The sequence below is a fragment of the Mirounga angustirostris genome, unplaced genomic scaffold, assembly GCF_029215605.1.
Source record: "Mirounga angustirostris isolate CCGP_5_RB_7025 unplaced genomic scaffold, mMirAng1.0.hap1 SCAF_2, whole genome shotgun sequence".
Taxonomy (NCBI): Eukaryota; Metazoa; Chordata; class Mammalia; order Carnivora; family Phocidae; genus Mirounga; species Mirounga angustirostris.
Window position 1 is genome coordinate 189,444,293 of NW_026991710.1, and position 144,179 is coordinate 189,588,471.

The following is a 144,179-nucleotide window of genomic DNA, read 5'->3' on the forward strand; positions in this document are numbered from 1 at the left end:
CCATGGCTTATGCTTTCCAGTTTAAGTAGCTGACACTCTATTTCTTCCATTCCTGGTTATCAGACGTCCCATTGAGATCCTGGGATGGTAGGGTAGGTGGTACATAGCGCCATGGCAGAGGGTGGAGTGGGGACAAGCCAATTCCCCAATTAGGTTTACGGAGTCATGGTCACTTGTGACCCCAAAGACTGCAGTTATAGGAGAATGGTGCTATTCTTCTTTCTGGAGTCAGGCCCTTGGGTTTGTTTTTTTTTTAATTTTTTTAAAGATTTTATTTATTTATTTATTTGAGAGAGAGAGCGAGAAACAGCATGAGAGGGGATAGGATCAGAGGGAGAAGCAGGCTCCCCGCTGAGCCGGGAGCCTGACGTGGGACTCGATCCCAGGACTCCGGGATCATGACCTGAGCCGAAGGCAGTCGCTTAACCAACTGAGCCACCCAGGTGCCCAGGCCCTTGGATTTTACAAATTGGCACAGATGGCTTGGCACTGGAGGATCTCTGCTTCTCACGTGACTACTGGAAATGGCTGGGAGGGGAAGCCGTTGGTTCCACTGCATTTGGGAGAAGCTATGGACTCCTCTGTTTGGATTTCCAATGGAAGAAACTTAAATGTGTTTCCACATAAAAATGTGTGGGCCTCATTCTATAGCTGTGCTGATTAAATACTCTTTCCTAGTTATCTTATTGGCTCTGTACATTTTATCATCTGGCACAAGAATCCAGTCATATCATCTAAGATTATTTCTATGAGAAAATTCCACGGTTCCCATTTATTTGTTCATCGAGCAAATATTTATTGCACATCAGTTATGTCCCTGGCACTGTATTAGACAGATACTGTTTATCCGGTGCTCAGCAAAAACAAGTATGGTGACTGGCCTAAGTAAACTTCTAAAGGCACCAGTTGCAAAGACACTTTAAAATGCCATTAGCATTCTAGAGGACCACTTACTATTTTTCTCTAAGCCTGAGCTTTTGTTACTCAAGAACAATCATACAGAGAGCAATGGGTAGCAAAGAAAGAAATGAACTCATGAGAACATGGAGAACATGGCACATGTGTTGTGTCAGGCATTGGTAGATGTTGGGCACATGCAATGTACTTGGTCCCCACAACAATTCTGTGAAGTCGCTGATGCTTTCCCTGTTTTGAAGCTTAACTTGGTTGAGTCTGAGGAACATGCTTTCTCCACTAAGACCATGATGCCTCTTGTTTGCAGCTCTGTACCTATCTTGCTGTGTCCCTGAGTAGCACTGTGGGTAACCTCTGTCAGTTTCCTTTTTCATAGAGATTCCTTTATTATGCCCAAAGGGTATCACTGGCTCTTTACAATTAATGGCCAGCATAGACAGACAGTCAGAGATATTGACCAACTATGTTTGAAGGAGATTTTACTGTTTGTGGTTGCTATGACTTCTGAAAAATACAAATACATATTTTTAAATACTGATAATGATTACCACTGACTTTTTCAACATGTTATTTTTATTTACTCAAACATCATATTAAAGCATTCTCCATTAAGAGTCCTGTCAATATCAAGGTAAACACGGGGCGCCTGGGTGGTTCAGATGGTTAAGCGTCTGCCTTCGGCTCAGGTCATGATCCTGGGGTCCTGGGATCGAGCTCCACATCGGGCTCCTGGCTCAGCGGGGAGCCTGCTTCCTTCTCTCTCTCTCCCTCTCCCCAGCTCATGTTCTCTCTCTCTTTTATCTCGGTCAAATGAATAAATTAAAAAAAAAATAAAAAAAAAATCAAGGTAAACACAATAGCTTTTGGTTGTAATTATTTAACCTTGATATACTGATAATATCAATCTTTCATTGCTTATAATTATATAATTTTAGAGAATATATTAATTATTTTCTTATACGGTCCTAGCACTTAATATCACTGCTGAACCATAGCTCTCTTTCCCGGAAAGCAGCCCTCCATCAGACTGATCTTGAACATTACACAGTGATTCAGGACTTAACCTTCCTGGGGTTCACAGGTCAGCGTAATTAATTTAAAATATAATCATTCCTAAAGTTATCAATTGTAAATATGTAGTTTCAGTGAGTTCTTACTGTCTTAAAATTAGAGGATTTTTGTTAAGTGTAATTATATGCCAAAAGATAACCCAAGTCAGCATCTATAAAATAAATAACTCAATAGTGGAATAGTTGGTGGGATTGTTCCATCCATACAAATCATGAATTAGACTGACATACACCTGATCACCATAGAGTTAATCATGAGGGTGTTAGAAACTTCCAGATTGACTGTAACTTAGGTGACTTACCTAGAGTTTATAGTTAACAGCCTTGATTTCTTGAAAATTACAGAAGATAGAAATAGCATGTTAATTTGTCGGGAGTAATTACTAAAGGGTGCTACTGAGGTTAGCCATGTAATCAAGATTATAGTTTCCAAATATCAAGTGAATTAAAATAATCATTTACTATTAACTTTACCCTTGCAAAAACTATTTTCGGCTTTCAGTAATTTTATTTTATTTTATTTTATTTTTTATTTTTTTTTTTTAAAGATTTTATTTATTTATTTGAGAGAGAGAGAGAATGAGAGACAGAGAGCATGAGAGGGAGGAGGGTCAGAGGGAGAAGCAGACCCCCTGCCGAGCAGGGAGCCCGATGCGGGACTTGATCCCGGGACTCCAGGATCATGACCTGAGCCGAAGGCAGTTGCTTAACCAACTGAGCCACCCAGGCGCCCCTCGGCTTTCAGTAATTTTAAATGCCTCACAAATATTTAGAAGATAACCAAGATCTAGGGATTTAAAAAAGTGCATATAGCATATATAACTTCGAGCAATACATATTCTGTGCAGGTTTATAAACAGTGGTAACCAAACTGATTATTTTAAATGGCCTTAAACTTATGAATTTCTATGTTTACTGACATAATTTTTCTACATTCTCAGTTTTTTTTTTTTTTTTCCCAGTTAAGTCTCCTTAACCTTATATGTGGGAAGACTCTGGTAAGAATCAGAATACAAACAGAAGAAGAGTGAAGCAACCAGATTTCTAAAGCTCTACAAACCTAGGGACATGTATCATATCTGAAGATCACAGGGAAAAAAGTGTCTATGATGAAAATAGACGGAGTGGAAAGAAATGGTTATTTCTGTCAGTGCTAAAAAGCTTAGAGAGTCACTGATTAAGGTCACTGCCAATTTTATCAATGAGGAAAGTGCTTTAGCAAGGCTTCAACCCCTTATTTTTACCATCTTCTGTGTAAGTATATGGATGACGTTACTGTCAGGGTGTCCAAGATCAAACACAAAGAGCATTCAGGGTCAACTAAACTAGAATTTTTATCAGAACATCTAGACTTCTAAAACCTACTCCAAATAATGCATTTTATGTCTTCCTGACCCCTTGTCTCCTTCAAAGCCATCATCATCAAGAACAACAAAAAAAAGGGAAGAAGAAGGGAGGAAGGAGAAAAGAACCAATAACCATATTAACATTTGTCCTTGGCTTCCTTGGAAATAAAATCTATAATGCTCAAGACAAATCTTTCCTTTAAACATTTATCGGTAGAATAACAACAACTACTGACAACAGTAAGTAAGATCTAAATCCCAAGCTCCAAGCTGATATCCAAACAACACATTGCTAATCAATGGCCAACACAGCTTACTTTATAGCTCAGGTGAAATCTATTAAGTCATGTTCTCATTTGTAAGTCCGCATATGGATGAAAGATGTGTGTATATGGATGCTGGTAATACTTGAATAACATTAGAAATTATAACAGGACAAAAAAATAGTAATCTCACATTAGAACACACTTTAAATCACTTTGTACAGATGGTTTGACATGTTCAGACAAGTAGATGTCAATCAGATCCCTAACTGAGTCACAGGATCAACTCACCATAGAGCAAGTGAAGAAAAATAAATGGAAGAAGAAGCCCAATAATTTGGCATTGATAATTCAAAGTCTTGGGAAAAGGATGATGCCTTTTGAAAAACACTGACTTAAACGAGTAAGAGCAACTTGCTGCATTTAAGGAATCTCTGCATATTGAGATTCCCCGTCTGGAAATTAGGGCTCTAGGATCTCAGACTTCAAACCTGTAAAGGTGGTTTACCCACCATCTTGAATCATTCCTGATACATCTTCTTCCTATCAGACCTCCCTCAATTTTATTTGATCCTGATCAATATCTTGGCTGATTTGACCAGTGACTATATTGCTGTAAACTTTAATCGTTCCCTGCACTGGTTCCCCACTTTGTGGCCTAATAAGGGCCTAATTATAAGATGTTTTTTCAAGGTCAGACATATCTCTGTGGCTTACTAAGATACAACTTTCTCTCCTTCTTTCTTTTCTCTTTTTCTTTTCTGTCTTTCTCACTCCCCCCCACCATTTTTTTCTTTTTGGTAGCCTGGGGCTTTCAACTTTATAGTCATTAGCACCCTAGAGAACAAGGGTGAAAATGTAATCTCTATCTGGGAAAGCCTCAAACTCTATCAGCTCATTATCAGTGAGCTGATGTTGGGGCCCTAAAGCTCAAAGCATGCCCTATGGACTTCTGTGGAACTTCAAAGTCCAGCCTGATGGATAGAAAACTCATCTTTGACTCCTAGATTTGAATAATATGCAATTTCATAGAGATTAACGGATACTCACTAGTATTTGCTGAGTTGCTAGAAGGTACTACTCATAAACTAATATTAGCATGTCACCAGAATTAACTGAGAACTCTAAATTAGTATTCCATAAAACCATTTGACTGCAACTCAATGCCTTGCAATGCTCCTGCTATTCATGTTCATGTGAAATTGTTAGAATTCCCGAAATCTGGGAAGGGATATGTGGTTAATACTATTCTTAATAATACTGTTAATACTACTGTTTTGAATTGGTCTTGATATGAGTTAATGTATTTGTAACATTACTATCTGACTTGATATTTGTTCATCATTTGTTTGTTGTATAATTGCTAGGTTGGTAATATGTTAACTGTTATTTTGTCCCTCTCCACTATGTATTATTATTATTATTATTATTATTATTATTATTATTATTATTGTCTTTTTCTTCTGAAGAGTAGAAATAGACTAGGATATAGAAATCCGCAAGTGGACCACGGTCAAAAGGTTTGAGCATGACTGCCATAAAAGGATGGAAATGAGGGCAGAAAAAGTTTCGTTGAGCAGGGACCTAAAATAACAGTTCTTGTTTGTGACCAAGTACTTGTAGATGCCTGGATCCAGGAGAGAAGCTCAGGGGGCTAGGTACCCGAGGAACGATGTCAAGGGCAGGCGATCACTTGAAGTCTTGCCCAGGGTCAGCCTTGTTTGTACATCACAGAGAACCAAAATTTGTTTCAATTTTGCCTTCTTATCTAGGTATCATGACGACCATTAGCATTTTGCCCATAATTTGTTTCTGCCTAATGTACTAGAAATCCATTTTCTACTTAGAATGTAAATTATGTTTCCTATTTGTCCTCAAACCAATGTAGCATTTCTTTATGCTTTTTATGCATGATATTTACTGTGTCTTTGACATTTTTATTTTGTAGTTAGTATTAATAAATCTTCATGAAAGTAACAGAGTCATTGTGATTGTGTTAAAAATGCATTGCTTACAGTTCTTTGAAGAAGTATGAATGTTCAGCTAAAAAGACAAACAATCAAACAAAAGAACAAATACCATCACAGAAGGAATTTAATTCATCTTTGCATTGGTGAAATTAATATTTTTAGCTGAATGGTTAATTTTTTTCTGACCTCCAATTCTTTTCAGCTTCTAAAAGTGTGAAACCAGGGTTAAAGTAGTATCTAAAAAAAGTCATCTAGGCAACAGTGTATCTAAATCAGCCCATAAATACAGTTGTATAGTTTTCCATAAAAATATCAAAAACTTACCAACATTTTTCATGACATATTTCTGAGCTACATTATTCACATGAACATTCTTGTGGTGTCTGAGCTATATTTCTTTTGTTTGTACCTGTACTTATCCCTACAATAACTTGATTGGGAACTGAGATATTCTTATTAAACATACTGCTTGCTCTACAAACAAATTAAATTCATTTGGTTCCATGTCATGTTTCTTACGTTTTATTCTTCTGGAAACAGAGGTCTGTTGCTCCAAACTGGAAACAGTAATTCAGTAATCAAAATAATCAGGTAACAATAAAAGAAACATAATGCAGTTGTATATAGAATATAATGAAGCAACGATTTAAAAAAAATCTATTTTATTCCATTTTTTGAGAAAACATGTAAAAAGTTATTTACTATAGTGCCTAGGATATCATAAGGCTCCCCCAAGTGTTTCATTTTTCACCCTTTGTGACTTGCTTCTCACAGCAGTTTGGTCTATGACAAAGCTTTGCATATACATACATATGTATACATATATGTTTTCTGTAAGAAGGCATTTCTGTTTATGAAGTTTGAAAGAAGTTCAGATTGAGGTGACCAAAAGAAAGCATTGGTATTGGAAAAAAAAAGATGGAAAAGGGAAATTGAAAATATTTTTTTTAGTGCCTCATCAGAAAAAAATGAAATGATTCACTGGAAATATAAATGTTGTGCTGCACTTCACAAGAAATATAGTAGTATATGGCAAACTAACATTAGCTTGTGGTCTTCTATGATCCTAAGCTCTTTTACATGCAGTTCTTCCCAGTCTAGTATTTATAGAGGAGTGTGTGTGTGTGTGTATGTGTCTGTGTGTAAGGGAATTTGTGTAATTAAAGGACATTGCCCTGATCCTTTTAATGCTGAATTACATATCTACTTTTTCTCTAAGGAATCCTTTTAAGGGACTTTGCTTTTAAACGCCTTATCAAATAACATCACTTTCTATGAAAAAGTCTTAAACATTAACATAAAATGTAATAGTTTTCATCCAAACCAAAGATAAATCAATACTGGAGAGATGAGCATGGATCAGAAGACTGGGTCATGGATTCAATTTCTGGGCACGTTTTTCAAGAGGCTCAAAGCAAAGTATAACTATCACACTGGCAAACTGTGCAAATTAATCTTCTTACTGTCCATGTTAACAGAGAACCTCATAGAAGGGATAATTTCATTGCTTTCTTTAACTGATAGGGACAGGTAAGTTAAAAGAAAAAGAAGAGAAACAGAAGCAAAAGAAACAGAAATGATTCATGGTACAAAAAGTATTCTTCCATTAAACAAACCATCGTTAAGCTAACCAAATAAAACTGTGATGATGAGTACTGTCAATAAATTTAGTTATGTAGCTAAATTATAAAGACTTTTTGACAATTCATAAATTAAGGAATTATTAGGAGATGGAAGAAAGGAAAAGGAAAGAAAAATCTGAATAAATAAGCAGCGACTGAAACACTCAGCAAGTTCCAGCTCTGCTAGGAATAGTGTCCACATAATGAATATTTCAGGTGCATCTTGAGATCCTTATATTTTTCAAAGACAAGTAGACAGGATGCATTTTACATCTGTTAAAGACTTCTGATTGGCATATATGTTGAAAGTCTGCCTCAGGATTGAAAGGCAGAATGGTCCTCAAAAGCTATAGCTATGAAATATTTATTCCTCCTTCTTTCTTAGAAAAGAATGAGTTGACACTGTGACATAAATCTCTACTAATACCAACAAAATTACACATCTTCTGTTAAATGATTATTCTTAGAAGGTGAACCAGGTCCTGTTTGTTGGAGATGATCATAGTAGAATAATGTAAATATTGTTTACAGTGTTCTTGTGAAAGAACAGAAAGAATGCTTGTATTTTCAAGCATTATAGTAAGATCTCAGGACGTAAGGTCTGCCAAAGATTGCTTAAGAAAGACAATGCTGGACAAATTTTTTTTCTGGAGTGTTTAGTTGTCTTTTTGATTTTAAAATTACATTTTTGTCAATATCAACCTCTGCTTGGGAGAACCTTTTGTATATAAAAATTCTGTAGCTATACCTTTGAGCATACTTTTTATTAGGCAAGGCAAAGACTCCTGTGTCTCCAAATATTCCTCAAATCTCCAAAGCCAGCTGAATAAATAAACATTATGTGATCTGTAGCCCAAAAGTCTGCAAATGACTCTGTATGATGTTAAAAAAAAACAAAAAACAACAAAAAAAAACTATGATTCCTCCTAAGTATTTCTTGGAGCCAATGATCAGCAGTTTTGTTTAAGTTCTGGGACCCCTGAGCCTCCATAAAAATAACTTTGAAATATTATATTATGTGTGAAAATTTTACACACATGCACATATATAATCAGCAGGCAGGCCCTCTGCCCTTCTTCAACCTGATAATCAACCATAGTGCCTACTCAAACATGGAAAAAATGAAAGATTCAGAACTCTAAAGCACATAATCTTAGTGCCATTTAGAACCATGTGTATTTCTGAAATCCTCTATTACTGCAAATCTCTTGGTTGTATTTTCTATGGAATTGTCTGTTTCTCATTATCAAAGTCTAAGGAAATTTGATACAGTTATGTAACACTTGGCGTTGGAGTGTTAGAAAAATGCATTCCAAAGTGTTCAGCTTATCTTTTCTTTCCAATGCAGTAACTACTGTCTGACTTTCCTCCCCTGGAGAAGCCAACTGGGAGGGTGAAGAAAAAAAACCAAACCAAAGTAAATTAGGCAATGGCCCCATGCCTAAATCAATCACAGACGTCAGCTCTTAAACAATGAATTGTAGTTAACAGGAGTGAGCACAACATTCACATGGAGAATTCTTGCTCTGTAAAGTCACCTTTTGCTTGTAGAATGGGTGCCATGCTATTCTTCGAACCAGGTTTGCCAGAATAAGTTGATATGGGCAAAGTCTAAGGTTTGGAATGCTTGTAACTCTACGAGACAGAAGGCTACTGGCCTCAGTAAATCAGATTATGAACTCCCAGAGATGGTCTATGGTTCATTATATTCTTCAGTATGGCCAGAACTCAAGGACGATGTGTCATCTTTCCCCAAGAGTCAAGACACTGGAAAAGAGAAAGTCTGGGGGGAAATATGTAAATATAAGCCTCAAAGAAAGTATGTCTTATTCTAACAGGTGTTCTTTTTTTGCTTGTTTGTTTGTTTCTGCTCCTGTAAGCCGGTTAATTTATTCAGATATTACACAAATAGTGTTCAGGCAACTCTAGTTGCACATCTGATCAATTAAGATAGAATTCTGTTTTTGCAATTTAAGAATTTAAAAAAGCATTGTAGTTAAGATACACGGCAAAGACATGCTGGGATAATTGGTTGTCAAAGTATATTGGTACCACTGAGTAGTCTTAAAATAGCAGGAAACACAACTGAATACTGGAAAGGAAATCGCTATTTCACTTTTTCAAATAAAACATATTGCACCTCTGAGTTCACAATGGGATATTTGTTGAGAGCCTGTAATTAACACATACTGATGAGAACCACAGTAATAAACATTTCCTTAGCAAAACATTCACTTGTTTTCATAATTTCCTACTCTTTTACTATTTCCTTGTCAGTTCTTAGTTAGCTTGTCACTATTAATCAAGAAAAGAATGGAGAAAAGGGTAATTTTTCTAGAAGGGGAATATTCATTTTAATTATATAGAAAGAACACTTCTTGATAAAAACCTGGCACATCATCAGAGAATTCACAGTCTAAGCACAAATGAGGAGGATTTTTGACACACTCATAAAATTAGTCTACTCTGAAAACCTAGAACCAACACAATCAAAACACAGCTCACCGCCAGATCACCTACAGCAACTGCCTCCAGATTGGCTCCCCTCCTGTCTTCCTGCAGATGCAGATGGCTGTTGGACTAATCTTCCCAAATACCTTTTCGGCATGTCACTCCTTTGCTCAAAATCCTTCAATAGCTGTTCAATACCAACAGTACAAAGTCCACATTCCTTGGCCAGGCATTAAGCCCCCTTTACAATCTGGTTCCAATTTTCTTTTCTGCCCTCATTTCCCACTCTTCCCTTATAATGCAGTGGGCCCTGTGAATTCTCTGCTCCAGACGACTCAATTGCCTTTGAAAAGACTCTACGCCTCCTTCTTTTCCTGTAATTTCCTCAAGCTGTTCACTGCCTAAAGTGTTCCCCTCGTCCATTTCTCAGCTTTACTCAGTTGCGTCCTCTAGCACTGCTTTGGGTCACAGCATGCAGGTTACCGGGTCAACTAATGCAGACAGGTTGTGTGTGAGACTGCAGGCTTCCTGTGAGAGGGATTTTGTACTTCTTTGTACTTCTTCGTAGAGCCTGTGTGTCTCCCACGTTCTCAGCACAGTATCGCGCATGTTATGGGGGCGCGCGATGAGTAGTTACTGATTGACACTGATGAGGGACAGAAGGCTGGCTGAAGACCAAGCATACGCTGACACCCTGCAACTTCCCCCACCCCCACTCCTGGGTGGGACATGTGTGACATTCTTCCAGGAATCTCCCAACTATCTTAATGTTAACGCCTTGCTAGAGGGGGGAGAAACAGCCTTAACTTGACAATGGTACGGCCTCGATACCTTGTAGGTATCTTGTAGGTCCTCCTTAGCCTATGAAAGTTCTCTTGAAACCTCCCTTCTCCTTAACTCCCCCAACTGCATAGTATATGATCAGCCACCCCTCACAACCCTGGGGCAGCCGCTCTTTCTGCCCCTGAGTCCTGCCCCCCTGCTTTAAGAATAAACCACCTATTTGCACCAAAGATGTCTCAAGAATTCTTTTTTGGTTGTCGGCTGGACTCCACCACACTGAACCTCACCTATATTCCAAAACCCTGTCAATACAAGTGTTTCACAACATCTGATCTTTCTCACCAGTGTCGTTTGGAAGTAGCCAGTTTTAGGACCAAAATATAGGATCCCCACCCTCTCAAATTCTTCTACAACCTCTCCGAAGTAAGAGTAAGGCAGAGAATAAAGCACATAAATCTCCCCAAGTATTTGGGCTGACTTTGTGAGAAATCTAAATCGAAATTATTGCACTTGAAAATATATGCCCTGATTAAATACTTCTAATGAATTATGTTATAAATAGTAATAAACAATACTTCAGATATTCCAAAGTAGTTGAGTACACCGTACAATCAGAATTACTGGTTTCTGTTTCAGCTCTTGGTAAGACCTGGCTTGAGGAGACAACTCTTTGTTACAACTGCCTAATTGGGCCCATTGTTTCCATCCATCCTTCTTACAGCACACACAGGCATATTTCTCTAATAAAATCACATCACGTCATGCCTCTCCTTCAACCTTGCCAATGGCTTCCCCAACATGCCTTAGTACAAATCCAGTCCCTTTCCATGACTTACAAGGCCTGCTGATGAGATCTCACCCTCCACTATCCCTCCCCTCATCAGCCACCCTCCAGCCACGCTGGCCTTCTTTCTGCTCCTTGGTCTTTGCATTTACAGCTCCTCTGACCTATACACTGTGCTCCTTAATCTTTTCCTGGCAGATCCCTGGGGCCATGCTCAAACATTTCACCTCTATAGGGTCTTTCTTAACCACCAAATCTAAATTCAGTGTTTCCCGTTTCCTCACCACATTCTCTTTCTCATCACTCAATTTTTTTAATAGCCCCTACTAGTATCTGAAATAATCTTATTTTGTTGTTTACTTGCCTGTATCTATTGCCTTCCACTCGAAGTAAATACCACTGAGTCGGGGGCCATGTCTGTTTGATCACCACTGAACCCCCCAGAAAATGACTTGGTACAGAGTGTGTGGTCAATTATTATTTGTCAAGGGAGTAAACTTAAAAGTTACACAGCTAGTAAGTGATGGAACTAGCTGAGACCCAAGTCTGTCTATCTCTCTGACCAATATGGCACTCCCCACACTCTGTCCAGGGCTGACTCCGCCACAAATATCTGCTTCACCGTCCTTGTTGCTGAGAGCTAACTTGCCCTGGCATATACAGAACAGAGGCCTTAGACTTAAGATAAAGACACCAGAGAAAGTCAGTATGCCTGTCTGTCCAGGAAGATCACCCTGGCCCAGACATTCTATTTTTTTTTTAAAGATTTTATTTATTTATATGAGAGAGAGAATGAGAGAGAGCACATGAGAGGGGGGAGGGTCAGAGGGAGAGGCAGACTCCCCGCCGCGCAGGGAGCCTGATGTGGGACTCGATCCCGGGACTCCAGGATCACGACCTGAGCCGAAGGCAGTCACTTAACCAACTGAGCCACCCAGGCGCCCTGGCCCAGACATTCTGACAAAACTGCGACCCAGACCTTATCACACACTAGGAAGTCATCAGTGTCAGCTGGAGGGGCTATCATATGCTATTAATGGGGACACTAACAAATAGTGTTAGAAAAAAGTGTTTATCCCCAGTGTGTAAGGCATGGAGAATGGATAGAATGGGTAAAAGGCAAAACATCTATGTGAAGTACACAAAAGAAGTTAAGTCAACGACACGCATTCATTCATTAGATATTGGACAGACTAGTCAAAGACAACAATAAAGTCACAAAACCGGCTGACTAAGAAGATGATGGTGTCATTGACAGAGCTAGGACACTTAGAAAGGAGAGGAGGTTTAGGTGATGAAGCCAGGGAATATCCTCAGCCTTGATTTAGATGTACAGGTTTTGGCATGTTGTTAGTGCTCATAAAAGATTTTTCCAATGTCCTCATTTCCCCTTGGGAAATGCATGTTCTTTAGGAGGAAGGAGAAAACTGAGGTAGGGGAACTGTAAATTCCTTAAGGTCTGAGATCATGTCTGTCTGCTCCTTCCATTTGTTCTTTCTTTGTTTCTTTGTTTCTTTCTTTGCTTCCTTCCTTCCTCCTTCCTTCCTCCCTCCCTTCCTTCCTTCCTTCCATCTTCCTGCCTTTTTCTTTCTTTCTCCATAGCAATTCATATGCAACTATTTATATGAGAAACCATTCATAAATGTCAGACCCATAAAGATTCCAAAAGCAAAATTTAACTAGACTCTGTATCTTCACTACTACCCATATTCAAAGGAGATTTGAAAAGCTGAAGAACGATGACCTTAGAGGCAAACCATCCTGCCTCCTACACTTCTGGTAACCTCAGGCATTTGTGATTCACTTTCCTCATTTGAAAATGAGGCTAAACCAACTCTGCAGAGTTCTTGTGAGAGTTACAGAAAAATAATATACTTGGGACATTTAGCAGGATGCTTGAATCATAACTGATGCTTAATAAGTGATAAGTCTTTAATAGTTTTCATTTTCAATTCTACCTGTTTTAGCTTTTTGACAGTTGCTATACACGTTTAGAGAAGTATGCATCACTCTTGAACTAGTAATCTTATCTTTATGGGAAAGCATCTCTTACGTGTCTAATTGTGTGTCATGGTTTGAAAGTAAAACTATAAAGTTAAGGAGTAATATTACTACCATGAAACATTTTCTAAAGCACAAAGAAAACATGCAGTGTTTAGTAACATGACAATTTAAACACTACATTTTACCTCAACCTTACTTGCATTGGCCAATTTATACAGATATTCCTATTTTTTTCTCTCCAAGAAACACTGTCATCAGTTTTACCTCACAAAGCACATCTGAACTCAGTGCTTCTGTGTTTATTTTCTGTTGTATTTCTCCACGTCAGCCTGTCTATCCAAACCAAAGTGGATACTCAGTAAATTATTTCATTTGTCTGGTAAAGATGCAAAAGTAGAAAAGGCAGCTCTTCAAAACAAAACAAAACAAAACAAACAAAACAAAAATGGTCTTGCTTATATTCAGACTAAATCTCCATCCTAACTAAAGTATAATCCACCATCTATAATGTTATTCTGAGAAGGCGACCTTCTGGGGACAAAGTTTCCTTCTATCAGTTCATCATTAGCTAGCATTAACAATGATGATTTTGTGATACTTAATAAATGATGACTAACTCAAAAATTAGATAAATATTATAGAAAAGTACCACAGGGATTGAGTCATTGGGCCCTTCTGGCCTAAAATTCCTTGAGGTGTTAAGTGTGTTAGAAAAAGAGTAATGAGATACTACTTCTCAGACAAACACATGCAAATTATGCTTCCTGTTACAGAGATTGTTTTAAAGATGTAAATGCCTATTATGTCATGATTCTGCAACAATTTATTTGCAATTTAACAGCAGAGTAAAGTCAAACATTACCATTTATTGCCAGTTGGAAAGGGGAAAAAAATGGGAAACTCTGTGTCTAGGGAGGGATTCTATAGTTTGGCACATTTGCTGGTTCTTAAATTAAACTGCTTTTCTGAACGAGTTTGTCTATGAGTGTGTGGTAGCCCAATGTTCTCCTGACTAATTTGGATTGCTGGAGGCCATGGAATCATTGAGTGGTTCCATTCATGAACAGCAGATGATGCATGACAAAGCTGTAATGCTCTTAGGAGGAAGTTAGCTAGGAAGAGCCTTCTATACCAGAGGGGGTTTTGATAAAACTTCCATCCAGGCTACAAATTGTAGACATTGATTTGAAATAAATTGTGACTGATGATCAGTCGATGACGATTTCCATAATCATTATGCTGTCAGTAATTTATCAAGGTAATGATATTTGTGTCCCTGATGCCACATTCATCCTGTACTGAGGGACTGAAGAACACGCTGTGATTTTTAAAAGCCCTTATTAAGAACCGACTGGATGTGTTATACTTCCAACTGTAAATTAATCAGTGGGATGGCTAAAAGTGAATAAAACATTTAAAAAATCCTGCTAGGTTTGTAATAAAATTCTTTTGACGAAACCTTCTATAGTAAGGAGACAGAGATCTTATGCTTAGAGCATTTTAATTAAATCTCCTTTATCAAGATTGTTCAGTGTTGTTTGCCAATATGCTTTGGAAAGAGATATTACAGCATGCTGGGCAAAGCAATCTGCCAGAGAACCTCCTCTTAACCCTCCTGGACCATTTTCCCCCAGTATACTTCCGTTCCTTTCAGACTGCAGTTAAGTCTTCCCAAGCATGATTTTTAGCATGTACACAGTCAACATGTATGTTCATATCCTGCATTTACTCCGCGAGACACAAAATTAATGAACAATATTCCCATCCTCAGTCAGAAAAAAAAAAAAAAACAAAACCCAACATAACAACTAATGACATTAAACACTAAATGTCATCAGTATCTCTTCACCAAAAGTGAAACTGAGCTGAGAAAGTCAACGACAGTGATATAATTAGCAAAATTAACAAACGTGTTTTGAGATTGCCATTATGAAATGAATTACGCTTAGATTGCAAATGTTATGGGATCATTTATTTATTTATTTATTTTGAATAGACCCTGGTTTAAATACACATAACCCAACATAGCCTCAAGGATTTTATGAATAGTTCTCATTTGGCCTCTTAAAAGTGTAAGTTAGTATAAAACAGAGTACTTTGGTGGGAATCAGAAAATAGAGTATTTTAGATATTTGTTTGAAAAACTCTACTCAGTTCATGGAGATATGTTTCTGTTTCTCAGAGATCGGGCATATAACACATGTGCAGGAGGTCTGTATTTCACGATCAGATAAACAATAAAGTTACTTGAAGTCGAATATATAAACTTCAAGTTTTTCTAAAAGCTAAAAAGTATGTAGACACGACAACAGTGGCTATCTATGAACTTCCATTCGTTTTTGAAGTATTCTATCTTCACTAGTCTAAAATAATTACTCTGCCTCCATGATCTCAACTCTTCATGCATCTGTGTACTTCCTGGCTTGGCTTCCTGGCTTCACATGTTCTTCTAACAGCTAACCAGGCCATATGAGATGAAACTGCTTCCCTTCCAGTGGCAACAGAATTTGGAACCTAAATAATTTTGGATGTGCGGAATGGAATGAAGGAGGAAACTGAAAATAAGGCAGTATACTTAAGGGCTATTTCCAAAGAAAGGTAATTTGAGCTGTGTCTTAAAAAACCTTAAAATAAATCAAGGATGCTCTATTAGGGTAACAGGGAAATGTTAAGAAAAATATGTTGCCAATGATATTTTGAATATTTTGACATTAAAACTTAAGACTTGGAACATATAGAACATATCCCCAAAGCAGTAACTCACCTATTTAAAAAAACACTTAAGGAGAATAACTGTATTCATGCAAATCAGGGTTTTTATTATAGGAACATGGTTTGCAGATTTGTAAGCATAATAACTGAAAATGTTAAAACTCTCAATATAACAAGTATTACTACACTGTAGAAATACAGATTTTTGTTAAACTTTGAAAACAAGTTTTGAGAAATAAAGCTTCCTGTGTAGCTTTTTCAAACAAATGCCATTTAAAAATACTTTAAATGTCATCTGAAAAAAGTAAATACCAAAATTTATTTCTAGACACTCTTGATACAAAAATGTATCAAGTTTCTATTAAGAGCATATAAGATGATTTATTCTGTGCTATTAAAACTTTATCTTGTTCATCAAGCCATATTGACTAACAAAGCACAGTTACAGCTGTTAGAAATATATTTGTAATCCTTACTTAAACAAGGAAGGGGTTATACTGAGAAGCAAGAACAAATGAGAATTAGGGCTAAGAGGTAAGTGGAAAGAAATAAAAAGAAAAATTAAAAAAAAAAAAGAAATCTTGCCATTTCTAATACCACGGATGGACCTGGAAGGTATTATGCTATGTGACATAAATCAGAGAAAGACAAACGCCATATGATTTCACTTACATGTGGAATCTAAAACACACAAAAAGAAACAAACACAACAGAAACTGATTAGTACACACGGAGAACACACTGGTGGTTGCCTGAGGGGAGGTGTGCAGGGAGACAGGCAACAGGTGAAGGGAAGAAATAGGCACAAACCTCCCGTTATAAAATAAATAAGTCAAATGGGGATGAAATGCACAGCACAGGGAAAATAGTCAGCGATACTGTAATAACTTTATATGGTCACAGATGGGAACGACACTTATGTGGCAGTCCTTTGGTACTGAATAGAAATATCGAATAACTAGGATACATACCTAAAACTAATGGGATAGTGTATGTCAATTATACTTCAGTCAAAAATTAAAAATAAATAAAAATAAAGATGAAAAGAGACAATGAAGGGGAAAAGAAACTGACCAACTGGGGAAGTAAGAGAAGGAGAAGGAGGAGGAAGAGGGAGAAAGAAGTAGGAGAGAAGAAAAATGCAAGAAAGGAGAAAGGGAAATGAAATTTGAGAGGACACACTTCATTAATGAAATGATAAGAGAGGTGGGGGGAAGTACTTTTAATCCCAGTATGCAGACATGCCCCAAATAGCAGCTTTGCCTTGCCAAACCCCCCACCCCCCGCTTCCTCTGAAGAAGGAGCAGCATTTATTTCAGTGTTTCCTGCAAGTCATGGCAAAACTACAGAGATTACCTTTGTGTCTATCAACAGATCATAATGGGTATTTCAGAATGTTCAAAGAAAATTCAGAAGAATTCCAACAATGTCTGTGTAATGTCATACAAAAGGACCTGGGAAAACTCAACATACATCAACTTGAAGGATGACACCATATTCCATTAGCTTGCTTTTGCTTTGACTTTTTAAGTGGCTTTTAAAAACATTTTTGAATTTTTAAACACATTAAAGAAACACTATAATGCTTTTTAGTGTGTGAGTATGTAAAGTACATCTTTTTTTCCCCTGCAGCATAATTGAAATCTAATTAATCATTTTCTCTGGAGATTTTTTTAAAAAGACAACTATTGTGACAACAATAGAAAAATGATTTTGCTCATCACCACTGAAAATGTTTCAGTTGGGGCGACAATATAATTTTGTGAAAGCTTGTACACATTTTTATTAGTTATGTTCACACAATTTACATAAGAAAGTAACCATCCAACTGAGATGCCTGGGACTCTTACATCTTTCTCAGGACAGGCATTATTTCTTTATCTTTTAAAACAAGAATCTGGTTTACTGGCTATTTCAACTATATTGATTTCCTCCCCATTTGTGAATTAGGGGAATGATGTTCCCCCATTATAGACTCAAATATTAAGCATTTTTCTCACGACAGTTTCAGTGCTGATTTAATTATCTGGAAGACCCCCTTACTGTAGCTGAAATGTGAATGTTTGTTCATACTGTTTATGAGCGAACTGTAAATTTTAGTACCACATGGTTATTTTCTGCGTATCCATCTGGAGCTCACAAAACAAATGGATGTGTGGGTTGTTCTAAATGGGTAAGCCAGTTGACTCATAAAGGAATCTGTGATCTTCCTCTTGAATTGTGTCATCAGCTCATTCAGCCCCTAACAGCAGCCTGTACCCTCCACCAACATTCCTTGATACATTTGTATCAAGGAGGTTCAGGGCTCCCTTGTTATTCTAGGTTCCTGAAACTATGTTTTGCACTTGAAAATTAACCTTGGAGATTCAGGGCTGATGCTAATTCATCAGGTTTCCATCGCAAATCTATTCCTAAGCCCCTCAATTTATTTTCCTCCTTAAACAGATATATTCTTTTGGCCTTGGGTATTTCCAATATTTATTATATTATTATTCTTATTATCACCAAGAATCCTGGTAATAAATACCCTGGTATTCAGTTTGCGAGGAATGTTGGGATTGATTTGATGATTGGCATATGTCATGGTAGAGCACTCAGCTTTCCATTTATGTCCAGTGTTAGTGCAGGTTAGTGCAGGTAGAACACTGTTTTTGGATTAATAATAATTGAGTTATAAATTGAGTAGCTACTTCGCTCCATATCATACTGCAATGAGGTTATTCATAAACATATTAGCATATAAACTTTTCTATCAAATCACATTTATGCTGTGTCTCATTGGTAGGATCTAAAAACTGATTCTACTTCTGGCTTCATTACAAACAACCTTAGAGCAAGCTTCTCTGTGTCCACGTTTCTTCATTTGTGAAGTAAGAGTCACTAGATGACCTATGAATCTTCCAGCTGGAACGTTCAGCCCATATGGGCCCTGTATGCTGGAGTGTAGGTTTACGGCTTCATAGGAGGACACTATAGACATCGGCAGATTGTATTCTTTCTTAATTCACTTCAATTTTAAGATAAGATTCTAAATCACATAATTTCTAAAAATAGGAATGCATCGATCTGTCTATTGGCAATAGAAGGAATACACTGCACAATTTTTAAAGTGCTCATATATTCCATGTGCATCCAGTTAACAACAATGCCTGGAAAAAACTAAAACAACTAAGTCTAGGTTCAAATAATATTCACTTTTTAAGTAAGGACTGAAACTGTGAAATTTTTTTTTTAGTCTTGAAAAGAAAAGTTCTCTAATTACACATACACTGGAATAGAATTTTCTGGCTTAACAATTATAGTCTAATATAGGATTTTTTTCAAGTTTATTTATAATTTTTGAAGGAAGCAATTATAATAATTTTTGAAGGAAATCTTATTTTGGACTCTCATTTTTTTATTCTTCCCTTATAATTTTATTTTTAAATTTTACTTTATTATGGTAAGAACACATAACAGAAGATCTACTCCTTGACAAAATTTTAAGTATTTGATACGGTAGTATAAATTATAGGCGCAATGCTGTACGGCAGATATTCAGGATGTATTCATCTTGCCTAACTGAAATTATGCCCTTTGATTGGAAAGCTCTCCATTCTAATCAAATCTCCTCGGCGTCCCACTCTTGGTTTTGGCTCCAGTCGTGATCTCAGGGTTGTGAGATCAAGCCCCTACTTGGGCTCTGTGCTGGACGCAGAGTCTGCTTGAGATTCTTTCCCTCTCCCTCTGACTCTCCTGCTTGGGCTCTCTCTCTCTCTCTCAAATAAATGAATCTTAAAAAAAAAAAAGAAAGAAAGAAAGAGAAAGAAAGTTCTCCTTTCTCCCCTCCCCCTGCCCCAGACATTCCACTCTTTGAGTCTATCATTTTGACTGTGTGAAATGCCCGGTTTAGGTAGAAGCATGTAGTATTTGCCTTTCCATGACTGGCTGAACTAGCATTACTTTACATAATTCCTCAAGGTTCGTCCATGTTGTCACACAGTGTAGAATTTCTGGGTTTTAATTTTTAAACTCAGAAAGTCCTTGTTAATATTATATATGTGTGTGTATACATGCACATGCACACATACATATATTAGTATATCTACCAAAAATGCCTCTCTTGTTAATATATTGTATATTCAGTATATCTGTAAATATACATACATCCAATTTATATACACATTTTCTATCTAATATACAGTGTATTAACATATGTGTCATAAGCAAGACAATTAATTCACCCAATACAGTGGGGGAAAGAGAAAAAGTAAATGCAAGATTTTGGTTACTAAGTGGATTTAGCTTTTTCTGGAAAAAATATGGGTCATATAAAGCCCATGCGCGGGGTAGTTTTGGAAACAGTGAAGAGAGATCAGTACAAACGATACCTAGTCAAATTAAGAGTTTTCCCTTAAGCTTTCATATGATTATGGCACAATAGCTATTTTTGCTTAAGAGATATTGTACCTCAATAGCAAGACAGGTTTCCTTTTTTAAAATTCTTTATTATTTATTTATTTTTTATTTTTAATTAATTAACTTATTTTTTATTTAACCAGGTAAAATTACCTCGATGCTAAAGGTTTAGGTATGTAAAAGTGTGAAATTACTAATTCGCTGTATTCCCTGGTATAATGCCTTCCATATGGGTAGGATTTTCATATTTAAAATATATCCATATGGAAATTCTGGAGCCATGAACTTCCTCCTGATGTAGCAGCTAAGCTCCCAACTGCAGGTGTTCTGCAAGCAGCAATGTCTCACTACAGGAGATCAAGGACACTGCAAAGCCCACTGTTGCTGTACCTTGGGGGGTAGGACCTCGCAAGGGGAGGGCAGTTCCTAGTTTTGCTGCTGTGAACAAAACTTATTTTTTGGTTTCAGCTGTCATTTTGGTTGAAATAGTGTGACTGTTCTTTAAAAAAATAACAATAATTACATAGCCTGCAATTTACCAGTTCTATATTTCAATGCATTTGTCACTAGAATATTGTTTGTTAAAGAGTGGTCCACGTTCCATAAGCATCAGAATCACCGTGGTGGTGGTTGTAATACAGATTCCTGGGCTTGGAGCCCAGGATCACAGCAGAGATTATGTGTGGAGTTTCTTTTCATAGGTCCCCAGCATCCAGGCCTGAGCCTAACAAATGGGCTCATATAAATATGTATTCAAAGAATGAACAGTAAAGAAGAAGAACCATTACTCTATAGTAAAGAGAAAAACCCAAGTGAGCAAATGCAAACCCAAGCAAAATTGTCATCTTACCATTAATAATCTTTAAAAATTGAAACCAAAATAATTCAAAGGAAATTCCTACTAAATCTTTAAGTTAAGTCAATGGGAAAATTAGGCTTATTTTATAATAATCCACCCTGGAGACAATCTTACAAAGACATAAAGTATTCTTTTAAACAATCTAATTCTTTATAGAAGCTCTCTCAGTAGCATTCCTGCAGAGAAGTTCAAATCTTTAGCAATATTCTGTACTTTTCCAAAGCTAGAGTTTAAAAATGTAACATAGCATTTAAAAATTTTGTAATATTTGTATACATGTGTTCAAAAATTACGTATAGACAGGCTTCAAGTGATTCAGGAGTTTTGGACAATGAACTGTTCTAACATTTTAAAATTACTCATAGAAAGTCATACAGTCCAGGAAAGCAGTAAGAATAGCAGGAGAAAGAGATTGAAATATAGTAAAATAAATAAATAAATAAAAGTAGGAAAATGACTTCAAATGCAAAAACTGAACTATACAGTGGAGAAAGAGAGGATGCATGTGAGAAAGAGAGCTTGTATTTTTCAGAAATGATGAAAAACCTTGGTATAAAGAGGAATGACGAGACTCGGAAAGCTGGGAAGCTGGGAAGTGAAGGAAGGTGCAATATGCCAACAGGACAGATTTAAGCCACTGAATTATCCTCCCTGAGTGAAGCACACGTGCCCTCTTCCTGCTTGACTAGGGATCAGGAACTCAGGATGGAACGAGCAATGCTTTGCAGTAGACTCGGAATGGTTTATCTTCATGGTGGGACTAACTAAATTTCTTGTTGTCACAAGTCCTGACTAGAGCATTAATAAACACATGAACCCAGGCAGATCTTACCAATCACTAGGTCCTAAGATCAAACCAGGTGTAAATTCTGTACCTGGACCTATGTACCCACCCATGCACTTAATAGAGAAAAATGGCAAGGTAAGTGTGCTAGATAGGGGGGTTTCTCAAACACTTATTTTACAACATTATATGTATTTTTATATATATATATGTGTGTATATGTATATATAACATATGAAATATATTTCCTTCCCCATCCACTAACATTTAGTCTAAAAAATACATTCTACATTCCAACATTTAAAACAAGCACTATAATGGTGGTTAAAGGTAAAAAAGAAAGTGTAAGTATTCTATGGATTTACTGGCTAATAGCAAAATTAGACCAAAGTATCTCACTCATCACTAGCATCTCATAATTCAAATGTAAACTATAACCATATAGCTTCAATACAGCCACTCAAGTACTCATGTTAAAATATTTAAAAATGCTGTTTACTAAAAAATAGTCCCAAGTTTTGAAAAGAAAAGGACAGCATATATGTCTAGAAAACAACACCCCAAACAAATTCAATGCAGTAGTATATTTAATTGATTTACTTTTTAAGTGTACAAATTTATAAACAATGCAGAAGACCTATTGATCCCCAATACTTAAATATCACATTGCATGAATAACAAATGATATAAAATATGCAAAATAATAGTACATCAGCCTAAATAACACTAATAAATTGCAAAGCTTAGCATGAAATTGAAAATCACTAATGGAACATTGTGCAGTTTGTTCATGCAACAAGCAAAGATTCATACATAATGTAAGAACACAAATGTTAGCAGCAGGCTCAGGGAGGGCAATTTAAACGTGTTTTTATGGATAGGCTAGACTGATCTGGGAAGTGGTTCCCAAAGAGATCCCACTTACCCCGAAGAGCATCTTGGGAGATTGTCATGATTTTCCATCTGTATCTGAAACTCACATTGGTTAGATAACTTGTACTCTTTACATAACAAGTTTTATGAGTTGAAAAAGTAGAACTAATTTGAAGCAGTTATATACAATCACTGGTAATAATGGTCTTTTGATCTGGGGTTTTCCTCCATAGCACACTTCTTTTTGGTATTCAAGTTTTATGCACTTTAATTAAAAAAAAATCTTCATTCTGCAGATAGCACCTATTGTGATGAAAGCTAAAAACATGCCTAAAAGATAAGACTCGACTTTCTTAGTATACTGGATCCTCATCCTGACAAAAGTCAATATTATACGGAAGTTAGTATATGACAGGGGCTACCTTGGACCCCATCCAAGGGAAGTGAGTTGTTGAACAAATCAGAAGGAACTTGTTAGGACTATGTTTTAACCATAAGTTGGTCCCTAGGCATGGAGATTGATGATAACATCATTAAGTAAAGCTCTAGTGTTTTCTACTTTCATTTTTTACCTTAGTATCACCTCTAAATTTAATTGGTATTTCAAAAGAGACTATAGTTTGAATTTGAACATTTTGTATCTAAAGGTGAGTGTAAGGATGAGAGTTTGAAGGTGATATGAAGTTGTCAAAAGTCATAAAGCTGCTACTAATTTCAAGATAAAAATAAATTGCGTTACTGAAGGAAAAGCTTAGCTAATACAACAGGGAATATAATAACGAGTTCACCTAATATAGTCCCTGAAAGTGAAGAGAAGATTTTAGTCAAAGGAACTTAGAGAAGATGGAATTTGTTTGTAACAGAACACTCGGGGGATGTAGAGTAAGTAAAAATAGAGTTTTGTCCTTCACTCCGTTCTATCCTCAATGGTTCATTTACGAGCTTCCTTCTGAATTATGATCCTGTGGGCTCATTTAAGAATTAGGAAAGATGTAAGTGGTATTCCTTGTCCAGCTGTCACACTGTCTATGATACATTAGTGATCAATAACATCAACATATACAATTTCGATGTTAACATTTCCTTGAAAAAGAGGATTTGAACCATACTTCATACTATGCTATGCAACTCACCTTAGAGATATCTGGATTTGGTCTATCATAAAACAATTGTGATTATGCTCTGGTGACCTCTTAACATCTTAAGCTCATTGACCCAGCTATGGAATGCTCAATCAGAGAACACCTGCTTCATGCATGATTTGCTACTCCTGAGCATTAAATAGTAAATGGATTAGCCAAAAGGGAGTTGCAGAGAAATATTTATTATGGGGTGCCAATATTAAGTTTTAAAAGATTTTTATAAAACTCATATATGGGGAATTGGTTAGTTATGCACTTAAATCATGCTAATTAAATAGCCTGTTATAAGAATAAAACAAGAAAATAAATTAAGCAGCCTGATTTAGAATTAGATGCTTAAGATGGAATAGAGGCTTAGAGTAAAATAATTATTAATCAAGTGAAACTATAATATTGTAAAGGGTAAAAGTACCTTCTTCCCCCCTTGATTTTCATGGATAATAAAAAGAAAAATATTTCAAATTTCCAGTCTTTCCATTCTAGAAAATCACAGATGATCTTACAAAGCTTCTTAGTTATTATTTGATTAATTTTGTAATTTAAAAATAATTACATTTAACTAAACTTTTTATTTAGTAATAAATTAAAAAATATTATCAGCAAAAGATATTCTTATAATGTTACATGTAATCAACAGTCTCCAAAAAAAAACCCTTCATAAATAGAAATTAGTAAACATATGTATAGATATGAAAGATGAAGAAAAAAATCACATGTATCACTAAATATGTACTTAATACATTGAAACTGAAGGTTACTTTATCTATAACAATGCTCTTTGAGTTGATTTGGATCCTTAGGTTTCAACAGTTAAACTCAGTCTGATACTAACATTCAAGGGGCCTTATTTTTATAGATGTCAATTTTTGGTTTCTTTCCATGTTGAGTAGCACATAAACTAACTGATACACTGACAGAATTTTTTTGACTTTCTCAAGAAGTCCACAAATCTATGAAGCTCTCTGCTTCATTTTTCTGTATATTCAAAATAAATGGACAAAGAAAATATCTGGAGTATATTACTACAGCTTTAAATGGCATTTAAACACTCTATTTCAAATGAAGTAGTATTAAAGGATATTAAAAAATACCAAAAATATAAAAGAACTGAAACACTAAAAAAAACTGTAAGGAATGGAAAGCATGTATGTATGTTCTAGAAAAATACGTTTATAAAACCAAATCTGTATTCCTAAAACAAATGCTGGCGTGTGATTCTCAAACTTTATGATATATGGAAACAAAGTACACTATTATTTTAAAAATAGAGATTATAGGGGCACCTGGGTAGCTCAGTTGGTTAAGTGGCCGACTCTTCATTTCGGCTCAGGTCGTGATCCCAGTGTCCTGGGATCCAGCTGCATCAGGCTCCATGCTCAGCAGGGAGTCTGCTTCAGGATACCTTTCTCTCCTTCTGCCCTTCCCCTTACTCACTCTCTCTCTCTCTCTCTCAAAATAAATAAATAAATATTTAAAAGAAATGGAGATTAAATGCATCATTAAGGGGATTCTGATTCAGCAAATTTGAGGAGGGACCTAGAAATGTTCATTTTTAAATTACCTTTTCAGGATTCTCAGATGCAGCTGATACACTTTGAGAAATGCAATTTTAAAATGTGAATATTTATACAGTCAAAGAAGAGGTATTACAAATTGCTGTCCCCTGAATTTTAACTTGTTTTTAAGGTATACAATGTTTTTGATCATTAGTAGGAAAAAGAAAAGTCTATTCATTTTAAGACCTGCAGTTTCAAATAGTAGAAGGTAATTATAAAGACAAAGATTCTCAAATGAAAATACATAGACTTTAGCCCTTAGATAAGTATATCTACACACCATAAGAAGAATCTGTTCTAATTCTAGTCTTGTTTAGAACCTTTCTAAATTTACAATAGAAACTGATTGAACTAAAGTGCCCGTTAAACATGGCATTATCTAAGACAACATGGATTCTCAGAAAAGAAAATTAAAATAACAATAATAGCAAACAAGGAAATAAATCTTTTTCTCAATTATAGTCATTCCAGAAAATATTCAAGCTAGGGATTGAGTGAAGGTGAAAATCAGAAAAGTAAGCAAGGCATTAGAGCATGCTTTTGCCTGAGGGAACGTATGTCAAATTGTGACCTTGAGATTTGTAATCTAATTTCTAGAAGCAGAGGAGTTCTTTTTTTTTTTTTCTTTTTTTTTGTTAAAGATTTTATTTATTTATTTGAGACAGAGAATGAGAGGGAGGAGGGTCAGAGGGAGAAGCAGACTCCCTGCCGAGCAAGGAGCCGGATGCGGGACTCGATCCCGGGACTCCAGGATCATGACCTGAGCCGAAGGCAGTCGCTTAACCAACTGAGCCACCCAGGCGCCCCAAGAAGCAGAGGAGTTCTAAAGCTAAGGCTCACCTACAATGTAAATTCTAATAGGAAATCTTCCTCTATCCATTAACCTGGACATCTTCAGCTGAACGGGAAATAAAAAAATAAATAAATAACCCCCAGCCCTTGAGACTGCAAGCAAAATTGTGTATATCATAACTAGGAATTAAGCAGGCGTAGGGTGGGAAACCTACCCCTGCAGTTCATAATCAGAAGACAGACCTCACCAATGTTTGTGGCCTGAATATCCATAATTCACAATTTTGAGGCTTACTCAAAAACTTTAAAATGAGAATTCAGTTTAGAATAGACCCAGACTTGTAGTGTTCCAATAGCAATTACAATCATTTTGGAGAAATCTAGCGCTTTGCATTTTTTTTTAAGAAATCTATTTTAATGTTCAAAAAATAACTATAAATTTAAAAAAAAATAGTTCACAATCCAAAAAGTAAAAACAACAAACAGATAAAACATGAAACACATAAGAAAAATAAGACATCATAATCAAGAGCCAGCAGAAGTAACAACAAATTCAGACTATAAAATGTTCAGGTATCAGAATTATCAGCCTCAGAATACCAAATACCTATGTTTAAAATGTCTCAAGAAATCAAAAAGAAAACTATGAAGAAAAGAATTCTTAACACTGAGAGCAATAACTAAAAAAAAAAAAAAAAAAATCAGTTTATTAACAATAGTTTAGATACAGCCAAAGAGAGAACAGGTGACTTGGAAATAGAACTGAAGAATATATATATATATATGTATAATATATATATATATATATGTATACACACACACACAAATTTATATTTTATATACATTTTATATATATTTATATTTTAGGAATCCTCCTTGAGACACAAGACAGTGAAAATATGAAAGAGAGTTTTAGTGATATAGAGAATAGGGTTAGAAGGTCTAACATACTTCCTGATGTTTCAGAAGAGGAAGAAAAAGAAGGTGGCAGACACAGGATCTGAAGAAATCATGGCTGAGAATTTTTCAAACCTATTGGAAAGCTATCAATCCGTTGATTCCAGAATTCCAGTGAATAACCAGTAGTGTTAATAAGAAGAAATCTGTATCTAGACATGCCATTGTGAAATTACAAGATACCAAAGACAAAAAGAAGATCTTAAATGTAGCCAGAGAGAAAAGACAAACTCCTTGGAAGCAAGAGTTAGAATAACCTGTGAATTTTCATCAGAAACAATACACTAAAGAAGACAGTGATATAATATTTTTACTGTGCACAGAGGAAAATAAAACAAAAGCTTCTCAATCTAAAATTCTAGATTTTTAGGGGTTCCTTGGTAGCTCAGTCGGTTAAGTGTCAAACTCTTGATTTCTGCTCAGGTAATGATCTCAGGGTTGTCAGACTGAGCTCCGCATTGGGCTCTGAGCTCAGTGGAGAGTCTACCTGAGATTTTCTCTCTCCCTCTCCCTCTGCCCCTCTTCTCTCTCTCTCAAAAATAAAAAATAAAATAAAATTCTAGTTCTTAAAAAAACTGAGGTGAAATAAAGATTTCCAAACAAAAACTGAGTTTACTATCTGCATACCCACAACAAAAGTAATTCTACAAGTGTGTGCAATTATTTTTATAATATATATAATTATATATGTCTGTATGTATATGCTTGTGTATGTACGCCTATATGTATGTATATGCACAGGTATATATACATATATATCTGCAAACACATATACATACACACACACGAAGAGAAAGAGAAAAGCTAACAACGAATAAATCTGGGAAAGATGCATGAGAGATCTTTGTAGTCTTCAATGTTTATATTAGAAAAGAAGAAAGACTAAGAACTAATGGATCAAACATGCATTTTTAAGAAGCTGTAAAAAGAACAACAAAATAAGAAAAACATAAAGAACTCAATAAAGATAGGGGAAATAATGAAATCAAGAAAAATCAAAAGAGAGGAACCCCATTTTTTTTCTTTAAAAAACTAATAAAATTGCCAAACTTCAGGGGACCTTTTCAGCATGAAAAATGAAAAAGAAAATAAATAACAATAAAATAAAAAAATAAGAATGATACAAATATTCAATACACATGAAGAAATTGTGCCAATGAATGTGACAATTCATAAAATGAAAAAATTCCTAAAATATAACTTATCATACTAACCTGAGAAAGAATAGGAAATCTTGTAACATTGTCTTGTAAGAAATGTAATCTGCACTTAAAAATCTTCTCACTAATAAAAGTGATAGGTCTAGGCCTAGTCTTTTATACCTATTTGTTCTACCACACATTCAAATAACAGATAGCACCTATCCTATACAATTTACTCCAGAATGTAGAGAGGGAAAACTCTGAAACCCATTTTATGAAGCTCACACATCATTGATTCCAAAACCTACCTCCAAAAGTATAATATCAGATCAGTTTCACTCACTAATATAGATGCAAAAGGCATCCAGTAATGTAGAGAAATGTACCTCTTACGACAAAGTGGAGTTGTTTTTAGAAATGCAAATGTAGCAGAGGCTTCTAGTGTTCACTCATACCAGGTTCCCCACTTCTTTTTAGGCACACAGCAGAATTTCATTTCCCACACTCACACAAGTAGTTTAGGCAAAGGGCTGTGGGAAGAAGCGACATGAACTGCTCCTGCCCTAGAGCACGGAATTGCCAAAGAAAGATCTTTTGATGCTCTGTTCCTGTTCGATGATGATAATGGAAGCATGCGTCAAGATGGTTCGTCCACCAGCTCAGGTCTTAGAATAAGACTGAAATAAACATAGGTCCCTTGTTAAAACCTGTTGGACATGTAGCAGTCATTGTTTTAATTGAGATTTTAGAGACGCTTATTAGTGCAGCACAGCCTAATTTGTAATGACCGATGCAATATGGATGATTTAACATAGATGGAATTCATCACATTCCCAGATTAAGGGGAAAAATAATAAACTTAAGACATGTAAAAAAAAAAAAAAAGCTTGTGATAAAACTGAATGTCCATTCATGATAAAACAAACAAAACAAACAAACAAAAAAAAACAACTCTTAAAAACTTGGAGAAGTACCTTAAAAAAAACAGTATCATACAAAATACTGAAGCATTGAAAATATTCTTTTTAAGCCCACTCTTTAAGAGTCGCTACCAAAACCACATTCATTCAACATTATATTGGAAGCTGTAGATGTTCCAGTAAGACAAGAAAGAAAAACTAGTTTAAAAGTTGTAAAAACAATGTGCCATGGCACATTGGTTCCCCTGTTACTGCGTTCCATGATGAAAACAGAAAATAAACAAATAAATGTAATCAAGATCACAGAAAAAAAAAGTTGTAAAAACAAACAAACAAAAATGTTCCTATTAACAAATGATACGCCTGCCTGTATTTCTTCAAATGTCAACTATCAGAATAAACAGGAGGTTTTAGTCAGGTCACCAGAAAGTGAGTTATTATATAGGATTATGTGCATTTTTATATTACAGCAAATAGAACCTAAATTTAAAATATGCCATTCACAGCATCAAAAACTTAAAATTCTTAAGAAAAATATATAATAAAATACATACAAAACTTACAGAAAAAATATAAAATATTATTGAAATTTATGAAAATGTCCTAAATGAATGTAGAATTAGACTACACTTATAGATGGTAAAATCAGTGTCTTAAAGATGTCAATTTTCCTTCAAATTAAACTACAGATTTAGTTTAAATTCCCCTCTCCCAAAGAACATTTTTTATTCTATAACTTGACAAACCGCTTCTAAAACGTATATGGAAGTGAGAAGTTCCAACAATAGCTAAAACAAACAAACAAACAAACAAACAAACAAAAAACTTGCAAGAGAATAGGGTTGGGGCAGATCATGAAGCTAGAATATTAAGATATTTTAATATTGGCACTGGCTGACCAGTGAAATACAGTAATATCCAAGAAATAGAGCCATATAGAGGTGAACAACTGACAAATGACAAGGTGGTATTGGAAATCAATGAGGAAAGGATGGACTTTCAATACATGGTATTATGATAAGTTATTCACATGAAAAAGAAATTGGACCCATCCCTCATGTACAGCACACATAATCCAATTCCAGATTGATGAGAGATCTAAATGTATGCATAAATGCCATATATTATTATAAAAATTTTAAGTGGCAGTGGTGCATTATACTTGGCCTTGACGTGAAGCTAGGAGTCAGGAGTGGTATATACGTGTGAAATTGTAAATGGCTATTATTTCATCTTAAATACAGACAAATATGTCAACTCATCCACTAAGAATATGAGTATTGTGACTAGAATTAGTATTACTTAGGGCATTTTTAAAGGGAAGGTGGGGTATGTGTGTATGTAAGCAGAGTGTAACAAACATGATTATGATGGTTGAAGAAGATGCATGAGAATCAGTTTGTCCTCAAGTCGTTCACAGTCCCTCAGATACTACCCATAAAACTTCATTGGCTATTTTGATCACCACCGTCATCCTCCATCCTCCATATCATCAAAGGCTATATAGAAAGGGGAGAGAGTCAAATGTAGTTACAAAAGTCAAAAAGTCCAAGGTTTTGGAATCACCTAGAATAGATCCCTGAAAATATGACCTCACACAGAACCTTTCTGAAGGAAAAAAAAATGAATCCATTGTTTTGAATTCTTAATCAGACAATTAACTGAGTATAATTACTGGCTACTGAATAAGATAACTTGTAGTATTTATATCAATTACACGCACATCCTTTTAATTCTTTTAATTATGTACCTTAATGGTCTTAGTACTGATAACTAGAAAACAACAAGGTTTAGTAAACATGCAGGTCTCATCATGCTCTTCATTAAATCAGTATAGTATTAAATCATCAGATCCATCAAATTTTAGCTGAATATACAGTATACTTTCCTGGATCACAGAAAAACATCTTTAAATGCATACTAAGCAAACTGAAACTCATTACACTGGTCACCAACAGTGGCTGATTTTGCTCATCACCTACAGGAAGTCATCTTTCTTTGATCACTTGGGCCTCATTATTCATATAATTACTGTAATCATTATGACACTAATGACTGTTGAAGTCTAAATGTGTGAAATTAATTCACTAACAAGTGTAAATATGTTTCCATGAAAGGACAGTATACAAAATGGGAAATTAAACTTTGGTATTCTGTTAAAAATGAGAAATTAGGACCAAGATGAAAATATCAGTAGGGTATGTGCATGATCAGTGAGTATAACCAGAGAGTGACCCTCGTTAAATTTAGTTATACAATTAATCCATATGGCAGTGAATACTCCCAGTACATATAACTCTTCTCTAACAGACTAAATTGGAAAATCTAGCTCAGTTTCTTGAATCTAAAATAAATTAATTCACAAAGGTGACCTAATATGCTGACACATTTTAAAATTTGAGGGTGACCTGGCTATGACAGGCCACCCCACTGATCACCAGTGTTTTTTCAACTGATCTTACTGGCTTGCTGGGTGTCCACTTTCTCCCCCACAGTTTAATGTCTGTCCTTCCTGAAACAAAATGCTTGGTCAAAAAGATACTTTTAAGAAAATATATTATATAACTTTCTGTGTTGATTTCTATGTTGATTTCCGTTTAGGTAGACATCAAAATTCTGGTTTATCTGAATTGAAAAACGGCACTTGGAAATTAATAATAGGAACAAGAGGGGGTGCCTGGGTGGCTCAGTTGGTTGAGCGACTGCCTTCGGCTCAGGTCATGATCCTGGAGTCCCAGGATCGGGTCCCGCATCGGGCTCCCTGCTCGGCAGGGAGTCTGCTTCTCCCTCTGACCCTCCTCCCTCTCATGCTCTCTCTATCTCATTCTCTCTCTCGCAAATAAATAAAATCTTAAAAAAAAAATAGGAACAAGAAATCATTTTCTTTAGAGTTCTTCTTAAAAAAAATCTGTTTCTGGGCCAACCCCCCAAATCTGTCCCCATCAGGTTAGCTGAGAGATGGTACACAGCCCTCGTTCTCTGATAAAAGGATAACCACCTGCCTGACTTTTAAATCCACCTCATAAAAAGCAGCCTGTGCATGACTACCTGACAGGATCACTTACAGGTTGGCTTAGAGGCCAACTCTTCCCTCCACCCCATGCCAAGGCTGAACTTGAATCTGTCCTGGGGAGGTGGGATCCCAGGTGCAGGTGCACGCCAGCTGGACGCTGCTCACATGCCAGTTGGCGCCTAGGAGTCCAGATACACACTTGCTGTGATTCTGAGCCTTCCTACCTCCCAGCTCCCTTCCGTGGCGAGCCCCCTGGAATACTGGTGATTAGGCCCATATTTAAAATGGTTTGTGACTGACAGGACAGGAAAACAATGCATTTAAAATAACAGCACAACTCTTCTTTACAGATTTAGTCGAATAAGTTGGGCATCTCTCTTTAGTCTAAAACAAACAAACATGACATGGGAATATGGTATTGAAAGTGCCATATGTCTGAGATGGAGAATAAAAAGTTTGATTCAATAAGAAGTTGTAGAGCAACCACCATGAGTGAGGCGGGAGGGGTGAGCAATGGGCGAATACAAATTCCTTTCCATCCTCCCCTCATTCGTTTTGGCATATTTATTTTTTCTTGTAAGTTTAGTCTTCCTCCTGCCGCATGTGTGAATCTAAAATGCATGTCAGTTGGTCTTTTACTTAAAACATCTAAAGCGGACTTAAAAAAAAAAAAAATCCCGTATTTTAACATTCTCCAAATTGGAGTTGCCTTAGTGAATTAGATAGATTTTTAAACCAAGGTTTATTAAGTTCTCCACCAGGTACCTGGTGCTATGTTAGGAGTCAGGGAGATAAAGAGAGGAGGACACCCCTTGCCCTTGAGAAGCAAAGCGCCTACGGAGGAAAGAGACAGATAACCAAGTAATTCTGATCTAATTAAATACACGGGTTAGTGCAAGTTGTTAAGAACATCACTAATTGTGTCAGAGAGAGCAAGAAAAAGTTGCAAAAGGAGTAGATACCCATAGAAGATCAGCGGGGAGAGTGAAATGAAAGGTGTAAAAACAGAGATTTTCCCTCTTGTTAGGAGTGTGAATGTGTCATGCTTGAATGTAAAAAGAAAGGAGAGTTAGGAGACCTGGTGCCATGCAGGGAGGGCCTGGCAAACTTGTAAATGAGTCTATTTTTATCTTAAATCTAGTCAGGAACTGTTCAGAGGTTTGAAGCCTAGTAGTGACATGGTCAGATTTTTTTTTTCTCTTCTAGTGAGCTAACTCCACATTTTTTCTGGCTAATGTAAACAGAATAGAGGAAGAGTCCAGTCAGGAAGTCACTACAGTAGCCCAGGTGAAAAATAATAAGTAGAAGTTTGAGTTAAACCAGTGAGCTTCAGGATGAAGAGAACAAGGGGAGGAAGAGGAAAGGGATTTATTAGCTAGAACAGACAGATCTGGTGATCACTGGTTTGAGGCCTGAGAGGCGAGGGAGGGCAAGGCCAGCTTTAAGAATCTCTGATAGACTCTCCTGGAGTTGTCACCTCTATGGTTGGGAAGTTTATTCCTATACCAAACTGCACCCGCTTCTGATCTCGTATAAGACTTTGTTGAGTTCCCTGGAGAAACAGAAAACAGATACTCAGCATGCTCATCAAGACCGGTTGAATAATCAAAGACATTTATTGCAACTGTTTTGGACCTTCCCTTGTCTAGATTATGCAGGCTCAATTCTTCCGAAGCTAGGGCAGTGTACTGAATTTGTTTTGTTCTTTGTCTCAATGTTGGTTGCATATTCACATCAGTTTTTCAAATGTCCAGGTCAAATCTGGAATGATTGTCTCTCACGCTAACTTGAGGACGTTCTTCATTTTTTTGCATCACCATGCCTTGGAAAAATCTGATGTTAGAGTGAAGAATATTCATTGCCCACTGGGTATCTCTGCCTCTCTTCAGGCACTGATCCACCCTCATTGCAACCCATGTGCCTCATGTGATGTCACCTGTTCCCCCACCCCTCAGCCTGTCCCAGGAGGGGCTGTCCCATTAATCTAAGAGTAATCCCATCCCAATGGGCAGTGGTTGGTCAGGGTCTGAGAGCGTGAGATGAGGTTTTCTAGAGGCAGCTGGGAAAGTTCTTCTTGGCTCCTCTGAGAGAAATAGCAAGTCTCTTAGTGTTCTTAAGGATGATACTTCATAGTCATGGAGGTAGGTATGTCATAGATGTGAAGCCTAGAAATAGCCAGCTCGCTGTTGTCCTGAGGCAGAAGCTGGTTTATGGAGGCAGGGAGAGCCAAGAGAATTGCAGAAAGATGCATCCAAGAGCTATAAGGCTAATGGAACACTGAAACTCCACCCTTACTTCTGTGCTGCTATTTGGTGAACCAATCGGCTTTCTTGGGCTTTAAGCTAGTTAGAATTAGGTTCACTAGTAGGCATCTAAAAGAAACCGAACTTTTTTTTTTTAAAGATTTTATTTATTTATTTGAGAGAGAGAATGAGATAGAGAGAGCATGAGAGGGGGGAGGGTCAGAGGGAGAAGCAGACTCCCCGCTGAGCAGGGAGCCCGATGTGGGACTCGATCCCGGGACTCCAGGATCATGACCTGAGCCGAAGGCAGTCGCTTAACCAACTGAGTAACCCAGGCGCCCCAAGAAACCGAACTTTTATGTATTATATTCTCACGGACACATGATGATGTCATATTTCCTTTTTTCTTTTCTTAACGAAGACCCCATTATAAGCCTCCTATTTCATTGCTTTGGCATGTTTACAGCCATATTTTAATCCACCATGTGCTCAGCACTCTGGAACCCACTGTGGAGAACACAAATAAAGGTGAAAAACCATGATCTCTACTCTGAGTTCATAATGTCGTTTGGAAGACAAGAGACACACCTATTGTACACCATCCACTTTGCAAACAGCATAGGTCAGGTCATGGCTGCTCAGAGATGAAAGGGATTGGTGTGGAAGGACTGGCCCTGGGATGCTGGGTAGATTTTGGTCAGGTAGGATCCTGGATGGTATTTCAGTGAAGGGAGAAAGAGAAACAAAAGCGTGTTATGTTTTTGACGCAGCTAGGAAGTGGACTTGTCTGGAGCAGCATCTACCCCCTGGGGGGCCAAGAGAAACAAGGTTGAATTAAGGTCTTGAAAACTAGGCAGGGAAGTTAAGGCATCATGTAATCAGGGAGTATAAAGAAGTACACCAAGTCTCCCGCCCATATAATTGCCAATTGTCTCCTATTGTTTCTTCAAATTCCTCTATACCATGAGTGGCCTGAGAGCAGGAGCCATGTTTGATCATCTCTGTGTATATGTATACATTTGTATACATCACCCATGCTCCATGCAGGGCCAGCCCAGAGTATGCTGGGTTAACTCTGGGATCCTTTTAGACTCTTGGTTTATCACTACTGGTAAATAACTTGTCTCTCTCTGTAATATCATCTTGGTAGTCCTTATTTTATCCTTTGTGTAACTGATTAAATATTGGCTGGTTTCCAGACCAGCAATACCACTTGATGATAAGTTCAACCAGCCCAGCTGAATCTGTTCTCTACAAAGCTTTGTTCTTCCTTACCCAATGCCCTGTGATTGATGTGTTTGAAAGCAGATTTCTATGACATTTTCCCATATTTTTCAAAATATGGAAATTAAGACTAGTGATCTTTGAAGAAGACTGGGATATCTTATTTTAATTTTTTGACAGTAGAGATAATATTTCTTTCTGTCTAGCCTTTTATAACTCTCAAAAATCAGTTTTACTGGCACATTAGGCACATGTTAATTAAAATGTGGGTTAATGCTTTAAGGGTCGAAGAACTGATGGCAACTATATTAAATGATAAACCATTTGGATTTTCTAACTTCTATAGCAGAAAACCAAACTGGAGAAATAAAAATTCTGTGACTATCAAGGATGGACCCATTAGAATTAACACCTGTACATGATAAAAATCACCTTGTAAATTTGTAGTCTTTAAACTTAAGTTAGGAAAAAGTAGAGAATCTAATCATAGATTCTTAAAATACATGGTGGGCAAGGGATAAGAATGAGAGAAATATCTCTAAGTCACAATAAATCTATTTTTAAATAATTTGCAAGAGTAAAAAAAAAAAGGTTATTTCCTGCTTAACTTACATCATTTATATTGAATCAGAAAAACATTTTTATAGATTGTGAAAAAGTACTTTTGGGTGGGGGAGAGGGGAAAGATTTTTAAGAATAATTTTTATTCCCATTAGGCTAATGTCTAATTGAGATTGCATATGAATGAGAATTTATAGGGGAAAAATCCCCCCAGAATTTAGGCACAAAGTTAGGGAAATACCCTGAAACTGAAAATATTAAAAAAAAAACAAAGAAAGAAAATCTAATCAGTGTGGATAAGCTTAACATCTGCAGGAATGGCCTTCCCTGGGAAAACCTGGATGATGAGATCACCCAAGGAGTCTTTCCAGGACTATCAAGACTTTAAGTATTTCAGTCCATTTGGGAAAGGCAAAATTATTAAACATTTGTCCCATGCTTCCTATGTTGCAGGCACCATGCAAGGCAATTTATATAATAACATGACCTCATTCCATCCTTATCTTTTTACTCTGAGGCAATATTATTTTTCCTAATTTATAGATGGGAAAACTGAGATTAGAGAGGGTGAAAGAACAAGATGTACGCTAGATGCCATGGTTCTCGTAGAAAAAACCTACCACTCCACAGACAGCTTTCTTTGAAGATCAAGATGCTCATCAACATTTTCCCATGGCATGCTCTGCTCACACTTGAGAATGTGTGAGAATGTGTCCGCAGGGTCTGACTTACCAGCATAATATATTCTCTCTTCCACTAGGACATGGAAGGAAAGGGCTGAGTCTTGGTCCCCATGGGCCCTAGAAGCACACTTCAAGACAATGACTCCCTATAAATCCTTTACTTGGAAGGTGAATAAGTCACTGGAAAGTAAGGAAGGGAATGTAACCAGTAACAGGTGCATTATCTAACTAGCCATCACTGGGGGTGACTGGAGCTTACTCATGCTAGGGAACCTCTGGGAGCCAAGTCCAACACACAAGTCCATTACCCACCCCATCACGCCCTAACCCCCACTTTCCACTGGGAATTGATGGAGGGTTGCTCTTGTGTGGCAACGAATACAGCTGCCGGCATTTGGAAGTGGGAGGATAGTAAGACCAGTGTCTGAAGTGGTAAGGGTGAGGGGATAGGGTGTGCCCAGCAGCATCTGCTTACAGAATCCTCCAATGGCATGATAGATATGCAATGAACATCTGTTGAGTGAGACTATCATTCTGATTTATCAGTCACTATTTTGTGCATGTGGCTAGAGTTTTGTCGGTTATTAAGTGTATAAACCTGGACAAGACACATGGACTCTTGGAGCCTTAATTTCTGCATCGATCAAATAGGCCACTTCATTGGGATATGTCAAGGACTGGTGCAAATTATGGGCTTTGTAAACTCTAAAGCACAATACAACTATTGTTAGCATGAGAAGAAATGAGAAGAAATGCCATTCAGCAACTTCCAAATACCAAAGAAAACCAAAAGAGCTTTCCTGGTATAGGAGCCTTCGGCTTGGACCATGCGGAGTGTCCATTCATCAGGAAGAGTGGACAGGACTGCATCCTTGGCAGTTACGGAAGCTCATCAATGGCCATATCATGGCAGGAGCGGCTTTACTCTAGCGTGTTCTCTTGAAACCAGACCATTAACGAGGAGACTGCAAATAAGTTTGGTTTAGTCAGAGAAAATGGCTCTGCCCATTTTCCTCCAAAAAAAGGTTCAAGGCCCAGATCTAAGCTCCCAGAAAACCAGTTTCCAAGCAAGCAGCATTCTCTTTCCTTCTGGAAGCCTGAGTTGGGGTATCAATACCAAAGTTGATATTCCTTACAGAAAAGTAAAAGGAAGGGCCTTCTTTGTTCTTTTAATTAATTGCTTATTATTACTGTTCCAAAAGTGAACACTCCCTTCTTCCTGTCTTGTTTTCATGCATGAGAACAGTCAACGTGCAAAGAGCTGGTCTGCTTTGCAATAGCTCTCACACTTGCTCTCTCTACAAAAGACTTCATAGCCTGGTTAGGCCTCGTCCCGTTCTCTAGTTATTTCATTTGGGTTATTTCGTGGCCTGGTTAAGATCTTCTTGTCCCTGGTGCGAGGCACTCTGCCACGGGGCTTTCCTCCATCGGCCGCAAAGCCTGGTAACGCATGGGTCCCTCGGCCGGTCCTCACTGAAGAGCAGACGTTGTTTGCAGATAGTCACTGTTGGAGACACAACAGCTGCAGAGAGCATTGCTCCCACTGGATGAGGCTTCATAGAGCTCCCTTGAGACCCCTCTGGTGGCCCAGGGAGCAGTGCTTGCTTCGGGCTCTGCAGCATGCTCCCAGCTGCTTACAAGAGGAATGCAGCCAAACTTGAACCCTATGCGGTGTATTTCTCCTTTGCAAATATGTGTGCCCTGAATTAATAGGGAGGGGGCAAAAAAGATCTGACAAAATACTCTATTTGAAGACTCACCAGTCCTGATTTTTAAGTTATCCTGGTCTCACGGGGTCCTATTACACCTGTCAATTAGTGCTGGGGATGATTGAGGTGATATTCTGTTTGCAGATAGGGACTAGCTAGTGACTGATTAGGCAGTCAGCCTGGAAGACCAATCACGGCTTTGCCATTTCCACAGGGCCTTCCTATCTATAACCTTGTCTGTCTTCATTCTACTCCAAATCTTGGAAAGTAAGGGAGAGAAGCATTCCTGTGATTCCTGTTTTATAAGACCCGCTTGTCCAGTGTTACCCAGCTGGGAAATGACAGGAATGGGATCAGAGCCAGGCCTCCAGATTCCAAATTCTATCCCATTTCTACAACATCATGCCATCCTGGGGAAGAGAGGAGGGTCTAAGTGAGGCTCAAATTTTCCATTTTCAGTGAAAATGAGCAATGGAATCAGTTAACGTTATCTTCCTGTAGAGCAGTTGTTCACAACCTTGCTCGCACATAAAATCATCTGGGAGCTTTTAAACAATACCTTTGCTGGGACTCCACCCCAAGCCAATTAAGTCCAAATCTCTCGGGGCGGGCCTAGGCATCTGTATTTTTCAAAAGCTCCCGAGGTGCCTCTCATGTGTAGCTGGGGCTGAGATTCACTGCTTTGGAGTCAATAATCAACAAAACACTGATTGCATTTTTCCAATTTCAAACCACTCTGGGAGTATAGTAATGAGAAATCCTAATAGCAACTTTACTAGCAGCCTCAGAAGATAGGCCCTGACCTTGGTTCTTAGTAGGGATTCAAATTTATCCAGAGATTGACTGACAGATGAGATGGTAAGGAAATACTTTTATAGCCTGGATCTGCAACAGCAGAGCTGTCAACCCAGAAACTTTGTGGGCTAAATAAATTACATTCTGATTCCTTCATACCTTTTAATTACGCTACCTTAACAGTTTTACTACTGATGACCAGAAAATTAACATGTATCATTGATAATGCTATCAACATGTAACCATTGTTTCTCATTATTAAATAACTAGTGGTTGATTTTCCCCTGCTTATTTTTTTTTCAAATAATAATAGCTACCTTTATTCATTTCAAGGTTAACTTAGTAATTAGCTTTTGCTCACATCCCGTTCTTTAAGAGTTAAAGCTTCATAAGAATATGTATATATAACTGGAATGCTTTTATATATATTTTTTACAATTAATCTATTACCACCAAATTTGTGTTGGGTATTTACATGAAAAATTCCCTTTCTGTTACTTTAATTGTGTTTCTTGTTATGGAATTCTTTAAAATATTCATTAATTGGCGAGCTTACCTCTGTGTCAATCCCTGTCCTAGGTTCTGGGACCACACATAGGCATACCCTATGGATGTCTCCTTATGAGAGGGAAATGCTATTATGCAGATATCAGAAAGGAGGCATGAAGAAGGGGCCCCTGGGTGGCTCAGTTGGTTAAGCCTCTGCCTCTTGATTTCGGTTCAGCTCATGATCTTAGGGTCCTGAGACTGAGCCCCGAAAGGAGCCTCAAGCTCAGCGTGGAGTCTGCTTGAGATTCTCTCTCTCCCTCACTCAAATAAATAAATAGGAGTGAAGAAGACAACGACATCAAGGAGGACTTGATTTCTCATTGAGTCGTGCAAGCCATTTCTTAATTACAAAGATACTTTTGGTCTTGAATCTCCAAATCAAGACATTCTTTGAGTTGTAAGGCATATGTTTTCCATACTTTTTGCTAAAAAAGGAAGTTTATTAATCCTTTTTTTTTCTTTTTGAAAACACTATGTTAACTGTGTGTTTTATAATTGAGGGTGTTACCGTCAATAAAATACGATATTACATTTGCTGAATTAGATTTCCTTTCGGAAGTTTACCATATATCTAAACACCAAGTTAATAAAACCTTTCCCAATCTGCTTCAACTGATACTACAACCTGGAACGCCTTTCCAAAGAAATATTTTCTTTGTATGTTAATTTATCTACCAATATAATGGTGGATAAATACCTGATTTCATTTACTCATATTTTTGGAGAAAATGATATTAATATCAACTAATCTGAATTTTTTATTTTATTTAATGTTTTAAATTAAAAAAAGTTAATAACATCTACACCCAAAGCAGAGCTCGAATTCACAACCCCGAGATTAAGAGTTGCATGCTCTACCGACTGAGCCAGCGGGTACCCCTGAATTTTTTTAAAATAATAGTTTCATAGTGCTAGTCAGATACTACAGATTCGTAGGTTAATTATACATAGGAAAACATATTATTAAGGCCACTGAAGTCATTTCTGAGAATTAAATTAAAGATGTGACAGGCAGCCCATAACTTTACATAACTGTCAATTAAATGGACTCTATATGCCCAGTGACTAAGGCTGTTCTCAGATGTCAGTGAGTGCCCAGTGGTCTTAATGCACTGTAACCTACTGGCCTGAAATAATTAATGTCCATCCCTAAGCAATCTATTTCCTGTCACAGCATGGCGAGGGCACTAACAATAGAGTCCAGTGAGGTAGAGGATTGTTCTTCATTAATTTTGATTTTTCCCCCATTGTTACAGGTGCTTTGAATATTAAGTCTTGGCCTGATCAGCAGCTCATGCTGTTACAATTTAGCCATTTTTCACTTTTCCCCCTCCTGACATATAAAAATGGAAAGAAATGGCACTTGAGTGAGTATACTTTTCTGGTTGTAGAATCAAGACAGTTGGGGTTATTGTTTCACCTCGTGCTATATCATATTCAAAAAAATGTTTGCTGAGGGACTGCTCTTAGCAATGTGTATATTGGGCTAATATACTCGTAGCACTTTTAATGGATTATGTGAAAAAGCCACAGACCGAAGCCCTTTGTAAAGCTAAGCAGGAAGCTCAGCAGAAACTCTGTCTTTAAGTGTCTTCATATATCTGTATCTTTTCAAAATGCAACAATCTTTAAAATGATGTTGTTTCACCTTGTACACAAAAGCCATTGCTTCAAAAGCCTTTGATTAATTTGAGCACAATCAAGGGCATACGAGATAGCTGCCATTTGGTGAGCCAAAGCAATCCAATGCCAACTGCAATAAACCCATCAAGCTGTCATCAAGTCAAGCTGTGAGAAAGAGGACGATTACAAGCAATAGTTTCCTTCAGTGGTTTCATAATTTCAATTTTTTTGTTACATTTCCAGATTTCCAATAGTTTTAGTAAGAATGCTTTAGTAGAGAAATATTTTCCCCAGGAGTTACTACCAACAATTTAGTATAGTGTATTGGTTTTTTTCCCCATCACTGATTCAAGTATAGAAGCTCATCAGGGAAGAAATATTGTGATTACAAGTCGTATATAAATTATTTAAAGGGGTCCAGCCAATCAAAACAGAGATCTAAGTGACTATTTTCCTCTTGATGCCTTTGTGACTCCTACTCAAAAAGCAAATTTCTGATTGATAGAATAGTTTTGAAGTTACTTCAAAAAGGCCATTCTTTTGGATGGGAGGAGGGTCTCGATATGAATGGTTCACATCCTTCAACAATAACTCTTTCATGACAACTTTACAGAGGAGAGAGAGAAAAAGACACCAAAATAACACCAAGCAGGGTAGTAGAGGGTGTGGGGGTGTGTGGGTGGGGCGACAAGGATGGAAGGGAAGGCGGTAACTAAGGTCCATCCCTGAAAAAAGAAGACTCAAGCATTTGGTGCTTCTTCACTCATTCCAGCTCTGGCTAAAGAAAGTAATCACTGTTGACTAACCGGTTACCCAAATACTCTCATTCCACAGACATGCTTTGCTCATGCCTTCCAAATATTTAGCAAAAATCCACCATCTTGCTTGACTTCATCCTTTGAATATCACCTGTAAGAGGCAAAATGCTCATTGCTTGCTTCTCACCTACCTCAGTTCAATCCCTCTACTGTCTCTTGAGATTTTTCTTTTTCTTTTTCACCTTTTCTTAAACAGTATATTTTTGCTTCAATTTTACATACACTTATATGTCAATGCTCTAACTAAAGTGAATTATAGAATAATTCATTTTATATAGAATTTGGGGAAATATATTTTCTTGAATCATGTAGGAGAGCTAGCACTCCCTCTTTTAGTTCCCAAATTTAAGCACAGAAAACCTGGAAATTCCCAAGAGCTCAAGTTGTCTTCCAAAATTGCCACAGCAGTAGATGTCTTCTGTGTAAAAGTGCATTAAAGAAAATCATTACCTTCTCCTCAAAGACATCCTGCAAGTGTCATACTTAGTTCTCATACATTAGGCAGTATAATCGGGATAGGAAGCTGCGTCGCCTCACTCACGTGCATCGGGGAAAAGTGAAAAACTATGTTAAACCATCATTCTGAACAATATGGAGAATGAATAGATAAAGTTTGATAAAGCCTTTATTTACACCTTAGTTTTTGTAAGGGCTCAATTCAACAAATGCATTGGGTTTTAAAATTACAAAAATGTACGGATTACAAATATTAATGACACGCAGTGTCTTCCTTTAAATAAATCCCTTCCTTTCGAAGCTTGTAACAGAGTGTAAAATCCCCTGGTTTTGTGACTCTAACCTCAAATACTTCACCAAAAACACCCCAATCAATTATGCTGTCTCAGTTGCAAAATTTGAGGATTTTAAAGTATCAAAAAGAAACAAGAGGTAATAAACTCACTATTAAGGCATTTAGCTTGGCAAGTGATTTATCTCTTTTCCTTTATCTGCTTAGGGCTTTTATTTCACTGTGTGAGCAAATTTCCATTGACAAGTAATTTTTGGTGAGCAGCCGGAAGTGGGGGGTGGGAGAAGGGCGAAAGATTTCCTAAGATATCAAAAACCTGAAGGAAACACACACACACACACACACACACAAACCTGATAGAGTAACGTTTATGGTTTCAAAATAATACACCTTCTCTAGTTTCCTATTCATTTACCAAAGAAAAGCTCTCTTGGTGGTTTTCAGCTCTCATTATATAATGGGATATGTAGAATAATTCTGACCAAAATCATTTTTTGTATGAGATGGATAAAAATAATTCTGAGCGAAAAAATTCATGGAAATAGTAGGAACATTATCTGTTCTTGCCCTGTGCTTTCAAACATTCTCCTGATGATACTACCATGTAACAGCATGAATTCAACCAGCAAAGGCTCGTACGTCATAGGCGCTCATGTGGAAACTCTGTGGCTCCGTACACGTGTGAGATACTATCATTACCCATTGGTGTTTGGCCAAATCTTCTGAGTAATTTAGACATAGTAGGCCTTCAAGAGATGAATTTCATTAAAGTGGTTTATCACTGCAGTCTCTGTAAGTTATTTTTGTTTCAACATTCACATATGCTACTCCATTTAACCTCTTTGTAAAACAGCTGTCTAAATATCTCACATGGAAACCACTTCTTGGCAAATAGAACGAGGCTGCTACAAACAGGTAAATTGTGCCTCAAATTCATTTATTCATTCAATTTATAAATATTTACTCAGTGTTCAGTAGTACGAAGCACTCTGCTAGGTGCTGTGGCATTTTAAAGAATAATTAAGACAGAGTTGTGTCTTCAAGGAAATCTAATTATAGACCAATGATTATAATGTGGGATATAAGATGAAAACAGTGACAAGATGCCAAAGGGAATTCAAGGGAGAAGAGATGATTTCCTCCTAGCAGATTCTTGGAGGGCTCTAAGCAACCGGTGGCATTTCAGCCAGGCCTGGAGGGATGGGAAGGGAAAGGGAATTCCTGGATACTACCTGGTTCAGATATAAAGCCACTGAAGGAAGGAAGCACAGAATTTGTTCGAAGAATGAAAGGGTGTCCAGTTTGGCAAGCGTGGGGGAGAGAGGAGGGACGTTGTGGGAGGCAAGGCCAGAACAAGCACCCTAAATATTGCCATCTAGCTGTGGCCGGAGTGGACCAATGCGAATTTCCTCAGGGAACATTCTATACAACTAGTAGGACTGCCCAACCTGGAAACTTAAAACAAAGGTGACAGTTCTATGGCTATTTATATTGCATTTTTTTCTTTTAACGTTTTAAAATATGCACTTACATCTGACTATTTTTGGAATTTGGGTTGTGTTGAATAGGGTATAAAATCCTACAGGAGGGAAGAATCAGAAAAAAGGCAGTGATATGAAATATGGAAGGAAAAACATGATCCACTTAATTGCATGTGCTGACACTGGCATTCAAGAAAACACTAAACCAGTAATAACAAAAAAAGACCCAAACACCCTGTTCTCCAGCTCTGGTACATAAGGAAGGGATACCGTTTCAGAGAACAACACCCCAAAGTTCCCATTAGAACATGAAAATATTTACAGCAGCGGTGTTTTCGCCATGGGGTTGCAAGTTTTCCTTGCAAATATTTAAGTTATTATGCTTGGTGAGCAATGGCTCAGGGTGCAAAGGAAATGGTATAATCAAAGCTGATGTTGAGGAGTAAATGTATTTTGTCCCAAACGACTGTTTTTAGAACACTTGTTGTTAATTGTGCTGATTACTGCTGATCATGGCAACCAAGGAAATATGAAATGTTTTTATACTTAATCTATTGTGAAAGTGCTGAAATAAAAATAGTCCAAATTAATGGTGTTTTTTTACTTCTTAATTTAATAAGATTAACACTTGCTTACCCCATTAGCCAAAAACTAAATCAAATTGTTCTGGGAAATAAATCACTTGACCAGTGGTGGATACTCTTCCTTACCCATTCTATACTGAAAGCACAGCCAAGGTAGTGATCTCAGAGTTATGAGTTATAAGCTGCTCCAGCCTTCTTATCTAGATGCCCCCACACTCTTGCTGGACAACGTGCAAGCTCCACAAACCTGGGTAGCCACACATCTACTGGGCACAAGCCTAGGTAAAACTCATTTTAATAAATATGCTTTATAAAAAAATTAACTTGCTCAAGAATTGCATTCATCAATGGATATTCTTCAGTGTTGCCGTAGAGGCTGGGGAATTTTTTTTTGAAACATATAATATTACTCCAAATTCTGTTTTGTTGATACAAATTCCAGGAACCATAGTTATTTCTGGATGGCGTAAGTGATTCTCCAGGGAAAATTACAAATGATCTCAATGGAGTGTCAATGAAATTATAGCAACCTTTCTCAGTGGCTAGAGAAGTGCACTGGCAAAAAACTGCCTCCTCTTTGCCCATGTTCTTTCTCCTTTTTGAGGGCTAAAATATATTGCATAAGAAATGGGGCTTTCATTTTTCTATGAACTTCTAATCAGCTTGTTTAATTTACATATGTGAAGTTAGTAGTTGAATGTCATTTTGGATGGGAAGAGACGGATTTGGAATGGAAATAACTTGAGAATGGACAGACCCACCACTTAGAGGAGGTGGTTTGGATAGCTCTGGAAGGTAGTTCCAGAAGGCAATACCACTGGTTGTGCAACTGACATCAGAAGGAATCTCATGGAAGGTGACAACAGATACAGCCAGGTAGGCAGGTGAGTCCTTCAATGGCTACTGCCAAGGGCAAGTGGAACTCCAGAGCCAGATGATTGGCAGTAAGGTAAATTCTAGTAACAGGTAGGGAAGACCTAACCATGGACATGGAAGTCTAAGGAGAAGACTCACCTATCAGTGAGGGTTCAACCAGAGAAACAGAACCAGCAGCAGATGTAAAATAAGAGATTTATCACCAGGAACTGTCTTACATGATTGTGGGGATTGACTAAGCGAGTCCAAATTCTGTAGTCCTATCACAGCAAGGGAACAACCAGGCACAAACTGATACTGTAGTCCACCAGCAAAACTTCTGGGGAGCCACAATTCTATTTTTAAGTCTTTCACCTGATCAAATAAGGACCACTCAGACTATCTTGAATAATCTCCCACACTTTTAAAACTAGATGATTATAGACTTTAATCACATCTGCAAAATACCCTCACAGTGATGCCTAGGTTAGTGTATGAATGAATAATTGGGGAGTATAATCCAGCCAAAACTGATAGTCACAATTCATGTCTGCAGAACTGAGAAAGGCAAGGTAGGATATCCCAGGCCTGGAGAAATAGCACGACTAAGCTAAAACAATGTACAACTTTTACTAAGTCTGTTGAGTTAAGGACAAAGTTACTGGAGCTAGTAAATGAGAACAGATGGTCAAAACCCCGATATCAAGACTAAAGAGACCAGCAACAAACCACTACAAAATTGTGAAACCTCATAAAACCCCAGCCTATGGGAATGTTTGGTCCCTGAGTCTTCATCTGGAGGTGTGGCTTAAAAAGTACAATCTACAGTACAAGGAGATCTTTAGGAGTGGGGCAGCAGATCTGGACGAGGGGTGATTTTGTGTCACCCCCCCTCCCCACAGGGGACATTTGGCAATGTCTGGAGACGTTTTTGGTTTGACAAATTGAGGAAGCTGTGTGCTACTGACATTAAGTAATTAGAGACCAGGGATGCAGATGAAAATTCCTACAATGCATGGTATTAGCCCCCACAATAAAGAATCATTCAGCCTCAATAGGCCAAGGTTGCAAACCCTAGAATACAATGAATATAGGTAGAACGTACCTGATATTCAGTCTAAACGAATTCCTAACTTTTATATGACTATTGACTATCTACAGAGCTATGCAGAAGAAAAGAAGATGAGGAGGAAAGAAGCAGCATCAGCCCTCTGATTTCTCTGGAGGCACTCTGGAAGAGTGTGGAAGAAGCATGAATTCAGAGTGAAAGTGTCTTAAATTCAAAGCCAACTCTGACATCTACCTCCCCTGTGAACCTCAGGCAGGATGCTTAACCTTTTGGAACCTCAATAAACTTACCTGTACAATGAGGAAAAGACCATTCTCAGCCTGTTATTCAAAGAATTCAATAACATTACCAGATAAATATTACCAGATAAATACTACTCTTACCCCAAGAAAACATTTGGGCAGCTCTGGCAATAACACAGCCAAGAGAGGATAAGACCATAAATTAAGTAATGATACTACTACTGTGCAGAAGGGATTTGACTTTAGAAATATCTCTTAGAATCTATAAGACTTGTTGAATGGAGAGGTAGATGAGAAGAGAGGAGAAGAGGAGCCAAGGATGATTATGGGGGATGGTGGATGGATGCTATTACCATGAACTGAGATACGAAATCCACCAAGAGGACCCAGTTTGTTGGGGGGAAAGATGATGAAATCAGTTTCAGACACATAATGTCTTGGGTGCCATAATGTCAGGACAGCTGGATGGAGACATGGTGGGATACTGATGTTGCACATGTATTGTTCCACTGAAACTTTGATTTTCACCACAATCTGATGAAACAAACTGGCTTTATTACCTATATTCCTTCGATGACAACGTTGGGGCTCAGAGAGGCCAAGTGAATTATTCAAGACCATGAAGACCATAGAGGGTAGCCATTCTTCTTGATTCCAACTCTCAATAATAGATTTTAGAAAGGAAAATGCCGGCTGTGAGATTGGCAAACAAGTAGGGACACATGCTTATTTTAGTGGGTTTTGTCTGTGAGGGGTTGCACCTTCTCCTCAAAGGTTGTGGAGGTTTAGGAAGACTGGAACATTCAGGAAGGCTCTGGAGATGAGTCTAGACAAGATACGTGGAGAGGTCAGTATGGATTGGTGAGGACACTCTAAGTGGAAATGCTTTACAGATCGTTAACTACATGAACAAAGGGGATGAGAGAAACTTGAATCAAAAATATTAGCACAGATTGCCAATTCAAAAAAAAATTGCAATGAAGATAAGTCATCTGTGAAATGATAATGCAAATCAATGGAAAGATATGAATGAACAAATTTTGATTTACCCATAACTTTTTAGGAACGCATTTACTGAGACACATTTAAATCTCGGAACATTGATGTTATTTCATTCCAATAGCGATGTAAAGCATGCTGTTCTGAGGAAGAGCTCTGAAAAGGCTGGGTGTTCACAGGTTTGTTTTTCACAGTTGAAATGTTTCTGAAGACTTATTTTTGGACGTGAGACACATATTCAAAAGTGCACTAAAGAGACAAGTTTCATTTTTAATTTAGATTTTCTGGATCTGAATTTCTGAAATTTTCATTTGAGCACCCCCCTCCGCACCCTCTGTCTAGTTCCTGGGAGGACGACAAACTTGGGTCACCCAGGTGGGGGTGTGGTCTGAGGACCCCTTACTCCTGGAGAGCACAACACCTTCAAGACTCCAAGACCCAATTCAAAGAAGAGGTGGACTATGTTTCTAATAATTTTCCATATTCTTCTAATATCTCCACTGTTCAAGTTCACTGCATTTGGGGACTAAAGTAGGTAATTTTTATTTTGTTGATACATCATGCATGTCTGCTCTGCTTTCGTGTTCCTGCCAGAGTTGAATGTCGTATTCCGTTACCATTTTACTCCATCCCTTCTGCATCTCTGGTTATGCCTCTTTAATTCCTAACCATCATTAGACATGTTTTCTTCTTTCTCTTTTCGTAAGTTCCCTAATCAGGTGTCTCTCATCTTGTGTAGGTCTTTTCAAGATTTAATTATGCTTTCTACTCTTCTGGTAAATTTCACTAGCACCAGTTTTTAATCATCATCACATTTCTCTCTGGTTCTTTTTCTTTGTACTTTTGTCCTTCCTAAACTTTTGCACTTTGCCTGTTTTTAAAATTCCCCCTCCCTCCCATCTTCCCTTTCTTCTTTCCCTCCTTCCTCTTTTTCTTTTTTTTCTTTTCTTTTCTCTTATGCTTGTCCTCTGATTACAAATGTTGCTAAGTCCCAAATGTTTTATATGACAATAAGGCCAAGATATTTTTTGGGGGGAAGATATTTTGGGGGAGGTCATCTTTTTGTAAATCGTTTTATAATTTTATCTGATTATGACCAGAGAAAGTTGCCCATATAAAATCTCTACTTTAAAAAATGTGTTAAGGCTTCTTTTTTTTGGCCAAATAATGGATTTTTGTAATTGTTTCATATAAATATATACACACATATATTTAAAAACATATATATTTAAAAATCTACCTTTTTATTTGAGGAGTTCTGCAGATAACTATTAAATAAAGCTTATTGGCAGTATTGCTCAACTCTCGTGTCTTTGCTTAGTTTTTGTTTACTTGATCTTTCAGTACAGGAAGATGTATATTTAAAAATGTTCACAGGGGCACCTGGGTGGCTCAGTCGGTTAAGTGTCTGCCTTTGGCTCAGGTCATGATCCCAGGGTCCTGAGATCGAGCCCCGCATCGGGCTCCCTGCTCAGTAGGGAAGCCTGCTTCTCCTTCTCCTCCCCGCTGTGCTCTCTCCATCTCTGTCACTATCTGTCTCTCTCTCTCAAATAAATAAGTAAATTTAAAAAAAAAAAAAAAGACTTAATTCATTTAAAAAAAATGTTCACAAAGTGTATGTTTTTATCAAGTTATCCTTGCATTTCTAATGTTTTTCTCTGTCTGCTTAAGGATTTTGGTCCATACTGGTTTATGGCCAGTATTTAAGTTTTGTCTTTATAAATTACATATTATGTTGTATCTTTTCATGACGCCTTCTGTCTTGAAGTCACCTGTTCCCCATGTATCATTAGTACTTCTACTCTTGCCTTTTTTTTATGTCCAATGTGCATTGCCTTTTCTTTAATTCCAGATTCTTTTATCACTGTTTTAAATGTTTCCTTTTTTTTAGGGAGGTGGGGCAAAGGGAGAGGGAAAGAGAGAATCTTAAGCGGCCTCCATGCCCAGCGTGGAGCCAGATGCGGGGCTCGATCTCACGACCCTGAGATCATGACCTGAGCTGAAAACCAAGAATCAGACGCTTAACCGAATGAGCCACCCAGGGGCCCCTAAATGTGTTTCCTACAAGCAGCATAAAGCTGAATTGTCTTTCTTAACCTTCTCTAAAGCCTCTGCCTTTTAATGGGAGGTGTTCCTTTATGCGCACCTAGTGTAGTAATTGAGATACTTGATTGCGTTCTTTCCATTTCTCTCTATGCTATTATATATTTTACTTTGTATTTCTTCTTTTTTATTTTTTTAAAGATTTTATTTATTTATTCATAAGAGACAGAGAGAGAGAGAGAGGCAGAAGGAGAAGCAGGCTCCCTGCCAAGCAGGTAGCCCGATGCGGGATTCGATCCCAGGACCCTGAGATCATGACCTGAGCCGAAGGCAGACGCTTAACCATCTGAGCCACCCAGGCACCCACTTTGTATTTCTTCTTTCTCAGTTTTTATTCTTTCATCAAGTTACTATTTTTTTTCCTCCAGTTTTTCCCTTATTAACTGGAAGTTCTCATTTTCTGTTCCCTTAAAGGTTGCTTTCCCTTCCCCAACACTTATGCAGACCCATATTTAACTACTATTCTTTGAAAACAAGATACTAACTACTCCCCTCACCTTCCATCACCTCTGTGAGATGAAGCCTGTAGAATCCTCTCTCTCTTTTTCTCATCTTTACAGTCCTCCCTCCCCAGTAGAGACACCCCCAAATTGTAGGTTTTGTTGGAATTTGTTTTTCATATTTCTTACATTGATTCCCTTTTCCTTTTCTGGAATACCACTTGTGGACATTTTGATCTTCCTGGATCTCACTTCCTGTTCTCTTATCTTTTCCTTCATATTTTCATTTGTGTACATTGGCTCTGGGTTTAAGATTAAAAAAAAAAAAAACCTTTCTTTAAGTGCACCACTTTGGATGTCAATGGTATCTTTCTCTTCTTCAAAGACTTATTTATGTATTTTAGAGAGAGAGAGAGCATGCAAGACAGGGGAAGGGGCAGAGGGAGAGAGAAAGAGGGAGAGAAGTAGATTCCTCACTGACCTAGGGGCTCGAAGAGGGGCACAGACTGGAGGCTGATCTCACGACCCTGAGATCACGGCCCTAAGAACATGACCTGAGCTGAAACAAAGAATCAGACGCTTAACCAACTGAGCCACTGGGCGCCCCTATGTTTCTCTTCTTTAAACAACCTATTGGATTTTTAAGTCATAACCTTCATATATGTTTTAACGTTCTGTTTTGCTGTCAGTTTGTTTTGTTGTGTTTGTTACTGTGCTTGGTTCTTAATTGCTAATATTATGATACCCATATGTCCACAAGCCCAGCATCTGAATGCCAGAGAAACTGGCATTCAGAGTAAAGAGAGAGTGGCCTGTTAAAGCCCGGACACTGTCTCTCAAAATCTTCTCCACGTGATGCTTTTGAAAACATATACAAAAGTGGTCTTTCAAAAAGACTTTTTGTTTTTTTGACTTGACTCTCTGCAAGTATAAATTACCAGCAGAACTAATTTTGACCATGTAAGCTCTGGAGCAGCATCAGGTAGATACAAATAATGAGTTAAAGTTTTCCTAGAGTTAAAAGCAGTATGGGAAAAATGAATAAAATGACATTTTATTCATGTTAGTTTTTGCATCCTTAGAACAGTAACTGGAAATTCCCTATTTATTCTCTAAGATATTGAAAGAAGAAGTTAGTGTTTCTATAGTTTTCATCATATCTCAAAGCTTAATAAACGCCACCAGCTCTATGGAGAAATTTTCAGGACACTTTAATTTAACCAAACTGGTTGGTCTGATTTATGTCATTTTGACCCAGACCTCTTAGTTCCTATTGGCTAGAATTAACAGAAAGAAAGAAACAAAAATGGGGTTCACCCCAATGAGACACATTATTTTTAAGGGAAGAGAAATCAACCATCATCAACAAACAATATTTGTTCTGAGCATTAAACATTCATGCTTAACCACCCTCTATCTATCTAGATAGAAAACTATCTAGTTTTCTACAAGTAATTCGCAGTCCACATATTTAAGACAATGAAATCCACAGTATTCTGTAGGCCAACTTAACTCATAACTCATTTTCTTGACTTTGAAAGTACTTTCAGAACTTTTGCATAAATTTATTCCCAAAGAACTTTTTGGCCAAAATGTTGGAACTAGTGTATCTAGAAAGATATAGCCTTAATTATCACTTCCGTGGGGCATAATTGAGAAGAACTATATAATGCATTTTTTCCCATGTTATCTGAAACAGGTATATAAAACAAATATAACAGTGAATGTATGTGAAATAGTCACAAGATACATAAATAAGAACAATTAGACACAAAGGTATTCAACTCTTGGGGTAGAAAAATAGCCTGTCAAGTGATTCTTTCAATTTTGAAGGCTGTTATCTCTAAAATATTCTGTGGTGCATATTCATATAGTTATAGGAAGGACATTTGGTTTGGCAGACAAATTACTTGAGTCAAAATAATCCAACCTACTCCAAATTCCTAACTGCTTGCTGCATATCACCATATGGTGCTTCTGCCAGTCTTCCAAAATCAAGTCATCCAAATTTGGATACATTTTCTTCCTCTCTTTCCTCATAACTCATCCTTCCTCTCCCAGTCTCTCTATGTATTGATAATTCCATCTAGTCACCCACACCGGAAAAGTGGGAAGCCTACCTCATCTTCCTGCCTTCTGTAATTCCAACCCCACGGGACCACTTGCCTGCCCCTGAACATCCTACGTTCCTGGCTTTGTGTATGCAGTTCTTTAACCCGAGAATTTTCCAGAAACATTTTACTAGAAGAAAGGCTGCTCGTCCTTCAAATCTTACTTCCAGAGCCACTGACCCTGCATTGGTATCTTTGAGTTTCCTAATCTAAATTCCACAATTCTGTCCCCATACTTTCATGGGCCCTTGTGAATGTATTATAACTCTTTTTGTCTACATCTTGTTCATTTTACATGCACACATCTCTCTCTTATGGGATCGTAAGTTGCAGTGTCTAGGGGTTGGGTCTCAATGAGCTTTTGATTCCCAAAGTCTAAGTACAGGGCCTTTATAAGTAACATAACAATCAACAGAAGATGTGCTGATTCTAAACCTATTATAGAGCAAACATACACTTTTTGGCCCCCTGAAATCCAGAACCTGTGAGACGTCTAATAATTTTGGATTTTTAAGACAGAGGGAGAAGGAGACTTAGATTTGTTCATTATTCACTATGTGCCTGTCCCCTGATTTGGTGTTTCTTTTGCCACAATCTTGCATAGCTGTCCTTGCTCGTCCCACCTCGTCTTGCAGATAGTGAGGATCACAGCTCAAGTCACTTGCCAAAGGGCAAGGTACCAGTAAATAAACCAAGAGATTTTGAGCTTGCTTCTGTTTGACTTTATTTTTTTTAATTTATTAAAAAAAATTTTTTTTTTGGGGGGGGGCGCCTGGGTGGCTCAGTTGGTTAAGCGACTGCCTTCGGCTCAGGTCATGATTCCAGGGTCCTGGGATCGAGTCCCACATCGGGCTCCCTGCTCAGCAGGGAGTCTGCTTCTCCCTCTGACCCTCCCCCCTCTCATGCTCTCTCTATCTCATTCTCTCTCTCAAATAAATAAATAAAATCTTTAAAAAAAATTTTTTTTTTAAATTTATGTGAGAGAGAGAGGAGAGCGAGAGAGAGAACACAAGCAGGGGGATCAGCAGGCAGAGGGAGAAGCAGGCTTCCCCCCTGAGCAGGGAGGAATCCCAGGACCCCGAGATCATGACTTGAGCCAAAGGCAGACACCTAACCGACTGAGCCACCCAGGCGCCCCGCTTCTGTTTGACTTTAAAGGGCACTGCTTTTCTACCACACTCCGCAACCGTGGATCCTGGGCTTGTTTCCTTTTATGTGAATTACCCTGTCCACAACCCCCTTCTTCCACTGAGCATGGTAATGGGTAATGCAGTCCCTGTAATCTACTTATTTCTTCTTCATCCTTCTTTGTGTCAGTTTCCTATTGTTGCTGTAACAAATTACTACCAATTTAATAGCTTAAACAACACAAATGTATTATCTTATAGTTCTGGAGGTTCAAAATCCACAATGGATTTTAAGGAGCTAAAATCAAGGTGTCAGCAAGGCTGATTCCTTCTGGAAGCTCCGGGGGACATTCTGGGTTCTACAGGATAATGGCCATATCATTCTAGTCACTGCTTTGCCAACCCAGGGCCTTCTGCTGCCTTTGACCTTCCTGCCTCCCTCTTAATAAGAACCCTTCTGATTACATTGGGACCACCTGCATAATCTGGGATAATCTCCCCATTTTAAGATTCTTTTTTTTTAATAAGATTTTATTTATTTATTTGAGAGAGAGAATGAGAGAGAGAGAGCACATGAGGAGGGGAGGGTCAGAGGGAGAAGCAGACTCCCCACTGAGCAGGGAGCGGATGCTGGACTTGATCCAGGGACTCCAGGATCATGACCTGAGCCGAAGGCAGTCGCTTAACCAACTGAGCCACCCAGGCGCCCTCCCCATTTTAAGATTCTTAATTTAATCACAGCTGCAAAGTCCCTTACCATATAAGGTAGTGTTTGCAAATTCCTGGGATTAGCATATGGGCAACATTGGGGGTTATTCAACCTATCACACCTTTATTATTGAAATGTGTATTAGTAAAATAAGATCTTTCTTCAGTGTAGTAGTGCAGGAAGCTAACTGGTCAACAATGGGGTTGAACCAGGAATTTCCAGCTCTGTAAGTAGCATGGTATAACTAACACACAGTAAAGCAAGTGGCCACAAACGGAGACACTTGTTTAAACAGACACCTAAACTCTGGATAACTGTGAAATATATACCTAAGGACTACTGACTCCATATAATTCAAAATCAATTTGATATTGGGCGCCTGGGTGGCTCAGCTGGTTAAGTGACTGCCTTCGGCTCAGGTCATGATCCTGGAGTCCCGGGATCGAGTCCCGCATCGGGCTCCCTGCTCAGCAGGGAGTCTGCTTCTCCCTCTGACCCTCCTCCCTCTCATGCTCTCTGTCTCTCATTCTCTGTCTCTCAAATAAATAAATAAAATCTTTAAAAAAAAAAATCAATTTGATGTTACTTGTGTAGTGGCATATAAGTGGTCAAAAACCTCCATAGCCATTATGCTTTAGAAAATAAATTTATGTTGGGGCGCCTGGGTGGCTCAGTCATTAAGCGTCTGCCTTCGGCTCAGGTCATGATCTCAGGGTCCTGGGATCGAGTCCCGCATCGGGCTCCCTGTTCCTCGAGAAGCCTGCTTCTCCCTCTCCCACTCCCCCTGCTTGTGTTCCCTCTCTCGCTGTGTTTCTGTCAAATAAATAAATAAAATCTTTAAAAAAAAAGAAAAGAAATTTATGTTATTTAATCCATTCTGCTATGTAGTGGTGTTTTTTGAATTTAAATAAATGCCCTATGGTCAAAATCCCCCACCTAAATGCTCGCTTTTTCTCTAAGTACATGTATTGTGTTTCTAACATTGTCTCCTACTCATCTGAATGGTAAAATGGCTCTCTTTAAGTCTTCTTTGTTAGCTTCTTCAAGTGAACTAATCATTGGAACCACTCGTGTGATAGACCAGCAGTTAAAAGACTCAAATGTCAAGATGTTTTTATCAGTCACATCAACAGTAACTTTCAGATTGAATAGTTCTCTGGTTTACGACAAATCTTCGGTGTGGATTTTTTTTTTTTCCTTCCTAAAATAGAAATTGCTTAGATGCTAATATAAACTACCTTGTCCAATTCTTCACCCATCTCATCTAGAATACCTTTCCCCTGTTAGTGGAAAAGGATGATGGGACATATTATCCTGTTGCTGATGAACGCCCATTAGCCTTGAGAAGCAAATATACCCCCTTGTGCGCATCCACTATGTGATTGTAATAGAATTCCATTCCGTGGCTTGTGGAGAAGAAGTGTTTTAGAACCAATCTACGTGTGTTTTCAAATTTCATACCAATATACATTCAGCTTCTGAGCTGTTCACTTGCCTGTTGGCATGTAACCCATTTTCACATGCAATTTCTTTATGAATTGAAGAGAATATGTGGGCAGACATCTAGCTGTTTAGGAAAATAAATTTATATATTTTGAGCATGTGCTTTGTAGTGGATGCAGGACAAAATATATAGCTAGACATCTCAGACCACCAGTGAGGCTTTATTTTTAAAGGTTGATTATAGAAAGTAATATTCTTCTCCATGCCTTCCAACCTAAATGCTTCTATCAGTTTTTTTCTTTACTATTTAAATATTGCTCTGCTCCATAATCAGGAATATAATGACCTATCTAAAATGCCATATGTCATCAAACTATTTGGCAGCGCAAACCTATTTGAGGCCCATTATTTAGGGACAGCAGTGCATACTTGAATAAATAAACTTCATTATCTATATGCTCAAATCCATGAACAACTGTGAATGAAGAGATATAGCATATTGATTTTGCTATGGTCCTTCATTGCAATGTAGGGGGCATTACATCAGCTTACAAGTTCAATGGTCTGCTGCAGTTTAGAAATAAAAAATCATTACCTGGAAACCTCTCAAATCTACAGAAATGTAATCAATTTTTTATCTGTGGTTAGGCAGTGGAAGTCAGTGGTGGATTTTCTGTCCTCAATGCTCTCGTCCTCTTGTTAAAATATTTAGGGAGCCCCCATGGGAAATACTATACCTAGATTGAGCCTGTTTACATTAGGAAGTGAAAAATCTGCTCTTTGTATCCTGTTCACCACAAACACATTCTTGTCTCATAGAGTCACTTTCCTGGGGGATTCTGGGGTATAGCTCTCCTCTGGTTACTGAACACCCATCTACTGCATGACTGAAGCCAGAGGGACTTACTGCTTCACCCTTGATTATTATTTTAATTCAGCGTACAATTTTACATCATGTAACCTTACCTGCCATTCCAGTGGGGACATACTACTTTGACATCAAGCAATATTCTCAATAATGCTATTTTGATGATTACGAAAGGAAAACAATACTATGCTGAAAATTATCATAAAAGTGTTCCCAGGATTGGCAACGTGTCTTAGGTAAGTAACTGTCACCTTTAAGAATTTATTTGTTTTTAATTTTTGTTTGCTCATTTATCCACACTTACTATTAAGGATATGCTAATGTTGAAACATAGTCACAGTGATGGGAGGGTGATGGATTTACATCCTCTCTTATCCAGGAGTTTACAATTTATCTAGTAAGAGGAAAGAGACATGCTTACAAATAACTGTATTGCAGGGCAGAAAATAGCAAATGGCTTAACAGAGTTGTAAATGAAGAACCATCAGTTTTCTGGGATGGGGTATCTTCAGAAAAAGAATGGGAATCAGAGAAGGCTTCATAAAGGAGGGGCATTTGTGATGACATGACTGAGTACTGAACAGTCACTGATGAGTACCTACACTGTGTCTGGCAGGGCTGGACAAGAGGGAGTCAAGCAGGGGAGAAAGACCTTAGATAAAACTTGGCACAAAAATTAATGAATAAGTCTATGAGGAATCACAGGGTTTGATGAGCACATAGAACCAGAGGCCCTAATTTAAGGATTCTCTGATTATGTGGTGGTGAAGTTGGATGTGGGGATAGCCAGAAGTAGAAGAGATTGATAGCAAAGTGGAACGAAAGATGGGTAGAATTAAGATCCACTTTGTCCCAAAACACGTACAAAATGGCTGCCATGATCACTGTAAACACAACTCTCCGGAGCTTTGGTGAATCATGCAATTCATGACTCGGCATAAGAATTTATGGTTCTGGAAAGCAGGACTGAAAAGGGGGAAAGTGAACTCTTCCTTATTGGTCCCCAACAATAGGTCCAGCATTATATCAGGTTTTGAACATGCATTACCTCATTTAACCTGCAACGTTCTTATTTTACAGATTGAGAAGTAAGATTTTAAAAGTTGAATGAGTTCCCTAAAATAATACTGCAGGTATGTAACGGTTACATTGGGAAAATGAGAGGGTATCTGATATTTAGGCTGGGTTATAATCTAGGGGAATCACTGTTACTGAAAAAGAGATGTAAAGAGATTAGATTATACTTCCAAAGATGAAGAACTGGATAAGCACAGGGCCAGGGCTGGCTAGACACTAAGTGGATAATTTTACATCAATGTAAACATATCAATGAAATTTGGAGAAAGGAAACGAGATGTGAGATGGTACAAAATGCAAAATTTGCAAAAATGCAAACTTCTGACTCCATATTGCTTCAGAATGCAGCCCCAACTCCACCACACTCCATAGCAGAACTCCTCCAAGCGTCTACTTCCAATGGATTATAAACGCCCAATGAGGTATTTATGGTCTCAGCTCTCAGAGTGGAGAGTGCTTGGTGGATAAAGTGTTTGTCTGTAAGGAACAATGGAACATTGAGAACACAAAACCTCTGAATAGAACCTCAGAACTCAAGCTGCTCTGGGAATCAGGACTCTTCCCTGAAGAGATGACCTTTCAGTTGGCATTTAGATGAAGGCAGAGGAGGCAAGGTGATGGGGAGGAGGGCAATGGTATGGGGGAGGGCTACAGAGGAGCCTTCCAGGCTAGGGGACTAAAAGTAGAGTAAAAATCTGTGGCAAGAGGCTTCCATGGCAGGGAGGGAAAGATGGCCAGTGTGGTCTGTACTGTACTCTTGAAAGAAGAGTACAAGGGGTTGGGTGGTGAGCAGGGGCTTTTGTGAAGGATGAAAGGATTTGGGTCTTCACCTTAATAGCCATGGAAAGCCACTGAGTCAATGAAGGTTTTAATGGAGGGTGGGGTTGATATGATCAGATTTTTATTTACAGATAACTCTGTGGAGAAAGTAAATATAGGGGGAGTCTTTCTGAGGGCCACTCTAGGTCCAGATTTAGGCTACACGATGGCAGCATAATTAGACAGAAACATGTATTTTTGAGGATGCATAGGAGGCTGGATGGTGGTATATGGGACCATAAGGGAGGAACACAAATCCTTCTCTTACCCCAAAGTGCAGTTCAAATCGTCTTAAGCTGTTGAACACTCTCCATGGATCTGCCTTTCCTCTATTTGTTTCAACCTCCCTGGAACTGCTTTTCTCGGTATTTGCATCTCAAAATGGTGTCCATTCACTAAGTTCCAGATCCACTGTCACTTCCTCCATGAAATCTTTTTTTTTTTTTTGGTGAGTTAAGCGATAGAAATTTATTAAGTGAAAATATAGAAAAAGCTCTCAAGAGTGAGAGGGGTCCCAACAGGATTGCCACTGAAGGCCTTTAGGGTTTGTCTTTTTTTTTTAATGTTTTATTTATTTATTTATTTTTATTCTTATGTTAATCCCCATACATTACATCATTAGTTTTAGATGAAGTGTTCCATGATTCATTGTTTGTGCATAACACCCAGTGCTCCATGCAGAATGTGCCCTCCTCAATACCCACCACCAGGCTAACCCATCCTCCCACCCCCCTCCCCTCCAGAACCCTGTTTGTTTTTCAGAGTCCATCGTCTCTCATGGTTCGTCTACCCCTCCGATTTCCCCCGCTTCATTCTTCCCCTCCCGCTACCTTCTTCTTCTTCTTTTTTTCTTAACATATATTGCATTATTTGTTTCAGAGGTACAGATCTGAGATTCAACAGTCTTGCACAATTCACAGCGCTTACCAGAGCACATACCCTCCCCAGTGTCTATCACCCAGTCACCCCATCCCTCCCACCCCACCCCCCACTCCAGCAACCCTCAGTTTGTTTCCTACAATTAAGAATTCCTCATATCAGTGAGATCATATGATACATATCTTTCTCTGTTTGACTTATTTCACTCAACATAATACCCTCCAGTTCCATCCACGTCGTTGCAAATGGCAAGATCTCATTCCTTTTGATGGCTGCATAATATTCCATTGTATATATATACCACATCTTCTTTATCCAGTCATCTGTCGATGGACATCTTGGCTCTTTCCACAGTTTCGCTATTGTGGACATTGCTGCTATAAACATCGGGGTGCACGTACCCCTTCGGATCCCTACTTTTGTCTCTTTGGGGTAAATACCCAGTAGTGCAATTGCTGGATCATATGGTAGCTCTATTTTCAACTTTTTGAGGAACCTCCATACATTTTTCCAGAGTGGCTGCACCAGCTTGCATTCCCACCAACAGTGTAGGAGGGTTCCCCTTTCTCCGCCTCCCCGCCAACATCTGTCGTTTCCTGACTTGTTAATTTTAGCCATTCTGACTGGTGTGAGGTGGTATCTCATTGAGGTTTTGATTTGGATTTCCCTGATGCCGAGCGATATTGAGCACTTTTTCATGTGTCTGTTGGCCATTTGGATGTCTTCTTTGGAAAAATGTCTGTTCATGTCTTCTGCCCATTTCTTGATTGGATTCTTTGTTCTTTGGGTGTTGAGTTTGATCAGTTCTTTATAGATTTTGGATACTAGCCCTTTATCTGATATGTCATTTGCAAGTATCTTCTCCCATTCTGTCGGTTGTCTTTTGGTTTTGTTAACTGTTTCCTTTGCTTTGCAAAAGCTTTTTATCTTGATGAAGTCCCAATAGTTCATTTTTGCCCTTGCTTCCCTTGCCTTTGGCGATGTTTCTAGGAAGAAGTTGCTTCGGCTGAGGTCAAAGAGGTTGCTGCCTGTGTTCTCCTTTAGGATTTTGATGGACTCCTGTCTCACATTTAGGTCTTTCAACCATTTGGAGTCTATTTTTGTGTGTGGTGTAAGGAAATGGTCCAGTTTCATTCTTCTGCATGTGGCTATCCCATTTTCCCAACACCATTTGTTAAAGAGACTGTCTTTGTTCCATTGGACATTCTTTCCTGCTTTGTCAAAGATGAGTTGACCATAGAGTTGAGGGTCCATTTCTGAGCTCTCTATTCTGTTCCATTGATCGATGTGTCTGTTTTTGTGCCAGTACCATGCTGTCTTGATGATGACAGCTTTGTAATAGAGCTGGAAGTCCGGAATTGTGATGCTGCCAGCTTTGCTTTTCTTTTTCAACATTCCTCTGGCTATGCGGGGTCTTTTCTGGTTCCATACAAATTTTAGGATTATTTGTTCCATTTCTTTGAAAAAAGTGGATGGTATTTTGATGGGGATTGCATTGAATGTGTAGATTGCTCTAGGTAGCATGGACATCTTCACAATATTTGTTCTTCCAATCCATGAGCATGGAACGTTTTTCCATTTCTTTGTGTCTTCCTCAATTTCTTTATTGTGTATTTTATAGTTTTCTGAGTACAGATCCTTTGTCTCTTTGGTTAGATTTATGCCTAGGTATCTTATGGTTTTGGGTGCAATTGTAAATGGAATCAACTCCTTAATTTCTCTTTCTTCTGTCTTGTTGTTGGTGTATAGGAATGCCACTGACTTCTGTGCATTGATTTTATATCCTGCCACTTACTGAATTCCTGTATGAGTTCTAGCAGTTTTGGGGTGGAGTCTTTTGGGTTTTCCACATAAAGTATCATATCATCTGCAAAGAGTGAGAGTTTGACTTCTTCTTTGCCAATTTGGATGCCTTTGATTTCTTTTTGTTGTCTGATTGCTGTGGCTAGGACTTCCAATACTGTGTTGAATAGCAGTGGTGAGAGTGGACATCCCTGCTGCATTCCTGACCTTAGGGGAAAAGCTCTCAGTTTTTCCCCATTGAGAATGATATTCGCTGTAGGTTTTTCATAGATGGCTTTTATGATATTGAGGTATGTACCCTCGATCCCTATACTCTGAAGAGTTTTGATCAAGAAAGGATGCTGTACTTTGTCAAAAGCTTTTTCTGCATCTATTGAGAGGATCATATATTTCTTGTTCTTTCTTTTGTTAATGTATTGTATCACATTGATTGATTTGCGGATGTTGAACCAACCTTGCAGCCCAGGGATAAATCCCACTTGGTCGTGGTGAATAATCCTTTTAATGTACTGTTGGATCCTATTGGCTAGTATTTTGGTGAGCATTTTTGCATCCATGTTCATCAGGGATATTGGTCTGTAATTCTCCTTTTTGATGGGGTCTTTGTCTGGTTTTGGGATCAAGGTAATGCTGGCCTCATAAAATGAGTTTGGAAGTTTTCCTTCCATTTCTATTTTTTGGAACAGTTTCAGAAGAATAGGTATTAATTCTTCTTGAAATGTTTGGTAGAATTCCCCTGGGAAGCCATCTGGCCCTGGGCTTTTGTTTTTTGGGAGATTTTTGATGACTGCTTCAATTTCCTTAGTGGTTATAGGTCTGTTCAGGTTTTCTATTTCTTCCTGGTTCAGTTTTGGTAGTTGATACATCTCTAGGAATGCATCCATTTCTTCCAGGTTATCTAATTTGCTGGCATAGAGTTGCTCATAATATGTTCTTATAATTGTTTGTATTTCTTTGGTGTTGGTTGTGATCTCTCCTCTTTCATTCATGATTTTGTTGATTTGGGTCATTTCTCTTCTCTTTTTGATAAGTCTGGCCAGGGGTTTATCAATCTTGTTAATTCTTTCAAAGAACCAGCTCCTAGTTTCGTTGATCTGTTCTACTGTTCTTTTAGTTTCTATTTCATTGATTTCTGCTCTGATCTTTATGATTTCTCTTCTCCTGCTGGGTTTAGGCTTTATTTGCTGTTCTTTCTCCAGCTCCTTTAGGTGTAGGGTTAGGTTGTGTACTTGAGACCTTTCTTGTTTCTTGAGGAAGGCTTGTATTGCTATATACTTTCCTCTTAGGACTGTCTTTGCTGCATCCCAAAGATTTTGAATAGTTGTGTTTTCATTTCCATTGGTTTCCATGAATTTTTTTAATTCTTCTTTAATTTCCTGGTTGACCCATTCATTCTTCAGTAGGATGCTCTTTAGCCTCCATGTATTTGAGTTCTTTCCGACTTTCCTCTTGTGATTGAGTTCTAGTTTCAAAGCATTGTGGTCTGAAAATAGGCAGGGAATGATCCCAATCTTTTGGTACCGGTTGAGACCTGATTTATGACCTAGAATGTGATCTATTCTGGAGAATGTTCCATGGGCACTAGAGAAGAATGTGTATTTCGTTGCTTTGGGGTGGAATGTTCTGAATATATCTGTGAAGTCCATTTGGTCCAGTGTGTCATTTAAAGTCTTTATTTCCTTGTTGATCTTTTGCTTAGATGATCTATCCATTTCAGTGAGGGGGGTGCTAAAGTCCCCCACTATTACTGTATTGTTGTTGATGTGTTTCTTTGCTTTTGTTATTAATTGCCTTATATAATTGGCTGCTCCCATGTTAGGGGCATAGATATTTACAATTGTTAGATCTTCTTGTTGGATAGATCCTTTAAGTAGGATATAATGTCCTTCCTCATCTCTTATTACAGTCTTTGGTTTAAAATCTAATTTGTCTGATATAAGGATTGCCACCCCAGCTTTCTTTTGGTGTCTGTTAGCATGGTAAATGGTTTTCCATCCCCTCACTTTAAATCTGGGGCTGTCTTTGGGTCTAAAATGAGTCTCTTGCAGACAGCATATCGATGGGTCTTGTTTTTTAATCCAGTCTGATAGCCTATGTCTTTTGATTGGGGCATTTAGCCCATTTACATTCAGGGTAACTATTGAAAGATAGGAATTTAGTGCCATTGTACTGCCTGTAAGGTGACTGTTACCGTATATTGTCTGTGTTCCTTTCTGGTCTATGCTGCTTTTAGGCTCTCTCTTTGTTTAGAGGACCCCTTTCAAGATTTCCTGTAGGGCTGGTTTCGTGTTTGCAAATTCGTTTAGTTTTTGTTTGTCCTGGAAGCTTTTGATCTCTCCTTCAATTTTCAATGACAGCCTAGCTGGATAGAGTATTCTTAGCTGCATATTTTTCTCATTTAGTGCTCTGAATATATCCTGCCAGTCCTTTCTGGCCTGCCAGGTCTCTGTGGATAGGTCTGTTGCCAATCTAATGTTTCTACCCTTGTAGGTTACATATCTCTTTTCCCGAGCTGCTTTCAGCATTTTCTCTTTGTCTCTGAGACTCGTAAGTTTTACTATTAGATGTCGGGGTGTTGACCTATTTTTATTGATTTTGAGAGGGGTTCTCTATGCTTCCTGGATTTTCATGCCTGTTTTCTTCCCCAAATTAGGGAAGTTCTCCGCTATAATTTGCTCCATTATACCTTCCGCCCCTCTCTCTCTTTCTTCTTCTTCTGGGATCCCAATTATTCTAATGTTGTTTCGTCTTATGGTATCGCTTATCTCTCGAATTCTGCCCTCGTGATCCAGTAGTTGTTTATCTCTCTTTTTCTCAGCTTCTTTATTTTCCATCATTTCATCTTCTATTACTGATTCTCTCTTCTGCCTCATTTATCCTAGCATTTAGCGCCCCCATTTTTGATTGCACCTCATTAATAGCCTTTTTGATTTCTACTTGGTTGGATTTTAGTTCTTTTACTTCTCCAGAAAGGGTTTCTCTAATAACTTCCATGCTTTTTTCAAGCCCAGCTAGTATCTTTAAAGTAATGATTCTGAACTCTAGATCTGACATCGTACTAATGTCCGTATTGAGTAGGTCCTTGGCAGTCGGTACTACCTCTTGTTCTTTTTGTTGAGGTGATTTTTTCCGTCTTGTCATTTTGTGCAGAGGAGGATAGATTAATGAGAGAACAAAATGCTAGCAGAGTAACAACGTCCCCAGCAAATATACTCTAAACAAATCAGAAAAGACCTGAAGCAGTGGGAAAAGAAAGGGAAAGAGAGAAAAAAGAAAAAGAAAAAAAAAAAGAAGAAGATAAAGATAAAGATAAAAACAAAAACAAACAAAACAAAACAACAAGAACAACAACAACAAAAAAAACAGAATGTGATCATATATGATCAGGCTGGTATATAGATCAGTGCCACACACTAGATTTGGGGTGTATTTTGGTCTTTTAGGAGAAAGTGCCTCCCAAAATTCTAAAGAAAGAAAAACTTATATATGTACAAAAATAAGGGTTGATATGATGAAGGGATGGAATATGACTGTAAAGATGGAAATTATAAAAAATTTTATAAAAGGAATTGATAAGAAGTTGTTTGAAAAAAGAAAGAAGAGGATTTATAAAAAGAAAAAAAGAAGAAAAAAAAAGGGAGAGGATGTGATCAGGCAGGGGAATAGAAAACACCATATACTAGAGATTTAGGGTATATTTTAATCTGTTAGAAGAAACTATCTCAAAATTTTAAAGAGAGAACAATTTATATATATAAGCCAAAAATATGGGTAACTACTATGAAGGGATAGAATATGACTCTAAAAATGAAAAATAAAAATTTTTTTTTTTAAAAAATGGATTGATAAGATGTTGGTTGAAAAAGGGAAAAAAAATTCAAAAAAAAAAAAAGAAAAAAAGACAGTTAAAAAAAATTAACTTTAAGAGACTAAAGAATCATGGTAAAAAAGCCGTGAATTCTATGTGCTGTGTTCCCCTAGCGCTGGAGTTCTGTCGTTCTCATTGATCGGTAAACTTGGTCTTGGCTGGCTGGTCTCGCTGATCTTCTGGGGAGGGGCCTGTTGCCGTGGTTTCCAATGTCTCTGCCGGAGGCGGAAGTGCCCCGCCCTCGCCCCCTCCCGGCTAAGTCATCTGCTCGCGTTTGCTCTCCGGGGCTTTTGTTCCCTGCGAGCTTTCCGTACAGCTTTGGAGGCGGAGAGTGAAAATGGCGGCCTCCCAATCTCCGCCCCGGAGGAGCCGAGAACTCGGGGCCCCGCTCCTCAGTGAGCCCCCAGAGAAAAGCCGCCAGTCACTCCCGTCTCCCCGGTCTCCGGCCGCACTCCGTGCTCACCCGGCCTGCGACCGCGCGCCTCTATCTCCGGCACCGACCCCGGGTGGAGTCTCCAAACCCAGCAGATCCCTGCGGTGCCCTCCCGCGCGGCTCCTCCCGGGGAAGGAAGGTGAGTCTCCCCGGATCTGCCGCTTGTTGGGTCCCTTCCAGAAAGTGGTCGCTTTTCTGTTCAGAGAGTTGTTGCTATTCCTTTCTTTGATCTCCTATTGGGTTTGTAGGTGTTCAGAATGGTTTGATCCCCATCCAGCTGAATTCCTGAGAGGAGACGAAATCCAGGTCTCCTACTCCTCTGCCATCTTGCTCCACCCTCCTCCATGAAATCTTACTGAATTTGAAATAATTCCTCCCTTCCTCTGCTCATCATGTCTATGTCAGCTTTAATGATCCACATACCTCTATTTGTATATTCTTCACATTTTCCCCTTGTATTATCATTTGTGTCTGTCTCCCTCCTCTGTAGTGGCAGCTAGAGTAGATCTTGTATTTTAGCTATCGATGCCAAAGCCTGCAACCAGTTGCAGATGGACTGCAGGAGTATTTGATTTTTTAAAAATTTTATTTATTTATTTGAAAGAGAGAGGGGGGAGAGAGAGCACAAGCAGGGGGAGATGCAGAGGGAGAGAAAAGCAGACTCCCCACTGAGCAGGGAGCCTGATGTGGGGCTCGATCCCAGGACCCTAGGATCATGATCCTAGCCAAAGGCAGACGCTTAACCGACTTAGCCACCCAGGTGCCCTGCAGTATTTGATTTTGACGCTGCTGAAATTTTTGTATTGTTTCCTAATTAATTTCAAATAAAAACTCGGATTTTCATCTTCTCTTGAGAAGAAAAGCCATCAGCTGGAGTAGCCATCTGCCCTGTGATCGCCCACCTCACTATACCTTATTGTCTATTAACTTACATTACTAGCCTGGGCTGCAGGTGTTTGAATTTGGGATCCTGGCTATTAAATCCCTACTGGATTTAACCAACAATTGAACGTTGAGTTACTTAATCCAGGGCTGACTATTTAGGTCATCTGAGGGAAAATTTGTCAAATATCACTTTAGGGTTATTATCTTCTTTTAATGGTGGTGCCTTTAACTAGAGAGAGGGAGGGAGGCATGTAGGCAAAATCTGATAGGACCTCTTTGTCCTTAGTCTAAACCTCAGTTTCCAGTGTAAAGAAATATAAATGTGAGGAAGGAACAGAAGGCTGGATAAACTCTTGATTGAATTAGCATAGTGCTTGCTTGCTTTATAACTTTTTGGATGTATGTGGTAAACATGAGGTAGGAGGCTGGATTCTACCTGATGGAGACTGTGTTGTAGAAAATTTGCTACAGTAGAGTTAGCATGGCTTCCATACCTGGTAATTGTTTGAGAGTTGGAATATCTTACAAGTACATATAATAACTGGTTTTAGTGATGGAAACTTGACAGTTTGGAATTCTTCCTAACACATATCTGTAACGATGAAATAAGGATATATCGTTCTTAATTCCTTGTGCTCCAATGTTATAAAAAGAACCTCTCTTCTAATGATATGCTCATCCAAATGATTCAGATTTAACACCATCCATTGGTGGATGAGGAAAGTAAAAAGAAAACCATCTAAAATGGAGTAATTACAGAAGGAATTAAAAATTCGTTGACATTCCTGTGTATTAAGCATCCTTTCCTGTTAAAAGATAAACTGAGGCATATTAAACTTCTAAGCTTTTAAGAATTTGAGCAAAAATTGACTTGAATAGGGCACTGCCAAACCATAAGTGGTTAGTGCTCCACAGACAGGACCCAGGGGAAAGACTTTCATCACAGGGAAGATACAGAAGGAAAGCAAGGAAATTATTTGATTGGCTGTAGCTTAAGTGTTTGCCTTATTTGGAAAAGCCTAGTTGGCTGCTTGTGATTGATTGTCTTTACGTTTTTATTTCTTAATCTTGAAGCATTGCAGGCTTAAGTTTTGGTTTACCTGCTTGGGTGGTGGAGGTATTAGAATCACCTCAGTCTAATGGCCTCCTTATTTAATTAGTTTAACACCTTCATGCATAAAATGGAATTTAAAGCTTATAAATCATGTTTTTGAATCTTTGGGAATCTTGGTATTTTCTAAAAATAGAACTATTAAGAGTTCAAATGATAAAAATAGGTAGCTAGAGCATCTGATGGCTCACAAAGGTATAAACAGATAATTAAACGTGTAAGATTAAAAAAAAAAAAATCAACTAAGTTTGAGTACCTCACTGACAATGTGGAGACCAGGGGAAAAATGCATCAAGACAGAGACTCAAGAAAAATATCAAAAGGTAAAACATTTTTGAGTTTTTGACCTTGGGAAATTTGAAGTTTACTTTCAAACTCAAACCTAGTTATTCAAAATAAACCTTTCCAACTTCTGATCCAAAAGGAGATTTTTTTTTCTCCTCTCAGACTATTTCTTGGCTCCGAAAACTGTGATCATGATAAGAAGTATTGTGTTACAAAGAGTCTTCTGTGGACACAACAGATTTTATGGGCTAGAGGAGATTCCAGGGAGTGCAAAGTTATGGCAATATCTTTATATCCTGTGAGGTTACATAATTCTTTCTGTAACGTCCTGGCTGCAGACATTTATATAACTTGTCCAGCTTCAGCACTGTCTCAGAGTTCATCTGGAAGGAACCCAGTGGCCATAATAATACCCATTATAGCCGCTATTCTTCTCAATTGTAAGGGCACAGTGAAATCGTAAGGATGAAGCTATGCCTTGATTGGCTGTTAAATCACGATCAATGAAAAGTATTTGTGCCATAATTTTGCAACCACGAAGAACAGGCCATCCTGGTGGTAAGTCAGCATGTACATACTATCAAAACTAAAGTCACTTGGCTAACGAAACTAAATTTTCTTTAAGACAACAAGGTACGATAGACATTATATTAAAAAAAAAAAATCTGGGCATTTTTCTGCCTCTTGGTTAAAAAGAAATAATGGATGAACAAGGACAAAGTCCAAATATGAATGGTGACTAGTCTCTATTGTATCATGTTATAGAGAAAACCGATGCTACCCTTCCTTTGTAATAGTAAATGAAAATGACAAAGGGACATATAGTAAATATTTTAGGCTTTCTGGGTCATAGATGGTCACTGCTGTATATTCTTTTTCTCCCCCCCCTTTAAAAAATGTAAAACCAGGCATTCAAAAACAGACCATGGGCCAGACACTTGGCCGTGTGCCGTCTGCAGACCCCTGATTTATATGAATGCTTACAAGTTGTGAATTTTAATGAAAGTCTCTTTTGATCTCCTATACACCACCCGTCCCCATCCACCTGGAACAATGATCTGGAGGGTATCTCTAGTTTTTAGACCAATGCCTGAGAACAGTATCCAAGGCTAATTCCATGAAGCAAGGCTGGAAAATAAATGCAGGCAGTAGTACTTTTCTTCTTGCGCATGTCTGCAGACTTCCTTGGCTTTGCAAAACCTGTTGCTGTTTATCTCTCTCAGTCTTGTAAAGGGTCTTAGAGAAAACAAAGCAAACAAACAAAAATCGTAAAAAAAGATTTTTTCACAAAAGCCCACCAAAAAGTTGAGAACACTCCCTCCCAGATATACACATACATATTACTTAATGACTGCTAATGATGGCATGCCCAGCCACCCCGTCTACTATAATTACCTCATTGTCCAAAAGAGCACTATTGGAAACCGTGCTTCATCGTAACCTTGAACTATTTCTTCTCCCCTCTCAGCTGCTTCCCAACTCACCATAACACAATTCCTAGATATCTTGCTGTTATTTTCTTTTTGGCAGAGGTTATATTTAAGAGGGTTTTGTTTTTTTTTTAAGTATTGAGACATTGAGTTGCCACATTCTGGATATGGCATCTTGCCGTTAACATTCAAGGGGCATGCTCACATTTTATTCATAATGATAAAAGCAACAAAAGGTAACACTTATTGAGAACCTACTATATGCTAGGTAGTGTTCTAAGTGCTTTGTATAAATAACTCATACAGTCTTCACAACAATCTGACGAGGTAGATATTGCTATTATTTCCATTTTGCAGAAAAGGAAGTGAGGGGCAAGGATCAACGACGGTCACTTGAATTTCTCCTTCTACACCATACTATAGCTAAGTTATTCTCGTTCACAGGAATTTCTTATTTCCTCAAAGCCCAACCCATACTCTGGTTGGGCTGGTGTTGTTAGTATGATTGTTTCCAAAGTGGTTTTGGCCATAAGTTGTTCAACTAATGATCATGGTACCGTCTACGTAGAATATAAAGATATCCTGGTTATATCGTTATAGGACCCTGAGTTGCCAAACAGGTGGCTCCCATCTGAATCTAGTCCATACTGCTATTTTTGTTGCTGTTTTTAATAACTACGTACACTTTCACAGGAAAAATCTTAATTTTTAGCTCTTATTGAAGTATCAGACGATCTTGCAATCCGGGCTTACATTCTAGCAGAACGATAACTGGCTCCATCAGCGGCCTCTATGCTGGGCAAGTGCTTTCCAGTTTGCCTGTCTCCACAGACCACACTACTCCTTGGCATTATCTGCCTCGCTCTGAGGCTTTTGAATTTGCAACTCCTAACAGACATACTGCTGCTGACTTGTTCACCCAAATAAAGCACATTGTGCTGTGATTCTTCTGGAAAATCTATAGACACAGTCAAAGCATGCCATGTTAGAGACTTACATCCTAGTAGTATAATTTAATAACCTCCCCATGCTTTCCTTTGTACTCATCTATTATTATCCCAGGCATTTACCAGCTAAGGAAGCATTTGGCAGGGTCTTAATGTGCTAGACTCTTCCCATTCCTTTGCTGTTTTGAATAGCTGTGTCAGCTTTCTTATTGCTTACATGACTTAGGTAATACACGTCTGTGGATATTTTCTGGTATATTTTACGAAAGTTTATAAAAGTAATTGTCAGAAATGATCATGCTTTGATTAAATAAATATGCTATTGAGGAGTTAGGTACACAATTTAAATATGGCATGAATAATTTGTTAGCATAACTGTCCACCTCTTTCAATAGCTTTAAATTGTAGATACATTTGCGGAAGCAACATCCTATTTTGTAAATTTGACAGCAATAGCTGTTTCCTGAATGTATTTGGCATTATTTTCTACATTGTTTTATGCCAATCACATTTACTGCAAACTGCTTATTACTTTATTGCTGAAAACGGCAACATGTATTTATTTAGCTTTTTATTTTAGAATCAGCAGGCTATCACTCGCTTGATTAATCAGATCCAACCTTGAGGATTATAGCCACTGGTTTCAAGATTATCTAATTGCTGCTGCCCAAAAGCTGAGAAACCAGGAATGCACTTACACTATCTCTCTTGAGGAATCATTGCTCCTGAGCATGGTGGATTTGCTATTGGGAAGAGAGAGGCTTCCAATTTTTATATATATTCTATTCTACTCTACTCCATATAACTTACATATATTCTATGGCAAATAGTGCATAAGTGGCTTTCTAAATTTTGTTTTAGCGGGTTACTCCCATGAAAAGACTCAGGCTGACCTTTCTTTATGCATCATAGCTTCTTCCTCCGGTTCTTCCTATTTAGAAAGGTTTTCTTCTCTTGTATTTGCAGGGATCTCCTTGGCAGGCACTATTACATTTCTCATAAAATTAAAACTACATTTGTTAACTCACACACCATTGTTTTTATTAGCCCAGCAGAAAAGTCAATATTTCTAATTTGTTGCCTCTGGATTCATGCCAGTCTTGATGTATAATGACAGCCCAACAAGGCAACGTAATATACACTAACCCAAATCTATAAAGAAGGGAAATGAAAGTCCACATAATAATAATAAAAACAATTACTTGGGAACCAGAATGTGAAACAACAGAATTACATCAGCCTGAATGGATTTCTACTTGTGAAAAGGAATGTACCTTAAAACATTCAGAATTCAGAAGAGAAGGTAAATGTTTATGTAGGGTTTTTTTTTTTCCTGCAAGCCCAGAAGAGTCTTTTCCCAATCACTGTGTGACCCTACCCCAGCTGTGCTGGGAGAAGTCAATATGAAGTCAGGAGAGTTGGATTCCAACTCAGCCTCAGCTGTGGTATGACTCAAGCTGGCTCGCTTGGCTGGGCCTCAGTCTCCTCATTGATGTAATGAAGGATTGGTTAAAGAATTAGCTCTTGTACTATCAGCTCCTAAATTCTATAATTCTGATACCTAAGAGTCAAAATAAACGAAAAAAAAAAACTGTATACACACTCCTATTTTAATATATGCATTAACATATTCCTTTCAAAAGAGGAAAGAAACTGGGAAAGAAAGAATAAATCGTGGTCAAGGATGGAACAGTGAGAATTGCCAAAAAATGTAGATCCTATCATCTACTTCTCCTATTTCCTAGGTGAACCATAAAAGTCTCCCAGAGAACATACATAGAGACAGCTGGTTCCCAATTTACCCTCATAGTCACAGAACATAGGTAGGGCTAATGCCTCGTAGTTCTGCCTGTTACCAAAATAGCATCAAGGCGACCCTATGATTGTGCCAGAGAGAAGCCCCCACATCACAATATGATGTATGGCAATAACAGAATACTCACTGGCATCCCAGCTCTTCCTAGTGCTACTTCATTAAAAATAAATGATCACTGCATAAGCCTATGGCGATGAGTTGAAAACACATATTCAGACACTTCAGATATAGTGTGTCTTTTTTCTTGTTCCCAGTTACCTCTGCAAATTTTACTTGTGCATGCCCATGAACTAAATACAAGGTTACAATTTGTTGGATATACTGTGATGGGAGGAACACAGGCAGAGAGCATCAGAGATAAATACATCCGTTTATATACACATACACACATATATACACATACGTATATGTTTTACTGAAGGACTGAATTAGCCGGGCCCAGGAGTCTATCATACTAAATCAGAAATCAAAAGCAACCAGAGGGAAAAGGAGAGGAAGTAGAAGGTGGGTCAGCTTGGATCAAAGGGCAAGGAGTCCAAGACCCCTTCTCTGTTCTCCTGGGGTGCCCCTTTTGCCATTATGCAGCTGGGTACTCTTTTCCTTCCCGCAGTTCAACACTTTGAAAGGGATGTTGACCATGGTGAGGAATGGGGTCACATCATCAGTAGCAAGGTAAGCTTCATAGAATTCTTTTAGGATTGGGAGGAAGGGAGCAGGAAAAAAAGAGGGAAAAAAGATAAAAACAGACTTACAAAGAAAAGGGGCGGGAACATATTTGGAGACAGTAAAAGCCTGCGGGACCGGGCACTATGGGGCCTGGAAGGGGAGGGCCCACACTCTGGCTCACACAGCAAGACAGCTGCAGGCGGGGCAGTGCATCCAACTCTGCTCAGGATGGAGAACTGGGCTGTGGAACGCCCCCCCCGTCCACCATCATCTCAAATACATGAAACCCCCAAACGAAAGCAGCGTAACTTCTGAAAATCATTTAACAGAAATACGAAAGGCAGTGTCCAGACTTGCCCTTACAGGATGGCAAAGTTCCTTAAGAGTGGGGAGAGGGATAGGCAAACTGGGTGAAGGGGAGGGGGAGATACAGGCTTCCAGTTACGGAATGAGTAAGTCCCAGAATAGAAGGCACAGCAGAGGGAATATAGTCAATGGGATTGTAATAGTGTTGCATGGTGACATATTAGCTACACTTGCAGTGAGTGCAGCGTCATGTATAAACTTCTCGAGTCATTATGCAGCACATCTGAAGCTAATGTAACACTGGGCGTCGGCGACACTCAAAAGAAAAGATTGAAGAGTGGATTAATATCTTTGAGTAAGACCAGCTGGAGTGGTTCCGGAATAGTGGCCTTTTAGAATGAAGGATAAATATCACAGTTGTGGTTGTCGGTTTACACCCAGTGTCACTGGTCTAGGTGGCTTCCAAACTGGTCGTGTCCGTGACTTACGGACTCGCTCCTATCGTGTGTCCACGTTGCATTGTATCTGACCCTCTCCCTTGCCCCTCATGCTCAAGTAATTAGTAATCCTGTTGATTTACTCATGTCATCCCACTTTTCTAGTGCAGGGGTTCATTTCCTTTGTTCTAACCTGTTACAACACCCATCAGTGTGGTTCCCGCTACCCAGAAGCTCTTCAGGCCAATCTCCACATACCTAAGTCCCATATAAGCTTCAAGGGTCTCCTTAATACTATCTCCTCCATTATTCCAGCTGAACCCCCGGCTGAAAGTAACCATTCTTCCACTGAACACCACTAATTTTCCTCTGTGCCTTTCTTGAGGTATTTATCCCTTTTTTTTTTTTTTTTTAAGATTTTATTTATTTACTTGAGAGCAAAAGAAATCACAGAGGCAGAGGGAGAAGCAGACTCCCCGCTGAGCAGGGAGCCTGACGCGGGGCTTGATCCTGGGACCCTGGGATCACAACCTGAGCTGAAGGCAGACGCTTAACCGACTGAGCTACCCAGGTGCCCCGTGCCATGCTGTTCATTACCTTGACAGTCTTCTCACATTTTCCTCTGTTCTGAGTGCCTGACAACAAATGGTCACTATCTGGCTAACTTCTATTCATTGAGAATCTTAGCTTTTACAAAGTTATTCCCACATACCTTCTCTCCTCCATTCTTCAAGACTTCAGACTCCCATGAGGTCCTCTCTTAACGACTTCCCTGTACACATACCCATCACTGCATATATCCCATCTGTTATAATTACCTGCCTAGAAATCTGTCACTGGGCTCTTTGATGATATGCTTCTGTCTTTGAATACCTAAGGCTCAGTGCAGTGCCTGTACATAATACCTTACTTAGTAGGTGCTCAGTGATGTTTTGGTGAATGAACGAATGTTAATACAATATTGTATGAATACAAGCTATCTAAACAGTGACAATCAAACATGACTTTTATTACTGGGAACAAGCGAACACTGATAAAACTAATCTAAAATAACCAGAAAGCAGAGAAAATTAACATGCCTCAAACCAGCTTCACTGGGGTTACAGGAGTGTAAGGTATGTGTGGTGTGGCAGGTGGACAGGGAGAGCTGAGACTGGAAAGGTAGACAGGGGCCAGGTAGTGGTCACCAAAGGATCCAAACAGGAAGGAACATGGTAGGTTTGCATTTTATTCCCTTTGATCTGGTATCTGTTTGGAAGGTGAGTCTAAAGGGGAAAACTAAGAGCAGACAGATCCATTGGGTGATGCTACCAGCATTAGGGCCAGAAATGAGGAATACCCGAAATACAGTAGTGATGGTGGAGAAGAGAAAGGAAGTGGTTTTGAGAAATATTTAGGGGTGACATTGATGAGAATTTTTCAATTTGGAAGTGAAGTGTGTGTGTACGCATGTATTTATGTATTATTTTTCTTTTGAGTTATCTATTGGTTGAGGAAACATCTGCTTTTACCATTGATATGACCCTGTTGCATCAAGCACTTGGTAATGGCTCAGTAGCTCAGCAAATGGCATCAGTCATCCTGGAAGAGAGATGGTTGGATGCAACACATCACACAACTGTTCATTTAGGCCAGAGTGAGCATTCAAAGACAAAGAAATAGGGGCACCGGGGAGGCTCAGTTGGTTAAGCGTCCAACTAGCTCAGGTCATGATCTCAAGGGTTGTGGGATGGAGCCCTGTGTAGGCTCCATGCCCAGCGGGGAGTCTGCTTGGGATTCTCTCCCTCTGCCCCTCCCCCCACTCACGCAGACACGTGCACATGTTCTCTCTCTCTCAAATAAATAAAGCTTAAAAAAAAAGAAAGAAAAAAAGCAGAGACAAAGAACCAATAGCAAGCATGCAAGGGTAGTAATGACTCTTACCCAAAATGAACTACCAGAATAACCAATAATGTAAGGAATTACAAGTCATTGTCGCTATTGTTAATTTAGATGTTAACTATATAGGATGGGTTGCCAACCCAAATTACCTTGCAAGCTGGTGAGTTTCTTCTTTGAATCCTTGGACTAATGAAGTCAGGAGTTGGAGTGGGGATAAGAATGACAGCCAATGAGAAGTCCTGAAGTACCTTGAACCACCACTTAACAAATCACTGGGGATGATTTTAGGTTTCATTTCCTCAATGTGATTTTCTAATATGAACTAAATTTCCTTTATCCAACCTGACCTAAACAGAACTAGAACATTCTTCAAAGTACCACATACATAAAGAAGCTCTCATTTTGGCATTTATTTTGAGAGTAACTAAAAGTATTGACTCAAGACATGTAATATATGTGGACAAGGGGTTTGTGGGGTGCTGAGCATGTTGCTAAGTTTATATTCTGATGCTGCTTTTGTACTTATATTGAAATAAATCAAAATGTTTTTGGATGTGGCCAGGTATTATTAGTGTGGAAATACTAAAACAATAGGAGGTATATAAAGCAATAAAAAAGGACTATGGGACCAGCCCTAATCATAATCTAAATAATGGGAAATACAATAAAACAAATGAACTGAAAACACTGAAAATACTCAACAGCATTTCAATTGAAAGAGGCAAGTATTACATTTTCTAAAATGATGTGAGCTTTTTCCTGATTCAGATACTAATGCAAGCACAGCATTTTCTTCTTTGTATGTATGGGAAAGCCAGCCCTTTCGAGAGTTAGAATAGCTTTCAAGACTCCTGATTTAAATTTCAAACTCTTGATCATAGCTGGGGAGCAAAGGTTTTTATCTTGGAATTGGAAATTGAGTTCTTTAGCTCTATACCAAGTGATAATATTAAGCATTTTGTTGTATCCACCATGCAAGCCAAGTTCCCCACTATGCCTTCAAAGCCACAGTGAATGAACCATATTTGGATTTGCTTATCAGGAAGAGACATTTAGAAAGACAATGCACTTGTCCTGCAAGACTGAGACTCCTGATGCTTTTAGATAGGCCTGTGGAGAGCTGCAAAATGGGCCCTAAAATCAGGCTGACATGGTCTCTTAACAAGCTTCAGTCTGCTCTGTGGGCTCAGCGAGTCTGTGGTGTCCCCCACAGGGCTGCTGATGGCAGCCATCATAATTAGAACACATGAATCAAAAACGCCAGGTGAAGATTTTGCCTTAGAAGAAAGAAAAGGCAGATGGAGGGAATTACCATGCCCTTTGACTATTAAGCTCTTTGATGCAGCTGGATCGCTGGCCAGCCCCGGCTGCATGAATGAGTCTGTAGGGCAGTTTACCGAGTCTCGCCCTTCCTACAGCCAAGCTTCAAAGTGGCAAAGGGAGCAGAAAATCTCTTCCTTGTCAATTCATTGACAGAAGTAAAACCTCAGCTTTTCTCTCAACATTTGGTAAAACAGGTAACACTGTTTGTCTTCTCTTTTTTTAATGTGGAAAATGACTTGGCAATCTTTTTACAGGAACAAAACCTCTATAACTTTAAGGGATATGACCTTGAAAGAGATTTGCTGAACTTTAATATGACTGGAATTTTTCCAACCTTTATGGGCTCTTGATTTTAAAATCTGCCTAACAAAAGCTCTGCCAGGAAAGCTGTTATTATAAAGATGCTTCTCAATAGGGAGAAGTGGGTTAATTGCATGCTCTCCAGTAAAATAAAGGAGGGTTTTGAAAACAAGTGCAAAATTGATAAAATGTACCGCGTTGCTCTTATGGAAAAGAAAAAACAAAAAAAACAGAAGGGAGAAACATTTGAAATGGCAAAATGTCACATGAATAGATGCTATAAAACTTGTTGGAAAAGGTTATAAGGGATTTCAGATTTCTCACAAACAATTGCCCATCTGACCTTAATAGGAATAAAGAAATCCATTAGCAATCAAATTTTCAAACATAATTGTAGATGAAAAAATATTTATTTTTTCCTCTATTAATTTATGTTGACAGGATCTAGTTTAATACCACAATCTAGACTTATTTATGTCTTTAGCTTCTTTTCCACTGTAATGCTCTTGAGATTTAGTAAACATAACTCACAATGACGAGCTTACCAGTAAATTGTGAATTTGTTGGTAGGATTTCCTTTTGGCATTCTGTGACTTCTATGGCAATTTAAGTTCCTTTTTTTTTTTTTTGGACAAAATAAAAGCTCCAAAATACAGCAGGATTTTTTGTTTCCCTATTTATAAGCAGTTGTAATGGTTTTCTTCTAATAAAGTTAATCTTTAGGGTATTCCCTTGATCTTAACAATTTTAAGAGAAAAATCACATGAGACTATATCTATAGCTCAAATGATAACTTCACAGTATAATAAAGAGAAAGATTTTCAGATTATTTTGATAGTAAAGTTTTATATTTGAATGTGTTTAATATATTTACGCCAAAATTCAGTAGGCAACACTGCCCAGAAACACTGTTATCATATGGACTAATAGAGATCTTTACTAAACCCATCGAAGAAATTACAGAGAAAATTGCATTTCTGTCCACGTGTCCCAAGAGTGGCCATCCCTGGAGGACACGTGCCTTAATTTTGCCTATTAAGTAAATGAATATTCTCGAGAATCCACAGAGTCAAGCAAAAACACAACAGTGCCCACTGCCTACTTTTATTTTACTATTAGTCAGACTAGACATTTCTCTGTCTGATTTGAGATTCATTTGGAAGCAATTAACTATTTTATATTAGACATAATAAGGGTCTCTAGTGCACGGACCACATTTGCCTACATCAGTTGTTTAAGGCTTAATTGAGTAAAATTGCATTCACACTCAACATAGCTCCCAATGATAGCCAAGTCCTTAGTGCTCAATGCTATTTCTACTCTCCTTTCCTATAATGTATCAGGCAGGTGAAGAATTAGAGGTAAAAGGTAGGCCAAGACCACTAACTGCTTTTATTTTTATTTTCCTTTTCTGAGATTTATGTTGGAGCATCAACATGGCCAGAACTCACATTAAAACAGTTCACGTGACGTTTACAGATAACTCCCCGGATGCCCGACTTGATCTCCATGTTTCACCTTTAAAAATCATGATTTGTATTATTTATGGTTTGTAATTCAATTTCTGCTATTATGAGCAAATCAAAGGAGGGTAAAAACTTCCAAAAAATATTTTAAATTTCCATTATTTCATTAAGTGGGAAAATTCTGACACATTTAAAAGAATTTGTAAAAGGTATCTTATAAATGTGGTAATATAAAATACAAAGACCCAGGCATAAAGAGAGCAGAAGCTTGAGGGGCTGAGAGAGGCCAACGTTTCTTACGAACAACTATGCTGGAAACATTGTTCCTTTATTTATTTTCTAGTGTTTTTTTTTTTTTTTTTAAGATTTTATTTGTTTGAAAGGGAGAAAATGCAAGCATGGGTGTGGGGAGGGGCAGAGGGAGAAACAGGCTCCCCGCTGGGCAGGGAGCCCGACATGGGGCTCTATCCTAGGACCCTGGGATCATGACCTGAGCCCAAGGCAGACGCTTAACCAATTGAGCCATCCAGGTGTCCCGGCACAGTTCTTTTATTCAAGCTGATTTGCCCACTCTGCAGCTTATCTCGCTTATCAAGCTCCTAAGCTTTAACAACTCTGTCCAAGGAAACTGGAACCCTTCCTCCTTAGGCTTTTCAGTATATTCTGGACACGCTTCTACTAACACATTGATCATGTGGCCACACACTTATCTTGTAATCCGTTGTGTCCACAACTAGACTCCTAGCTGCTGGAGGACAACAGCCAGGTTTTATTCATCTTTGACCCCCAGGTACAAGTAAAGGATCTGACACAGAGTAAATAAGAAAGGATCACTAAGTATCACTAGAAATGCCCACTGAGGAATATTCTCCATGACCACTGAAGATGGCTTCCATTTCCCCACTCCATGAGCACAGAGTAAGAAAAATACAGTTCAGTCTAGGACCACTTATTGATATTAGAAGCCTCTGCATGTTTTATTGTCCTTGCCTAAAATATGCTAGGAATGGACTAACTCAGAAAACCTCATTCTCCTGAGCCTAGATTGAAATGTCTGTGATGGGATGGATGAGCTTCCTTCCAAAAGATTCACTTCTCTATTAAGAAATTGCTTGTTTCTTTCTACTCATAAGCAGTCCATCTTCTATTTCTCCATTCTCTCCTATCATTTAAGATGGGAGTCATACTTCGTAACTTTCACAGTCTTGGCTTTAACCACGAGGGAAACTTAAGAGGTAATGCTAACTGATAGTATGTACAGTGCAATGACTTACTGTTAAGAGTTTACATCTATAAAGCACCACACTGAACACAGTACCTTGAAAATATTCTTAGTAGGAACTTTCCCTTTAATGCTTAGCAAATCAAATTGTTTTCCATATGTGGAATAAAGTGAGATACTTCATAAAGCACCTGGCCAGTATTCTAACAGTCTGCAGACCTTGCCTGTGCACCTGAACATCAGAATTAATGACAGTTGGACTTTGCCAGAGGTGGACCTGGTACCTTCACTCTGCTATGTGCTAAGCAGATATAATATGATCAAAATTAAAAGATCAGAGGCAGTTTCTGCATGGTACCAAGAAAGCGCAGTGAGGCAGGGGTGATGATAGAACCAGATGGCATCAGTTATGATCCTAGCTCCTCCCCTTATTAACTGGGTTTCCTCAGGCAAATTCCCATTCATCAAGTTGGGGTATTAATAGTCACTGATTCCATCAGGCTGTTGTGATGGTTAAATGAGGACACGCCTGTAAAGTGCTAGGATCAGTGCCTGGCATCCAGCGAATGCTCTTTAAATGGTTCCCTTCATAATGAGGAAGAAAATAAAAGATTCACCATTCATGAAGCTCTTATGCTCCAACACAGTGCTATGTATACTTGGCATACATTGTTCATAATAATCACCCAAGGTCAGAAGAGGATACGGGGACGATCAGGATTCAGATTCGGATCTACACTACTCCCTCATCTGGTCTTTCTTTAATTGAAAGGGGACATGCCAGCTTCCTGTGTGGCAGAGGTAACTTATTTTTTAGGACACTCCTCAATATGTAGAAAGCCCTTTTTGGTCGATGGAAAGCTGAGAGCAGATTCATCTGTGTGCAGTTTTGTGATAATTTATGGTTGTCAAAAGTATGTGGGCTATTAGTACCATGTGACTTTGCGAAGCAGGCCACATTTGTGCGGTGACTCTTTAAAGTTTTTGAAGTACCAGAGTTAATAATTACTATCAGATTTTTTTTTTTTCTTTGAGACAGAGGATTTCTCTGAGAATTCAACTGGCGTACCATTGTCCCCCTCATGCTTCTCATGGTTTGGCATAAATATGGAATCACAAAAATGACATGAGAATATCAGTTAGAGTTTTTCTTTCCTTTCTTAATAACTACCATTCCATATGGTTTGACATAAGTATGGGGTCACAAAGTGGCAAAATGATATCAGATATAGTTTTATTCCTTATACCGAGGAGAGCCTCATACCTTTCATGACACCGGTTTATATCCAGACATTGTTTCATTTATGTATGATAACACTTAAGTCATACTTGTTAAGGTCAATTGTTCTGCCACTCCTACAATAAGATACTGGAAGACTATTCCAGAGACAGAACATGTGTGTGAAATGTGCATCTATTTGTACGTATTCATTATGACAATATATGTCAACTCAAGATCACATTTAAACCAAGTTTTGGGGCACCTGGGTGGCTCAGTTGGTTAAATGTCTGCCTTCTCAGGTCATGATCCCAGGGTCCTGGGATGGAGCCCGGCAATGGGCTCCCTGCTCAGTGGGGAGTCTGCTTCTCCCCCCGCCCCGCTCCTGCTTTCTCTCTCTCTTTCTCACTCTCTCTGTCTGAAAGAAATAAATAAAATCTTTAAAAAAATTAAATAAACCAAATTTTGTAGGTATGCCATAGTCGGCTTACTTCTTGCTGGACCTGAACAAAGCCCAGTGGAACATTAGGAGACAATTTGAAAGTACCACTCACCTGCTGGTGCAGTTAGGGTCTGACCTAGACTGCTGGATCCACCACAGGATTGCCATAACATGCTTTCTGGGTTCACTTATTAAGCTTTCTAAAATGCTTCCTTTAGCTTCAGATAAACTAACATATATTATCATCTGCCCACAGATTTGCTTATTATTGTTTTCCTGCCTTTTCGCATACTATTCAGAATATTATCTCAGAGCTCCCACTTCATGTGTACCACCTAATTCAATATTCAGCTCAGAACTTACCTCTCCTCTTAAGTGTTTTCTGACTAATTCCTCTTAACTTTTGTAACTCACCACTTGGGCACATCCTCTCTGCATTTCCATACTCATTTTATGCTTTATCATGAAATATTATGAATACATTTATTTGTACTTTCATTAAATTACTTCAGGAGTGCATGTCATTTTTCCAAACACAGGTCTCTAAAGGCCAGATGATGTCTTTCAAGTCTATCTTAAAATAATTTATCTCCCATACCTTAAATTCCATTATGATACTCCTTACACACTCAGCCGTGTTAGTTGAATAAACTTAAAAATGGCTATGGGGCAATAGAGTATATGTACTTTCTAATCATGGGTTATCACAATGGGGTGATTGTGATCTTGGCCAAATAATAAAGCCCTCATGATAAACTAGTAGGAAATGATTATCTAAAATAAGGACAAGGGAAAAATCCTCCCCATTAGAAAAAGGAAGAAGAAAGAAGAAAGAAGAAAGAAGAAAGAAGAAGAAGAAGAAAAGAAGAAAAAAAGAAGAAGAAAAGAAGAAGAAAAGAAACTTTTTTTTTAGATATTGAAAATTCAAAAAACAATGAATTTGATGCCCAGGAATCCACAGCAGGAAATCATGGGAAGAGAAAAAACATAAATTGGACAGCTTTCCAATTCATTTGACGAGTCTAGAATAACTACAAAACAAAAACACAACAGAGAGAAAAACAAACCTGAAAACTATTCTCCAATGTCACTTGTGAGTATAAGGTGGAGAAACTATGAATAAAATATTAACAAATCTAATTTAACAATATATGAAGAAAATGTGATTAAATAGGTCTTATTGAGGGAATGCAGTAAATATGCATATTAAGGTATTTTATTAATATAACATATTGGGGAGTACAGAGACAGAAATCACAGGATTATTTTCATAGATACTGGAAAAAAAACCTTTGATAAAACTCACCACTCATTTCTGATTAAATAAAAACAAAAACTCTGTAAATATAAAGAAGAAGCATTTCTTAAGTGATAAAGGGCAGGTTTCAGGAAATAACAGTTCACTTAGTGGTAAAATAATAGAATCATTCCTATTTGAGTAAAAGAATGGCCATTCTTGCAGCCATTAGTTTTTGTTGTTCTGGATGTCCTTGCCAGAGCAATAGAATAAGAAAAGTAAATTTGAAGTATTAAAACATAATACATAAAATTACATTTTTGAAAATGCTGTGATTTTACATTTAAGGAATCATCTGAAAAACCATTAGAAAAATAAGAGTTCAAGGAGTTAGCCAAATTCAATTTTATTTATTTATTTATTTATTTTTAAAAAGAATTTATTTATTTATTAGAGAGAGAGCATAAGCAGGGGGAGCGGGAGAGGGAGAAACAGGGTTCCCAAAGAGCAGGGAGCCCAACGCGGGGCTCGATACCAGGACCCTGGGATCATGACCTGAGCTGAAGGCAGACGCTTAAATGACTGAGCCACCCAGTCAGTTTTAATATTCTATTTTAATATTTTAATATTCTAATATATTCTAATATATAGATTTTAATTTTATATTAAATTTTATTATTCTAAAATTCAATTTTATTAATGCTAAATTTTAATTTTAATATTCTAAAAATAATAATTGGTTAAAAAATAAATTAGAAACAGGAGATTCATCATAGTAGCAAAAACTGTCACCTGCAGAAATCTAGTAATCTAGTAATAACCTTAAAAATTATGCCAGATCGATCTATGCAGGTTTTTTGATTCCAAACATTCTATATTTTCAAGAGATCAATTTTTCACAGTTAATCTAAAAGAATGTAATTCTGATAAAATTAAAAAAATAATAGAACACTTGTGAGGGGTGAATAAAGATAAAATGATTCTGAAATGCATATGGAAGAGGAACTGGATGACGATAGCCACAAAGAAAAAGTGTAATTCAAATGTTGAGGGAAGAAATTCCCTCAGGAGATTTTAAAATGTGTTACAGAGATGCAGTAAGTAGAACAGTATGGTATTGTCCCAGGAATTGATAAAGTACCAAAGAAAACAGAGTAATCAAAAGAAACAGATTCAAGTGGACATTTGGTATATGGTTCAACGTCTATTTTAAATTAGGCAGAACACTTCCTTCATGATTTAGAAAATTATGCAAGTGTTGAAGATTTAAATGTGTAACATAATAAAATCAGAATTATAATATAAAATTAATTGAAAATACATGCCAAAGACCGGAATTGATAGAAGAGAGAGTGTAGAACTCCATATTCTGAAGATGCATCCCAGTATGGTGGCTTTGTACCATGTCCACTTGGCTAAACTGGAATTATACTTCCCAGAATCCATTTCCCTGTTCTGGTTTCGAGTTGGCTAAAAGGGAAAACCGACCATTGGCTAAAAGGGAAAAGTTGGAACGTTAAAGTAAGAAGGCAGATTTTCCTCTCTAAAGGGCAATCCGGAGAGGCAGTGAGAACAGATGCAAATGTGTTGGTAGGTTCCAGCTTGTCCTTATTCTACCCCAATCCCCTCAGATCTGTTACTCTCCTCTGTAGAGTAGACCCACTCCAGCAAGTGGATATGCCTGCTTCGGGGCTGGCTAGTCCTCCAACTGCCCCAGCCTCATTCCTAGAATAACCCCTTCTCCCATGATACTTCTGGTAGTTCTGTTTCCCTGATTGAACCCTGGACTCCGGCACTCAGGAAAGACATCCTAAGGGCAGACTTTCTGTGAGAAGTTCTTGGATACAAAAGAAAAGGTTAAGGAACAGAGGTAATTTTATTCAGAGAAATGGATATTGCTTACATGCACCAGATTTCTTTTTACAGTAAGAATAGTGAGCTAAACTTTATGATCCAGCTCAAAGCAAAGATTCTGACAATGTTTTTTCTTGCCTCACTAAGGATGTCTGAGCAGAGGAAGAAAAGACTTATTTCTGGATGGGATTGTGACTTCCAAGTCAAAACTGCCTAGTGGAGTGGAAACAATGGGATTCTAGGAGAAAGTGGCCATCCCGTTATGAAAACACCGAGACAAGACAAGGAAATGGGGCAAGATCAGATGCATGGCCGAAATGGCAGGGGAACTTTTTATTTTTGCTTAGATAAAAAGGTTGGTAAGCTTTCCTAGTCTGACTCCCTGAAACGGTGGGCAGACCAAAGGAAGGAAATCTTTCAAGAATAGAATTGTTATAATAAGACCAACATGATATATTTCTTACAGCAAAATCACTAATAATAATGTAAGTGCCAATACATTAGGAAATGTTGATTTAAACTAAGAATAGGAAATAAGGATGCGCTAGATTGGATACTATCTTTTCCTGCACTGAGGCACTGTGGTTTTTAGCAAATCACTAAATTTCTTGGAGACTCACATTCTGCATCTGTAAGTAAGGAGGGTAATATCTATGTAGTAGAAATTTCGTCAGCATTGAGTTAGGTAGTTTATGTGACAACAAGAATTATTAAAGAAAACATTATGGGGGCTCCTGGGTGGCTCAGATGGTTAAGCGTCTGCCTTTGGCTCAGGTCATGATCCCAGGGTCCTGGGATCGAGTCCCACATCAGGCTCCCTTCTAGGAAGGGAGCCTGCTTCTCCCTCTGCCTCTGCCTCTCTCTCATGAATAAATAAATAAATAATAATAATAAAAAAAAGAAAACATTATGCTAAATAGGGCATGCAAGTTGTAAGAAGATAGATTTTTTTCATGGGTTTATTACATGTTTCAATGGAAAGAAAAAATGAAATGTACTTCTCAAAATAGTACCTGAAATAAAATAAAAGTGTAATGTATATTGTTGAGGAAATGCTTTTTTTTTTTTCTCCCCGCTTTCTCTCTCTTTTGGTTTGGCTCCTGTGCAGAGAAGGATTACTTTAGAGAGAGCTTAGTTCCAGCATAAGTGAAGAGAAAGTAAAAGGAAGTTAACTGTATGATCTTCTAAGCCAATTCTCCTGTCCCAAATGAGCTGTGTTTTAGCGTATGGAGATAATTTGCTAGGGAGATTATGCATGATCTACTTGTGTTCTCTTAGGGACCAAGGCGAACAAGATAGATGTTAGATAGGATAGAATGGAACCACTGTCATGATTTCCAAAGTGGGAAGAAGAGGGATTTCACAAATTATAGATATCAATTTGACGTAAATCATCCAAAAATTTCCATATGGTATTATTAGAGTATATTCAGTGATTTTTAAGAAATCAGAGCAATTAGTAACAGAAATCAGCACATGTTTATCCAAAATAACTATGGAGTTACTAAGTGTAGAAAGTAGTCAATTTTTAAAGACTTATTTATTTTATTTTAGAGAGAGAGGGGGTGGGGGAAAGAGAGAGAGGGAGAGAGTGCATGAGCAAGGAGTGGGGCAGAGGGAGAGAGAGAGAGAGAGAGAGAATCCCCAGCAGATTCCCCACTGAACCCGACACAGGGCTCCATCCCAGGATCCGGAGATCACAACCTGAGCCAGAATGAAGAGTCAGACGCTCAACTGACTGAGCCACTAAGTGCCCCCAAACTAGTCAATTTTTAAAAACCAAGATACCTGGGGAAGCTTTACAAAGCAATCTTGGTGACAACATGGAGGGAATGTAGGCTGGGTAACAAAATGGTGAAGGTGAACTCGTAATCGTGCAAATGATCAAACTCCAAAACAGGATTGAATGATGGTTCTATATCGCCTTGTAAAGAGGAATCCATAGCAGATTCATGGCCTTCGTCTTCGGCTTATCAATACTTGGTAGAAAACATAGTTAGTATGCTTACTCAATTTCCCCATATTGTTAAGTCAAATTAATACATGGCCAATTCACAAATTATAGAAAAATATATCAACCTTTTGAGATTTGGGGGCTGTAACCAATGAAATAAAATCTAATTGGAATACCTATAAAATCCTCTACTTGAAGACAAGAAACCCACTCCAACACAAAACTAGACCCATCATCTATAAAGCAACAAAAAATCAACCACAGAAGCAACTGTATAGAGTAAGGCAGGGGAAATTGTTCCTAAAAATAATTTTAATAGAGTTTTGGTGGAGAAAAAATTCAAAGTTAAGAGTTTTAGTCTCAATATCCTAAAACCTTGTGATCTAGAACAGAAGGTCATTTAAATTTGTGAGGCCTCTCGTATAGCACGTCTACATGAGAAAGTTGGACCAGATGGCCTTTAAGGTATATCTAAAGTCTCAGTTCTATAAATTTATAAGTAGTTCTGTCCTAAAGAATAGCTGAAATCCTTGCTATCCATTGTAGCAAATACTCATAGGGTTCTGGGATGTAGAAATAGGAGCCTATTTTATAAAGCAACAGCTCTCACTGTACTGTTATTGATTATATCCTTGAGAGTTCCGTGACTCCACTAAGTAAAGTGAAATGGATAATTTTGAATCTATCTGATGTTGAAGCATTAAAGGAAATACTCCTTAGGCTAAGGAGTTTTTGAGGGAAGGCTAAGGAGCTGAGGTTTAACCTGAAGAAGCAAAGTCTGGATCCCACTTCGCAACGATAATCATGTACTCATGTACTCACAGGAAATCACATGGGTGCTGGTGAGCAGATGTTTTTTTGTGTTAGATGAGAGCAGAACAGGAGAGAAGGATTTAGAGTAATGTGGGAGCGATTTTTTTTGGCTTCCCTAGGTCCCTAAGTATCTTTAAGATAATGAAATATGTTACCAGGGAATGTTGACTAATCTACTTACCTGAAGGTTTTAAGAAAAATTGCAGGGCATTCTCTGCCAGATATAAGTTCAGTCCTAGGTGACCTCATGATATTTTCTACTGTATTAACATACAATAAGGTGAAAATTCAGATAACATATGGAATCAAATGTAGGTCCATCTTGAAAAATAACCAAGATTTGTGGGAGACTGGCTGATGATGCTGTGATCTCATTTGGTTTCTCAAAAATTTTTAGGACACTGATTGTCTAATTCTAGTATCTGAGAAATGGTTTGCTCCCCTAAAGGTCAGAACTGAGTATTTTTTTTTACATAACTTGAAAAAACCAGGGATTATAATGATAAAATATGTCTCGGTGAACAACACATGGAGTTGCTTCTATATTTTAATTCATATAACACATTAAGAATTTTTTAAAGATCAGTGTATTATATCAGTCACTTTCACATATTTGAGGAAGAAGCTAGAGTGATATCACTGATATTTTTCTTATTATTTCACACAGTTTGAAATATTTTCTATTTTTACAATTATTATTTGGTACAGCAATATCATAAATTACTTTCTTAGCATAATACCTGTTACACAGTACGTGTTATGCCATTTACGTAATTAATGTGATCTTAAGAGAAAATCTCAGTGCCTGTGTAAAAATGTCCATTGCATTTAATGCTTGCCTATTCTCTCCTGCCTTAAAAAGGACACCCAGTGGGTTGGGATGCACATTTAAGTTTTAGAAGCGTCGTGATAAGGAACTCTCAGTAGAGGAGAGTTGGTTTTCAGTCAAAGCAGGGCTGAGATGCAGAATGTGCCTGCCAGGCATGTCTGAGAAGGCAGGGCTGTAGTTTTCCATGGGAGGGAGAGATCCATACTTTCCTATCATCGATGCTGGCCCCCTGTTATCGTGAATCCCACTTCGAAGCTTCTCATGTACTTAGGATCCACTTTAACCAAGGTTGCTAGTGTTCACCCCTTGGGAATCAGTGGCCAAATTATAAATATCATAAATTATAACATATAAAATGTAATAGTTACATTTCCAGTTGCATCACATGTTACATTTTGACTAACGGATCTTCCTGCTCTCCATCCACCCTCCATTCCCGAAGGATCACTCAAAATACTCTGCGTTTCTCATCTATGTGCCTTACTCTTGTCTTCTCATTTTGGGATTCCTTTCTTCCTTTCTATTTCTGTGGAAATTCTTCACAACTTTAAAGCCACACATTAAAGTATATTGCCACCACAAAACCTTTCCTAAGCAGAATTAGTTGCATCCCACCAGGCATTCCCATAACACGTCGTTCTCTACATTTGCAATGTTTAAGAGCTTTGATGTTCCAGGCACAGATTCTTAAATATGAAACATAGATGTCATGTTTTCCCTTCAGTTTATGCTCTGTAAATTTAACAGATGTTTATTAACTCAATAATTATGATTATTCTCTTCCAGAATGGGGTATAGTAGATGATCAGACAAGTAATAGTAACATCCAACTCCTCCCATAATTCTGTCTGTGAATAATAGTGCATTTTGATTATATCTCATTGCCAAAACGATTGATGATGGGGAAAAAATCCAATGAATTAGATATTAGAAGCTTTACAGGAATGATCTGAACCAATTCAACTATTTATATCTGGATACAAATATACCTAATAGGTTTATGTAGGTATTTAACATTTTAATCCATTGGTGAATTATCAGATTTTAGACTCAAAATGTTTTTTTTATTTATTTTTTTAAAGATTTTATTTATTTATTTGACAGACAGAGAGAGAGACAGCAAGAGAGGGAACACGAGCAGGGGGAGTGGGAGAGAGAGAAGCAGGCTTCCCGCGGAGCAGGGAGCCCGATGCGGGGCTTGATCCCAGGACCTGGAATCATGACCTGAGCCGAAGGCAGACGCTTAACGACTGAGCCACCCAGGTGCCCCTAGACTCAAAATGTTTTAATAATCATTACAAATAATTTTTATTAAATGCTAACTATAGTCTAAATGCTAAACAGTCTTCATGATTTAACTCCATGAGGGAGAAACTATTATTATTTTCATTGTGCAGACGATGGCATGAAGGTTTAGAGAGGTGATGTGCCCAGGGTCACACACTAAAGCAAGTGGCTTAGCCAAGATAAAACCTAGACTGTGTGATTCTAATGTCTAAATTTTAAACACCGCAGTCTCTTCATTGTATGTGTAAACTGAGACCCAAAGGGTTTAATATCTAGGGTTATATAAATTTGTTCGCGATGGACTAAGGCTTAATTTATGTTACATGACTATAAGCTCTATGCTTTTTCCAGGGGATTCTTCACAAGGGTTGAGCTAGATTGTTTGCATTAATATCTTTTATAGATAATGAGTAAAGCTGACTTAAATGAGCTCCTTAAAATGGTGGCTACTCTATAAAATCCAAACTATTATCAATTTCATAATGAAATTCACATATCAAAAAGCTTAGATAAGCACCCCTTGCTAAAAGAGGAGAAAGCACTTGAAAACATGAACTAAGTTATAATGAAGGTCATTTTCTTGAAAGCTTTCAAACATTCACAACAAAACAAAATTTCTAAGTCATGATTCAAAAAAGGAAAGACATGGAGATAAAGCAAATGAGAGGGATGGCAAGATGGGTCTCATCTTCTCTAGACATTTTATGTTTTCATGTTGTTCTTATGTTTTAATTGCCCATAAGATTGTGAAAACATCTATGCCCATAAATATTTTATGTCTCCTGCTATCACATCATAATAAATCATTTGATATTTGTGTCTTTGATAGGAATGTAACCAATGTAATAAAAGTATACTTATGAATAATTTTTGGTTTGATGGAAAAAAGACATAGTGTTTTCTACTATAAATTGCTAGTGATATTGTAACATATTGAAATATACAAGTGAGGTTAAAAAAAACACTAAAAATTCTATGGTAAATATGGCATTTAATTTACCTAGTGTTTGGTACATCCTTCTTCCTGCTAAAGTATTACATTTTTACCTTTAAAGAATCAGAAATATTTTCTCTACAAAAACGAATGAGTAAAGAGTCTGAATGTTTTAGACAGGATTGTTTTAACACATAATAATTAAAACTGGTAAAGCAGAGTTTCTCAACTTCAGCACTATTGATATTTTGGATGGATAATTTAATGTGAGGAGCTGTTTGTGAATTGTAGGATATTTAGCATCATTTCTGGTCTCTACTCGACAGATTCAGTAGCACACAAAAAACACCTGCCCCAGTTGTGACAATCAAAAATGTCTCTAGACATTGGGAATGTCTCCTGGGGCACAAATTTTCCCCTTGTTGAGATCTGCTTGAAAGTGATAGACTACAAGATCAAATAATTGCACTTTATGTTCTCTGTCCAAAACTCTGTGAAATAATCTTCAAAGTGACTAGTTTTTGATATTCAAGTCTGCAGGTCATAGGACCAAAGATTAAATTAACTTTTCCAGAGTTTCCAACTGAATGAGCATTTGTCGTCTACATTTAGGATGATGTTATTTGTCAATATGCATTAATTTAAATTTATAATCCATTACACATATAGATTTTTCTTAAATCTGAGGATGCCTAACCATCCTCATAAATACCTTCATATGCACTTATTTCTCTTAATCTTTTTAACTAGGTCAATATGACTTTCTCTTTCTCATCTAAATTGATAGACTATATAAAATATGACCTGAAGATAAGCAGATTTGAATTAGCCAAAAAAAAAAAAAAATCACAATTTCTCTGAAAAATAAACACCTATCTTGGGGTTTCTCAAAAGTATCCTGTCTCGGGATTTCCTGTGATGCCTGTTAATATTATGGATTATTGGTCTCCTCCGCCATTCTACTGAGTGACACTCTCTGGAACAAGATCCAGTGTTCCATAGTTTAATAAGACCCACACCTTCAATAGTCATGGACATAGGCCGTAGACACAAAAAAGCAATATATTTATTTTTTAATTAAAAAAAATATTTATTCATGAAAGACAAAGAGAGAGAGAGAGAGGCAGAGGCAGGGGGAGAAGCAGGCTCCCCGAGGGGCAGGGAGCCTGATGCAGGACTTGATCCCAGGACCCTGGGATCACTACCTGAGCAGAAGGCAGACACCCAACTGACTGAGCTACCCAGATGCCTCAAGCAATGTGTTTCTGAAATTATTCATTCAATGGAAATTATAATGCATCTATTTTTTTTGGACCCAGTCTGATTCTAAGATATTTTAGCTACTTTATGGTGATTAATAACAAACACTTGAGATCTTTCACTAGAATTCACCAAATTTTAAGATAGGTGTCCTTTAGGAAGTAAAGCCAGTGTCCACCTTACCAGTTCAGATGGAAGAATGAACACTAGAGATCACATCAACCCCAGGCATGGTTTGACCAACCGAGTAACACAGAGGCCCAGGCTCAAGGGATAGGGATGTTTGATTATCATTCAAAGGACCCTGCAGGACAAGCAGTTAATCAGCATTACCTGAGAAATAGGATCATCAGATGTACCTAATAAAATCTCCAACACAGGGGCGCCTGTTAGGTGTCTGACTCTTGGTCTCAGCTCAGGTCTTGATCTCAGGGTTGTGAGTTCAACCCCTTAAAAAAATACTCTAACATAAAGAATAAAAATATTTTTTTAGATTCCAAGTCTCTTAAGACCTCCAAGGGACCAGACAAAGATGTACTAGAACACCTGCTAGTGCGACCTCATGGGCCTCCAGTCAATGGTGTCCACATTCTCAGAAGAGCCCTACCCCAAATTTTGCCCTTAAAAACCCTCACTTCCAAGCCATCAGGGAGTTCAGGATTTTCCAGCATTAGCTCTCTGTCCTCTGGTACCACACCAGTAAATAGCCTATCTTTGTTCACTGCAAAAGCTTGGCATCAGTTTTTATTGGGTTGCTAGGCATGGGGTAGATGAACTCTCATTTGGTTCATTTACATAAGTCTACTCCTTTGTCAGGTAACATTTGAACTAAAAGTCTATTGATCTGCTTAAGCTCCCCAATGGACAGTAACATAATTGCTTGTCTATGAAAATTTTTGCAATTGACTTACATTAGACCAATAATTACCTTTTATTTGAAAATACTCATTTGAAAATTCGAAGAAACTAAGAATGTCAAGTTCCAATATTCGTAGTTTTTCTTTCCATGTCACATTTCCAATTTTAAGTTATTTCAGATAATCATGCACCAAACTCGATTTTGCTAACTATAATTTTAATGTTTATGTAAAATTTTTAAAAGACATATTTTAATGCGTGGGTGGTTCCATTTATCTCTCTTAAGTAAAAGAGCAAGACGACAATTACTGTCTCACACTGAAACCCGACAGCTTCTAGGTGGCTCTGAGGAAGAGTAAGAGAGGGAGCTTTTCCACTTTTTCCTCTTTAATCCAAGTTTGGAAAAATGTACCCTTGTGTACCACAATAATTTGTAAAAACCCAGATAGCTTTCATAGTCTTTTTGCTAAGACTGGTGAAAATAATGAAAGGGACAGAATAAATTTTAATCCAGTAAGTGCAGGCACAAAACTAAAGTCAAGAATATGGACAGACTATATAATATGACAGACTATATAATATAATATAATATAATATAATATAATATAATATAATATAATATAACCTATACAGTGTTTTAATACTATTTCCCACCTGAGTCACCATACTCATTTTAGTCTTTGTTCTACAATTAAATGTATTAACTGAACATATTAAAAAAAAGTTAAAAAAATTAATAAATGTCCATCATCAATTTTTTGTTCATGTTTCCCCAGTTACTTCTTGGTTGTAGAGAACCTATCTTCAAGTAGTTTGTAAGGAAGGGTTAATGAGTATAGTATTCTCTGAGTTCTTATAATTTAAAACTGCTTTTCTATAGTCTAGAAAAAATATAGAAATTAATACTCTTGAAAGTTTGCCTTGATATAAAATCCTTTTTCATACTTTTCTTTGAATTACTTGAAAATTTTGCTCTTGAGAAGTGTGGTGCTATCTGAATATTTGTATCCCTATGGATTTGATTTTTTTTTCCCTGGATGTTCTGGAGATTTTTTTTTTTTTTTAATCTTTAAAGTCTAGAATGCTAGAATATGTTTTGGAGTTGATTAATTCATGGCAGTTTTCCCAAGAATATATGGTGAGGGCTTTCAATCTAGTACGGTTCAGGTTTCTTTAATTTCCAGGGATGTTTTCTTAGACTGTAGTTATAAATATCATCTGTTCCACTATTATATTTTTCTTATTCAGCTCCTTCAATTATATGTATATTGGACTTCTTTTCCTACCCTCTACTTCAGTTACTTTGTTTCTCGTGCTCTCTTTTTTTTCTGTTTTTTCTTTATTCAGCTTAATTTTATTGGTTTTTTTCCTGACTACCTTTGATGTCCTTTATTAGATTTTCATTTGGATATATCCTCCTAAGGCACCTAATAAATTATTCCTTATTTTTAAGATTTTTTTAATATATTTCCTGAATTTAATCAACCTTCATTGCATTTTTTTCCATTTCTAGTTTTAATTTCTGAATTTCTGATTCCACTTTTAAAAGTACCTCCAAATTCTTGTGTGAGGATCTTAAATTCAAGTTGAAGTGTTGTGTTAACAACTCTCTTCTGCTTTGTGGTTGCTTTTTATTAGCTGTATTATTTTGCTTCACATCATCTATTTTCTCTGTATGTGTTTTGCATGATAGTCTACTTTTTTTTTTTTTTTTCCTTTGAATACCTGTGTATATCGTGTCAGGGTTCCTAGTTCAAGGGCACCCTCTTTTGTCAGTTTAGTGTTTGTTTGTTTTTTTTTCTTTTCATTTATGTTTCTGAGGAATTGTTCATCCCCCTCTGAATTCTGTCATTCCAATTCTTCTCAGGGGCACTACTCCTATTCCTATTCATCTCCTGTTGTCTCAGAAGAAATACATTTTCAAGGTTTGTAGTTCTGCTCTGCTGACTCTTGAGCCTCTTCTTATAACTACTGCTGTTGTGAACTACCCTGTTCCAGACCTGTGTTTACTATTTTGGCAACTAGTATTGGACTTTCTGGAGAGTGATCTTGTCTGTCCTGCTTCTCTTTCCAGTTGAATCACTTAAGTGCTCCCCCATTCTCCGTATCCACCGGCTTGTAGCAATGGCAGAAGCTCTGTTGGAATTTGGTACTTACTTCTGTCTAGCTCTCACTAATTTCTCTTCCTTTCTTTTTTCTTTTCTCTTCTCTTCTCTTTTCTCTTCTCTTCTCTTTTCTTCTTTCCCTCTCTCTCTCCCTGTTTTAAAAGAGGATTTATGGAGATCCAGGCAGCTGCTCGTATCCTTCAGGGGAGCAGCGTTTCATGAGGAACTAGGATGATCCCTGAAGTCCAGGCATGGTGGCACATCTGGTGGTAAAAATGAGGGGTCCCTGGCAGGGGGAGAAACTTAAAAGCACCAATTTATTTATGCACATTGGCCCTTCCCACCAGGATTCTATTTCCCATGCTTCTTTCTAATATCAACTAGGTGGGTCAATCTTATTTCAGAAGGAAAACTACCCTTTTAACAAAGTCTTCTTGTCCTCCTCTTCTTCCTGCAGATCTGCATTTTTTTTCCAGTTGTCCACTTAATTTAACACTTTATAAATCCCCAACCCACATATATACACAAAACTACATTAGTCCATCTTCCACACTGTACCATGTCTTTAAGTCATGGCAAATAGTAACAGAAACAACATATAAACAACAACAGCATATATTTTCCTTTCTAAACCCTTTCCCTCTAAGACTACAGCTGTACTTCATTTTGGCAGTGTTTAGGGGTTTAATCTGAACATAATTTCACATCCTCTGCAGTATAAGTGTGTATCTATTGTGTCTCATTATTTATATTTTTCTCAATTCTTACTGATGAGGAAAGGAAAGCTTAACAGTATATTATGATGACTTGACTGGAGAGGAGATAGTTTTTCCCCAAAGTCATTGAAAACAGTTTGCTTCTTCTTGAATCAACATTTGTGAAGTCATCTTAAATAATGTTATTCTATGTGTAGCAACCTATTGAGTTTTTCTTTTTCTATCTGTCATTCAAGGAGTCAGAGATTCATGAAAGGCTGTTCTTGTAATCATTAATATCAATGAAGTAATTTTATGAATGCTTATTTTCTTTCAAATGAGCAACAAAGAAATAGTTTTATAAAGTAAGAAAAATCCCGTATTTTTCATTATCATACTTAAAGAACTTTACATCATAGATACTGCTTTTTAAGTTTATACATGTCAACTCTACACATAAATAAATACTAACCACTTCCCAAGAGATCAATCCTCATAATCAAATAAAAAAGTAAAGAAAAAGTGAAGGACAGTATTATATGACAAAATAAAAGTTTGTGGATCAGGGGGGATATAAAGCGCAGACAATCTTTGTGAATCAAATGGGACAGGATAAATTTAAAAATTGCTCATTCTGTTTTTCCTCAAAAAGAAAGACCTAAGCAAATTTAACTTGGCAAATCATTTTTAAGAAGCATGATGATTGCTTGCTGGAGTGGTGGGGAGTGGGAGGGATGGGGTGGCTGGGTGATAAACATTGGGGAGGGTATGTGCTATGGTGAGCACTGTGAATTGTGTAAGACTGATGAATCACAGACCTGTACCCCTGAAACAAATAATACATTATATGTTAAAAAAAAAAAAAAAAGAAGAAGAAGATAGTAGGAAGGGAAAAATGAAGGCGGGGAAATCGGAGGGGGAGACAAACCATGAGAGACTATGGACTCTGAGAAACAAACTGAGGGTTCTGGCAGAGGGGGGTGGGAGGATGGGTTAGCCTGGTGATGGGTATTAAAGAGGGCACGTATTGTATGTAAACAGTGGATCATGGAACACTGTATCAAAAACTAATGATGTAATGTATGGTGATTAAGATAACATAATAAAATTTAAAAAATAAATTAATTAAAAAAAGTGATGATTCTGGGTCATGTCCAAACTCACATATGTACACTTGTTCTCTAATAATTCATAAGAATTGTAGATAAATATGAAATAACCATCTGCCCATAGTTTAGTTGCTGTAAAATAATTCTTAAAATTAAATAGAGAAAATAAATATATTACAGTGATTTACCAGCCACATGCCCACAGAATGACCAGATAAAGTATCAACTCTAAAATAACTACTCAAAGCTTAGACATTCAGAAATTAATGGTCTTCGGGGCGCCTGGGTGGCTCAGTTGGTTAAGCGACTGCCTTCGGCTCAGGTCATGATCCTGGAGTCCCGGGATCGAGTCCCACATCAGGCTCCCTGCTCAGCAGGGAGTCTGTTTCTCCCTCTGACCCTCCTCCCTCTCATGCTCTCTGTCTCTCATTCTCTCTCTCGCAAATAAATAAAAAAATCTTAAAAAAATTAAAAAAAAAAAAAGAAAGAAATTAATGGTCTTCTTCGGTTGTTGTTAAATGAAAACATTGAAAACACTATTGCTTACAGTCTCATGATAGGCTAGTCTGTGTCCCTAAGTATACTTTTAAAAAGGCGGTAACATGCAATTAAGTATAAGCAGGTAAATCAAGGGAACGAACGAAAAAGCATTCATAGATTACTCATTTTACCATTTTTGCCATCCATCAAGGGACAGAATTCTGTTTTCTCATGTTTCTCTTTCTTAGTCTATGTTTTATAATTATTAAAACATTTTTAATTTTTGAATGTAATATGATTTTTTCTTTTGTAAAAAAAAAAAAAGCGATGACAAATGAAATCGTAATTTGAATTTTCCACTTGAAAAATCTTTCTTTTAGAGGAGCAGAATGTTATAATATAGCCCTGAGTCAAATTAAAATTCTTCCACTACATGTACACTGTTCTATAAGCAAGGAAAAAGAATAATAACAATTATTCATTTATATTTTTCAGTTGGACAAACCAGCTCTAGGCAACCAATAAATGCTGGCTCTATAGAAAGTAATAATCAAAATGATCTATAACGGTTCTGCCAATGTGCACGTCAACACACTCTCTGTGTTCATGAAATCTTCCACAATTTAATAAGAACCCAAATTAAAGTTCCCAAATAAAACATTCCCAGACTAAACAGTAACCTGATTTCACCAAATAATTTTGACTCTGGTTTTGAATTAGAGAGTTAACACTAAAAGGGACATGAATCATCTGAGACAGAGGTTGTCAATCTTTTTCTGTAAAGGGCCAGACTGTAAATATTTTAGGCTTCGTAGGGCACGCTGTGTCTGTTTTAAGTACTCAACTCTGAAGGTGTAGCAAACATAGTAGCCACAGGCTATCTAAATGATAGTGTCCCGTTGTTTAGGGACAATGAGACTTGAATTTCATATAATTTTCACAATTCACAAGGTATTATTCTTCCTTTAACTTTTTTCAATCATATAAAAATGGTAAAACAATTCTTAAATCATCAGCTACAAAAAAAAAAAAAAGAGGTGATGGGCCAGATTTGGCCCAAGGACTGGAGTTTGTCGACCCTTATCTAGCAAATTATACTAATTATTTTATGAGCATATGATAAATATTATGTGGATGATTAGGATGACAAGGAAAATGATTAACGGATGGTGACAACTAAGAAAGCAATTGGTGTGAACACTAGAAACAATCCAATGCATTCGTCATTTATAATACGAAGGTCAAATTTCTTGAGGTCACACTATGATTCCTTTGATAGAAATTTCTAATTTTTTTATTATGGTCTTTTAATTCTCCACAGTAGTCCACACTCCTATATTCATATCAAATGTAAATGGATGTCATCATTCATAATTATCATCATCCACTTGCCAAGATTTTGCAACAGAAAGTATTCTACATTTGTCATATTTGTTCCACAGGTTTTAAGTTATATTGTTTCCATTTGATGAATTCTTTTCCACTGAAAGTTGAATACAATTTGCTAGTTAACATAATTAATTTAATTTTCTAAGCTACCATTGTCTCTAATATACATACCGGAAGGCAGAACTATTGGTATCTACCTGTGATTGCACCTGAAATTCCCTCAAGTAATAATACCTTCCCCACCCTAGTTCAAATGCAATCAAACTAAACACTAAGCGAGAATTTGGTATTACATGTCTAGCTATACCATTCCCCAGCCGCTGTACTCTGTTGGTAGTTGATTTGAGCTGCAAAAGTCACTGGTGAGGAAGTGGTCTTAATGATGGGGTGAACATTTAGATCATTTTGCAGTAGTGACCAGACCAGTTTTGATGCTATGAAGAAAGACACAGAATTTTTTGTCCCTCCCCACTCCTCACCCAGGAACTGGGGAAGCTGGACTTCAGCTGACGTGAAACTCGAAGCTATATCTTTAGTTGGCATAAAACAGAGCTGATCTGGTTGCCTAAGGCAAAATAGTCATCCCAAATCAACTGCTACTATGTTGGAGTCTCAAACCATCCAGTTTGGCATCACGCTGACCTTTTCTAATGGAGAGAAGCATTAGTGGAAATGCATTAAACACCAACGCCCCTAAAAACAGTTTTGGGTGTGGAGGGGAAAAGTGGGAGGAAGTCCAGGTGGCAGTATCGTAGCCAATGGGGTTTATCCAAGGCGCGATTATTGCTAATTAAATGAATATATGTACACTCTAGACCCTTTGCATCATTCATGTACTCATTCGTGTATTTATCATGTACTATTACCTGCTTGGCAGTGAGGAAGAGATGGTCTAGGACCATGATGTCAACTTCTACTACTAACAATCTCAACTCCCTCTGTAGGAAATACCACCCATTAGACCAGAAGATGTTCACTTTTCACATCACTACAAAATGACCTGGGAGGCATTTTCAACTGCTCTCACAGGATTGTGAGATAAAATGTATAGTGAGCCCTGATACTAACTGGAGGGGCCTGTGTTCCTCAGGTGTGCTGGTAAACAAGAATTTCTTATGAGAGCTTATCATCCAATGACCCCAAGCAGACTAACAAAGTGGCCACTGAAACTTGTCTACTGCCAATGAAAAGGAAGATACTATGGTGGAGAATCACCATATCCTAGAAATATTGTCTTGAATTGATATTTAAGATGATGAGTGACATATTCCAAATGTCAAAATATATTGGACAATTGCCTTCATGCTTTAAATTTAAACCCTATGTGCCAGAGAATCTACTAGGCATTTTAAAGTAGATTATCTCTAATCTTTCCCAAATACAGAAATTTAACATATATATCCAATGCTTAGGAATACTTGACAGGAAGCGGCATGTAATCGAAAACATACATAGACGGTGAGGATTTTTTCAAGTATAATTGTGAGTGAGGGGTATAATAAAATCGTTATAATATGGTTCTGGTATTTAAAAAAACAACTTTTAGATGTGATCTTAGAATGCCAAATACATTTTTAGATATATACATTTAGTGGAATACGATTGTGGAAAGAAGATTTTAAAATCAAGCTTCCTAGGATCATTTTTTTTCCTCTTAATCTATTATTGGTGTTAAAGATTTAGAAAATATGAGATTTGTCCATTTTGTTTCAATAGCGGACTGTGCACACCAATTACCAGTGCTTATCCCACTGTGCACAAATTAAGGGACCTAACAACGGATGCAATGCTGCACATTTGTTTATGCTGGACCTCATTCCTAAATATCACTACTCCAACTTGCTATTTACTTTATATGGCAGTTATGAGAGATGATTCATCTCCCCTGTATGAACACATTTTTTATTTTAGCCATCATCGTTAATCATTAACAATGACAATAATAATACACTCTAAGACTGATAATGGTGAGGCTTTTTTTTCAACCAGCTTAGTGTAACTGATAGTAAATATAAAAAAAAAAATCAACAAAACTGTGAACTCTTGCCTTGACTAAGCAATTGATGATATAGAGATGTTTAGAGTGATTTGGTTAAAATATAGACAATTAAATCAATTATGAATGATTCTTCATAGACCAGACTTACCAAATAAAAGTTATGCATTGTGTGTACACATGCATACATGCACATGACATGTATCTATGGATCTCTCTAGCTATATATGGAAACATAATGAAAAAACATAATGGAAGGGACAAAAATGAAAGAAAGTATAACAATCCACATGGGTCAAAACCTTAGGTAAAGAAGGTAGTAAAATGTGAGAAGAGATAATCATCAACCATACAATGGACAATCATGGGTTGGCAAATCATAAGAACTAAAAGCTAATTGGTCAAATTTGCCATATCCTATTCATTATTGAACTCCTTGGTAGTGACTAGGAAGCCCCACCTCCTCCCCTGAAGCTACAAAATGACTTCTGGAATTGGACTGATTAAAATTTTTAGGTCACACATCTCACTATCATAACCGTAATGGATCCAACTTAGGAGAAATTAAATTACAAATAATATTATATACTTACAAAGGTATAAAATTAATTCTGTGTTAATAGTGGGAAATTATCCAATTGTGGTCTATCAAACTCAACACAGATATACCTAAGTGACTAGATTAGTACAAATAAAGGGAATTAGAGACGATATTTAGAAATTTTATTAGCAATTTAAAAATAATAGAATGGTGAGTGAAAAGTGTCATGTATTAAGAGGAATAATTGTGGCATGTTTAATTGTTAAATTATCTTTAATCTTAGTTGTGGGATACTTTTTGATCCTGGAATTAATTACAATAGGTTTTTAAATCTATAGGTGGAGATTCTGTTGTTGTTGTTGGAGGAAGGGGAGATCTTCTGTTCGTGACTTTTGGTTTTACTGGGTTATGGTCAGAAAATATTATCTGTAAATCTCCATGTTTTGAAATTTGTAAAATTTGTTTTGATCAGTTTGTGAGTAGTTTCACATTTTTTCATGGACTAAGAAAACAAAAAAACAAAAACAACACATAGATTCTCTATAGGCAGCAAGCTGTGTTTTAAGAGTCTTTAAGACCAGAGAGGCCCTAGAGCCAGACCAGCTGGGTTAAATCCTCCTTTAAAACTCCTCTTTTGGGGGTGGCTGGGTGGGTCAATTGGTTAAGCGCCTGCCTTCGGCTCAGGTCATGATCATGGAGTCTCATCAGCTCAGGTCATGATCCTGGAGTCCTGGGATAGAGTCCTGCATCGGGCTCCCTGCTCAGCAGGGAGTCTGCTTCTCCCTCTGACCTCCCCTCTCTCATGCTCTTTCTCTCTCAAATAAATAAATAAATAACATCTTTTAAAAAATTAAAAAAAAAAACAAAAACAAAAAACTTCTCTCTGCCAGGGAGCCCCGAGCAAGCTACCTGTTGGTGCCTCAGGGTCCTTATCTGTAAAACGTTGTTATGAGAATTACATGAATTAGTATGTCCAACTCTGGAACAGTACCTGGCACGTAGTAAGCATGATGTCATTGTTTATTAAATATCTAGAATTTAGCCATCTACTGTCTATTCATATGCATATACACGCAGGTATCTGCTGATTGTATTATTCAGATCCTTGTTTTTTTCACTCTACTTAATTATAATTCTTTCAGAATTTTGCAAATCAATTCTCCATTATCATTAGGTTTTATCCAAATGTATTTCTGTGAGTTTTTGTATTATGTATTCACAGCTCCATTGCAGGGTACAAAAAAGTGTATAATTCTTCATTTTCCTATGAACACAAAGTTTCCTACTTCCTTCTACATACCTCTTTTGTTCTGTTTAATGGGTAGAGCCTGAAATTCCACTTTCGATGGTATGAGTAAGGCAACCCCAACTTTTGTTTTTATTCTACATTTACCAGGCACATCTTATTTATGATTGTATTTCCAAACAGTAAAAAAAATACATTTTAGACGTGCTCTTTATAAGCAGTTGGATTTTGTCTTTCATCCCAGTCTGAAAGTCTTTGGCTCTCTACTGGAACATTAACATTCCATTTACGGTTACGTGGCCGATTTAATTCCATTCCTCCCTTGAACAAACTATTAACTAATATTATACATTGCTTAGATTTGTTTTTTTTTCCTCATTCTTACGTCTGCCTGCTTAATCATCTTTCTTCTAATTCATCTTGTATTCACCATTCACCTCCCCCAAGAAATGAGAATTCTGCCAGGCGACTCTCTATGCGATGGACTTTATGTGGTTAAACTGTACTTCGGATATTTAAAAGCTGCTGCTAGAAGACTTTGGATCAAAGAATGAAAACAAGAGAAAACATTTAAACCATTTTTGCAAGTTATGAGCGTCTTTTTAACAATGGAGAAAACCGTTACTGATTTTTTTTAATGTTTTTTTTTCTTCCTAAATTAGAAATTTGGTAGAAAACACGGTTGGTTTAGAAAAAAAAAAAAAAAAAAAAGAAAAATTACTTCTTTAGGAGCGGAATTCCAGAGAGTGGTGAATATTTTGTTAACAACCCCTAAAAACAAGAGGAAACAGAACCGCGTGTCCCTAAACGCAATCTCTCTGAGACCATAGTAGGTGCTGGCTTTTAGTGACCTTTTCTGACTAATGCCACCAGACGAAAGCAGGCTGGCTGTCGAATATTTACAAGCCTGCACTTAGCTCCAAGTTGGGCCTTTGCAAAAATTGCAGCGACTCTTTTACTTATTAATCTATTCTGTTTTGTAAAGCGCAATTATCCAGTAAACATATTATCTTAACACAGCTTCAAAAGCTAGTACAGGCCCTTCGGAAAACCTCATTTTGGTTCTTCCAATCATTCTGCGTGTGTGCAGCTCGGCTCAAAGTTCCCAGGCTGAGGAAATGGAAACCGTTCCAAAAGTTCATGAACGACTCTGATCTGCATTCCCTCTTCACACTGTCTGTAGACTGTGTGATTTTAAAATTAAATACATTTAAAAAGTTAAATACATTCGTGGTTAGAGATCCCTGTTAAGCTAGGGAGTCTCTTCCCTCCCTCCCTCAAAAGATGTACAAAATCTTTAAAATGTCCTCATACTGCTGGACCTTCTGTTCTTTTGCCACTATCTGTCCCCACAGGAGCTCATTGTGAGGTAAATGAATGCAAAAGATTCTCACTAGGCATTTTTATTCAAGTCCATCTACTGCCACATTCCGGAGAACACTTGAGAAGTAAGCTGGGGAGCAGGATAAAAACAGTAGCCAGTTGTCGGTGGTGTCGTTTGTCATCGCTCCACAGACAAAAGGCAGACTGTCACAGTAAACGGCATTTATTCCCTTCCTATTTGTGGCTTAGGGCTGGAGAAGGGGAGGTGTCACTGGTCGTAATTGTAGAACACATAAATAATAACAGTAGCTTGCAAATCATAGATCAAAGGAAACAGACGGAGTTGGCAGTGATGAAGGCAGGAAAACAGATGCTTCCAGCACAAGCTAATTTACTACCCTTTTAAAAAATATGTTCTCCTTCCTAACAGTAGAAGTGGAATGATTTTGTTTGCCTCTGCAGCTGCAGGTAAGGAGGATGAAAATTCCACATCACAGGTCTGATGAACTATTTTAGGTACCTAAGTGTGTGTAGATGATTCTTCAGGTGAGGGGTGTTTGATAAATCCACAGTCACTACTTTTACTATAGAGATGTAAGTGGTAACCTTTTTGCTTACTCTGAGTGTTACTGTGCTGAGCGCACCAGCTTGTTCAAGCCTATAGCGAGGCACTCGTGAGGTCTTTCAGATTATATTTCTCAGAGAGAAAGATGGATCTTTGGATCTGGGAATTCCTAGCTGGTGTGACACCTGGCCAATCTGACCTCTTCAGAGTCTTGTAAGACACCTAGCACCCTGAAGATTGCAGCCTTGAATTACACCTTCTCTATTGGACTCCCCCAAACATGAAAAATATGACAGAGTGCAGTCTAAAATTGAGCCCGTGTATGATAGAGAGACCATGGGCAACCTTCCCTAGCCCTTCAACCTATGGAAACTCAATGGGACAATTCCCGTAGGATGATAGAGGCCGAGAAACTCTCCCCATGTTATTACAATGTTGAAAGGTTTCTCATTTACTGCTGGTGAAAAGTGTCTATTGTGGCTTCTAATAAAAACCTGTGAAACCACATGGGTGTAAAGCAATTTTTGTTTCCAACTTTTCAAGAACCGGGTGACAACGCTAAGTTCGCTGTTTTAGCTTTGGGTGTGAAGTATTTCACCCTATTTGTGATGGCAGGTTTACATCTGTGCTGCAACCTATTCTTACAACAACATAATTGGAACTAGCCTTCACACCTGGGCAGGCTTTCTCTTTGTGGATTGCGTGCAACCACTCCAAACGCAGAACATGGTAAGCTACACGTGGATCACACATCAGGAGAGGAGTTTGAGCATGCCACGTGGGTTGTGTGGTGGTCGGTTAGCACTTTTCTAAAAGAAGGTGGGCTTTCTTTAATAGAGAAAGTGGACAATACCCAGAGCACAGAGAGAGAGAGAGAGAGAGAGAGAGAGACAGAGAGTTGGCGGTCAGGATGATAACTGTGGGACGCCCTTGACAAGGACAAAAACCTGGAGTTAACTGGGAAGACATCTTGGCCATCAGCATTTGAGTCACCAGGTTGCAAACTTTGCTGGTGGTGAGCACCAACATTTGCTTTTGGACAGCAGTTTTGACAGTTGCCTTGCTCTCAGCAAACTGCCACTATTGTTCATTCTGCTTCAATGCCACTTGACTGTCGCAGCCTGTCATGAGGCAAGATAGCTCTCAACCTCACCCTGTCCGACAGGGTTTAATCATTCCTATTACTCCTGTTGCCTTCACGGGCCACCCTGATGCACACAGCGTGCAATTCTACCCTCCCCACCGCGCTTGCTTCAGAGGTGTCCACTGGGTTTTTAGCCACAGAGTGATAAGCTACATTATTCTGATGAAATAAAAAAATCAGAGAAATTTATTTATTTTGTTTGTTAAAGCAATAATGCTGAGATGGATCAATTATGAATTAAGCCAAGATGGGAAGGAGGCTGCTTTTTCCTCCCTCTTCAAACTGTGGCTACTTATCTCCTTCCTTGTGCTGTGGAGAAGGGGAGCAGTAACACCTCTATTCCACGAGGACAACACATCAGAAGAGAATCGGTTATTTCTTGATTACAGGGAGCATTTGGGAAAAGACATTAGCAATGTTGCCCCGACTCACCCTTTGTTTGGGATAGCCTTACATCCGCGTATTTGCTCTTGGGACCTGTGAAATAAGGAGAGTCCCACACCCTGGTCAGGGACCAACTCCTCTGGCACGGAGCATTGAATCCTACTCACGGAGGAGTAGTTAGATATTGGGCATGTCATCACCTATTTCCCAGGAAAGGTCTCTCCACTGGAGCTGACGAGGTGACAGACACCAGGGATTACAACCGGTCTGCTTTTCGCTCATTAAGAGACTGTGATCAGGGGCAATAGGCTTCCTCCACAAGGAAGAGAAATCTAAACAGTCTTGTCTACATTACTAGTATTGAACTCATCAAGAAGATCCAACAAACCTTGCTTGCTATTTACCCTCACAATGATCCACAAAGGATGAGTAGGGCGGAGAGAGACATCACTAAGGGGTGAAGTGACAGAATTTTATGCATTGATGTCACTTGGCCATGTGTTCATGAATCTCTTTTGGACCACTTGTTTGGGTCCAATTTTGGCCAAATAAGCTGATTTAAGATAATAAATATAACTAATTGGTCTGATTTCTGAAAGGCCACTTCAACTTCTTATGTTCAGATTCAAACCAGCTAGCACAGTGTATACTCAATTTTTTTTTTTAAATGGGCTGACTCAAACTTCTTAGCATTCAAGGGCATGATGCATTTATAACTAGAACAATCTGAGTTCTTTCTCTACAATCATGTTATACTGGAAAATATTTTTTTCATTTATATTTTATTGAGCAAAAAAAGAATAAGACTATAAAAAAGGAAACCATTTTCATGAAACTAGTACCTTTAAAAGTTTAAAAAGAACACAATTAAAAAAATAATGAACTGAATACTCTGCAAATAACTGAACTGTGAAAACTAGGTATAAGATTAGGAGGATTTTTTTTCTCCTTTTAATTAGCATCAGTATAAAAAGCATTAAAAAAACAACTGGTGTCTGAGATGTGTGGACGACCAAGGACATCATTGCCCTAATTTACTGGCATCTTAGTGAGAGAATTGTCCAAACAACTGTCACTGAGCTGAACCTGAAATCTGAAGCAGGAGAAACTGGGAAGTGCTCACTGGCAACGAAGAAATACCCTGGTTTGCACTTGAGGGCTGACTGTCTAAAATCTAACAAAACTGGTGACCTTGATAATGCCTTCGGAAAGGTAACAACAACCAAGAGTAGAGAGTAGCCTGTTGGCTCATATAATTAATATTTTAGTTTTCTGGGGGTTGCAGGTTAGATTAATTAAGGGTCTTGACTAATAACAGAATACAAATGTCAGACATGGATTGTTATGGGACCATTAGAAACTCCTTGGGACACGTGGATGGCTCCAGTTGGTTGGGTGTCCGACTCTTGACCTCAGCTCAGGTCTTGATCTCAGGGTCGTGAGTTTAAGCCCAGTGTGGAGCCTACTCAAAACAAAACAAAACAAAACAGGGACGCCTGGATAGCTCAGTTGGTGTCCACCTTTAGCTCAGGTCATGACCCCAGGGTCCTAGGATCAAGTCCCACATCAGGCTCCCTGCTCAGCAAGGAGCCTGCTTCTCCCTCTCCCTCTGCCTGCCACTCCCCCTGCTTGTGCTCGCTCTCTCTCTCTGACAAATAATTAAAAACAGAACAAAAACAAAACACAACTCCTTAAAATTGTCCAGTTCTTAAATAAAAATCAGGACCATAGTCCTGTTTGCCTGCCATCCATGGCCCTCCAGGATTCAATGCTGCCTACTATGCCCACTTTGCTCTAACCACCTCCCAACCACAATCCTTGCGTTCCACCAGATTGGCTTAGTCATTATTTATTAAATAAGTTTGGTGAATTCACATGGTTATTCCTTTGTTAATGCCATTTCCTCTTGGGATGCCCTTCTCTTCTTCACCATTTGAAATGGTATCCATCTTCTGAAGGCAGATTTCATAATCTTTTTTATCCACGAAAAATTTTCTCATTTCTCCACCCAAATATTTCTCTCCCTATTGACCTTTTAACGCATGCTATCTGCACTTTTACAAAAATAGGTTACTTTGCATCGGTCTTTATCTATTGTATTATAAGCAGCCTGAGAAAGCAAGATTGTGTGATTTTATATATATGAACATGTGTGTAATAATATATATGTAATATACATAATATATATGATAATTATATATACCACATATACATATGCAAATCACTAGGAATATAGAACACAATCCGGGAAGTAACAGCATTCAATAAATGATGAATTGTTATCATCTCTTCCTTTTTTGTTAAAATTAGCACAGATAACTTCAATGTTGCTTTTGTCAAATATGCTATTGTGATTGTTGGTCTTGTTACTAGACTGAATATTTGTGATTAGTAAACTGATTTATAGCTTGAAAGGTAGCTTAATATCTGCCAATATAACTACATCTGTAAAAAGTGTTTTACATGGAACATACTTGGGGGTGCCTGGGTGGCTCAGTAAGTTAAGCATCTGCCTTCGGTTCAGGTCACGATCCCAGGGTCCTGGGATCGAGCCCCACATCAGGCTCAGGAGCCTACCTCTCTTTCTCCCTCTGCTGTTCTCCCTGCTTGTGCTCTCTCTCTGTCTCTCTCTCTCTCTCTCAAAAAAAAAAAAAAAATCTTACAAGGAACATACTTGGTCGGTTTCATATGGTTGCTTCCTTTCCCCACACTGTTTCTCTACATGAACGAATCAAACCTCATTAAACCCCCACATTCCATTAACTGAAGAACTTTCCCCAACATCGTCTGCTGACTGAGGAATCCCGGTCATCATTTTGATGAGCACATACTGAACAGAATGTCTCCTCTGTACCTAACCTAGTACTGTGTGTTGGGATGACTTGCCAAGAAGTCTCAAAGCCTCTCCGCCATCTGCTTGTTCAAAGTCAAAAACAAACAAAACTACGTGCAAATAAAAAAAATCACCTCCTCCAACATTTCTTTCGGGACCGAAAATTTTGTCATATGCCACTAATATGGTGCGAGGTATCGTTTCCACAGAGTCTCTTTGCTGCCGATCGCAAAGAAGTCGGTTTGAGTAATCTGCCAGTAGTCGAAATGTGAGGACAATGGCACAAGCCCAAGCACCAACCTGTACAAATATTTTTATATCTGAACTCAGGATAAGTCCATCTTTTTTTTTTTCATTTTTGTAAAACAACTGTGGGTATTATCCAAAAATAACTGACTGTTAATTAGACAACTAGCCAGATCTATGATGCTCCACACGGACTTGGGATATTGTCTCACCATCTGTGCAGCCCGCTGCCTGTCTGTTTCGAATTACGGAGTGCTGGGAGGGGGATCCAAGAGATAAGGATTCGGTCGCATAGGTTGTCTCTGTGCTCACTTTCACAGGTGAGATATTTTTCTCTTTTATGCTAGAGGATTCCAACCCACCTCTTCTCTTTCAACGTGTTTCCGTGTGAAGAACACCTGACCTCGAGTTCGCGGGAGTACCAGGTGCAGCTCTGATTACCTTCAGGTGTCCTAATGCTATTTGTACACAAGTATTTTCGTTCCTTCCTGTCCTTTGTGTCATATTTTTTTTTTTTTTTAACACCTGAACACTTGGGGATTTTTTAACTTCCTTTAAACAAACAGTATCACACTTATTAAGCAGAAAAATGCTTCTGCAGATGAATCATGATCGCATACTTCCCCATCACATGTTAGCTTTCAGCCATGAACTGTAAATCTCTATCATGTGAGTGGAGCAGGTAAAGGCTTTAAACTCTTTCCAGCTGATGGAATAAGTCTTGTCAGTTATTAAACCGCCACTGAGCTATTTTTAGTGTCTTATTTTTTTCAGTACTTTTTTTTTTCTTGGTTATATTGTATGCCATGATTTGAAAGATAGGATTCTTTTTTCTGTTTTAGAAGCAGAAATAGAAATTTCTAGCAACAGTTGACCTTAGTTTTTCATAATTTTGCTTTCTGTTCTGTGCTGGCTATGCAGCAGGGTTTTGAGTAAATAAAGCTGGGGTATGTTGTTAATAATTCTCACCCCAAAAGCTAAAATGATACCATTGTAGTGCAAGATAGGAAGGATTCCTTTCCCTACTTTGGTCTTGATTGATACGTACATTGCACTTTAAATCCAAATGCAGTGACAAGGAACCTCGCCAACTTACACAATGAGTGACCTTGTCACAAATGAGGACTCACGTCCTTTCCACTGAGCTGCTATGGTGGAGTGAATCAAAGATTGGGACAGCCCTGAGGTTGTCAATGTCAGAAGTAACTGTCTATACGGGAGAGAGATTAGGGATAGGAGCCCGGGCTGCTGCTTTTTAAGCCAAAACCCTTAGAAACAGCAACTATGGGGAAGAAAATTGAAACAAAAAGCAGGGAAGTCGTGTTAGGAAATAAGATAGGGGTCAAGTGGATGAATTACAAAAAACATGTTAAGCATACCCGGTAGAAAGGGATGGGCTCAGGCACGGGCAAAAACACTTTGATATTGCTTCTGTGTCTTCTTTCTTTTATCTGCCCTTAATTTAGAGGGGAGTACTTGTTTTTCTCCCAAATAATCAAAACTCCCAACCCTACTCCAATGCATAAACAAGGTGGAACAACAGTTCATCGAAATGGACTATAAGTAAACGTGAGTGAAGGTTAGCAATGCTCCTGCTCTGTGGCCAGAATCATGGGGTCCTTTTCGTTAAACTGACTGTTGGTTCTGCACATGATGAAGTTGGTGCTCATGCCTGTTAATTCACGACTTACTTCTGCTGTTGCACTTCTGAAAATGTGTAAGGGTTCTAGAGCGGAAAAGGGGTATATAGCAACATGAGAGGAGAAAGTTCCTAGAATGGTCACTGGGAGGAATTTAAGAGTCTTGGATTGCTGACTGGGCAATTGAGTTTGGTTTTGGTTTTGGTTTTGTTTTCTTTAGAAGGCTTTAGTAAGGGCCAAATTTAATTTAAAAAAAACAAACAAACAACATTCTGACTCTAACTTTAGCAGGAGACAATATGGTTCACTGGAACTAATTCTGGCTTTCAAATCATAGTCTTGGGTTGAAAGACTGTATCCATTGCTTACTTAATGAGGAACCCTGTGAACTTGTGTCTCAGTCTCTAAATTAACGCTAATCCTGCAATGTTATTGTAAACATTAATGAGGCAGTGATGCAGAGTCCCTAACGTTGAGCCTCTTACAAAGTAAGCACAAAGAATTTATCCTAATAAACATAAATCTATAGGAAGCAATTTTGACCATCCTACTGAGTGGTGTGGCCCAGCTGCAACGTACATTTGGTGCCTGTTTGAATAAGCTTGTAGACCCAATGACAACCAACTAATGAGATGATTATATTCACAAATTATTACCTCCTAAAATATCTTAAAATAATTAAGTCTGTGCAGAAGTAGCTATAGCCTAAGTCAAGGACATGACAGTATAAAAATTAAAACACAGTAATTGATTACCTTTTTCTTAAAATACATAGGTGTTCTTCACTTACACTTGTTGTGAACTAATGGCATAATTTTAGAATACTGTCCTCTAAAGATAACTCTCTGGATGGCTGTTATGCTTTTTAAAAGCCACCCATTATATGAGTTGCCCAAAACTGACCCAACTAACCTTGGAGAAGGACTGAAAGAAAGTTGTGGTCTCCCGTATCAAGAATTATAAAGTAAAATCCTATTGAGATGGATCTCCAGAAAAGGATCAGTTTAAGCCACTGAGTAGACAAGTCAATCTTGCCCAATTCAGTTAGAACAGAAACAAACAAACATACAAAAAAATGGGTTTTATTTAACCATTGTGATAGACTTACGGACCTAATATAAGTTACAAAGTGGGTGAGACTGTTCAGTACTGAAGATAAAATTTTCTTTGGCTTTTCCCACCTCTTTCCTCATTTAAGACACATACTAGGCACCAAATAAGACACAGTCCATCCTTGCCTGAAGAACTCACAATTCTGTTCCCTTTCCTAGGGTTCTTCTACCCCCAACCATGTCGAAAGTGTGCTTTTAAGCCACCTTCTAGTACCTAAGGGCCTGCCAACCAATACCTTGCCCACATTTCATGCTGGAAATCTTCTTGTCTCATATCTATTACAATATTCCTTTCTTGTGTCTCATTTCCTCTCTGCTTTCTGTCATGGACTAAAGCAAATATAGATAAACAATCGACTGGTTTATCAAATGGATAGATTAAGGGATTAATAACTGATAACTGGATTCTCTATCATTGCTTTGGAAGGGGTTTTATTTTAATAAAAGACTGAGACACAAACACTAATCCAGAGGAGTCAATATGAATGATCCTGTGATAAGATATTAAGGGATATATTCTGGACAGGTGAGTGTTTCTGGAACCCTTCAAAAATACTTTATATTTGATCTATATGTTAAGCTATCTCCGGTTATCACAGTTACAGAAAGAGATCAAATTTGATGATAAAATGTACTAATTTAAAGGAAATCCTGAGACAAAAGTAACAGTCTCAGGTTGTAATATATAACATCCATCTTGTGATATTCACAAAAGAAGTCGAACTTGCTAACCCCTCAACCATTATAAAAATATACAATATTAGCAATAGGAGCACAAAATATAATGACTTTAAAAGGAAGTGGTCTTTTGAAACACTACTTTACAGATGAAAAGCAAGTAGACTTTCTCTTTATTACAATCACATCGCACCCTCAAACATTTTTCTTTTGAATGGGCAGAAATGAGTTTTCTTTTTTAAAAAAGCAGTATTTCAAACAATGTGTTTTCTTGTGATAAGAGATCTGTTTTAATGTCTTTATAAAAGAGGACCTTCAAAATGGTATGTTAAGGGGGAAAGCGTTAGGATTACAAATCACACTGATTTTAAAAGGACCCCAGATTCTGTAGAATTGCTCCACCCCTTGCCAAGTTCTTCCAGAGAGATGCACTTTTTTTTCTGGAAGATTTATGTTAGAGTTATTTGTTAGTTAGCACTACTTTGTAAAGGGAAAAAAAAAAAAAGCCAAAAAGGACCCCTCTTAAAATTTCTCAAAACTTAGTTCCCACCATTTGTTTTCTAATCATGGGGAGAAATGTCAAATTGATGTATCAACTTCCTAGGAATCATCTCTGTAAAAATATCGTGTGGAGAGTAACAAATTAGGAAGCCAACTTTACTCTATTGTCTTGCTATATTCCATCCCTCCCTGAAATAAGTGCTTTATTTTAGCTTCTTAATTTTACCACATTACAATATAGTCTCTAACACAGAATTTAGTATAGTCAATATATTTCTTATTTTGCAAAATTATTTGAAAAATAATTTAGAATTATTCTACAAAGTTCTAGATTTAAATTACAGTGTAATAATTTATGCATGGTGTATACAGTGACACCTGGCCCTTGGCCTCTTGTCTAACAATACACTAGACAAGAATTATTACTCCATAATTCACACCCTGTCATGTCTTATTGCTTAATTAAAGCACAACTTTCCTCTACATGACAAGCAATTGGACTGTTAACATTATAGATGATTATCCAACCTAGCATATTTTATTTTTACAACTTACTCTTTTTATGTACACATGATGCTCATTTCAGGTACATCTACTTCTGAAAATATGAAAAAATCTGTTTCTTTACTTACTTTCTGGCTACCGTACAAATTGCCACTTGCAAAAACATGGGCAAAATATTGTATGTTAGAAATTAGTAATTTAGGTGTTGAAATAACAGTCCAATATCTATAAAGCAAATTGATGTATGAATTTGAGGGCCTCTGAGTATAACAGTTTCTTTTCTCTGTTCTATTATTGATCAAGTAAACACTAAGGATGCTGCTTATGTGCCCATACTTGTAAAATAAATTTAAATAAATAAATGTGTAGGCTCTATATAAGAAAACCTTAAAACTCTTCTGAAGAATTCAGACAGAAAGAGCAAATGGTAAAACCAAGCATACACATGAGTAAGAAAAGTGCATAGCAGAAAGGTATTGATTTTTCACAAATGTATCTATGAATTTAACAATGATTCAATAAAAATTTAAAAAACAACATTTTTTAATATGACAAAGTGATACTAAAGTTTTTGGGTTAAAAACCTTCTGCCTATAGCTACCATGTAATTTTTTTTGGTTCCTATTTATAGCAAAATTCCTTCAGAGTGGTCTGTACAGAGAACTTTCAATTTCTCTTCTCTCATTCTCTTGAGCCAACTTCAGTTAGATTTTCTCTCCCACCACACCACCAATGACCCAACATTGCTAATCCCATCTAATCTTCATGTTCCTTGATGTGAGGACAGCATTTTACAAATGGCTTCCACTGGACTTCCAGGAAACCATCCTTTTCCGGTTTCCTCCCCCTTCACTGACTACACCTCAGAATCTTGACTTCTAAACATTGGGGTGCCCATGTCTAAGCCTTTGATGCTCCTTTCTGCTTCTACCCATGACTGCTCCCTCAGTGACTTCCCCCCAGTCTGGTGACTTCAATACCTTTTTTTATGCTGGGAATTTCTAAAGTCCTATTTCTAACCAAGACTTAAAGAACAGATTCTTGTATTAATGCTGTTTTCCTGGCATTTCCAACTGGACACTTAATAGGCATCTCAAAGTAAATGGGTCCAAAACAGGACACTACAAACGTTTTCCTTCTCCACCTTAACAAACTACAACTCCATCCTTCTAGTTGCTCAGACCAAAAACTTTGGAGTATCTCTGGCTCTTCTAGATCTCTCATCTCAGAGGCAACCCATCAGAAAATTCTGTCGGTATTACTTCCAGAACATATGTGGAATATGAAACCACATATTGCCACTGTCTCTTTTCCCATCCTGGTCCGAGCCATTGCCTGGATTATTCTAATGGTTTTCTACCTAGTGTACCTGCTCTTCCGTCTATTCCCAGCACAGTATCCAGGACTGTCCTTGTAAAACATACATCTGGTCATGCCATCTTCCTCCTCAAAATCCTCCAGTATTATTCCACATCCAGAACACAAACAACAAAACACACATACACACACACACACAGAACAAAATACAATACTTTAAAAGCTTCACATCTTACATAGATTAAAAGCTAAAATTGATTAGTAGCCTCTAGCCGTCTGTCTCTAGGAGTCTGCTATGTTCTTCCTCTCCTGCCTACACCCCTGCTTTCCAGCCGTTAGCCCCTTCATGCCACTTGCCTCTGGGATGAGTGTCCTTTCTCAGAGCTTTGCACATGTTCTTCTTTCTGCCTGGAATGCTCCCCAGCTGCCTACAGAGGCCTTTCCCTCACCTCCTTCAAGTCTTTGCTCAAGTATCACTTTCTCAATAAAACCTTCTTTATTGACAAAAGCACTTCCAAGCATCCTTCCTGTTTTATTTTTCTTCAGAATACTTACCACTATTTCTCTGTTTCTGTCCCTGTCTCTCTCTCTCTCTCTCACACACACCCATACACACACACACATACATTTATTCTGTTTACAGTCTGTTTTTCCACACAAGAATGCATGACCTATGAGGGCCAGGGTTTTTTGTTTTGTTTTGTTTTGTTTTCTGTTTTGTTTTTTTTCTAATCTGTTTTGCTTACAGTTACAACCCTAGCACTAAAAATAGTGCTTGGTACATAAAAATCCATGAGTAAAACTTGTAGAATGGAGGCATAACTGGTATGTAGATAATTAAAGGGCTCTGCATTTCTGTGGAAGAAATATTAAGACATAACTAGCCATTATTTTAGAGGGGAGAGACTTTTATAAATGTGTCTTTTTTTCTTTTTTTTTTAAAGATTTTATTTATTTATTTGAGAGAGAGAGAATGAGAGAGAGCACATGAGAGGGGGGAGGGTCAGAGGGAGAAGCAGACTCCCCACTGAGCAGGGAGCCCAATGCGGGACTCGATCCCGGGACTCCAGGATCATGACCTGAGCCGAAGGCAGTCGCTTAACCGACTGAGCCACCCAGGCGCCCGTGTCTTTTTTTCTATCGTTAGTTTTTGTTATTTAAAATTATAACCAAAACTATGTTGGCATTGATATTACAGGATATTATAGTGTATTTGTTGATTTTTTCCCGTATACTCTGTCTTTTAAAAAAATGTAACAAATTTTATTTTACATAAATCCACAAAACCTTTAAAACTGCTGTTGCAGTTACAAACAAGCAATTCACCCAGTGACCAAACAGTGGTAGAATAATGAGTTGTCCAGCTAACTGAATAGTCCCACATCTAAAGAATGACATGAATTGGGGGCATCTGAGTGGCTCAGTCGTTAAGCGTCTGCCTTTGGCTCAGGTCATGATCCCAGGGTCCTGGGATCGAGTCCTGCATCGGGCTCCCTGCTCAGCGGGAAGCCTGCTTCTCTCTCTCCCTCTTCCACTCCCCCTGCTTGTGTTCCCTCTCTCGCTTTGTCTCTCTCTGTCAAATAAATAAATAAAATTCTTTTAAAAAAAAAATTTCTACTGGGGCGCCTGGGTGGCTCAGTCGTTAAGTGTCTGCCTTTGGCTCAGGTCATGATCCCAGGGTCCTGGGATCGAGCCCCGCATCGGGCTCCCTGCTCAGCAGAGAGTCTGCTTCTCCCTCTCCCACTCCCTCTGCTTGTGTTCCCTCTTTCGCTGTGTCTCTCTCTGTCAAATAAATAAAATCTTTAAAAAAAAAAAAAAGAATGACGTGAATTCTAAACGAGGAAAGAGTCTAAGAAACCTATCAACCTACTGAAGCAGTAAGTATATGAAAAGTGTTCTGTTTTGAAGACAAGAGAAGAGTTCACTGAGGTTTTATTTTACTGTATATAGTACATAGTAGAGGATAACCAACACGTCTCTGGGTTTGTCCATTCATGTATCAAATAATAATGATAATATGACTACGATGCAATACAGCTGCTGGAAACTTGGATCTGAGAGTCCGCGTTCGGAAACAGATTAGAGTAAGAGCTGATTTTATTAGCTTGAGTGATAGGCTATTACATTAATGGTTCCATTCGAGGCACGGTGGCCCTGGCTCACCACCGTGCTGACTGTACTCCATTTCGTAATGACTTACGGTTTTCCGGCAGGCATCAGCACTTTGATGACCCAACATCTATGAAGAAAAACGTTGATACTAATTCTGGCACATTTTACCGATTTAAATCCAAAGGTATTGTTAATGTAGTATTATTAAAGTATGTTGAGTTTTTTGTGAACTGCATTAAAAATATGTGAATTCAAGTAGGACTATCTGCCAACTGATGAGCATATGGTTACTTTTTCTCCTAATAAATATTTCTACAGATAAGAGACTAATGAAGCTACACAGTGATACTGCCTTTTCATGATTATTAAATACATAGATTCTCAAGAGAGATGGATGGATTTAGGTCATTCCAAGCACAACTTCATAGAAAACTACCTTACGTACCTTACCTTGCTTAGCACATATCATCTGATGAAAGAATGGGACATAAACACATAATTACAGAAAATTAAAGGCTTGGATTTTTTGAGGTACATGCTTCATGCTCATTACACCTAAAGCATTTTTTTAAGCAGAAAATGTTATATGACTTATACCTCAATGGTCTCGATACATTATATTTGGGTCCTGTTAGCCACCAGATAATAAAAGGATCTAACAGTCAAGACACTGTTCCATTTTTATTCCATTTCAGTCTTAGCAAGATAGTCTTGATGTTAAAAGCATTTTATTTTATTTTTTTTTACGAGATTATAAGCTCAGGATTTTCTGATCTCTCTCAATTTTTCTCCACTTCAGGTTTTCTCCCAGGTAATGATATAGCTATTTGATAGAAATGTAGCCATCTTATGATTTTCTTTTTAAGTGGGGCTCCACATTTTTCACAATTTGAAACAGTAGGCACAGCAAAGTGCACTGGAATAGAAAGAGAGAAAGTGTGGGGGCAACATGTTCTCCTGAACGTTTTAGGAACCCAAAATCTTAAAAAAAAATTCTGTTTGATTTTTGGTACTAGGACACGATGGTTCCCCCTAAATATTTTCTGAATCCAGTCCTGTTTCCTTTTATCACTTATTTTTTCTCTACCTTTGCCAGTACCGATTTTGGGGTATGTTTAGGTTTGGCAGTTTATTTGTTATTTCTAAAACCTACTTCACGATTTCTATCATTTGGATTTTCTTTCCCTTTTGTTCTCACTGTTTGCTTTTCCACTTCTACTCACTTTGATGTATCCACTTTATGCTTAATAATTTCTCAATCTAGGTTTCTTGTGGTCTTCATCCTTTTACTCTTGCCGTTCAAAATTTTACACAGTAGAACTCAGGCCCTATTTACATTTTGTCTGAATGACACATATATTTTTAGTGATAAATTTTAAGTAAATAATTCAATATCCTAAATTTCCCATATTATTCATAATGTCCTTGAAAATAAGTAAAATGGTGGGCTTTTCACAATTGTTGAGAGTTTTAAAAATTTGTGAATAAAAATTTAAGATATAAATGGAGATGTTTAATATGATATAATTGTCTTCATTTCTATCAAATAGCCCTGTCTCTTAATTTTATTTTAGACTAATAAGCCATCTAGTTTATACCAAGTGGTTTATTAGATCTTAGGAAAGTCAGAGCCTCGGAATACCTATAACAGCATAAAAGAAATGGATGAACTGAAAGCCTCAGAATGAAATGAACGTAAAAGAAACATTTCAGTGTGGTCTTTGGTGAGGCTGGGGATTGGGTGTGCTTACAATTAGGTACATTTCTCAAAACCAAACTCAAGGACTAAGGTTGGGTTTGATTTCAAACAATCCCTCCGTAGCATACGCGTTGGTTGCTATGCAACATAATTTAATATCAACAAATGATGCCAAGTGATTTTTGCATACTGTAATTGGCTTGCGAGTTTTGCTGCTTGAAAATTGCAAAGAGAATGCGGTTATTTAAATTTAAATGGCTATGTTAAAAATGCTAATTTTTATAATTAAAAAAAAACTACAACACAAAACTTACATCTTAAAACTGAAGAAAAGAACTGCCTTCTGTGATAATAAATGTGCAACAGTCTGGAAAGTTTCTGTTTCCCCCTTTGGGAAAGCACAGAACATATTGAAATAACTCTTTATGCTGGTCTACTCACCTAGCTTCTCTGATGAGTTGGCTGTGGAAAGCCTGTATAGAGGCAGAGCTCAATTAGTGTAATTTATGTATCCTTGGACGTCAATCATTCCTGTTGAGAGGTGGGACTCGTAAGCTCTCAGTGCATTAATTAAGAGCTCATCTCAACAGAGCCATCTTTCTACCTAAGGACCAAAAAGAAAGTTTTAATTAGATTTTTAAAAGCAAGTATGTCATATATGAAAGCAAGTATAGTTCTTTAGTTGGTATGCGAAGCAACAACTGGAAGGGGGTATTCCAAACAATACAAAGGGCACACGTTTTCAACCATCTGCGATGTTATCAGTAAAGGGAGGCGGGGGAAGCATCCATCTCAAACCTTGGTCTCGGCCCTTGGAAATCACTTCATGGAAATAACTAAAGTTTTGACTGTGTTGTTGCATTGCCAACATAATTATTGGACCCCTGTCTAATTATTGATGCTGATCAAGTGGAATTACAGCATTGAGGACAGACAGTGTTTTTCTCTGATGGCTGGCTTTTTGTTCCAGGCTAGCTTCAGACTGAATATGCAGTGGGCAATACAATGCAAGTTCAGCAAAACCAGAGTGAGGGAACTTGCACAACACATCAATTTCATTGGTTCAGTGATGGACTCACTAACCTAAAAATACAGGGACTAAAGAGAGGTAAAAACTAGCGGGGCTCGCTGGTGTCAGCTGCTTGAGAGAGGCTGTTCTCTTGGAATGGCTTGTGTGAGGCCATCAAACACACTCCTTAGGGCTCACTTGGGAAATAATAGATACATTATTGATTAAAATATTTATAAATTAAGGGAGGGAAACCAATTTTAAAAGCTAGTTTGGAATCTAGAAGGGCAATATATCTATTAATAGCTACTAACCCCTCCCTCATCATAATTAAGGTGGGGAGGTTAGAATGCATGCTTGGGAGGACAAAACCGAATGAGTCTGCCAATGTCAAGAAAAAAATCAGATAGTGACAGCAAAAGGAAAGACGAACCAACAAACAATAAAACACCATCGTAAGTCACAGATACAATGAATACATTACCCAAGCTAAAACATTCAAAAAAATCAGTCCCAGAAAAAGTAGGGATGCAAATTTCGTGCTTTCAGAAAGGTTGTAGACAATGGGGAAATATAAACCCACGCAGGAGGAGCACAAAATAAATGATGTAATCATTATAAGGGGGTTTCTAACAGGGACGACTGGCTCAGGGGCAGACACCACGGAACACAAGGGATGCTCTGCTCCCTGGTCCAACATAACAGAAACTGCGTTCCAGTGTTTTGCATTGCTATTGTATTTCATGTCGTTTTTCTAAGGGAGGGTGTTTAGAAAATCCAGTTAGTGTATATGCTAACGATTTACCACCTAACTAGCTAGCATACTTGACGCGGACTGAATAACAGCAACAAACCTGACAAAAGAAACTATAGATTTTATAGGTATATGGTTGTGCAGTAGGTTTCTAAATGATAGTATATGAGGAAACCATTACTATATAGAAAATTTGTCAAAAGAATAAAGCTGGAAAATTGTAACTCATCATTTATGTTAATGTTCCTAAAGATACATTATAATCCTTTCTCTACTCTTCCCCCTCACGTATTTTCCCAGCTATTTTGCCTCACTTATTGTGCTGTATAATGTTTATTGCACGATACATAGAGTAGTACTCCCCAGACACAAACTGGCAATTGTGCTGGTTACACCAATCTTGCGTGCCTGAAAAATTTATGTAATACAACATCCTGCATTTGAGTACCATTTTTGTGTCCTTCAATGCGTCTTTTTATTTGCATTTAAGCCAGGGTATATTACTGAGCCAAATTACTCTTTTATTATACTAAAGGATGTCTAAATGGTAATATTCATACACATAGTGTGTGTTTTATGACTGTGTGCAATTTGTGTACCTTAGGACTCTGTTTTCCAAACTATGTTTAAATTCTCTTTATGACAGACTGAGGACAGAACGTGTTAAAGTTAATGAGTATTTCGTACAATTTTTTTTTTTAAGATTTTATTTATTTATTTGAGAGAGAGAGAATGAGAGAGAGCACATGAGAGGGGGGAGAGTCAGAGGGAGAAGCAGGCTCCCTGCTGAGCAGGGAGCCCAATGCGGGACTCGATCCCGGGACTCCAGGATCATGACCTGAGCCGAAGGCAGTCGCTCAACCGACTGAGCCACCCAGGCGCCCAATGAAACTTTATTTTTTTTTATAAAGATTTTATTTATTATTTGACAGAGAGAGAATGAGAGAGAGCACATGAGAGGGGGGAGGGTCAGAGGGAGAAGCAGACCCCCTGCCGAGCAGGGAGCCCGATGCGGGACTCGATCCAGGGACTCCAGGATCATGACCTGAGCCGAAGGCAGTCGCTTAACCAACTGAGCCACCCAGGTGCCCAGATTTTATTTATTTATGAGAGAGAGAGAGAGAGAGAGAGAGAGCACATGAGAGGGGGGAGGATCAGAGGGAGAAGCAGGCTCCCTGGAGCCCGATGCGGGACTCGATCCAGGGACTCCAGGATCATGACCTGAGCCGAACGCAGTCGCTTAACCAACCGAGCCATCCAGGTGCCCAGATTTTATTTATTTATTTGAGAGAGAGAGAGAGCATGAGAGGGGGGAGGGTCAGAGGGAGAAGCAGACTCCCCGCCGAGCAGGGAGCCCGATGCGGGACTCGATCCAGGGACTCCAGGATCATGACCTGAGCCGAACGCAGTCGCTTAACCAACCGAGCCATCCAGGTGCCCAGATTTTATTTATTTATTTGAGAGAGAGAGAGAGCATGAGAGGGGGGAGGGTCAGAGGGAGAAGCAGACTCCCCGCCGAGCAGGGAGCCCGATGCGGGACTCGATCCCGGGACTCCAGGATCATGACCTGAGCCGAAGGCAGTCGCCCAACCAACCGAGCCACCCAGGCGCCCTAGTACAATTGTTTTCCAAGAAGAAATACCCCATGATGCGTTTTTCCATGAGCTGTCAGCTTTTCATGCTTCCCTCCCCCAAATCAGTTACAATTAGTTTTGTGATGTGAAAGCACCTTTTCGCAACACTGACCACGGCAACTTTGTTGTACATTCCCTGTCGGTTTCCACGGGCCGTGTTTCTGAAGCGCGGTCGAAGGAATAGGCTTCAGAGCAGGTAGTAAATCTGTGTGCTTTTAGCCAAAGATACGAATTCTCTTGCTCCTTAATTTGCAGCTTCAACAGAACCCAACTTGATGTTGCTGGAGGTAGAAGGAAGCCTCCTCCCCAATGAAATTTCCTCGATTTTCTGTAAGCCCTTTTCTCCACTTGCGGCACCTGTTGAATCGGCCAGAGCAGAAACCAGCTCGCACAGTGGCTGGAACAGTGGATCCCCACCAGGCTTCGTGCTTTGCTCTGAACCTGGCGGCAGTGCTGCGATGGCAACCAAGGAAGAAAGCTTGGTCTGTGTGTGGGGAATGGCAGCCGATGGAAGATCCGGCTTCATCTTCTGCCCTACCTCATTAGAGGAAATCACACCATTTTTCAGATTCTGAGTTTGCGACTCCACCGCGTCATTGCCCAAGACTCTCCGATGCTCCGCGAAGGATTCTGTGTTACCACCTACACGCTTCTCATCTTTTCCCCTCAGCGGCCACCAGGACAGCGGCAGGGCAAGAAAATACATGGCCTTGTCGCTTCTCCAAAGGTTTTGGTGAGCCTCCCCTATTTCCTGGCATTCTGGCAGGGGTCATTGAAAAGTGTAATTTGATGAACTGGGGGTTGATCCAAAAAAAAAAAAAAAAAAGCGAGCCCTGGTAGTGACATCATTAGGCTCCATCTGTTTCAATTTCAGTTTTAATTCATTTGCTATGTAAGGATAGCAGAGTTGGAGTTGGCATTATTGCTTTATTAATTACATCTGAATGAATACAGTCACATGGAGCTATGTGGTCCAGGAAACAAAGCCTTAGAGTACATTTTACTCATCGGATAGTTTTTACCTGGCAGGCCAGTAAATTCTTTTGAACATTTAGTTAATTCCTCCAGTGAAATTGGTGAAACTAGTATGTATGGGCCAGTAAATTCTTTTGAACATTTAGTTAGTTCCTCCAGTGAAACTGGTGAAACTAGTATGTATGGGCCAGTAAATTCTTTTGAACATTTAGTTAATTCCTTCAGTGAAATCGGTCAAACTAGTATATATTAATGTGCTACATTTTCTATACTCATGGGACTCGTATCCCAAGGCAAACTATAATGAAGCTGTCGATAAAATGACCCAGTTCTCTGTTGTCTTATCACTGGTGATTAAGTGTGAAAGAACAGGTTTATTGTCTGACCTCCTCTACTCTTTCTGAGAAATTATATTAGAAGGAATAGAAATTCATTTTTTGAATATATCGTGACAAAAAATATGGACATCAAAATAGCACACTGGATTCAAAAACACATATATCAATAGAGTATAAGCTGGGACTTCCAGCAGCCTGCAAAGGACAAAAATACCAACTCTGAGTTTATTTTATAATTCACATTGGCAATTACAAAATGCATTATCAGATATTTTCATATTTCCATTAATGAGACTCCATATAAAAAACTTGGCAGATACGAATTCAACCTAGGAAAGCAAAGGAAAGACAAAGCAAGTCTTAAGTGTCCTTACAATGGGTGGGTTTCGAGACTGAGACTGGGTCAATGCTCTGCAAAATCTACTTGTTTAAATAGATTTTTCCCTAAGCCATAGCGGAGAGATGTCTGAGTGGGTTATCAGTCTTTTATCTTTGACATTTTATTATTTAGTTTTAATGCTAAAATATTTTATTGTACATGAGCCTAGAGGTTTTCTGCTTTGATATGTTTATAAGACAGAATAATAAATAAATGATGATTTAGTCCAGTATTGATGTCAGGATTGTAGTAAGCTTCATATTTTTTAAACCTTTTCCCAATTCTGACTTAGGAAAATTAGTTTCTAGTTACTTTCTTGACATCTAAATTATCGGGTGGAGAAGAGTCCCCTCCAACAGTTTCATGGGCATTAGGTTATGTAAGTGACACCAACTAATATATACTTGTATTGAATGTTTCAAGTACCAAATTGTGTTCCTGTAACTCTTCTATAAGTTTAATAATAAAAGGGGGCAGTAGTTAATGTATTCTATTGAGAATATATTTGAATGTGATTTTGGGATTAAAGATCAGTCCCTCATAATGAAAAGTCTGGCAGTTAGTGAAACTATTCAGACACTTTACAGGTAAAACCCAAGTGGTGAAAAACAGTAAGGGAAGTCCATAGTCATTTATATTCTTAAACAGCATGTTTTCTCATATACTCTCCTCTTTCTGTGTTCATGTGGATTCTATATATGGGCGTATTAGCATACATCACCCACACCTGTTAATTACATTTTTATTAATTTAAATGAAAGATTGAGAGTGAGAACTTTTTAATGTTCAACAAATATTCAGTATTTCCAAATAAGCTTGTAAATGTCATGACATTTGAAAAGCTTCACTCTTTCGTTGTGGTATAATTGACATAGAACATTATATTAGAATCAGGTGTAGAACATAATGATTTGGTATTTGTATACAGAAAGCTTCGCTTTAAAAAAAAAAAAAAAAGAAAGCTTCGCTTTTATTAGGCCATTTCCTTAAAATCCCTGTAGAAACTGCACACGGGATATTTTTTTAAAAGAGCTTTGGGTTATTCTATAGTCCTTTTCTACTATCAACAGTAAAGCCTTATTTCTCCTGTTTTCATACTCTCAGTAACTCAAATCAAGGAGAAAAACAATACTTTTTTTTTCAGTGATCTAGAACATCTTGAGATATTAGGGTCCTACTGAGAGCCAGTTATAGTTTCATATAAAATATGAATCACTTTGAATATTGGTCTCCTACAGTCAACATCACCCAAACAACAAGTTTATAATTGGAGATTGTATATATATATATATATATATATATATATATATATATATATATATATACACACACACACGTATATACAGATATGCATATATTTCTGTATATTTGCATGTATATGTTTAATGTCACGTAGAAACCTTCAACATCTCCCTTTGTCTCAGAAATGTGTGTGAGTGGTGATGAGGTGGGGGTTGTAAATGATACTTAACTGGCTCATTCACACAGGTATTTATACAATGAATTTTTATTTAGCCCCCATGTAAGTGCCCAGCACTCTTCTGTGTTCTGAGAATAAGGTAATGAGCAAACCGGATGAAGACCCTGCCCTCACTGAGCTTCTCTTCCAGTAGATGTGTAGATGGAGTCGTTCCCTAAGACCTCAATACATTGATCTGGTCTCCTCTTTTATCTGTTTTATGTGTCATGGCCTCCTGATGCCATTATCAATTTGGTGATTTTCATTTTCCAAAAAACATTTGAAAACATACTCTGTGTTGAAGTTTGATTTGCCACCTAAGATGATTGAAAAAGCAATTCTAAATTACTCCAAGGCATTCAGTATAAAAGGAAATTTTCAAAGATACGTTCATGGCTTAATAATTAAATCTGCGTGAATATGCCTGCTGGGAACTTCTGCAACAATAAAATAGAATGGCAGGTTCCACCCTGCAAACAAAGAACTTTCTCTTTCCAAGATTTGAGTCACAGCATATTAGGATTTAATATATTTTACATTTTTGTAAATGCATAATGCCAAAATTTCATAAGGAGTCTTGAATTATTATTCAAGTACAATCCAAAAGATTCTGAAAAAACACAAAGAATGGGGGAAAAAAACACTCAACAACATAACTGTTTCAGAGACTCCCAAGTGCCTGAAATGGTAAAATATCTTTGCTTTGATCTCAGTTTTGGAGTTTCCCCTCTCCTTACCCCTCTGCCCCATAAGATACGCAGAAATTCTGTCTTTTTCTGCCCTTACAAACTAGTTCAGATCTGGTTACAGCATGCCAATAACTACACGTGATGCCCACAAAAGGAAATGGCCATCTAGGGACAGCATTGATGTTGACCCATGGACCTCAAAGTGCTTAAGTATTATGAAAAGCTAAAAACAAAACCATAAGAGGATGCATGAATTAACAACTTCTCTTGAGACTCAGTGAATCCAGTCACCCTTTCCTGAGAAAATGATGACAGAAAAATGACACCAGTCTACAGAGATAAACAACAGCTGGGGTTATAAAGATATGTAAGCTTTCCAAGGGTTTCAAAGATACATCTAAATTCACTATAGAGAAGATTCTGTAAAAGAACTCCATCATAAGGTCATATTTTAACATAAATAGATTTCAGAAGATTGGACTTAATTATACATTTATATCGATTTATATGTATCAATATTTATCTATTTATCTGTCTTCAGAAGTCAAGGAAAAATAAAGTTCTACCTTCCCTCCATGGTAATAACTGTAACGGGAAGAAATTGCTTACATAGCGATTTTAATTCCAGAGGTCCAAGGACCGAAATGCAACTCCCAATCAACCTCTGCATTTTCAGGCCATATAAAATCACAACACTTTAGGGTACTCTCAGAACAGTCAGACGATTCTAATTTGTGTCCATTCTCCTCCTTCATTTCCGTCTCCATAAATAATGGATAAAGCAACAACGGGTCTTGGCTGACTTTTTAATTCTAATATACAAAAATTATCTCCTGGAAATAAATTAACGTCTATACAATAGTCTGCAAATGGTTTGAAAGTAATTTGGTGGTTCTTAAGATGCTCCATGTGTTCTGTTTTATTTTTGAGTCAATTTATCACTCATCCCTCTTCACTTCATCCCCATGCCCTCCCCACCCTACTCCCACCTCAAAATCCAAGTTCTTGTCACACCGAGGCAAAGATTCATTCTGTTATTTTTTTTTGCCCCTGTTCTTGGTTTGCTATTCAATTTTCTGTTAATTGGTGTTAACTGACATATCAAAGTGCAAGTGCAAATGCTATGCAAATATCAAATGGAAAGCTTTTTTTTCTTTACGACTAACACAATTGATAACTCTGTAAATATAATAACTGTACCAGTTAGAGTCTACCTGATTTATAAAAAGGGTACGTGGGGTAAGTGGATTTTCAAAACAAGGGCTGCTTAGTCCTTTACGAATCATTATGCTTTTATTTTATCTTTTTTAGGTTGGAATCTTAGAAAAAAATGAAGACATCACACACTCTTGCACTTAAGAAACTATCATAGGAAATAAAACCATAAAGCCAAAATAACCTGAATTAAGTGAATAGAAGGATGCCTCTAGATGCATTGAAGTAGGTGAGACTGTCCTTCCACTACGGGCTTCAGAATCCTATTTTGGTGTGCTCTTTCTCTGGGGGTAATTTCTAAGTTCAACGTGATTCCTTGCCAAGGTCTCTTGGTATGCTTCTTTCCCACCATATATCCCATCTATTCTCCTGGCCCTTTCTCCCACCACCCACCCATCCAATCAGTTCTCAGCCCATTCCTATTGCTGTTGGGTTTCCTGCCTCGGGCTATAATTAAAGCCAATTGGAAGAGGAAGTAGGGGAAATCTGACAACTAATTTTGCGTCTGATAAGTAAAATATATGCAGAGAATTTTTTTTTCTTGGACTCATATTCTTTTTCCTTTCCCATTTAATTTTAGATTCCTTCTGCCTTTGAGGTTTTTATGTAAGTTAGAGATTGATATATAAATAAAATATAGTCTGGCCATATCTCATTCATCTTATATACTCCCTTAACTTATACAACTGACTCTGGTGCCTAGGGAGGTCAGAACCCTGGAACAATCATTTTCATTGTAAGGTTTATTTGTAATAATGTTCATTTGTCTATTAACTACTTTGTTGATATATAGTACAGGAGATGGTAATCATTTTACTTTAATTTATATATGTCTTCCCAGTAAAGAGAACTGGGCATTCACTTCCTTTTAATCAGCCACCCTTGGGAAAATCAAGCCCATGTGACAAAAGTCATCCTAATTCAGCATGTTAAGTTGGAACCACACACTATCTTGCACAGGGTAGGCATTCAATAAATACTTGTTAAACTGAACTGAACTTTATAAAATATGCCCTTGTTAAATAATATTTCAGTAGTATTTAAAATAATCACTTATTAAAATGTTTACTTACAAATTAAAGAGAATCTTCATTAATACTAAAATTCAGCAGAGATTCCTATAGGTAGCCTATTTGTCTATTTCATAAAATAATAGAGAACTTTAAAAGTATTAATCAGGCCTGATTTTTTGAACATGTCTTACATGGTTTTTTTTTGTCCCTATCACAAAATGGATACAATCTGAGTTAAAGAATTGACAAGACGGGGCGCCTGGGTGGCTCAGTCGTTGAGCGTCTGCCTTCGGCTCAGGTCATGATCCCGGGGTCCTGGGATCGAGCCCCACATCGGGCTCCCTGCTCGGCGGGAAGCCTGCTTCTCCCTCTCCCCCTCCCCCTGCTTGTGTTCCCTCTTTCGCTGTGTCTCTCTCTGTCAAATAAATAAAATCTTTAAAAAAAAAAAAAAAAAAGAATTGACAAGACTCTAAGTTGTGATTCTGTCTTTGAACATTTGTACAAAAGTGACTTAAATCAATGGAACAGAATAGAGAGCCCAGAAATGAACCCTCAACTCTATGGTCAACTAATCTTCGACAAAGCAGGAAAGAATGTCTAATGGAAAAAAGACAGTCTCGTCAACAAATGGTGTTGGGAAAATTGGACAGCCACATGCAGAAGAATGAAACTGGACCATTTCCTTACACCACACACAAAAATAGACTCAGAATGGTTGAAAGACCTCAATGTGAGTCCATCAAAATCCTAAAGGAGAACATAGGCAGCAACCTCTTCGACCTCAGCCGCAGCAACTTCTTCCTAGAAACATCACCAAAGGCAAGGGAAGCATGGGCAAAAATGAGCTATTGGGACTTCAGAAAGATAAAAAGCTTTTGCACAGCAAAGGAAACAGTCAACAAAACCAAAAGACAACTGACAGAATGAGAGAAGATACTTGCAAATGACATATCAGATAAAGGACTAGTATCCAAAATCTATAAAGAACTTATGAAACTCAACACCCAAAGAACAAATGATCCAATCAAGAAATGGGCAGAAGACATGAACAGACATTTTTCCAAAGAAGACATCCAAATGGCCAACAGACACATGAAAAAGTGCTCAATATCGCTCGGCATCAGGGAAATCCAAATCAAAACCTCAATGAGATACCACCTTACACCAGTCAGAATGGCTAAAATTAACAAGTCAGGAAACGACAGATGTTGGTGGGGATGCAGAGAAATGGGAACCCTCCTACACTGTTGGTAGGAATGCAAGCTGGTGCAGCCACTCTGGAAAACAGTATGGAGGTTCCTCAAAAAGTTGAAAATAGAGCTACCATACGATCCAGCAATTGCACTACTGGGTATTTACCCCAAAGATACAAATGTAGTGATCTGAAGGAGTACATGCACCCCGATGTTTATAGCAGCAATGTCCACAATAGCCAAACTATGGAAAGAGCCAAGATGTCCATCGACAGAGGAATGGATAAAGAAGAGGTGGTATATATATACAATGGAATATTATGCAGCCATCAAAAGGAATGAGATCTTGCCATTTGCAACAACGTGGATGGAACTGGAGGGTATTATGCTGAGCGAAATAAGTCAATCAGAGAAAGACATGTATCATATGATCTCACTGATATGAGGAATTCTTAATTGTAGGAAACAAACTGAGGGTTGCTGGAGTGGCGGGGGGTGGGAGGGATGGGGTGGCTGCGTGATAGACACTGGGGAAGGTATGTGCTATGGTGAGCACTGTGAATTGTGTAAGACTGTTGAATCACAGACCTGTACCTCTGAAACAAATAATACATTATATGTTAAAAAAAAGAAGATAGTAAGAAGGGTAAAATAAAGGGGGGGAAATCGGAGGGGGAGACAAACCATGAGAGACTATGGACTCTGAGAAACTGAGGGTTCTAGAAGGGAGATGGGGGTGGATGGGTTAGCCTGGTGATGGGTATTAAAGAGGGCACATATTGAATGGAGCACTGGGTGTTATATGCAAACAATGAATCATGGAACACTACATCAAAAACTAAAGATGTAATGTATGGTGATTAACATAAAATTTTTTAAAAAGTGATTTAAATAATCATAATGTATATCAAATTCATGTTTTTATCTGGGTGGTCTGCAACTCATAATCTAGAACAGGTTTTTTACTTTCTTCAGAAATGCCCATTTTGCACAGTGAACACTGTTGTTAAGGAACAGTCAAATAAATATGAGAATCACAAATCTTCTCTTGTTAAACACATAAACAGAGCATGAGTCACATTTTTACTTTGCTGTCTGAACTTAACTTTGGGAGTTGCATTAGCCACACGTACAAGTTATTCTAGAAGTCTCTTAAAAACTAACCATGTAATTATAAAATGTGCCCTTCTGTATTGTTCTTAAAGGTATTGTTCTATAAAGGTATCAAAACTATCTGAATAGTAAATTTTCTACGAATCTTGAGAAATTATAAAAACAAAACGAAGCAACAAAAATCTGTGGCGGCCTGCTAGTTTTCCCACTTCCTCCAAATCCATTTCCCCCTTCTTCCATCTCCCCCTTCTCCCCCTTATCTATTCAGAAAATAACTTTCCAGCTTCTCTTGGAGGTAGTGTGGCCATGTATTTAAATTCAGGTTAATGGAATGTGAGCAGTCATCTTTCCCTGGACATTGGCTTTTCCACTTTTGTCATTGGGTGGAGGATGAACCTAACCTGCTCTCACTACAAGGATGAATATAACAGCCTTGTGGGCTTGCAGAGCAACAAGATGGAGGTGCTTGCTTCCCCAAATGACCCAGTGGAGAAGAGGCACCCTGCAAGCCTACACCAGCTGACTGCCACGTGAAAGAGGAATGCATTCTGTATCATTTAAGATATGGTGTCTTGGACGTTCCTTCATAATTTAACTGAACCTCCACCCTACTCTATCTGTGAATGGTATGGTCAGAAAAGTTTCTCTTACAATACAAAGCAAATGAAAACAACCTGATGACATTTTCACAGTCCTCTGAAGAGGACATTATTAACTTTCATTTTTTAGGGTGACTTCATGTTAATAGGAGCTTCACTTCTGCCACATTCTTCTATTTGTTCTTCACAGGGAGAAGGAGAGAAGTGCAGGTGACTGTGTCCCTCTCCTTTGATTGTTCAGTTAACATCAATGGCTCCTGACCACCTTTTGAGGCCTGATCAAATGCCACCTCCTCAGAGATAATATTTTTTAATTTTCCAACTGGTTTAATCATTTTTCCTTTTTATGAATGCCCACACAATTGTATCTGTACTTGGGGACTTTGCAGCACTTCCTGTAATGAACCATTCATTCATTTGGCCACTATGAAAAGGCAAGGTTCCTCAATGAAGAGCTTATATCCGATTTTGATGTACTTAAAGCAACATAAATATATGTTGACAGTGAATAAATACATTCTCATTTATTAAATTATAAAACAACCTTTATTAGGCTTAAGGAAATAATATAATAATGTATCTTGGATGTAAAAAAACATGCTACTCTAACCCAGAAACCATATAAACTGAGGACAAAAATAATAATTAATAATGATACCAGATGACTTAAATATCAGATGGGAATTGTGATTTTCTTTTAAACTGAGCAACATCATTTCTTTTCAACTGTACTTAGGTAAAATTTTTAAAAGGCAAGAACATGATTCTACTACAAACTCTTGTTACATTAAATAGTTAATCACATAAAGATCAGACTGATCTGATTTTGGTGGGAAAATCTATAAGCCATTTTAAAAATCATGTCTGATATTTACTCACTGGCTATCTTATTTACTAGGCTTTATAAGATCAAATCATGTGTTACCTACCAAATTAAGGCACAGTAGATTCTTGATTGATTCTGAAGTTAACATTAGGGATAGCCATCAAAACTGTGGGTTTTCAGTTGGTTCTTATTAGCTGACTCCCAGTCTAATTAGAACATGGAAATATAGAAAACATTTTTGACTTGTTCCTAACACTTAAAAGTCTGGGAACCAGAAAGAAAAGTCTCAAATAGGCTTAGTAATGCACTTATAGATTTTATGTATTCAATTCTGACATGCTCTTATTTGAACACAATCTATTAAATATGACTTAATAAAATATGGTAAATATTTTCTCTCTCTAATATTCTAAATGCTACCTTACACTGAGGCTAAAGAAAACCATATTCTTAAATAGATTATGTGAATTAGATAGTATTACATTAGAAAATCATCAAATTCTTTTCCTAAAATTTTTTTCCTACACTTGGGAGACTAGAAGAACATGAATTTGACATTCAGTAGTAATACTTCATGGCTGTGTGAATTTCTGCAAGTTACTTAATTTCTCTGAGCCACAGTTTCTATATATTTAAAGACTGGGATGATAATACCCACATACAGTATTAATATGAAAAGTGGATTGTAAAATTGCATGAAAATACTGATTATAGGACCTATAAGACGTTCATTACATATAAAGCCCTCTGATACTTCTACACAGTGGGAAAGAAAATTGGCATTATTCCACTCATTTCACTTTCCCAGAGACCTTATTTAGCATATAGTGGATGGTTAAAAATGATGTATTTTTTTATTTTTCAATGAATAAATATATTTGTAATTTTTTATAAAATTTGGTAATTTTATAAAATATATTTGTATTTCTACACTACACAATTTTAATAAATAATTTTATATTTGAATGAATAAATATATTTTAAAAATTTTATACTCTCATTCTCTCTTATCATTATCATTTCTTTCTTTCTTGGTCTTTCCTGTTAGTGTTTAAGCACTGTTAAGTATCTACGTTTTCTTGAAAGGCAAATAAAAACAACAACAACCCTTCCCTTGAGTCTTTGCGTTCAAGATATTAAGCTTTTTGCTAGAAGTATCATCATTAAAATCCTATGGTACTGGTATCAGAATTGAATGAATTGATGAATGAAACACAATAGGTAGTCTTGAACTAGATCTTAGCTTTTCATAATCACAAGCCATCACCAGCCAAAGGACAAAGAATCACTTAAAATAGTTTTGAAAATCTGGGTATATTTGAGGGAAAAAAAAACATAAACTAATACTGGATCTTCATTTTGTAATTTCAAATGTATTTAAAGGGTAAATGCAAAAAATCCAAATGAAGAAGTAAACCTGGTTTCAGGGAAAGATAACAATTTGCATGCCTTCCTTCCTTTACAACATCAGTAAAAATATATATACTTATTCATAAACCCACAAGAGCAGGAAGAGTGAGAGAGAAAAGAATAGCAACAGAATTTTAGAGGCTAAAAAGCAATGGGTGAGTGGTAACAAATTTAGTGGATTCGGGATGCTAAAACCTAAGCTGACAGTTGAGAAAACTGGAAAGCAGTCCTATTTTGTCCTATGCTCTGCACTAGGGTGAGTCTGGAGATTTACTCTCTTGAGAGCAAAACACAGGATTTCTAGACTGGGGGACAGTGACACAGTTGGTGGAGTTACTCTTCACCAAATGAGAATTAAAAAAAAATATGTATTTACTGAATGCTGAGACTCCCTCTCCCCTCCCCATCCCTTTCTCTATTCCCTGAAAACTGGCAATCTGGATTTTACCCTCAAGACAGAACAGTAACAGAGGATTTTCTGGGGATTCTGACTGACCCAAGAAGAGACACCAAAAACACCTGACACCATGTAGCAATAAAAGGCAGGCAACATCTCCCTAAAGTCAAGTTCAAAGTCAACACATGCTACTTAAGTAAGTAGAATATTTATTTAATATTTAGTCCCCAACTTTTAAATCTGAACAATCAACCAAAGGTTGATATTCTTCAGTCTTCTTATTTCATCTAGGAGTTTCATCCAGCCAATATGTATTGAGTGCTCACCATAAGGCTTTTGACACCATTGACCACTTCCTCCTTTGTAAAACACTCACTTCCCTTGGATTCCATGCCACCCTGGTCTCCAGTTCTCCTTTCATTACCCCCCCCTTTTTTCCTTTCATTTTTTTTTGTATATCCTCTGAACCTCTCCACAATAGCCTGAAAATCTGTGGCTCCCCAGAAGCTTTTCATCATCTCTTTCTCCAACTCATTTTACAAATTTTTGAAGCCAAGGAATGCATTCACCACACAGCTTCATTCACTGTCCATTGTCGACTCCAAATTTAAATACCCTGTCAAATTACTCCCCAGATCTCCAGACCAAATACTGATCAGCCTTAGTGACAGTTCCACATGTATGGCCCATAGGTACCACTGATGCAATACATCCCAAACTTAGCTCATTATTAAACCAAAACAAATCTTATTTTTTCCTACCCTATGTTTTCTAACTCAGTGACAGACACACCATCTAACCTGGATTCCAAACTAAGAGGCTAAAGGCTACCTTGCACTTTTTACTTTTACTTTTCCTTATCACTCACACTTAGTGACCAGGTCTATTGATTTTGCCTTCTTGATACCTTGGCAATTGCTCCTTTTTCTCTCTCCCTACCTAGGTCAGCTGCCCACTTAAATGAATGATAACATTTCTTACCTTCAAAATAAGGTCTAAACTTCCCATCACGGCACTTACAATCCTTTTCCACCTTGACTCTCCCTCTTTCTTCAATATCATCTCCTACTAACTTCATACTCCAGCCTTAAAGAACTAGATTTTAACACATTCTTTTGCCTTTCTGCCTTTGTAGATAATGTTCTGTCTTTCTAGAATGATCTTTTTCTCTCACCTTTCTCTATGTATCTAACTGCTATTCATCTTCATGAATTCAAGAGTTACTTTATCAGAGAAGTCTTTCCTGACTCCCCTTTATCCAAGGCTAGATTAGGCGCCATCCCTATGTACTTGTATCAAGCTTTGTCTTAATATCCCTCTCTTAGAGCTTTCTCAAACTCACTGCAAGGTAAGCCCACCAGAAATCCCACCATGTTTCAATGATGACTCCCTCATTAGAACTCTTCTAGAGAGATTTCCTTCAGAATGCATTTATGAGTCACACAAGAAAACTTATTTTTATGGCTCAATTTTGTTTTTGCTCAGAAGTAGTACTGCCCAGTGTGATCACCAAAATTATTGAACAGATTTGACCATGAATAACTTTTGGCTATTTCAAAACATTCAAATATGCTTTCAAAGGACAAATACTTCTTCCCACTGAGAATATTCAAAAGACTGCTATCAGATGTGAGAATTATTTAATGTTTGCTAAAAAGAAATAGTCAAAGTACTGCAGAACTATAGTTTTAAGTGTACACATGCTTTCCAATACATATTTCAGTAAAAATCACCAAGTAAATAAAAATACAGTTCTTAAATGGAAAAAAAATTAAGCTAATTCTTATTTTTAGAACACTGATATCTAGAAATGCTGCAAATCAGTGGATAAGAAAAAATGGTTAAAAATGCAGCATGTAAAGTCATACACAGAACATAGTACTATAACACATCAAAATAACCACATTAGGAAATGCAAGGAATAAAAAAAATGATATCAGATAGGAGTATCTTGGGAGAACATTATAATATAGGACTAGATTATTAATGGGAAGAACATAGCAATACTAACGTGGGAGTCTAATTCATGTTTTACATGTTGATTCTTATATTAATATCAGAAATAATCTTCCCATGGAACTATTATTTGTCATTAGTATTTTCTCTCAATGAATAACATTATGTTTGAAAAGAGGAAAAAAGAAATAATTTAGAAATATTGATTTAGAGGTATTGTTGCTCAGTACTTGAATATTTTAAAATCAGACCATGTGGCATAAATTAAAACAGATATACTACTACCTAGCTTGATGAAGAGCTGTCCTTAGAGAGTATTCATCCAGCACATTAAAGCATCGAGGTCTTTTGAAAATGTCACACAGTAAAAGCATTGCATGAATCTAAGGCAAATGATACAATGCATGCAGTAGGCACTTAATGAGTATTTGTGAAATTGAACATCAAAGATGAATCAAGGGAGGTAGCAGTGAATCAGTAAAGTGACCCAAAGTGACTTTTATAGTCATGATTTCCATGATTTCCTACTTCATTTTATTTTATTTTATTTTTTATTTTTTTAAAGATTTTATTTCTTTGAGAGAGAGAATGAGAGACAGAGAGCATGAGAGGGAGGAGCAGACTCCCCGCCGAGCAGGGAGCCCGACGCGGGACTCGATCCCGGGACTCCAGGATCATGACCTGAGCCGAAGGCAGTCGCTTAACCAACTGAGCCACCCAGGCGCCCCTCCTACTTCATTTTAATGAGCATTAAGAAATCGTAATTCTAAGCTGAACTTATTACATAGACTATTGCTTAACATAGGGGATTATCTTTTAACACTTAGAAATACTCAGTGTCCAAGTCTTTTCCGTGTGACTTTGGACTTTTTATTTGTTTTTGGCATATGTGTGTTCTTTTTCCAAGGAGAACTCTGATATCTCAGCTATACAGCTATATATCAATTATACAAAACAAAGGAGAAACTATGGTCATGTCATAAGAAGTATATATTTCACCAAACCTTTATTGAACACTTACAGTCTCTTACTGTTGGGTGTACAAAGATGAAAAGCAAGACTCAATCCTTGCCTTCAGACATGTCCAGTGGGGCAGCAAGGAACCTTCTATTATAAAGTAATGCAGCAAAACAAGGCTAAAGAGGGACACCTGGGTGGCTCAGTCGGTTGAGCGTCTGCTCATGATCCCAGGGTCCTGATATGGAGTCCCACATTGGGCTCCTTGCTCGGCAGGAAGCCTGCTTCTCTCTCTGCTTGTGCTCATGTGCTTTCTCTCTCTGACAAATAAATAAAATCTTAAAAAAACAAAACAAAACAAGGCTAAACAATGTGAGATCAGGTGAGTAGCTGGCCCAAGGCAGACTGGAAATTCTTAAATAACTGGCGGCCATCACACATTTGTGGCAATTTCCATTGAGGACAAACCCTAATAAGCTTTGTATTCATTCTGGATTCAAATCCTGGTTTTATCTCTTACTAGCTGTGTGACGTGGGTATACAGTAGGTGTTTATCAAATTAGTCTACCAAACACTGTCAGAAGTAAAAGGAGGCATAATTGAGAGCTATGGGAGTTTGGAAAGCCTTGGTGGGTGAGGCAGGACTCAAACTGAACCTGGGGTGCCCTGTAGGATATTTGGATGGGAGGAGGCCGTTTTGGCTCTGAGGAATGAAGGAAGTTTCAGAGAAAAGAGTATACATCGCATGTGATCTAAAGGCAGATGGGCACAGAGGTTGCCTGCCAGCAAGGAAAATATATCAAATTCCACGATCACAGAAAATCTTTGAATGCTATTTCATAAAAGATCGAGACAGTGTCTTTCCAAGCTTCTATTCCTCCACGCTCTCACACTCTCCCTGATTTCTTTCAAATACACATTTAGAAATACTTAATTGAATGTAATATTTTGCCAGTATTTATGGTAATTACTTCCTGTTAGTTCTTTTATTAAGGAACAACACAATTTTATGTAGGATGCATGGCCCCAATTTTCTCAGTTTGTAGTAAGTTATCTGACGTATCTCGCAATAAACCAGCATCCGCAAGAGTTATTCTTCTGGTTTAACAAGAGAACACTACTTAGATTTTTAAACATCCAACCTCGCACTATTTACATCACATACGGTGAAGGTGGAGCAAGTAGTTAATTCATCTTATTCAAGTATATTGTCTCCACTCCTGTCTCGCACAGTATTTTATTACTATTATTTTTTTGCATACAATTGAATAGGCTTTTGTGCTACATAGTTCAGTGGGAAGGAATAGATGCACACAGCCACATTCTAGACAGAGAGATACCAGATGCAAACAATACCTCTCTGCAGAGTTCACAAGAGATTTATCACAATAAAAGGGGCCAGGAGAATGTGGACATTTCTGGGTTACTGTGCTATTCCCCCACCGCTATGCTCTAACCATCTCAGACAGGCTGACAGAAACTATTGTTATAACTTCTGCTGGTGTTGTATTTATATACCATATTGGTTGGGCTGCAAGACCTCAGTACCGACATGCCCTCTAATGTGCTCTTTCAATTTGCACACAGAAACTTTAAGAGTCTATTATCTGGTTTACTTACAGTGTCTACCACCATTGCTAAAAAAAGAGAAAATGGCACCATCAGGTTGAAAACAGAAGAATGTCTGTTGTATAGAGAATAAAAGGAAATTTTTAAAAATCTCTGCTGGAACATTTTATACCCCATGGCTACCTCCTGCAATTTTCACTTTGACATGAAAAAGTTCGTTATGGCCAAAAAAAATAAGAAAAGAACTCCTATTACATTGTGACCTGTCAATAATTGTGCAGCCACATTCAAATACGAGGTCATTCACATGTTTCCAATGTATGATTGGGCAAGGGGCCCAACAATGAACTGATTATGTGAATCCTCTTGCCTGCATAAATTCCGATTTACTTAGAAGCCAGCAGACAACCTCCAGATTCAAATCTACACATCCCTTAACACATGATATATGGTGAGGGATCAAAATCAAATCAAAGCTCTAAGACTCAGTATCAGGAGTGGCTAAACGACTAGTACATTCTGTGCCTCTGTTTATCCACCAAATTTGGCAAGAATACGTGCTAATAATCCCAAACTGAAAGAAATGGTATGAGAAACAGTTTCTGTTTGTGAGGTGTGTGTGTGCATGTGTGTGTGCTGGGCAGGGGCGGGGGGGTTGGTGAGGAGAAGAAAGTCCATTTGTGTCATAATATCTACTGATGAAGTTTTTTCTTCTTGTTGTTTCTATCACAGCTTTTGACATTTTTCTATTGTATTAAAAAAACTAAATCTATAGAATATTATTAACCTTTACTGAGAACTTACTTTGTGTCAGTTCTAAGTACTTTACATCCATTAACTCATTTCATTCCCACAAAGCCTTTTGACATAGACTTTATTTTTATGACCTGGATATTAGAGGTGATGAAACTAGAGCACACAGAGGTTAGGTAAATAGCCCAAGATCATGTAGCTAGTAAAGGGTAGATCTGGGATTCAAACGCAGGAAGACTGGCTGAGGTGTGACTAGAGTTGGACTGGCCAATATGATAGCCTCAGCCACAGAGGGCTACTGAGCAATTACAATAGGGCTGATTTGACCCGAGATGCCCTGCAGACATGAAATATACATAGGACTTGACTTAGTAAGGAAAGGAATATAATAGTATCTTATCTTGCCTGTTTAACATCTCATCAAAAACTTTTGTATTGATTACAGGCTGAAATGATAATATTTTGGATATTGGGTTAAATAAAACATACTATTAAAATAATTTCACATGGCTCATTCTACTTTTTAATGTGGACACTAGAATATTTAAAATTACATATATGACTATATTTTTAATGTTGGCTCTAGTCTGTTTTTGTTTTCTGTTATTTTTTTTTTTAGAGAGAGTGATTGGGGTCAGAGGGAGAGGGAGAGAGAACCTTAAGCAGGCTCCACCGTGGAGCCCTACTCAGGGTATGATCTCTCAACCCTGAGATCATGAACTGAGCCGAAATCGAGTCAGATGCTTAACCGACTTAGCCACCCAGGTGCCTCTCTAGTCTGGACCCTTAACTACTCTGCAATATTGGTTTTATTTTTAATTAATTAATTTTTTAAGTAGGCTCTATTCCCAGCATGGAGCCCAATGCAGAGCTTGAAGTTACAACCCTGAGATCAAGATCTGAGCTGTGATCAAGGGTCAGAGGCTTAACCAACACCCAGGCACCCTGCAATACTGGTTTTAAAATCAGAGTGAATATTAGCCCAAACATGGATCCTTCCTTCACCTTATTTTGTATTTTATTAATTTACTACATGTGTATTATAATATAATCCCTTCAAGCTTAAAAACATAAACTGAACCTTTATATAAAATCACCTGGTGAACCAACTACAGGGACATTAGTTATTTTCATAGGTTGTTGATGAACCTGTGACTGATAAACAGTGAAGCTGAACAATGTCATCAGCACAAGGAATAAATATGATTCAATTATTATCTGCAGGGCCATTAATAAAAATAATCATAATAGGGCTAACATCTATTAAGAACTTACAATATGTCAGGCCTTGGGCAAAGCCAGTGTCATCCATACGGTTGGTACTGCCCACTAGGGGGCATTTTGGAAATTTGTCGGCCCATTTCGGTTGTCCCAGAGGACATGGGTGGTACAAGAAGTCTTGGGTCAATCCTGCTCAATGAAGAATGCCACTGGATATTCTCAGAGATGCAACATCATTTCATAGTTATCTCAGCCTAATTGGCTAAACCTAAAGCCTTACATAAAAACACAAAATATTTGTTGCAAAGTTTTAATATGCACAGAGTTTTCCAGGAATTCAGCTGCCATGAAAGTCAAGAAAAGACTGTACTTTGATCAGAACTTCACAAAAGTCATTTACCATTTTAGAAAATTACACCCTTGGTGTCAATACCGCTCTGGGTATTAGAGTTACTGATTCAGCACACCTGTATTTATACTACTGTATCTGCCATATTAATGATGGTAAACTGCAAGCATCTGATTACTTCCAATGTCATTTAGATTTGTCATGTATAATCATTGACATATTGAATATATGTCCCTTTATTATAAATAGCTTTCCTTTTATTTTCTCCTTTAAATCAGAGTGAGGGAATTAATTCCTTTTTAAAATTATGTATGCATTCGGTTATATTATGCATAAATTATTTTTTGGAGAGTAAATGGGGCATTATAAAATATTAATTTAAGAAAGGGCATATTGGTCTGGTAAGAATGAGAACTGCAAGGCTAAATTCTTTATATGCATTAACTAATTTTTTCTTTAAAAATGACAAGCTTTAGGGGGCGCCTGGGTGGCTCAGTTGGTTGGGCAACTGCCTTCGGCTCAGGTCATGATCCTGGAGTCCCGGGATCGAGTCCCACATCAGGCTCCCTCCTTGGCAGGGAGTCTGCTTCTCCCTCTGACCCTCCCCCGTCTCATGTGCTCTCTCTCTCTCATTCTCTGTCTCAAATAAATACAATCTTTAAAAAAAAAAAAATGACAAGCTTTAGGAAGTAGGTACCTTTTTTTTCATCTCTATTTCACAGATAAGTTAAATAATTGTTCGAGGTCAACATCTGAGATTCAAAAATTTAAAAATCTTATAATCTATGTCCTAACAAGTATATTGTCTTCTTATTTTTTCTTATAAATTATATATAACTATATTTTATATTATAATATACACCACATATTATAATTTATACAAGTTATTATATAAATGTATTTTAAAATATTCAATTTAAAGATATTTTTAAATGCTACCTATTGATAATTTGTTGTTTTTAAAGGATTTGTGTTCCAAATGACTATCTTCAGTATTCCCCACTGAAAGCATAGGAAAGCATTTACTTTGTCATTTCCAGTAGGACCTCATTATCTTAAAATTTTGAATGCTCATCCTTAAGGAAAAATAAATTGAAGAATAATGGATTTTGTTTTAAAAAATGTGTAACAGATGGGATATTTAAAATCTCCAGCCAATAGGAAATTACAACATTTACATATGCATTTACCCTATGTCTCAGAATTTCCACTTCTAGGAATCTATCCTCATGACAGGTTGGAAAAAATGGAAAAATTATTAAAAGAAGAATACCCAAGGCTATTTATTAGAATTGGTACCACATATTGGAAACAACTCAAATGTTCACATTGGGGAACGAGTAGAAGAAACTGTGGTAACTCCTCCCAATGGAGTACTATGCAGCTACCAAAAAATAAGTAAAATTCTCTTTCTATTGCTGGAATGATCTCCAGAATATAATCTGCAGTGGAAAAATCAAGTACAGAGTACTACATAGAGCACTCAGAGTGTGGCCTCCAGACCATCGCCAGGATCACCATCACCTGGGAACTTGTTAAAAATTCAAACAATTGGGGGCACCTGGGTGGCTCAGTCATTAAGCGTCTGCCTTCGGCTCAGGTCATGATCCCAGGGTTCTGGGATCGAGTCCCGCATTGGACTCCCTCCTGGGCGGGAGGCCTGCTCTCCCTCTCCCACTCCCCCTGCTTGTGTTCCTGCTCTCGCTATCTCTGTCTCTGTCAAATAAATAAATAAAATATTAAAAAAAAAAAATTCAAACAATTGGATGGCTATCCTAAACCTACTGAAATAGAAAGTCTGTGGGTAGGATTCAGAAATCTGTGTTTTAACAACCCCCCCAACCCACTGATTTATTTGTAGCTGAGTGTGAAACCTTTTGCTATACATTATCCTACTGTTTTTCACAGAATGGTAGAGAATATAATACAAATACATACATATATAATTATACTATACATATATATTTGTTTATGTGTTTTTTTAAAGCTAGAAGATTAAACCACTGAAATAAATAAGAGGTAATAAAGCTATATAAAATGGTTAACTGTGGAAGAATCAAGGGGAAGGAGACATGCACAAAAGCCAGACCTCTCTGAATATAGTCTGAGTTGTAGATTTGAATTTGGCATCATATACATACATGTAATTTTTTTTTAATACAAGGTAAAACAAATAAACTTGTATTTAGTTGGTGGCTTAATAAGATAGAATTTTAAAGCAGTAATTTGTACTCGATTAGGGTATAACAAAGTAGAACAAAAAGAACTAAAAGATATGTTACATTCTTTGCAGTAATAATTTTGTTACCAGTAATACTGATGTTAGTATTCTCAAACTATGGAATAGTGATATTACTATAGGATCAAAGAAATAAGGAACCATGCTAATGTCATTAGGAATCTAGAATTTCATTGAAAGAGAAAAGAAATACAAATACAAAACCAAACAACTCAGGTTAAAACAGTATAATTCTAAATTTAAACTCGCAATATTGCTATGAACTATGATATATATCCTCTTAAAATTTTTTTTTCTTAGTCCTGTCCAGAAAAAGACCTAGAAACAAATGGCAAACAAAATGGATCCATGGAACACAGCTGTGATCTCCAAATACCATTTCTCACTAAAAGAAACTTGAGTTCCCTGAGAAGGAACTGAATTCACGTGTGAGGCTAGAAATGCACTAGAGAAGCCCAACCTCCTTGTCATACCAGAAGGCAATGAAGCTATCAAAGACTACTATGATAATGTCCAAAAAACTCAGCCAAACCCCCAACAGGTTTCTACTGACCAAAGATGAGGCAATCTAAACATCAATAAGTATAATAATGACAATGAATTAAAGTATGTTAAATATGTTAAAAGCCCAGTGTCATTTCACAGCAATACCAAACTAACACATAAAAGACTTCATTGTTCATCTCTGAAGTTGCTCAAAATTCATCTAAAACTTTTGCAAACTATAAAGAGAAAGAGCTAAACACTTAATTTGTCTTTCCTGTGCTAATTGTTATTTCAGGGTAACCAAATAGTTAATGAGAGAAAGTTTCTTTTTATGGAGTATTTCAGTTAATAAAGAAGAAGCAATTACAGAACTAGAATATCACTATTTGGCAAAACCTTTATGAAATAATTAATTTAGGTGATGATCACCATAGCTGCTACCTGAATGAAAAGAGATATAACCTGATAGAATTATACATTCCCTATATATTAACCTTAAATAAAAAGAAATAAAACAAGAGAACTCAAAGCAAATTAAACTACAAGCTTACATAATTTAGAGGAGCATGAACAACTCTACAGAATCCCTTTTAGTATTTTCTCTACTTTTGTATACTAACAGAATTCTTTTTTTTTTTTTTTTAAAGATTTTATTTATTTATTTGACAGAGAGAGACACAGTGAGAGAGGAGCACAGGCAGGGGGAGTGGAGGGGGGAGAGGCAGGCTTCCCGCCAAGCGGGGAGCCCGATGCGGGGCTCGATCCCAGAACGCTGGGATCATGACCTGAGCCGAAGGCAGGCGCTTAACGACTGAGCCACCCAGGCGCCCCACTAACAGAATTCTTTAAAATAAAAAGACAAAAAAAAAATAGGAGGCAAAAATGGATATCTGTAAGAACTTTGAAAAAATGATTTGTATATAAATTATAGTGAATTAATTTGAACAGGTAAAAATTCATATGACCAAGATCATAAGGCTTGCTATCCTATTCACCTTGGTATCCTCTCTATGTCCTAACACTGTGCTTAAGCACATAGTATTATA